We start from the raw sequence: 144,179 nt of genomic DNA, 5'->3' as shown, positions 1-144,179 counted from the left end.
TACGTTCATAGAAAAAAATAGATTTTAAGACAGAAGTAGGACGCTAGTACTGCCTGTGGGCCCTGCAGCTGCTCCCACAAGATGCCTTGAACAGCGCTGGTCACCGCCTCGGGAATGAGTCCCCCTTTCCCCCTTTGTGTCACTCATTTTAGCTGCAAACTCTGCTTTCCCCCAGCTGTCCTAATGGTTAAAGCAGCATCTAGTCTCTTTTGGATTCCTGAGTAGGAAAAATACCAGTAACGTTTCCTCTCTTTTTTCTTTTAGTTTGTTTATTTGGGGGGAAGTGGAAGCCTTTAATTATCTGGATTAATCTGATTTCTAATTTATTAGAGAATCGCACAATCTCGCAAAAACCATCACCCCAGGGAATGAGTTGTTCTAAAGAACTGAGACAGAGTCCAGTTCCCCAAGTCACTGTAATTGACTATCGATTACATTCCAGCTGGAAATTTTCCAAATATAAAATGTATTCCTACAAAATATTGCCATGGCAAATAGAATAAAAATCTTCCATTCCAACTACAGCACCAGACATTGAGATTCATAGGAATTACTACTTAGAAGGATTTCAACTTTCCTTTTCATGCCTAACTCTGAATAGGATTTCTGATTTATTGGTACATCTGCGAAAAAAGTTCCTAAAATAACCTTAAATAATTAGAAGTATAAAATTCAATCTCCCCAAGACAAATAGGCTGTCTCACATTTTCCCCCCAGGTCACCCAGTATTCAGCCATTTGTGATCCGAAGTTCTGCCCCAGAGTGATCCCTTAGCCCAAACTAATCACTAGGAGGCAGCTGGCAATTTGACAGGGAGAGACGGGCTGACAGCTTTTCCTCAAACATCAAGCATGCACTGTGTTTCCAGTGCCAAGCTGAATTTGACATTTAATTAAAAAAAGTATCCTAACATAGGTCTACACAGAAAACTAGGCTGCTGCAACAAAATCAATTTTATCTTACTTAAAGCTGAAAAAACATTGATGCCCAAAAGGCAGAATTTCTATAAGAAAAGTATCACTGCTCTACCACCGGGAATACTGAAAATATTAAAAATAATGCATTTTGACAAGTTTAGGGGATTGGACTTGGCTCATGAGTACAGATAATAACAGTGTTTATTAAAGAAGCTGAGCTGCTATAAATAAAAAAATTCCATTGCTATAATTAGCTAGCAATTTGGACAAAAGTGTCATAGGCTTGATATGTAAGAATACTATTTATACACACACTCACACACAATATTTATATACACATGTGTGTATATACAGACACATATATGCACATACATGTATATACACACATATATATGCTCAGGAAAAAGTTTTTAGAAGTAGAAATGGCACTTTGATTTGATTTTAAAAGTGAACAAATACACACATTCTTACCATAATATATTTAGTGATAAACAGAATCAATATAGTTTCATCAATATCATCAACTTAACCAAAGAAGAAGTTGATATATTTAAATGTGTCAAGGTAATTTTTTAAAACTTTTGTTTATATAAGTAATATTTTTCAGTATAAAGCTATTCAGTTGTACTAGGCTTAATTGTGTTTGATTTTTTACAGGGTGAAGAAACAAGATTCTTTATTAGCCATTTTATTTCAGGATATTCAGAATATGGTGAGAAACTATGCAAAATTTAAAGTTTATTTAAAATTTTTACTTTTTTACCATAAAATAAATTTCAATGTTTTTATCATTGAATAGCAAATATCCAGTATTAAATATCAGGTCCTGCTTACAATACATGACTCACACTTGTTGGATCACTAGTTGTCCATTTTGTGCTACTAGCATCTACTCCTAAGGACTCCTCTACACTGCAGAGAAGCCAGGAACTACATTTCCCAGAATACCATTTTGTGTATGTTTCCAGGTTAGAGTTTAACCATAAGAGGAACTCACACAGATTTGGAAGGAGAGTTGTAATTCTCTCAGGACGTCATGAGGACCACTCACTGGGGCTTCTCAGACTTCTCTCTAATTTCCTGCTTCTCTGTTGAAGACTGATAAAGCTCATAGGATCTTTTCCAGAAATTGTAGCAGTTTCCCAACCAACTTTGGAGTCCTCTTATTTAGTGCTTCAGGCTGATGTCATTGGTGGCTGGTTTTTGACTCTCCTGAACTCTGTCCACTAACTCCCCCATCCTACCCTCTCTTCCCACATTCACATAAGCCCCCAAATCTATACTGAATCACTTTATTCCTCCAATCCTTAGAGCAGTTATGGTTTCCTAACCAAAACCAGAATAATACACCTTTATTCAAAAGACTGCTCCCCACCCCACCCCCTGCCACAGATGCCAGTCTCAAGCTCAGGTTTGTTACCTGTACTTCTGATCCACTGGCTACAAATCAGAGGTTCCCAAGCACCATCTCCTGGGGTTTGATTAATTTGCTAGAGCATCTCACAGAACTCAGAAACATTTTACTTACTAGATCACCAGTTTATTATAAAATGATGTAACTCGGGGACAGCCAGATGGAAGAGATGCATAGGGCAAGGTATGGGAAAGGGCACGGAGCTTCCAAGCCCTCTTGGAGTGCTCCACTCTCCTCAAATCTCCACGTGTTCACCAACCCACAAGCTCTGAATCATGTCCTTTCGGATTTTTATAGAGGCTTCATTACACAGGCATGATTGATTAAAGCAACAGCCATTGGCAACTGATTCAACCTCCAGCCCCTCTCCAGTCCCTACAGGTGGGGGTAAGAGGGGGCAGAAAGTTCCAACCCTCTAATCACATGGTTGGCTCCACTGGCAACCAACCCCTATCCTTAGGTATTTCCAAAAATCACCCCATTAACAAAACAAAAGACACCTTTATGGCTCTTATCACTCATCACTTAGGAAATTCCAAGGTTTTTAGGAGCTCTGTGTCAGAAAGGGGATGAAGACCAAATACATATTTCTTATTACAAATCACAACATCACAATGCTATGGATCAGACCCTTACAGTGGTGTGATTTCAGGCAGGACTGGCACAATAACCAAAAAGCAACAAGCAAAAATCTAAAATTTTCCTCCTTTTAGAGGTTACTGACTTCCATAAGAGGCCTTGATCACCTTTGAAAGATAGACTTTTCTTTTCTGTTGCGTATAAATGTGTGAAGTGATATTTCCCTAAGCTGCTATCAATCACATACATGTTAGTGTGAATAAAGAATCTCAGTCAAGACCCTGTACCACGACCACACAACTGTAATGGGTTTCAAGGCCTCTCACTTAGACCTCAGAAGACCACATATTCTCCCAAAGCAGAGAAAGAGGACAACCTTCCTTTCACTACTCTGTAAGACAGGATTTAAAAAGGGGTTTTTACAATAACAACAGTGCTACAATTTTAGAAAGTTTGGACTGCTCTATTTCATACTCGGCTATTATTTTGTCCTTTCCCTTCTACTTTGAACCAGTTTGAATGTTAAGATCAAACGTGTTCATTTAGATGATCTCCTTCATTCTTCTCAGTCGTAGCTTCATCATAGTAGTTTTTCATATGGATGTACTCTACGAAAGCTTAAATAAATAATAATAAAATGAAAAAAGTGAGAACATAGAAAGCTTGAAAGAGTTCCTTAATGTATAGACTAGAAAAATTTAGGTCAAATTATATAAAATTTATGTAACTGATAGGATCCTTCCACAGCATAGTTAGAATGAGAGCAGAAAAACAAAAACTATTCCTTCCTTTTAACAGGAGGCCAAGAATAATTCCCCCTCCCCGCTTCCCCCACACACATACACACACACAACATACACAAACGTATTCACACAAACCTCTTCACACATACACACCCTTATAAAATCATACATTTAAGATTTTTCAATGCTACAAACTACAAAGGTTATATGTTTTATAACCTTTAATTCTCAAAACTATCTTATGATATTTGTGGGATAAATACCCAATATTTATGCAATCAAATGCAGATTTCTGAAACTTTAGCTCCTTTATGAAGCCTTTGATTTCCATCCCTAACAGAATTTTCCTCTCCCTTCACTGTGAGCCCCCTGTATTCTACATGGATTTTCACCACGGCAATGTTAACATTTAATTTTACTTATTTCTTTGCTAATGTTTCCCCTATTCACTGTAAGCTTCTTGGAGAAAAAGGTATGCCTTATATTTATAGCCACCGCAATTAGCAGAGTTCCTGGTATATTTCAGGCCCTCCAAGAATGGCTGTAGAAGGAATAAATAAGTGAATAGACGAAATAGTCTTTTCTCTGTGTAGCTGTAAACAATAGTATCAACTTTGTTGGCAAGGAAAATGATGAATGAACATCAAAGAAGAATAAGTAGACTTAGAATAGAACGTTCCATATTCAGAAAATAAGCAAGGGAAGTCCACAAGGAAGATGAATTCCGACAATGGTAACAAAGAATATTTTTGCTCCCTACTTCTGTTTTAGAGTAAACACTACGCTTCCTCCTTCCATCTCCCGCTATATGTCTCAGTATCTACTGGATTCCATTAAAATGAAGGTCGTCTTCTATTTCATACCTGTTAAGTAGATAAAGAGATTTTGGCTAAGGAAAGATTAGAAAGGGTAATAAAGAGTTCTCTAGGGAAACTGATGGAGGTCTGCTTCATTTGCGGCAGCATGATGGAATGAGATCACCTATAACTAAGGGGTGAGGCTCAGAAACTTGCACAATTCTGGTGGAGAAACCTTGGATAGTATGGTGTGGAGCTCAGGTGATGAAGTGTAGCATTCTCCCTGCCTCTGTGCAAAGTCAGAATCCTTCCAATATCCCAAATGTGAGAAGTCCTCAGAATATCTAGAAACAACTTCCTTGGCAGTAATGTTGGCATTTTAGGTTGGAACAATGGTACAGCTTCTTATAAGCAGCTGTACAGAAGCAGATGTGAGCAAACAGCACTATCAGGTACAATTTGGCATGGAGACAGATGCTTATAAATTCCTATATGGGTACTTGCAAAGCATCACTGTTAGACTCCCAAAAATCACTACTAGACACTGTGAGCGAGAGAGCTGTGCTCATGCTAGTACATCGGTCAGGGCTATAAAACCAAGATGCATTGAGTGACAAGTAAAAGGGTGACCAAATAGTTCTGAGGGCCTAGTTGAAATTGGAAACCATAAATCTGCTCCTCATGACAGAGCAGGGATGAAATCCATCAGAAAGTTATTCCAGTAATCCAGGTAAAAACAGATGAATTTTGAATTAGTGCAATGGCAGTTGGAAATTAGAGAAGAAAATAAAAGCAAGAGATATTGAAAGTGCGGAATCTATAATAATTTACAGCTAATTGAGCTTGGAATTCATTGAGGGCAAGGAGGCTAAGGGTTGTCAGGCTTGAACAATCGGTGGTGGTTTACCTCACTGAGACAGGGAGAAAAGGAGGAAAAGAAAATGTTATAAGAAAGATGATCCCGGGATCAACAGCATTTACATGGTACTTGAAACTCCACTGGTGCTTAAGAAACTGCCAAGAAAGAGTACTACAGTGAGAACAGCAGTGGACCACAGGCACGCCCTGGAGAAAACAAAACATAAAGGGTATGTGTAAGAAGAAGAGACAGAGAATATGAGAGCAGAATGAAAATCACGAGACTGTGATCCCACCAAAGCTAAGGGAAGAGAGATTTTCAAGAAGGGAGTATTCCACTGATTCAATTTTGCTGAAACTTCCATGAAGCACAAAGGCAGGCATGTGCTCAATTAACTTTACCAGACAGGACAGCAAACCCATTATGATTATCATACAAAAAGCAGAGGGAAGATAGAGGACTGAGTGATTAATTTTGACTAGGAACACTTTTCTTTGTCTGTATACTCCTTGCAAAATAGCATCAATATAGCAATAGCTTAATCAGTGGCCTCCAAACATCTTTGATCACAAATCCGTGTCAGTAAAAATAAAGTTGAATATGATTCTCATTAAACGTAAAACATTTTACGGACATATTATGAATATGAATACGAATATCATGAATACAATAGTTGATGGAAATACACTTCTAGTCCTGTTTATTTGAAATAAATAGATCCAGTAGAAAGTGAGGTGGAAGAGAATATATCAAGAATATATACAGCTGAAATGAAATCTTGGAAACAAAGAGTGGAATTGAGGAAGAATATTTTGGTTCTAAGTCAGGGCAATCTGATTATATCATCTGTCACCACATTATTTCCCATAGTTAATTCAATGTTTAAGAAGGATTCAAGAGAAAAACAGGGGTATTATTGCAGAAATATACATTAAAAAATTCAGCTATCAAGAGTGTACCAGTAATACTTTCCTAATATAGATTACAAAACTAATTCAGAGGCAAGCTATTATATAGTTATTATGGGACTCTATCCCTCCAGACATCTACTGAAAATTCTCATTTTGTTGAAAGTATTATTTTCCCAAAGGCTAGAAATATGTCCAACCAGACATTAAAACCAGGGACTTCTAAAAATAGTTATGGAGATCCTTGGCTTACTTTTAGTATTTTAAAATGCTTAAAAGCAATTGAATATTTAAAAATAAGAACACGTAGCCTACTATCTTAGTTTGGAAATAAAGTATTGAAAACAATGCATTTCAATGGGGAAATAATGAGAAAGGATATTTGTGGGAAAAAGGAAGAAGTTACTGAATTGCTCACCAATTCATTTCTCATGACTTCATACCAATGAAAAAGAAGAAATTAGTTGGTGAGGAAGAAATGACGGCAACCTAGGAAGAAAGTAATTTTGTCATCATAGAATTTTGATAGCCACGAAATTGAAGACTGAGCATAATGATTAATGTATCCTAGACTTTAGGAAGACAGACTTAAAAGTTCAGGTACAAGGAATGTACTAATTCATGTCCCAGAAGTGGACAATGATTCAAGCAGTCTGGGATGCTCACAGAGAAAGTATTTCTGGCTATGCAATTATATGCGAGGAAGAAAAATAGGGTATGTCTTAGAAATTATTTTAGTTGCACCCGAGCTTTGTGGAAATTAAATGCTGGGAGAATATGTTAAGATGAAAATAGAACATTTAATAAGATGGAAATAAGACACAAAACCAATATGAAGAAGATTAGAGAGTATCACAGAATTGTAAGAATAACATCAGCTGAGGCTTAAAGTAATTTTTAAAAGCTCAAAGATTGCTTTTGTCAAATGCATGCAGAACAAAGTCAACAATGAATGGCTAGGCTAAATGCCTTTACACTGATGATGTAAAGTTGATAGATAACATTGCAAAAATAGACGCCATCGTATTGTTTCTGTGTTCTCCATAAAGGAAGAGAATTTTCAAACTGAAACATATGCAGGAAACATTTGTAAGGGGAAACTGAAAACTAAGACAGGAAAAGTGATTATAAGAGTGTACCTTGCTGCTCTCTATGAGGTCTCCTGCATCAGAAAAATGTCATCTCAGGAGACAAAAAGTGACTGTAAGCAGGATTGATCATCACAAGAAATTTGAGTAATCATGAGGAAATGAAGAAATACCAAAACACTGGCAATGGGCAAATTTGGTTACATTTTTTTCTGGAAGGTAAAAAAAGACTCCTGATAGTACATACAAAATTAATTAATATATTGAAAAAGAACAGCTGACTACTAGAAGCCAAATGGATTCACTGGGAACACACTCATATTTTCAACCTTGTCAGGTTAAGAACCCCTAGTAATGATCTGGAGAGAGAGATTGAAAGCAAGATTCCAGGTTTGTTAAGCGTATGTAGCTGAGGTATTGTGGAAGCAATTAAAGGATGAAATCAATATCTAAAAATACACCAATGGAAAGGGGAAAAAAAGGAAAAATTTTACTAAGAAAATATCATGTGTCACAATTCTCACAACAACTCCATGTGGTAGAACTTGCATATAGTTAAAGTTGAGAAAACTGAGTGTTAGAAGGAATTATTAAACTGTACTGGGTCATTCAGCTGGTAATGGAAAAACTGAGATTCAAATCAACACCTTGCTGACTTCAAAGCCTGGACTAGCTTAAACCAGTCCTACTTAAACTTTCAAAGATGTGGCTGAATGGGTGAAATGAAAAGGCATGCACTTTAGGACACATATTTACAGCATCCAACTAAATAAAAGGGAGAAAGATGTTGTTTAACAGCAGCACATTTTATATGAAAATGCATATAGGTTCATTCATTCATTTCCTCATTCATTAAACAAATCTCTATCGAACATTTATTATCCATCAAGTTCTATTCTAAGCATTTAGGATAAAATGGTGAACAAAATAGACAAAAATTCCTGGCATTTGATGTCTACTCCTAGAAGGGAACGGCAGTTAACAAACATTATAGTCACTAAAATATATACTGTGTTAAAAATTGAATTCTATATTAAGGAGAAAAAAATGAAGCAGGGAAAAGGGATGGAAAGTCTGAGGAAGAGGCTTACAACTTCAGATAGAGCATGAAAAACAGCTCCCTGGAGAACATACTCTTGGGTAAAGGCATGAGGAGTTGAGAAAGGGACTCAAACAGTTGTCTGTGGAATAAAATTTCAAAAAGAGAATAGCTAGTGCAAAATCCCTAATGCAGAAGTATCTGTAGAATGTTGGGAAGCGAATGTGGTAGAAACTGGATTGGGTGGGGAGCGGCAGGAAACGAGACAGAGAGCATTGGGCCAGATGGCATAGGTGGTTAGGTATAAAGTGTCAGTCATGTGCCAGGCAGAGTAATGCCAACAGAATTCCATGAGGGAGGCATTGCCAGCTGGGATAGCCTTCCTTCTAATAGAATCATGAGTGGTGCATTCTCACTTAAGTCTATGGAAATCTTTAAACACAAGAGAATCATAAGCCAAGAAAAAAACCACGAAGAAAGCTGGACTTCTTGGCACATAGCAAGTGTGCACTAGTTATTTGTTGAATGAATCAATCAATGATTAAATAGACTCCTACAACTTTTTCATATATGCTGTTATTAAACCACATCAGGAGAAGCCCAAAGCATTGTGCAGTAGGGGATTAACCCTATCCACAGAGAGTTCTGGCCTTTGCCCTCAGCTTCTAGGAGGTGATTTCTGGGCCTTTGGAATGTCTTTCCTGATAAGAATGTCTTGGTTTACCTGGCAGCCTTGGGCCACTCCAGATAGTCTATATTAACAATGTGATTTATTGTTAACATAATCATGGGGGCTTTGGGCCATTCAGTATCAGCTTAATCTCCAGAGCTACTGGAGACTAAGGCCAGCCACCTGGGCAGTCAATCATACTATGTGACCAAGACCCAATAAAACTCTGTACACCAAGGCTTAGGTGAGCTTCCCCGATTGTCAATACTCCATGCATATTATCACACATTATTGCTGGGAGAAGTTAGCACTGTATACAACTCCCCTGGGAGAGGACAACTGCACAATCACGTTTGGACCCTGTCTATGCATCTCTTCCCTCTGCTGGTTTTAATCTGTGTCCTTTCACTGTAATAAATCACAGCCATGAGTGTAATAGCTTTCAGTGAGTTCTGTGAGCCTTCTAATGATTTACCAAAACTGAGGAGAATCTTGGGGACCCCAAAACTTGCAATTGGCTTCAGAAGTGACTGTGATCTTGTGGACTCCTGAACCTCACAAATATCAAGGTAATAATGGCCAGTAATCCAGGGCCAGAAAGTCAGGGAAATACAGGAGAATGATATTAGGAGCAATGTCAGGGCACAAGGAAGAAATTTTAGCACAGTTTCTCAGAAAACCTAACAGTGTTTGGGACTTGTTTTGATGGACCAATAAAGGTATGTTTAATTACTTGGTCATTCAACTAAAAGTCTAGGCAATCAAATAATAAGCATCCCCTTCCTCAGAGACCTCTAGCCTAACAAGGTAATTTGGAGTAGGGTCCTCCTGCTTAACAATGGTGGAGTTTCTGAGATGTTCTAGGTTGAGAAATAATGGATAATGGCCTTTTGTTTGTTTGTTTGAATGGTGAAACCCAGAGAGTGGCTCATCAGTTTGGGTCACGGTCAGTTGGGTGGAGGGGAGCCAGATGGTGTGTACCACTCAGATGTTTAAACACCAGAAGGTGGTTGGCACGTGATCCTTACCACTTCATTATATTCCAGAGAGTATGCTGGAGTGGACTGTAACTTCATAGATATACAGAACCACAATTGCCATATCTGTAACTTGGCAATTGTGTACTATAAAAACAGGTCTTCCTGGGTTATTTGGTCTAGAAGCTGGAGCTGTTTTAATTTTGTGGGGACGGGTGAGACACCAACACATCGTTTAGGAAGCAGACAATAGACTTATTCACTGTGAAAAGATTTAAAGAGTGGTTCTTTGAAGGAATGACAGGATTTTATAAGCCTCTTCAGGAAAACATTTCAGCTAAACAAAGATGAATTTTCTTACAATCAGAGCTCTGCTCTGGCTAAGCACATTACTTAATTGAGTTTTTCCCCCATTTTTAAAGCTCTTTAAGCATGAGCTAAAAATCTTTTTGTATGTTAATTATAGAATGAATTCAAGCTGTATTAGTTTGGTTGGCTTAACTGCTATATAAAATAAACCCAAAAATACATAAAGGAGCACACACAGAATAAGTTTATTTCTCCCTCACGTAACCTTTTAAAGACAGGGTTCCTGAAAAGCTGGCTGCTTTTAGCCCTGATTCACAAAACAGTATCCATTCATCTGAAAGCTCTGCCATTCCCTAAAACATTATAATTCTCAGCATCCAGAATAGACAGAAAGAATGAAAGGGCGTGGAGGGGATACATCTGCTTCTTGAAAGTCTTGGCCCTTGAAGAGCAGATGCCACTTCCGCTCAAATTCCATTGTTTAGAACTCAGTCACTCAGCTCCATGTATCTGCAAGCGGGACTGAAAAATGAAGCAAGTTGTGGCTCAGATAAAAGGGAAAGCAAGTATTTTCCTGAGTAGCTAGCAGCTTCTTCTGATTAGCCAGTCAAGTTTCCTTCCCTGGATTGCCATCGATATTGCCTTTCACTCTGAGCCCATTCCACATTGGACCAAACGATTATGAGCACATAAAAGGTCGAGGATATCACTGGGTAGTACATACAGCTTTACTAAGAATTAGTCATGTAAAACTAACAGTTTCCCTCTTTTGGGTTCTCTAAATTAGAAATCTTCTTTGGCAGGGACTTGGGGAAAGTGTTTCAAGATACTCTACTGTTCAAGAGAGATAAATGAGAAGTGAATTGAAGAGGAGTTACATAAATTATGACCTCTTCTAACAACCTTACCCAAAAGATCTAAACACATCAGTATCGATCTGGAGGGGGTAGCTGTAATGGTGTTCTTGAGGACTTAAACTTGATCCTGTACTCATGGAAATGTTTTTAAATGCCTTAGATTAAGATGTAGAAGTTTTATTTATCAAACTGTGACTGCCACCAAGTGGAGTAAAGTTTAATAAGTTAATAGAATCAGAATTGGTAAAGACATGGACACTCAGCAACCTGTAATAAATGGTTTATTTAATAATATGGTGGAACTTTGTATGGATAAAGAAAAACACCTGTTTTGGGTTTGAACACATCAAGCGCACAGCAAAGACTGAAAAATAAGAGTGAGGAACTTGACATAATAATGGATCATGTGGAAAGACCTATGAGTTTTAGTTGATTATAAATTTCATGGAGCCAGCAGTTTTCTGTAAAAAAAAAAAACAAAGCCAAAGCAAGCTTATGATGCATAAATAGAAATAAAGTGTTTTCTCAACGAAATAAACAGTTCTTTTGAGTTCTGCACTCTGATCAGGGTATATCTTGAATTACTTTAATTTCCAGACAGCTCATTTTAAGAAGGACATTGGCAAATGTATATCCTGAAGAATGACTGGAATTACAGAAGTTTGGAAACTATCTTATGAATAATAGTTGAATGAATTTAAAATGTTTAGAGTAGAAAGGGAAATGATTATCAGAAGGTTTTTCTTGTGAAAGAGAGATTAGCTCTAACCCTGCTCTAACCCCACTACTGGGTGAATGTCATTTTGCATCAATGTAATATTGTTCTGCTACTATTTTTGGAGTATTGCTATATTATTAATATTAAGGTTACAATGTTATATTGTTATAATAATATGTGGTATAGATTGTTATATAGGCAAGATACTAGCACTTTACCTGGATTACCTCAGGTATTTCTAACATTTCCAGAAAGTAGGCATTGTTACTATTCCCATGTTACACATGACATTACAGAAAGGTTATAACACACACATGGTCACACTGCTAATAAGTGTTAGAACTTGGATTAGAGCCAAGAAGTACTGACTACAGAGTTCTGTTAGAACCACTATAACATTGCCATTCTGAGAAGTAGAGAATGTTCTAGAAATTATATACAAATCTCACATTATCGGCTCCATAAGAGAATTAGATATCCAAACTGATAGACGAAAATAAGTCTCCAAACGACAGGTGGGTAATTTAGAAATTCTACACTAAGTGAAATTTTGGAATAGATGATTACCAATGTGCTTTCAACTTTTAAGGTTTTATGATTCCATTATGTATATAATTTTACCTTTTCTTTCTCTAGTCAACTGGACAATTGGCCTTGAAAAGGGGTGAAATTAAATTGCAAGCATTAGCACAAAGGAATTTCACTGTGTGACTGGAAATTTTAGTGGTCGCCAGGTTTTTGTCCTTGCCATTTCTTTTGGATGAAATGCCTGCCCATGTTCTTCTACTCCCATATTTCAATCATCCTTTTAAGAGCCCTGTAAATTGCCATCTTCTGTTAAATTTTCCTTGACATCCAAGTGTAATGGTTAATTTTGTGTGTCAACTTGACTAGACTATGGTGACCAGGTGTTTGATCAAACACTAGTCTAGACGTTGCTGTAAAGTAATTTTTAGATGTGATCAACATTCATAATCAATTGACTTTAAATAAAGCAGATTAGCCTCCATGTGAGTGGTCCTTATCCAATCAGAACAAAACCTGAGGGTTCTCAAAGAAGGAATTCTGCCTCCAAACTGCAACACAGAAATTCTGTCTGAATTTCCAGCTTTCAGACTCAAGACTACAACTCTTACCTGAATCTCCAGCCTGCCAGCTTGCCCGACAGGTTTTGGGCTTGCCAGCCTCCACAATACATAATAGGATATATCTATATCTCCTATGGGTTCTGTTCCCTGTTGAAGAACCCTGACTAACACACCAGGAGATAATTTCTCTCTCCCTTTTCTGTACTCTACGGCCCTACTCTTGCTTTTATTAACCATTCGTCTATCAAGATGCATTTGTTTTGTTTGTTTCTTTCTTAAAAAAATCCTTATTTGATTATTTCACTCGTATATTAAATCTGCTCCAGATCAAACCCAAGCCTAGACTTTTTTCAGATTCCTCTCAAAAACAGCCCTCACACACCACACATTTTTCCAAAAAAGTGGAAGGGGCAGAGGCTTTAATTAAAACCATGGTTCAGATCTAACTCGACTTTAGAAGGAATCTTCAAGTTGACTTGCCCACCCAAACTGCCACATAGAGGAAAGAGCTTGCACTTTCTGAAAAATGAATGAAACAAAGCAATATTATGCTTTAATATATATTGTTCTTTTATATACAATGTTGTGAATATAAGTAAAATTGATAAGAAACCTCCACACACACACATAAAATGACATGCAATCAAGAGAAAAGACAGTATTTTAAAGCATAAGCACAGATAACTCAGTTATTATAATTATCTGAAAGGACTTTGCAAGAATTATTACAAATATACTTTTTAAACTATAGGAAAAAGTAGACCTAATAGTTAGCAGATGATATATTTCAGAAGAGAAATGGAAACTCTAAGAATGAAGGGAATGGAAATTCTAGAATTAAAATAATTATTCTCTAGGGGGCCGGCGCGGTGGTGCAAGTGGTTAAGTGCGCGCACTCTGCTGCGGCGGCCCAGGGTTCGCCGGTTCAGATCCCAGGCGCACCTACGCACTGCTTGGCAAGCCATGCTGTGGCGGTGTCTCATATAAAGTGGAGGAAGATCCGCACGGATGTTAGCCAAGGGCCAGTCTTCCTCAGCAAAAAAAGAGGAGGATTAGCAGATGTTAGCACAGGGCTGATCTCCTCACACACACAAAAAAATAATAATAATTATTCTCTAAAAAAAATTTGTATACACACATACATACATGTGGGCTTTAAAGTAGATTAGATGTTGGAAAATAAAGATTAGTAAACTTGATGATAATTCATTAGATCTTTCCAAATTAAAGCAGAGAGAGAAGAAACATTCAAACAAAACAACAGTTAAACAAAGCATCAGTAACCTGTGGGATAGTCTCAAGGCGCTGAACTTACATGTAATTGAAGTTTCAAAAGAAGACAAGTAGCAGAATATATTTGAAGAAATAAGGGCTTAATTTTTCTGATTTTTACAAAAATAAACACCAACCCACAGTTCCATGAAGCTCAACCATCCTGAAGCAGCATAAATACAAAGAAAACCAAACTAAAGCACATCATAGTCAAACTGCTGAACTACAAAGTAAAACCATCTTAAAACAAAAAAGAAAAAAGTTACCTTTAAATACAACACAATAAACAAAACAAAGAAGCAATCAATGATGGCTGACTTACATAGAGACCAGAAAACAGAAAAAAATCCTTAGTGTATTGATGTTAATATACAAGAGCTGACAATATAAAAGATGACTTTTTTCACTAAAAAAATATTGTTAAAATAAATTTAAAGAGTAATATTAGGGGTTTCCTTCCAAAAAAAGATTATATTTGAGAGTAAAGTTTTAGAATCTCCTCTGGAATTTCACATACGTAGGCTGTTGGCAGAGTGATATTACTTGACAGGATGAGGATGGCAAAATAAGTCTTAAGTTCCTCATCAACATCACCAGATCTTTCTCTACTCCTGGCAAGGTGCTACTGAAGTCTCGCTGCGGAAGTCCGCCTAGAACTACACACTGGAAAGCCCTTCTTCCTCCAGCGCCTCTCCAGTGCCCTCTCCTGACAAAGTTTAGCATTTTGCCAGCTGGCAGAGGAGCAGTATCTACAGGGTCGAATTCCATTATCACAAAGCATGCAATTAAGGTTCTGTTTGGCGCTGCCAGGCAATGAATTGACAATTGGCATAATGGCAGTGGGCCGAAAATATTTTAGAGGATCTGACGTTAAAGTTATTAAAACATTTGCATCACCCGCTTTTATTAATTTGGAAGGATGAGGACTTAAAATAAACTGTAATAAATTAATTTAGGATTTCTCAAGTTAAACATTGCTTCAGGAATTGTTTCTCTGAATCTGAATTTCAGCACAATGGAAGGAAGAAAATGGGGAAAAGAAATGAAGAGGAAGGAAAGGAGTTCCTTACAGAAACCTTTAATATTTATTAATACTGACTTTGTACAAAATCTATTGTAAGTTAGTGGGGATAAAAAAATAAATCTCTCTCTCATCTCTTTTAAATACAACTGAGAGATAGGTCATACAATTAGAAAACTACTTCTAGCATTCATTACATGATTATTGCCAAAGTAGTGTGCAAACAAGAATTACCATAAAATCAAAGGAGAGATGGTCTATCGAGGTCTTGGGCAACCAATTTTCCTGAATGGCATAAGGCTCAGGGTTAGGAATGCACAGAAAATGATCAGCAACAGTGAGGGTTTAATTTGCATATAGGAATACTACAGAAAAGTGTAACGATGGGATGAAATTTAGGTTGATCAAGAGTGAGAAGATGTAAATAAAAATTTCAAACTCATGTCTCAGAAAATAGGAGACATTTAAAATTTTTAAGCAGGGGAATAATACAATGAAAGTGATATATTAAACAAAATAAGAGAGGGATGGTATTCATCATGGATTGAAATTGAGGGAGAAATCCAGTGGAAATCATTTCTATAAATAGCGAAGACATTGATACTTAAGATTTGGATCAGAGTATTGATGGTAAAATCAATAGAGTCAGTTCATTATGAAACTATCATAGAAAGGTAAATAATACATAAATACCATCGTAGGGCTGTAACTAGTGGAGTTAAACTCACACACCCGTAAGTCACAACAGAGAACCTTCCTTGATTAGAAACAAACTTTCCATATGAACATACTGACTAAGAAAACAAAAAACATGGTGCATACCTGACCTAACTAAGGTGGAGGCACTTAGAGAAGGACACTCATCTAGCTGCCATCACACAGAGACGGATAGCATCATCTTCACAGCTGAAACCGTAGCGATTTTTTTTGGAAAACCATGAGAGGCAATAATGTTTTCTCTGGTAACTGTTAGCCTGCTGTAGGACAAACCACCTTTTCTTCAAGGCTGATTACCTTTCTGCCAATCAGCTTGACCATGGACGAAATAATGAGATTCTCTAGGACTTGCTCTTTCTGCAGAGAGACATAATGTACGTGCTTGAACTCCCTGAAATACCAGTACACGTCAGCTGTGTGCCAACCTAATGTTTCTGTTATTCTTTATGACTGCTCATGAAAGTGTTGCCAGCATTCACACTGGAATGATTTTCTCAGCGTTAGATTCTACCAGAATACTACCTAGCATTATTTTTTCTCCTAAACCATAGTGATTTTTTTATTATACCATTTTAAATCACATCTCTATATAGACTTCACATACTGGTTGGTAGATGAAGGTAGAAGTGTGTCAAAATAGTATTTGCTCTATGAGAACAAATGTCATATGCTGAAACCTTATGCTTCATAATGAATATCCTCAGAGATCGTCCAAACAAAAAACATCATTTACAAATAATTTATTTTATCTTACTTTTTCAATGTTACTCCTGCTATGCAATTACATAATGAAAATACTATAGCTCACATCATGATTTTCTTTTCCTTACCAATGAGGATTTTTTTTTTTTTTTTATGAGGAAGATTAGCACTGAGCTAATATCTGTTGCCAATTCTCCTCTTTCTGCTGAGGAAGACTGGCTCTGGGCTAACATGCATGCCCATCTTCCTCTACTTTGTATGGGACGCCGCCACAGCATGGCTTGACAAGTGGCGCGTCATCCGCGCCAGGGATCCAAACCTGAGAACCCCGGGCCACAGAAGCGGCACCAACATGGAGCCGGCGCCAACACAAAGCCAGAGCAGAGCACAAGAACTTAATCGCTAGGCCACCGGGCAGGCCCCCAATGAGGATTTTTAAAAATAAACTTAGTAAGTGATCACAGTGTGGCAGCCTCTTTGCTAAATGCTGTGGACACAAAGATGACAAATTCTCCACCCTCACATTTTAAAGTCCAGGTAAGAGGTCAAGCAAAAGAATTGGGGGAATATCAAAGAACAAAAAAATAAATAAAACAAGATAAACAAAACAAAAACACTTGGATCTGTCTAGAGCAGCCAAAGAAAGTTTCCTAGAAAAGCTGACTTTTGAGTTGAGTCATAAAAGATGAGGCACCACAATGGGGAAAAGATTCTGGGTAGAAAAAAGAGCGTGTGTGTATAAAGGGGAAGAAAGCTTCCTTTATTACATATTTTTATACATAAAATATAGGGAATTAGTCTAAAATAATTGGAAAATGTTGCATGTGAGTGTAGCTGAAGAAACTAATTTAAAGCAATATAGTTATTTCTGTTACCTAAAAATATTTTGATGCTACCTGGTGGTTGGAAATTAACAGGCACATTAGCGGGATGGTTTTTGTATAGGGGAGGGAAGACAGATATCAGGAATGTAGTTGAAGAGAGGAAGAAACAGTTTACTAAGATAAGTTCGCAGAGACAAATAGGATGCAGATGTATTTCAAAGAATCACTTCTTAGCACATACTCTATGATCTAAAATTAAAGGGAATAGAATAAATGTTTTGTTTGTCTTCATATAGATCAATTGTTCTTGATAACATGAGTGTAGGTGGATTATGTTTAATGAGCTGCTTGATCAACTGATAGCTATCCCAATAAGGACATTCACATTTTCCTTTATTTCAGCTCTTCTTAAACAACTTATATGTGACAGCTTACTTCACACTACTGTCCCTTTTTTCTATTCTGTTAAAACTTGGAAATTAAAGGAATGTAGAGAAAAATGTAAATTTTCTTCACTCAAGAGAACATTAAGATTTTTGAGGTGCTGTGGACTCCTCTTATATCGCTTTGTTTTAAATTTAAGAATTAAGAATTATTTAAAATTAAGAATTTGCCAGAAGGTGGCAGGTGGCAGTAATATTTTCTCTGAACTCAATTGTAAATAGAATAAAATACTTGAATTTATTAAAATATTTATCTGCCTAATTTTGCTTTTTCACAATTAAAGTACAAACTGATAAATCGGAAATGCAGTTAATTAACCACTTACATTGTCTACACGATTTAAACACCTACTCAACTGAAGGGTTCTTTTTAAGACTGAGTCAATTGATTTGACCAATTGTTCTGTCATTGCAGTCAGGTTTTATTTACTTTTATTTATTTTATTTTACTTTTTTGGCAAGGAAGATCGGCCCTCAGCTAACATCTGTTGCCAATCTCCCTCTTTTTTTTTTTTGTGAGGAAGATCAGCCCTGAGCTAACATCTGATGCCAATCCTCCTCTTTTTTTTTTTTTCTGAGGAAGCTTCGCCCTGAGCTAACATTCGTGCCCATCTTCCTCCACTTTATATGGGACGCCGCCACAGAATGGCTTGACAAGCAGTGTGTCAGTGCACGCCCAGGATCCGAACCGGCGAACCCTGGGCTGCCGCAGCAGAGCGTGTGCACTTAGCCACTTGCGCCACCGGGCTGGCCCCAATCTCCCTCTTTTTGCTGAGGAAGATTAGCCCTGAGCTAACATCTGTGCCCATCTTCCTCTATTTTGTATATGGGATGCCACCATAGCATGGCGTGATGACTTGTGCATAGGTCCACACCCAGGATCCGAACCTGTGAACCCACGGCCGCCGAAGCAGAGTGTGCAAACTTAACCACTACACTACCAGGTCGGTTCCATAGTCAGGTTTTAGAAAGGACAAATATTCTATTAATGGAATATCTTAATTAAAAAAGGCTTAATCTCTTGAGAAGTGCCTCTGCAAAAGTCCTATTAACATATATTATGTAATATCCCAACTTTCTGCTATGTTAAAAAACAACCAAAAAAATACTTCCTCAAAGTATTCATCAGCTCACAATATTTGTCAAGACATCTCTACTTTTACTTTCCAAAAGACTATTTACCAAAAATTATGTGTTCCTCATAGCTAATTCCTAATTATTACAACAAATCAAACAAACAGAAACCTCATGGTACATTTTAATTTTATTTATTTTATTTTTTTTTTTAAAGATTTTATTTATTTATTTTTTCCCTCAAAGTCCCAGTAGATAGTTGTCTGTCATAGCTGCACATCCTTCAATATACCTATATATAATTATAAGTAATTTATATATAACATATATATAATATTTTATGCCTATTAAGGCATTCCTACAAATGACCAGAAAGCCAATGTAAATCCCTTTGCTTTTTATATTGCTGAAATATTTCACGAGAATTACTGCATTTTAGCATAAAAATCATAATTTTATCTCCCTAACTAGTGTGTATCTATTTTATACGTATGTATATATATGCATCTGCATATGTACATATGTATGTATAGTAACACACACACCATCATTTTTGTAAATAAAAGATTGCCATGGAGTCTAGTATGTCTACATTTTGCTTCATCTTCAGAGACTACAAGGGGTGAGGAGATGCCCAGGTGCCTATTTGAGAAAATAAACTGGATAATGTAGCAAAGAAAATATATTCTATTCCTACTGAGACAAAGACAAGTGAAGGTTGTGGGATTATTGAAATTTGTTATCAACAAGAAATCACTTGACTGGTTACTGCATGAAAGGAGCTATTCTAAGGGCTCAATAAATAATTGCACTCATCAACAGTTTACTTTATTTGTGTGGTCGTAAACATGGAGAAATGGACCACAATTTGCAGAGACAGCTCTCAGAAACTTTCAGTTCACACTTCCTGAACACCTATTTTGTGACAGGTCCTATGGAGTCATTAGGAAAATATAACCGAATCTGGACGATTAATTTGTATTTTCCACGCAGTGTGTCATGTTCCATTCTAATATAGCAACAATGAATTCTTAATAGTGAAAAACATAATTATCGCATAAGCCAAATTTCTGTGTAATGTATTTTAAATATATCTGTGGATCAAATTTCTGCACTGTCCACCTACTTGCCCAGATAAACTTCATTTACAGGGACAGTGACTGCTGAGTATCTACAAAAAGAGTTCTGGAGGGAGTAATAAAGTTAACAGTGAGAATAAAAACGTATCGAAATTTCCAAACCAGAATAGGTCAATGGTCCATCTAGCTGGATATGTGATTTCTCAATATTACTGGAAAAATCTAAGATCAGATGGTTTCAGAACAGTTAGAAATATAATATTAAAAATCACCTGATTTTCAATACCCCACTGCAAAGCAAAATCATTTTACTCGGCACGATGATGTACCTGAGTCAAGTTAGAAATAATTATCTAAATATTGAATATGAACACCAAATATTTATTTAAAATATCAACTTTTCCTATAATGCAACTTCAGAAAAATAAATCATGAACTTTTAATTACTATGTTTACTAGATATACACAAGTTTTTGAAGCATTTTAAAATTGCGAGAAACTTAGGAGGTTGCTGAATAAAGACCTGAAAAATTTTGTTAAAGCAGTAAAACATCCTTGCTTCTCACTCTTCAGTTTTATGACCTAGGTGTTGGAGAGAAATTTCTTGAGTTTCATTACTTTTTTCTTTTGTAAAATACACATGATATTACATATGCTTCAAATTTCACAGGTCTGTAATCCACAAAAAAATCAAAGCTGGTGTGTATAAAAGCACCTTGATATTACACAATGATATTTAAAGGTAATTATCATATTATATCAAGTAGAGTGACAAGCTACCTTTTTTCTTTTACTTTCTCCATAATACAGTTATGTAAAGAAACCAGCTAAAGGTGGATTTTTGAAACCGTGTTTTTAAAAGCTCATGTGTTTTTGATCATGGAAGTAACGATTTTCAAAAGCAACAGACATTTGACATAATTACAGTATAGTACTCAGAAGTTTTGGTCAAGGCATACTATTGATAACTCTGTTAGATGCACTGATATGTGGTAAGATGCTACATAAGAACATAAACATAAGGTGAATGAAGTTTCAGTAGAAATGAGAAGAACAGCAGGAACACGAGGAATCTATTTTTAATGCCACCCACTGAAAGCAAAGCATTGGAGCAGTGGGGGCAAAAGACGCAGCCTTTTGAGCTCCTGTCATTAACTTGATTAACTGTTTTGCATCTGTAAGCAATTCTGGACTTTAACAACTAGGAAGGTGGAGAAGCAACAGCTGTTGGCTCCAGGAACACACCACCTCCCCGAGAATTCAGAGATCAGGGAAGCAATGCCAGAACTGTTGGCCCCCAGGTCACCCTGGCCAGGCTGTATGTGCCAGCAAAAAGGAAGCCCCCGTGTGGCCCCTTCTCTCCTCTCAGAACTAGTGTCCACACTCGAGTCTTGTGCAAGTACACATGAGAGATGGAATACAAATCACACATGAGGCGTCCCAGTTACAAAAATATCTGACGTTTGCCTTTCCAGGCTTTGTGGCGCAAGACGGCACACCGGAATGGGGCTGGGACAGGTGAGAACCAGGCCAACCTGTGTGCCACAGTTCACATCTCTGGCTCTTCAGCAGGACCCACAGACTTCTTCCCGTACTCAATCTTTACAAGGACAATAGTAATAAGAACACGTTCCAGCTGAAAATATCACAACCACACCTCATAAAATAACAACATTCTCACGATCTTTCTAAAAGGAAAGGAAAGACCCAATTTTCCTCAGTCACTGCATTCATCTCTGCATGTTAATTTCCCCTTACTTCAGTCACAGTCCTGTCTTGAAATCCTCTAACCTGTGAGCCCAATTATAAAAGTTACACAGCACAAAGCATATACATATATACACACACTCTCAATAGATTCTATATTACAGCACACTTCTCTTCTCTCTCTCTCCTCTCTCTCTCAATCTCTCTCTCTCTCTCTCTCACACACACACACACACACACACAATTGTACCCCAGAGAGAGAGAGAGAGAAATATAGGTGGCTATCACACTCCTACACGTCGTGTTTCTTCATCCTGTCACAATGTGATAGCTGGTGTTTCTAACTTCCTTTCTCCATTACAATTACATGTTCCTCCTGTCTGCAGATCTAAGCTGGATAGAGTCTTTACTTGGTGAGAAAAACAAAACATTCATTCCTGATGTGAGTCTTAGTGGCCCTGCTGCATTATTTTGTTGAAGTCTTTTATTAACCTTTATCACTAGATGTGACAATTCTAGGAAACACTGCAGACGACGGTCCCTGGGTTCCAGACACCCTTTCCCTGCCCCCTTAGGTAGCGGCAGTTTTCTTTCCCTTTGATAATCAGGACTGACCACCAGCCAACACGATGAGCCCCCCACAATTTTTCATGATTTAAGGATCATTAGATATACATTAGATAAAATAGCAAAAGCTGTCTCTTTCGCTTCTGTTTGTTATAGTACTCATGATTATGGGGGAAACAAGGCTGACATTGCCATTGTGTCCCCAAGAGGCCATACCACTTTCCTAAAACATCATCTACTTCTAGGTGATGAAGTAAGGTTGGGTCAAACCTTCCTGGAATAAGTCCATTGCCTCAGCTCTGAATAAAAAGTCCTGCATAGTCAAGGGCAATTAATAAAGCATACAGTGAATGCAGGGGTGGCAGTAAACGCTTTGCAGAACCACAGCAAGCAGGGAAAGCAAATCTACTCAAAGAATAAGTGCCTATCACAGTGGGAGAAAATAACTGCTTTCTCCATGGTGGAAAATGCCCAGTATAACTGATGTGCCACCAGGTACCTGGCTGTTCTATCCAGCCTATAATATTACATTAGGGACTCCATTTTTCTCTGGCAGATTGGTTGCTAAGCAAAGATATCAGTCAGATTAGCTTTGCTTAGGTAAAGTCTGTGTTTTTAAATTCATATATAACCTCTCTCTCTACCATCATGACCATTTTGATCATGAGCCCATTGAAAAAACAATGGGGAAAGAGGCTAACTGATCCTCAACATGGATCACTTCTTTAGCTTATTAATGAGAGCCATACCTATATGTGAACCCTTTGATGAGCATTCACATGAAACATAAATACACCACACTCTGGCAAAGGTTCATCTTTGTAACTCTTCTAATTCTCCAATCATGTTCTTTCTAATTCCCTGACCATGTTGTCAGCCCATCAGGCTAATAATGTAGAATTTTATCTGTCATATCTCCTTCCAGGCAGAGTGGAAAATAACATATACCACTCAAATCCGTAATATTGAAGTGCTCCTCCCCCAAGTGTCTTTCGGAGATAACCCTGAGAGGCTCTATATTGCTTTAGCAAATGTAAGCAGTTGCCAACCTATGAAGAAACATCTACAAACGGGTCAACTTGACAAAGCGAACATCCTTGAGCTCACAGGTGTGGGGTAAGAGAGCGTTTGCATTAGAGCAGAATACTTGCTGATACAAGTGATTTTTGTTTCCAGGACTGACTTGAGGTCAGTACTGTATGTACATGTCTTCTGATGATCAAGTGTTTATGAGTGCTCTTTATTCACTCGGTGGATGAGCTTCTACACTGTGCCTGATGGACATCTCAGACCACACGGTCACTAGAGTGCCAATGCCAGGTTTGCAGTCTCTAAGAAACTATTATTTTCCAAAGGAGAATATGATACTATGACTTGACTCAAAAATTCTAAGGTCCAATTCTCCTTTTCAGGATTGTCTTAAATTTCACATTACAATCCAATACGTCACAAACACTTTGAGCACCATTACCCAATATATCAGGTTCTATGTGCCAAGTAGTTGGTGAACTGGCTTTCCTGCTTAAATCAGCTAGAGAACCTTCTCCTGTTCTCCAGTCTAAACTAGCTCTACAACTTTCTCTGCTGTCCATCTTGGAGCAGCCAGAGATATTTTTCTGGGTCTAGACTCCATTTAAAAATGTCGGTAAATGCATGAGAGCACTATAGCCAAATATGATATATGTACATTGACTCTGAACCAAAAAAGGAAAGAAAGAGGAGAAGGAGGAAGGTGGGGAGAGGAGCGGGGGAAGGAGGAGTAGGAGTGACGGTGATATGTTCCAAGATTGTGTCGTGTTCAAAATGAGGAGTGAGAGGGATGACAATGATTTTTACATATTTTAAAGATATTCCAAACATAGTGGGACCACTGCCACTCAGAAAATTCACTCAGGTGACAGATTCTTATATTTTCATGGGTTTTATATCCTATTCTCTGACATGTGTCTTTATAAGACTGCTGCTTCCTGCCACCAGGCTCTGTCCTCATGCTGCCATTAGTGCAGTGGACCAGTGGTGAAATCCTGTGAGATGGAGAGATAACCCAGATCTGTGAAGACCAAAACAGGGGACTCAAGCCTCAGAGTTGAGGCAAGATAATGAACATGTACTTCTACCCCTGCCAGGTGACGTAAACTGTTTCTAATATATTTTGGGTTTTGGTATACAAAAGAAACACCTTTTAAAGCCCTATTGCCACATGCCAGATAACAGAGGTTACGTTGATTTGCTCCAATAAAAACACCATATATGAAACTGTACTAAGCAATGAAATCTCCACCTGCTTAAACCATATTTAATCCACCATGCTCTATTTAGTCAAACAGGCAAGTAAAATGTGGATGCAATAGGAATCATCAACCTTTCATCTTCCAAGTTTTTGAGGGTGACATTAATATCTGTTTTTCTCCAAGGAATATATTACTGAATTTGGTTTAAATTTTTTTCTAAGTATTAATTCAGGGGCTTTACCTTCCTACTTTAATAGCGCTATCCCCAGGCATCTGGAAGCCAAATAATGAGGCTACCAATTTTGGAGAAAATATACCACACTCAGGAGCTAGAGAAATAACCAAAAATAGTTTCAGGGAAAAACCAAACTAATTTTAAAATCATTTGTAGCCAAAACTATCATTTAAACCCCAAGAACAACGCATACTCTACTGATTCTTGTTAGTTCTCTAAATCACCAAAAACTAGTGTTAACTAAAGCCAGTATCTATTATCCTTCCCAAAAGTTCTACATATTTCCCTTTCCCTTTCCCAAGTCATTTTCTTAACAAGACACTGGTGCCATCAGTGACGATCAAGAGGAAGATTTATGGTGTATACTCGGGGTCCTCCTTCAAAAGCATCTGGCGTCCCCAATGGACTTGGGATTCACAACCTGATTGAAGTCCAGGATTAGATGAGAGGGAAACACTTTCCATCATTGTGACTCCAATCAAGTCTAGATTCACAAGCTTTAGAGTTCATGTTGTTATATAGATCAAAAAGAACCTTGAAGGGGCCAGCCAGGTGGCATGGTGGTTAAGTTCATGTGCTCTTCTTCAGCAGCCTGGGGTTCGCTGGCTCCCAGGTCCGGACATACACATTGATCAAGCCATGCTGTGGGGTCCCACATACAAAATAGAGGAAGACTGGCACAAATGTTAGCTCAGGAACAATCTTCCTCAAGCAAAAAGAGGAAGATTGGCAACAGAAGTTAGTTCAGGGTTGATCTTCCTCACCAAAAAAAAAAAAATGGCCTTAGATGATAGACTAACTACTTAAGTCCCAGGGACCCCATGATCGGTTGGCCATTCCAGTTACCACTACAGTTACTACTTCAGCCCTGCTGCATTGAATGGCAACTATTTTCACCTTTCCTCTGGCAATTAAACACCATTGCCTGGCTTCTTCCTTATATCTTCACATCCACATTAAAATTAGGGGCCCCATTTCAATAGTGATATATGCAATCTTTGTTGCTACCACTATAGCATTTTTGGGGGTGCAACCGCTTTCCTTCACCATGTATTCTCAAAGCCTTAGTGAAAGAAGTCTTCTCTGAGAACTGTCTTGGAAGACAAATTTAGCAAGTGGTTGTGGGAGTAGCTCTTGGTGAATCCAATGTACCACTCCTAATTTATTGAGTCCTTAATATCCATTTCATCTAAGAATGGCTTGTCTTCTCAACTCATTCTTTGTAAGTTATCACTGAGTCCAGTATTCTGTTTAACAACCACATAAATGATATTGCTCCCAGATGCTCAAATTTGCAAATTGAACCCAGAATCATTGGTAAGTGCATTTTATTAAAAATCAGTCCCACCTAAATTATGTTCTCCTCTTCCTTATCTAGCACCACAAGACTTAATTCCCACACACATTTCCCAGGATTATTAATATAAATTAGTAAGTCTTGAAATTCTGTTGGCATTGTAACCCTTCATCCTGGATTTGACTTTGCGTTGATCCCATGGGGCATGCAGGGATCCTTGTCTAATCACAGGTCGAGAGATAATGACTGCTGGGAAAGTTAGAGTATGACAACATTTCCTTGCAAGGTGATGACTTCTTGTGTGATTGTAACAGGATCCCTATAGAAAACAGGACCATCTTCATATGATGAGGAGAAAGTCTGTTTCTGCTAGAATTAGAGATACACAGGGCGTTCTGGAGCTCAGAGCCCTTAGAATTATTCAAACCTTTCCAATTGAAGCATCCTACTGTTTCCTAATCAATATCTTAATCTTTATATAACAGACTTGACATTGCTATGAATTCAATCTACCTGGTACTTTAGGAATCAACAAAATCATGGATATGTTTTTAGATATATAGGCCATAAGACTTCAAAAAAGATACTTTAAAAGAAGTCATAGGAATTACCTCATTCTCTGACATGCCCTAAGCCAAGTTAACTCTAAGTCTGTTTGCTTTTTTTCTCAAATACTCCAGTGCATTTAGCAGCAGACACCTTACCCAGAAATATCTATTGTTCTATGACAGCTGCCACACAGTCTACCAAAGCCATGTATTACTTACTTTGTTTCAAATGACCACAAGTGATTATTTCAGTAACTTTTGCTACAGTCTACAACAGACTAGCGTGTTTCACCTTCCGATGGTAACTACATCATTGCTTCATTGCGACACAACTAGGTCAGATAATAAGTCTTGACTTTCCAGATCCCAAACCTTGAAGATCCACAGCCTATAACCAATTCTGGTACCAAAAACTGTCAAGCAGATTTCAGTTACAGATGACAAAATGTCTCAAACTATTTTAAGGAGAATGAGCTACTTACAAAGTTGTTGAAAGAACTGAAAGAGCTTGTCCTAACCTCTGCCTCTAGGACTGACTCCTAGAACAACAGTACTGAACTGTGCTTACAAGGAAACTGATTTTTTATTAAAATCAGGGATCTTGGTGTCATCAAGATACTATCAAAGGAATGAGCTCCAGGAATAGGGCAGCTGTGTGACAAGACGAGAAAGTTACTGCCAGAACTGTCAGTTCTAGTTTACTGCAAGATCTGAACTAGCAAAATGGATCTCATGAACGACTGGCTGTTTCCCCACTTACCACTAAAATCAAGTATATGATTAAATCTCGTTGGCAGAACCTAAATTTTAACTGGAACCTTTGCTGCAAACTTGGAACACAAAATTTTTATTTTGCTTGTCTCTACATTAAAGGAAACTACACCAGGAAGACGCTGTACCATATCTTGAGCAAGCCGAGCAAGTCTACTGGATCTACCACAGTCACCAACAATCTAGAGTTGAGCTGAAGACGTGACCCTGGCAGTGAAAAAGAAGAGAAGTGCTAAGAACTGGATGATGGTGAGCACCTACGATCAGTCACAAGTCCTGGGTTCAAGTCACGGCACTTCTGCACACTGATAATTTGATCCTGAGCAGATCCCTTCCCCTCTCTGAGCCATTGTTTTCCTTTCATAGGTAATATTAATGATTTAGATAAGGCAATTTTTAAAGTTTCTAACATGTGTTTTAACATATTCTAGCATTTTTGGAACATCTGCTACAAAGAAGAGTACTGGGATTCAGAAGTTTTCTCTTCCTTTACAACAGCTTTGTTTTAGCCCGTGGAGAAAGATTAGAGAGTGTGTGCGTGTATTAGTAAGAAAATGTTACATTTATTAAAATTCAGTAAGAGTAGAATAAACATTACACTATGAATTTATAAAAAGCTACAAGGAAGAAAAACGGGAAAGAGGAAGTATTATTATGCCTCAGAAAATGAAGCAGTTGCCTGGAGCAAAGGGGGAAAAAATGTATCTAGACACAAGGGACAAGCTTTATGAAATAACTAACTACAAATACAAAGATTTTGCGCCAAAATATATATTTAGGAACACAGTAACGGAAATATTGTAGGAAGTGCTGTGAAAGGCTTTGGGTGTTGGGACCACCTATATCCCTATTTCTTTTTATTTTCCAATCTCCACCTCTTAGTGCTTTGCCTGTGAAATATTTCATAGCAATAATCATGCAACATTTTATTTCTAAGGGAGGAAAAAAAAGAAAAAGGAGGGAAAAAAAAGGAAGAAAGCAAGCTTTCAGAATCATATGCTCTTGGTTCACAAGTAATATCAGAGCCAACATGTCATTAATCAAATGGTCCTAATCTTAGAGTATTTTTATTTTTCTTAGAAATAAAGAAAGAAGAGACTGCGGGAGGTTGGGAAAAGGAGGAATGATGGGAAGGGGGAGGATAGCAGTGGAGGGAAGAGGATGGGAAGGAGGACCAGGAGCAGAGGGAGAAAGGGAAACAGGAGGATGAGAAGGAAATGAAGAAGTAAAGCAGCATCAAGTGGAGGAAGAGGGCCAGCCTGGTGGCGTAGTGATTAAGTTCGCATGCTCAGCTTTGGAGGCCTGGGATTAGCAGGTTCGGATCCTGGGTGCGGACCTATGCACCACTTATCAGCCCATGCTGTGGCAGCATCCCACATATAAAGTAGAGGAAGATGGGCATGGATGTTAGCCCAGGGCTAATCTTCTTCACCAAAAAAAAAAAAAAAAAAGCAAAAAAATAAGAAAAGAGCAAGATGGAGAAGAAGGAGAAAGTGGGGGAGAAGGTAAGGTAAGGAAGAAGGGAGGGAGGGGGTGATGGAGGGAGAGGGGAAGGGGAAGAGGAGCAGAAAGAGATTGGAGAATGACAAGAAACAATGGCAACAATAGCATCATCATCCACTGGCACTCCACATTGAAGTGAATTTTCACAATCAGCTATATTCTTCCTCTTTCCAGTGGTTAAATTTCCCCCACGTACAATGAAAAGGCTGTTTCTGCTTCCTAAACCCAATTGCCTCTGATGGAGTTTTAGTGTACAATTAAAGTATGTATACTCGGGGAGACTCTGAAAATACGGGGTGTGGGGGTGTGTGAGAGAGAGAGAGAGGGAGTGACTGAAATTAATAATATCAAAATACAACAATTAAATCTTGAATTTTGAAATTATCTTTTGCTATTTATAACTGGTGGCTACCATTTTAAAGCTGAAAAGAATGAACTTCTCTATAACTCATAGAATAATTTATCAATATTCATCAAGACACTAGTCATACATTTAAAAGGGTCAAGATTTACAATTTGATTCTGAGAACAGAGATAATAAGTTGGTTAAAATCAGACTGAACTAACCTCCATTCACTACAACTAGTATGACCAGGCATACCAGGCATTCTGGAAATTTCCATGTCTGTGGCTATAAGAGATGGAAAAAAACAAACAAACAAACTGAAAACGTTGATTTAGCTACACCAAACTTCAAAGAAGTGTCAAGGAAATCAGGATAAAAAATGAACTAACTATAGTCACTCTATACGGAATCTTTCTATTTCTTTTTAATTCTCCCTTTACTTTAACAAGATGTCACATCATCTTGTCAGATTGCCCTGCCTCACACAAACCCCATTATTTCATTCTACTTCTGCAAATAAAAATATACCAACTTGTGAAAGAAATGAGAATGCTAAGTTTTAATATATTTCTATATATAACCATCCAGACAGGTTGTTATTCTAAGGCATTTGCTAGCTGGTTTTGTTTTGTTTTTCTGTTTTCCAGCCCTGATGAATTGAATGAGATTAATAAAAAGTAAGGCTGTTGATTTACAACTCTGAGCCCTAGAACTGGCTGTCAATCATGCAGTGAATTTGGGCTTTATCTGATCTTTGTCATTCAAGTTTCAAATGTATAATCTACATAAAGAAAGCCAATGATTACCACGACTATTTTAAATGACAATTAAAGTATTTCGTTTGAATTCTGTGTCAGGATGAAAATATCTTAAATTGAGTGCTCATCTCCGCAGCTAAAACTAAAAAGACCTGTAACCTCATACATAATCTGTTCCTTTTATCCATAAGAGGGAAACAGTTGAAGATTGAGACCACTTGATATATGATTATTTTTTTCCATAAAACAGTAATCTATATTTCTGAAAACAGGTTGTTTCTTTGCTCTCTTAGACATGTTCTAAAATAGAAGATAGTGGTTTATTTTGGTCTCACATAAGTGTGGGTTCAAAGGAAAGTCATCTAGGGCTTGTGTGTACAAGAACCAGCTCACTGGTCCTATATTTCCACTCGCTGCTCCACCATTCCTGGCATGTATCTCATCTTCATGGTTTAGGGAAGCACCTATACGGAAGGTAGCAAGATTAAGAAATAAAGAAAAAAGAATAAAGGGAGGAGATGCTTTTTTTTTTAAGAAAGGCTTCTGGAAGCTGCCGTGAGACACTTTCAGTTACATGTCATTGGCCAAAATTCTGCCATATATCCACATCCAGCTGGAAAGAAGTATGGGAGATGTGGTCACAACTCTGGGAAGCCAAATGCCTGCCCCAAATCAGCAGCTATGTCACACTGGGAAGGAATAATAGATATTGAAGACATCTATATTTTTCTGGTGTATTTTCTCTCTCATTTTCTTTTCCTTCTAGATTAACATAGTTTTTACTTCCCCTTTTCCAAAATCTGATCTCTAATTATCTAAAGCAGGGTTCTCTGTTGAGAGGAGAAAATAGGAAAGCCTTTGGCATTTCACACTCTTCAATATTAGTATTTTCATGTGGCAGACTTTTTAAATGATGACATTGTCTATAATGTTCCTAAGTATATACTTATATTTTTACACATATATTTTATTAATTATAGGAATGAGACCGAATCCAACTCTGGTAAAGTGGCTAAAAATATGTTGCCTTTCAATAGGTAATCTTAACATGTAATATACAATACAATTACTGAAGCACTTCAGTGACATGAGGCATTACGTGGCAGACCGTATTGCTCAAAAACACTTTCTTTCCTTCCTTTTTCTGTTGCACAAACTTCAAACTTGGTGATGTGACTTGCTTTCATGAAAAAAATGTGAGTGGACGTGACACATGTCACGTCTGCAGAAATCTTAGGAATCAACACATAACTCACCACATCCTCTTTTTTTTTTTTTTTTTTGTGAGGAAGATCAGCCCTGAGCTAACATCCATGCTAATCCTCCACTTTTTGCTGAGGAAGATCGGCTCTGAGCTAACATCTATTGCCAATCGCCCTCCTTTTTTTTCCCCAAAGCCCCAGTAGATAGTTGTATGTCATAGTTGCACATCCTTCTAGTTGCTGTATGTGGGACGCGGCCTCAGCATGGCCGGAGAAGCGGTGCGTTGGTGCGCGCCTGGGATCCGAACCCTGGCCGCCAGTAGCAGAGCGTGTGCACTTAACCGCTAAGCCACGGGGCCGGCCCACCACATCCTCTTTTTATTCTGCATGACCACCAGCATTGTCCAGATAGAGGTGATCCCATCTGCCTGAGTCCTCAGCAAAGACCAGGAGGAGAAGAATTTCATTTGACCTGGGAGATTAGGGACAGTTTTGTTTACTGTATCTTAATCTTGCCTATCCTAACTTAAAAAATCATTATGCCTAAATTTCAGGATTTCTTGAACTCACTAGTCTTGTCAATCAAAGCCTTGCTTTTTATTGAAAACTTTCCAATGCTTTCTACAACACAAAAAATCCAAATACCTAAACTCAGCCAACAAACCCAAAATGATTTTCTTCCTGGCCTGTCTCTGCCATGCCATTTGGTAAAAATATCTCTTACAACTTCTGCACTCTGGCCTCACTAGCCTTCTTTCTGTACCTGAAAAAAAGATCCAGCTTGTTTGAAGCTCAGACCCTTTGCGACAGTTATCTCTGCTGCCTACATGAACTGAATATGTCAGGTCCTTCCTGTTGCTCAGGCATCATCACAGACCTCCTTGGCACATATATCTAAAGAAGCTGCCTTCTCTCAGGAACTCAATCACATAACTCTATTTTCTTCACGCCACCAACAATATTTTGTTTAATTTGTGGTTTGCTAAATTATTTTGTCTCTTCTCACTAGCCTCTAAGCAATGTGAGGGAAAATGACATTTATTGCCTGGAATGAAGTGGGTAAGCCATAAATGCTCGTTGAGTAAACGGTTGAGAAGAGATATGACACCATTTGCATGAGATGAGCCTGACGAGGAACTCCTCCTGTTAATTTAGAAGAAACATAAAGGTATCAAGGCAATTTCTATCATTGGCTGAATTTCCAAAGCTTCTGAAAGCTTTCCAAAGATTTTCAGAGTAAGACTTTAAAAAGATCATCATTTAGATGAATCTAATATCATTTTCTCCAACTACATCATCATCCCTAAATGTTCAGGCACAGATTAAAGTAGACAATAATTCTGCCATTCTGTAGCAATTGAAAATTCATGTTTATGGTGCACTTGGAATTTTCAAATGCTGACAAACATTATCAGTGAGATAGAATTGTAATCAAATTCAGCAGAAAAAATTCATATGAGTAAACTATTTATTGTTTTGGTTAATGGAGGCAGTTCACACAGAGGTGTCCATAATGAAGCATAATTCCTTCTCAACATCCTGAGATACTACATCCAGTCTCTCAATAAGCAATTAAAAATGTCCTCTTTTCAATGTATAATGACACATGAGAGGATTTAAATTCAGCTGACAACAGGCAGGCTGGGGTTCAAAGACCAAACTCAGTTCATCCAGTGACAATTTAGACTGTGGTTGACCAATGATGGGGTCTTTGTGATTCATGAAAGTGATGTTAAGAGAAAATACCTTCTCAGTTATCTCATAGTTTTATTTATTTATTTTCCCCCCAAAGCCCCAGCAGATAGGTGTATGTCATAGCTGCACATCCTTCTAGTTGCTGTATGTGGGACGCAGCCTCAGCATGGCTGGACAAGCGGTGCGTCGGTGCATGCCTGGGATCCGAACCCAGGCTGCCAGCAGTGGAGCGCGCGCACTTAACCGCTAAGCCACAGGGCCAGCCCATCCTCTCAGTTATCTCAGAGTCATATAAAGGCATTGTTTTATCATACAAAATTTCATCTAATGGAAAATCTTTTTCATAAAATTAGATACATCAAGCTAGTTATAACTTCTGGAGACAACGCATGTTTGTAACCTTGTTTCTTCGTTGAGATTCACAGGATTTTCACACAATTAACCAAGATAAATGTTAATTAGATTATTTATTAATGATGACTTTTTTTAGTTCTTTCCCTAACTTCCTACTAGCACTTTTCTTCCAACACTAAGTGCATATTTATCAGCTGAAAAAAATAACTAACTTCAACAAAATACATGCAAGACTTTTACAGTTAAAACTACAAAACACATCCCAAAATCTAACCAAATTGACCTATACAGTCAATGCAATTTCAGTCAAAATCTCAACAGGCTTTTTGTTGGTAAAAATTGGCTATCTGATTCTAACGTGTAGAAAGGGTAAAGGTCCCTAAATAGGCAAAATAATCTTAAAAGAAGAAGAATAAGCTTATAGAATTGGCACTATCAGATTTCAATACTTATTAAAAAGTTATACTCATCATGACACTGTGATATTGGCATAAAATTAGACAAAAATATCAATGGAACAGAACAGAAAGTCCATAAATAACACTCATGCTTACACACTTCATTGTTTTTCAACCAAAGTGCCAAATGAATTCAATGAAGGGAAATAAAGTGTATTTTCAACAGATGATATGAAACAATAGAATAAATCTGTGGAAAAAAATAAACTTCAACCCATACCTCCCAAGACACACAATAATTATCTCACAAAAGATTATAAACATAAAAAGTAAAACTAAAACTGCAAATCTTCCAGGAAAAACGGAATATCTTTGAGGACTTGGGGTGGGAGATAGCTTAACAAGGACACGAAATGTGACACACATAACTATGACATACATCTATCTACTGGGGCTTTGGGGAGAAAAAACGAAAAAAGGAGGAAGATTAGCAACAGATGTTAGCTCAGGGCCAATCTTTCTCAAAAAAAACAAAACCAGAGTGCCTTCTCTGCTACTTCTAACCAGTTAGTAAACTGTTAGAAGTAGCAGTTAAACCGGACTTCATCAAAATTAGACATTTTAGCTCATCAAAAAACAATATTTAAGAAATGAAAAGGAACGCCCAGACAGGAAGAAAGTATTTTGGTACATATATCTAAGAAATATATTCAGAATATATAATATATTTTAACAAATGAATAATAAAAAGACAATTGCCCCATAAAAATTGGAGGAAGGTGAGAAGATGAACAGTTTATAAAAGAAGATATATGAAAGGCTTATAAACATGTTTTTAAAACCTCCTTGATATTATTTAGAGATATCCAAATTAAAACTACCAATTCAGAAACACTAGAAGGAGTAAAATTAAAAGGACTGAACACATCAAGAATTGATTAAGGGAGGGAGATACTGGAATTTTCATACTTTGCTAGGAACACAAGATGGTTCAATCATTTAGGAAGACAGTTTGTAGTTTCTCATAAAGTTAAACAAGAAGCTATGCTATGACCTAGAAATTCCATTTCCAGGTATTTATTCTAGAGAAATTAAGACATATGTCCACAAGAAACATGTTAACAATATGGATGGCAGCATGAACTAAACACTGGAAATTAACTAAAAATAACTAAACTGTATAGTAATGGAAACAACCAATTCCTTAACATGAGAAAGAAAAGATACATTGTGGTCTACTCTTGCAACGCATTCTGGTTCCGCATATACGGAGCTTGGAAGGCGCCAGGCTGCTCTAACAACAAGTAAAAAGCTGAACAGGCTGAAAAAACAACTTTTCTTAAATCCATAAGAGAAATGAGGCCACGGGACAACCCACTTCCCCCAATATTAGAGAGACACACAGGCAGATACAGAGAATCACATTTACCGGAGCAGAAACGCATGCGCCGAGACCTCCGCGGGAACCAGTTCTGGGGTAGCACAACCTGAACCATAGTTGACAGATGGCTGGAGGCTCAGTGCAGACAACTCTGAGAGTTAAAAACTCCCGGGGAACCAGACGTAGGGGACCCTCACACTTCTGTGAGTTTTTCCTCCAGGAGCCTGACCAGGTTCTCACAGTAAATATCAGAGAAAAATCTCCTCCTGCTTCTGGCAGTGGAAGGGGAAAAGGAACCATTTTGAAATGTACCAGAGCACTCTTTGTAACAAAGCCTGCCCGCAGGAGAAACTAACCAGAGCCTAAATCACATGGGAGACGGGAAACACTCAACCCTAGCCCACTCTAGCCATCCTGTCCTACCTAAAGGGGAAGGAAACCTGAGAAACACTTGTAAAGTTCACAGTCTAGAAGCACAAGCTCACTAAAAGGCTGAAACTTAATCATAGGACCATAGAACATTCCCCTCCCCCCCACCTCCCGACCACATCATTAAAGGCCTATTTATAGCAGTTCTGTTTACCTAGTATATCATGTCTGGCTATCACCAAAAATATCACAAGGCATGCTAAAGGCAAAAACCACAGTGAGGTTCTTTTAGGCTTGAGTGTCAGGTGAAGGGGAATTCACTAATTTCTCTCTCTAGATACTACTCCTTCATTCCAATACTTAGAGAAAAAAATTCAATTAGAGCCCCTGAGAGGAATGATAGAGACCCTAACTCTTTTGACCTGGTGTTAAACAGCAAGTTGCTTGAGGCGTAGCATCCTTATACATGATTTCAGCCAGCTAATTATTATTACATTTGCTTTTATTTGGAAGGTTTAATGTATTTCTTTTGGGAAATTATTGCTTTAAAAATAGAAAATGACAAGTTCTTAAAAATAACTTGCAAATTCATGTCAGCGAATATCTCAAAGGTGGGTAGATGCATTTATTAATTAAGGAAATAGATCTGGAACATTTTTATGCAAACATCTAATTATAATGGATGCAAATGTCTCTCATTGCTTCTCAATCTGCTTCTTCAGTTCTAATTTTTTTTAATTTCCATATTGTATCTTTTTTGTGGCTGCTATAACAAATTAACACAGTGGCTTAAAACAACAGAAATTTCTTCTCTCACAGTTCTGGAGGTCAGAGATCCCAAATCAAGGTGTCAGCTGATTGCACTGTCTCTGGAGGCTCTAGGGAAGATCCAGTTCTTGCCTCTTCCAGCTTCTGGCGGCTGTCAGCATTCCTTGACTTGTGTCCGCGTCACTCCAATCTCTGCCTCCATGTTCACATTGCCTCTCTTTATCTTCTCCTTTGTGTGTCTCTTATAAGGATACTTATCATTGGGTTTAGGACCATCCCAGATAATCCAGGATGATCTCCTCATCTCAAGATCCTTGTCTGTGAAGACCATTCTTTCAAATGAGGTAACATTCACAGGTTTGGAAGATTAAGGCATCTTTTGCCTTAAGATACATCTTAAGATACATCTTTGCCAAAAGATACATCTTTTGGAGGACCACCATTCAATCCATTACATATATCAGTTAATATCAAATGAGCATTACCCTCTGCCATTACCACTGTGTCAAAGCTACATGAGAGGATATATAGCATAATGGTTATCTTCACAAATTCTTGACTTATATTCCAGCCCATTCTCTTAAACTAAGTGAGAATGGGTAAATTACTAAAACTTATTATGTTTCAATTATCTGTAAAATGGGGATGAATAATAATACCAATATCAAACATGACTTTGGGAATTAAATAAGTTAAGAACAATGAAGCAATTAGAATATTTCCTGGCACATATTAAGCATTGAATATATTTTAGCTATTATTTGTTCAATAAAAAAAGACACATTCACTGATTTTAAGGAATTTTTACATCATCAGATCTACACTAGAGAAAAAAACTGCAATTCCAAGTTATCTGGGACGTATTTGGAGTTTGTGGTCTCATCACAGAAGCAATTGACCTTCCTAGCTATTTTTGTTTCTGTTATACTGATACAATGATGCTTGTGTTCCTTGCTTAAATATAAATATAACCTAGCAACTGAGAGAAGTAGATCAGAAGGAAGTTCAATGGCTTGAGAAAGGTAGCCTGGAATTAGTCTGCTATCCATAACTGGAATAGGAGATCACCCATAGGCATATTTTTCCTTCCTCTCCCCTACTTCCTGCCTACCTCCCACCTTTCTTTCTACTTCACCTTGTTCCACAGGCAGCTTACCAAAAAGCATATGTTGAAAAAAAGAAAGAACAATAAAGTAAAATAATAAAGTTCAAGAAAACCAAAAGAGTTGTGTTTTTTCCAATAAACAAACTTTCCAGATTCAGTTATTCTCCATTCTGGCATCAAGCCCACCCACTGATGCTCACAGCAGGGAGGATGCTTACAACACGTCAGCTCTCACCAGTTGTGTGTCTACAAACACTCATTTGTACTTGGCTTCAAACACTATTTGTTTAAGTAAATATTATGTAGATATCTATGTGAAACAAAGATGATTGTTCTTATAAAAATTAAGTTGAACTATTTAGCAACATTAGATAAATGTACTATTTAGCAACATTAGATAAATGTATGTCATTTAAAATTGTTTTCAAAATAATCACAGGCCAGGCCACAACAAAGGATTGGGGAAGGGGGACAGGGAGGGTGAATCATAAAAATCTCAATAAATTCTGTGGTCCAATTGCTTCACAAATGCTTTTATTCCACTTTAAAAAATTGAAACTGGAAACTGAAATTTAAGCAAAAACATGCTCTTTGGAATTCTAAACCAAATCAAAGAAAAAGCCTTCTTCCCCTATCAAGTGATTAGCTGACGTGTTAGTTTCTGATGGCTGCCATAACAAAGTATCACAAACTGAGTGGCTTAAAACAACAAAAATGTCTTCTTCCACAGTTCGAGAAGTTATAAGCCTGAAATCAAGGTGTCGTTCCTTTCTGGAGGCTCTTGGGGAGAATCTGTTTGATGCCTCTCTCCTAGCTTCCAGTGGTTGCTAGCCATCGTTGGTGTCCCTTGCCTGTAGATGCATCCTTCCAGTCTCCTCTTCCATCTTCACATGACTTTTTTCTTTCCCTCTTTGTCTCCGTATGTCTGAATTTGGCTCCTCTTCAGAGGACGTCAGTCATTGGATTAGGGCCCAGTCATAGTCTTAATGAGATTACATCTTCAAAGACATTATTTCCAAATCAGGTCACATTCACATGTTATGGGTGGACATGAATTTTTGAGGGACACTATTCAACCAGTACGGCTAATAAATTCCATTTGTATTTATATGTTTTAAGATAAAATTAATACTTAAAATATGCTTGTGTAATTTTTATCACCATCTTAAATTATTTTTTGATTAATGAAATAACCACATATCTCAATTGTATTACATAAAAAAGTAAATAATTCAGATCAGAAACACATAAGATATATGGGGCTATAATTGGACCTCACATGGGGGAGAGTAAGTTATATAACTTTTATTATATGTTTAAGCTTCCATCTCAAGAAGCAAGAAAAAGAACAGCAAATAAAACCTAAGAAATGCAGAAGAGGGAAGAAACAAAGATAAAAGCAAAGAAATAAAAAAATATAAAAAAGCAAATAAAAAATCAAAAGACAAAATTGCTTCTTTGAAAAGATTAATAAAATCTATAAATGTTTAGCAAGACTGACCAAGAAAAAAAGAAATAACTTTAGCATCAAGAACAGAAAGTGGGCATCACTACAGATCTGACAACGTCAAAAAGATAATATAAAAAAATGAATAACCTCAAGACAATAAGTTTGACAATTTATATAAAATGGACAAATTTCTCAAAAATAAAACCCATGACTTATTGGAGTTGACAAAAGAAGAAATTAAAACATCCGAATAGTTTGATATCTATTTAAAAAATTGAATCTGTTGCTGAAATCTGTTAACACAAAGAAGCCCCCTGGCAGACATGGATTCACCAGTACATTCTTCCAAATACTATCACAGGAAGAAAAATGAAGCAATTTTATACAAAATAGAATAGAAAAAAAGTGTTTTATGAGAAACTTAATACCCAAACTGCACAAAAATATCCTTAGAATGCGTTATCACAGAACAATCTCTCTCATGACTGTGAATGCAAATGTCCTAAGTTAAACGTTCGCAAAGTGAAACAAATGATATAGAGAAAGGCTAATATATCATGTCTAAGTGACTTTTTCCAATTATTAAAGTATTGATTTCAGATTCAAAAACTAATGTAATTCACCATTAACAGATAAAAAGGTAAAAAATTCCAATGATTGGTTAGGTAAATAAAAGTGAATTCTCTAAAAAGTAAAATAGAACAAAATAGAACAAAAAACTCACAGCAACCTAGGATACAAGAAAGCTTCCTGAACCTAACAACTACCTACAACATAAAAGAAAGGAGGAAAAAAAAAAAAAACTACATCAAACATATTCCTAATGATGAAATATTGAAAGTTTTCCTCCAGTTTGGGAAAAAGTGAAGATATCCACTGTTACCCCTTTATTCACCATTATATTGGGGTTTGTAGCCAGTATAATAAGGTTAGCAAAATTTATTTAGTATATAAGGATTCAGATAAAGAAAATAAAAAGCCATTAATTTCCTATAACGTAATTGCGTACATAGAAAAAACAAAAAAATAGAGACATGCTTTTATAATTAATACGTAAATTGTCCAAGGTCTATGGATAGAAATGTGTGTGTATGAATATATATATAATAAAAACAGAAAAACAAAATTTTAATAATACCATTCACAATACTATCAAAAATCATAAAGTAGAAATAGCTTAGACTGAATATAAGGAAAGATATGTAGGGCCATTGCACTGAAAAACTGAAATATATTTTCAAGAGAAATTAAAGACGACATGAATAAACGTAGTTATATACATCCTTAATTTCTCACAGAATAATGTTAAATAATATTATATCACTTCACAAAGAAGTAATTCCATTTCTCCCACCATCAACCTTTGTGCTCTTGTTGTCATATATTTTAATTCTACATAGGTTATAAATGTACAATACATTTTTATTATATTTGCTTTAAACATCCAATGGTCTTTAAGGAAAATACCTTTTTTTTCCATTAAACCTGAAGAACCTCCTTTAAAATTTAAGTGTCTGTGCTGGTGCTAAAATTTTTTAGCCATTGATTTTGGAAATATTTTTATTTCACCTTCATTTTTATAGGATATTTTACTTAGTATGGAATTCTGGGTTGATTGTTTTCTTTCTGCACCTTAAAGATGTCACCTCACTCTCTCTCAGCATTCATAATCCGCCGTATTTTGTTGTTGTTCCCCTGAATGTAAATTACCTTTTTCCCTCACCACTTTTAAGATTTTTTTCCTTGTCTTTGATTTTCAGACATTTGATTACGATGAGCTTAGGGTGGGTGTGTGTTTTAGATCACGCTGGTTTCTTCTCATGCTGCTCCATGACACGTGCCGTCTTTTTCCACCATGTGTGTGGAGATGACAGCAGCTGTGGGTCCCTCTTCTCTCTCGGGATGGGCTCCTCTCTCCTTGGAATATAATTCATTCACATTCTATTCATCCTAAGTTCTCTGATGGGTTTAAAAATAAAACTATTATTTTGTAGCGTATTCAGTTTGTTCTTGTTAGGCCAGAAACTTTTTCTTTATAGGATTAAAAAAAGGCCTAACTATAAAGAAAATATTGATAAGTGCAACTGCATTAAAATTAACACTTCTATTTATCAAAAGACTCCAATAAGAAAGTAAAAATACAGTCCATAGGCAGGAGAAGATATCTTCCACATGCAACTAAAAGACAGTTTATATCCAGAGCCAGCCCTGATGGCCTAGTTGTTCAAGTTCAGCGTGCTCTGCTTCAGCAGACCCCGGGTTCAGTTCCTGGGCGCGGAACCACACTACTTGTCTGTCACTAACCATGCTGTGGCAGCAGCTCACGTAGAAGCACTAGAAGGACTCACAACTAAGTACTGGGGCTTTAGGGAAGGAAAAAAAGAGAGGAGGATTGGCAACAGATGTTAGCTTAGGGCAAATTTTTCCAAGGGAAAAAAAAAAGACAATTTATATCCAAAATATGTAAAGACCTTCTACAAATCAATAAGTAAAAATGCAAACATTTAACTAAAAAACAAAACAACACAAAACAAAATGAAATTTTTTTTTTTTTATAATTTTATTTATTTATTTATTTTTCCCCCAAAGCCCCAGTAGATAGTTGTATGTCATAGCTGCAGGTCCTTCTAGTTGCTGTATGTGGGACACGGCCTCAGCATGGCCGGAGAAGCAGTGCGTCAGTGCGCGCCCAGGATCCGAACCTGGGCCGCCAGCAGCGGAGCGTGCACACTTAACCACTAAGCCATGGGGCCGGCCCACAAAATGAAATTTTAAAAAAACTAGTCAAAAGATCTGAAAATGGCATATTCTTATCCATATAAAAGAAGATATTCTTCTGGTCAATAAAATGGTCAATAAAAATTTGAAAATTTCTTCCACCGCTTCATACCATTCAAGGAAAAGCAAGTCGAAACAACAATGCAATGTCACTTCATACCCACTAGGGTGGCAAAATTAAAGAGCCTAACATTATGAAATGTTGGCCAGGATGTGGGACAACTGGAACTCTAGACACTGCTGGTAAGAAGGATTTTGGAACACTGTTCACCAGTATCTGCTAAAGTTCAATATATGTGCACCCTATGACTTGGCCATTCCAGTCTTAAGTTTATAACCAACAGAAATAAGAATGCATATGTTCACAGAACTACATGTACAAAAGTATTTCTAGTAGCCCTGTTAGTAACAGTCAGAAAATGGAAGCACCCCAAATATCCTTGAAGAGTAGACACTATAAATAAATTGTGCTATAATCATATAGTGGGGTATTGTATAGCAATGAGAATGAAGTATTCCCACACATAACCATGGGCACATCTCACAGTCATGAAGACAGACACAAAATATTAATTTTTACAAAGTGCATTAACAGGCAAAATAAATATAGGATGATAGAATTCATAACCTTTTTTTTTTCCTTTACTGAGAAATATTTGCCCTGAGCTAACACCTGGGCCAATCTTCCTCTATTATGTATGTGGGTCATAGCCACAGCGTGGCCACGAGTGGTGTAGGTCTGGGCCTGGGAACCAAACCAGGGCTGCCAAAGCAGAGCACGCGAACTTAACCGCTATACCACTGGGCCGGCCCCAGAGGTCATAACATCTTTTCTGGTTGGTTATTGAATGTGGAGTTTATACATGAGAGGTTTCTTGGTCTTTTCTAACACTCTGTTTCATAATGTGGGTGTCAAGTATACATTTGTAAACATTCATTAAGCCATACACTTAAAATTGGGGCACTTTATGTACATTTTTATTTTTAAAAAGTGACAGAGCTGAACCTCAAATCTTACTCAACATGACTAAAATCTTACCACTGCTGCTGCTTCACCAAGTTGATGTTTACAAAGGGGTTTGTCTTTTCTTTTCTCATGTAATAAATATTCACCATGGCATCCAAAAGTCAGCCTTCTTGCATTTGAATAAGGTAATTTAGTTATTTTAAAAACAGAAAACTCACATCACCGCAGATGGGCAAACGCCTCAGGGCAAATGACAGTTTTTGTCTTTTCCTAACTCTTCAGGTTCACATTTATGGTAATTTCTGGCCTCTGATGGCTTTTTTCTTACCTCCTACCAGTTCAGTTATGCATTTTATGAATAAATGAAAAGCAATAAGATATATTGAGGTGTATGAGGAAGCATTTGGGTTAAATTTAATTCAGCTTGACCGTATTTTTCCAGAAAGGCCTGACATGGCCTGTCCAGCGTGCATTGTGCATCTGCTTTAAATATTTACAATGTCCCAAAGTCAAGAATGATGCCCTTAAAGGCAGGGATGTATGCCTCCCCCCATATCAGCATTTCTTTAAAGATAAGCATTTCTTCCCAGAAACTAAGGATTAATTACTGACCTACTGTGCTCATCTCATGACCACTGACCTGCCGCCTGCTGACCTGCTGTGCTAGCAAAACATCTTGTGACTAGCAAAAGAGATATTCCTGTCATATTTGATATGTGTTCCTTGTTCCAAGATGATATATAACCACGCTGTACATCCCACTTGTTGAGAGTGCTTCCTTCCTTGGTGAAGGTTGTCTCCTGGGCTGCAGTCCTCAAAACTGGCTCACATATTAAACTCACCCCAATTTTGATTTACAGATTAATTATGGATTATTTGTGTTGACACATTTAAAAAGATATTTTAAATATATTTTCCAGAATTGTAAGGTGTTAGGTATTCTGTTCAGGAATGGTCTAGTCAGACAAAAAGTATGCCAGATTGCCAGAATTATCTTAAATCTTGACTATTTTAAACAAATTATTTCATATTTTTTCTTATCTCCAGTTCATGGTCTATAAATTCTCTAGTTTTTATCCTACATGGTTATAACTTCTGATTCATTTTCAGTGGGAATTGTTTTCTATAGGCACCCCCCAAACCCTGGGTTGTCCAGGCTAGATTGCAAGTTGATTTCACCAGGGCCCTGTGAGTTTCAACTGTTCTGAACCAATTTCATGCCAATTTCCTGGCCCAGTGTTCCAGAACCAGAGAGGTAGCATGGTATCAGGCCCCATAGCAATGAGTCACCTCTAGTTTCAAATACCTCCTAGATGAGTCTTCATCCTTTCATATCCTTGCTTAGACTGCTATTTATATGCAGCTTCCCAATACCGGTAGGCACAGTTGCTCAGGTTCCTATCCCTGGATGGGACAGTCAGTGCATCCCTGACTCACTCAGGGATATACCTGTTCCCCATATTGTACAAGCTTGAGACACTGTTCCTGATTTGTTTGAGCATTAAAACCCCAACGTCAGGCAGGCTCCGTGGCATAGCGCTTAGGTGCACGTGCTCCGCTGCTGGCGGCCCGAGTTCGGATCCCAGGCACGCCCCGATGCACCGCTTGTCAGGCCACTCTGTGGCAGTGTCCCATATAAAGTGGAGGAAGATGGGCATGGATGTTAGCCCAGGGCCAGTCTTCCTCAGGAAAAAGAGGAACATTGGCATGGATGTTAGCTCAGGGCTGATCTTCCTCACAAAAAAATAAATAAATAAAAAAATAAAATAAAACCCCAACCTCAAAGCCTTTATTTGATTTTTATGGTCTTCTGAGTTTCTACTTCAGCGCATGTTGACCAAATTATCTTCTAGTTACCTTTTTGTTCTAAAATTGTTCATTCCTTTTCTTATGGGAAAAACTAACTGTACTGTTTAGAAGTATTATATTTTACCTAACATGTATGTATGTGGTATTGTGTGTAAGTATTTGCAGTGAGTGGGGTTATCTTTCTACATTAGCTTGGTTTACCATATTGACCAGAATTTTATTATACTTATAATTTGAAATATATATATATATTTATTTTTTAGAAACAATTGGATTTCCAGAGTCTTCTTTATTCATGCAAATGTAATCTGTTTCTACCTAAGCTAGTTTACTAGTTTTTCAAGTTTCAAATTTAAGCAAATTTTAGGAAGAGTCCCAAGATTGTTGGGTTATTCATCTTTATCATTCACTTCACGTTAATTGTAGACTACATTTTTAAAGTTCTCTATACTTCCAAATATATGCATTGATTAGCAATTGTTCATAATTAGCATGAATGTCTATTTAAAAAATTCATAAGGGCACACATTTAAGTGCAATGAACAGGTTTGTTTAAAAATCTTTTATTTCCCAAATCAGTTCCTATGAAACAGAAGCCACTTGCTCTGCAGCCAGCAGACAAACTCAGCTAATGATCTGGTGATTTCTATTTTAAAAGTCCCTCCACTGTTGCCTCCAGCTTTCTTCTTTGATGTGTGCAGACTCCCCCACCCTGTGCTCACCCAACTTGTCTCTTTAAAATACAGTACATCACAGCACATCCAGCTCACCTTTTATGCACTTGCAATATATATACATGTGTATCTGCCTATCCTAAGCCATTCTTCTCTCTCTTATATTAAAATATCACAGTAACTTCTCGTGTGATGTTCTGTCTGTCTCTGCTCACGTAACCCTGTAAAGATCAAAAATTTTTTTTAATTCTTTATTATTTATTTATTTGCTGAGGAAGATTCGCCCTGCGCTAACATCTGTGCCAATCTTCCTCTATTTTGTGTGTGGGTCACCGCCACAGCATGGCTACTGATGAGTGGTGTAGGTTAGCGACCCAAACTGAACCCAGGCTGCTGAAGGGGAGTGCACCAAACTTAGCCGCTAGCCCATGCGGCAAGCCCAAAAGATGAAAATTTTAACAGCATGGAGTTAGAGGTTTTACCTGTTATGTGTTTTTTTTTAAATATTAATTCAATACTCTGTACTATTGACTATATCATCTAATATTTTAAGGCATTTCTGAATGATTTGAAAAGTTTGAAAAGTTAAATTTGAAAAGTTAAAAAAAATGACTTTTGGTAGTATATAAACATCTGGCTGAAATTCTAGCAAGTTAATGGTTTAAATAGGCGCATTCATTCTTTCATGAGTAATGGACTAATAGCTTTCCACAAGGATTACCAGACTGAATTGAAAAGTCCCACTCCAATGAGAGTTGAGATAGTTTGGGACTAGTTCAGGCTGGTGAAATTTCCCAGGATTTTCAAATAGACTCAATATACCAAACAAATCTGTGAAGAAAATAAGATTCTGTTCTTATTTAGCTTTTTAGTGGAATAATTCAAGTTAATATATCAATTACAGAATCCTGAGAATTTGCTAACATAAGCAAATGCTATTATCCCAACTCTTTTTGTTTTGTGATTTTCTCTAAACGATAGGGATTTCAGTCACAATGGAGTTAGTATATAAAGTATTATAGCTATTTATCTATCTATCTATATGTGCACACATACACACATGAACACATTCATTCTAAATGAAGAATTATTAAACTTGAATCTAATTGATTTTCCCTCCTTTTTTAATTGAAAAAATTCATTTTTCTCAAGCTTGTATTATTTCCCGGGGAAAACTTTCCAACCAGTGACCTTCCATAGAGGTCTGAGATTTACCCAGGGATATTGTCATTTTTCACATTCTTCTAGTTTGTCCATGTTCTTCTTATTTAGAGAGAGACTCTTCTGCATTAGATCTTTCCCACTTGATTCCTCAAGAAAGTCAAAGTGGTGAATTATCTTTCTTAAAATATTTTCTGCAATAGAGTGAGGATTTATAAGTACTTGAGAATTGAGTATAATAACAGCAAGATGAAAATGGGAACAAGCCATATTCTTAGGCAGTATAGAAACGTGCTTTATTAATATGAAGGGGACACTATTTCAATATCCACTGGCAAATTGCATTCCATTTTCTTTTAAAGTTATCTTACGTTAATGTTTGCTTATTACAGAATGAAATGTTTTCTTTGCCATCTCAGCTTATTACACTAAAGCAACAGGATCACATACAGACAGCTCTGCCCTCCTACATTTTATTTACATTGAGTGGACAAATTTGAATATGTTGGATACTTTAAAGTAAATAATTCTTACAAGAATAAGTGCAGTTTTTATGTTATATCTGGTTTGTTTGAAGTAAAACTTTTTTTAGAAAGGAAATACTTCTCACCGATGACCTCTTAGAAATTGAATCTCATTTAAATTGTCAAAGATTTCTCAAAGTAATTTTAGTTTTCAAGGAAGGACTGTTTTCCTTAATGCTGTCTTTAATTTTAAGAAATCACATTTTCCTTAAAGTTACACAAGTTTCTTTTTTTCTTGTTTCTGAAAGGAACATTCTTTGGAAATTGTCTTGTGTCTTTTAATGACAATGTTGCCCGAAATAGTTCCATTGTTAGTCTTGTGCCTGCTCTGTAATATGCTGCCAGTTCCAGATGCTGGAAGGATGCAAGAGCTCAAAGGCAGATAATGGAAGCTTCTTCTGTTACTGACAAAAAACGAATAATAAATGTGAGTTAAATCTGTCCATTTCAGTATCTGAAAACATTGTATTTCCAAGGAACTTAATTTTAATTCATTCCATTGGATATGTAAGTTTGTCTTTGAAGATAAAATTCAACTCATAAGCCACGAATAAAATATATTTTATATCAAATGTCAGCAAAGTTTCTCCTATGGAGATTTGAATTTACACTCTCCCTTTTTTTTCATGGATATTATTACTTCCACAGAAACTGAAAATATATTTAAGATTATTTAAGGACAGTTAGGCATCATGTATGCTAACAGCTAAGTGATTGGTACAAAAATTAAATTTGAAGTAGTTGATGAGGTCATAAGTTATGAATTAGTCATGATGAGGTCATGAATTAGTTGAAACGACAAATGTATTTCCAGACATTGATTATTTATTTTCAAGTATTATTAACTTTGTGCACATAGAGGTGTTTGCAACTTATGTATTTTTACATTTCTGTTCCTTCCATTTTGATAAATTCTCTTTTAACCATAATGTTCATTTAGTTTGTGTTCATGAATTTTTAATTTTATTTCCAGCTCCAGGTGACTTGTCCAAAGGCAAATTTCAAAACTTGAAACATGATTTGGATAACATTTTCTATTTTCTAAAGTTTTTATATTTTAAAATTAATTTGTCTTCTGTTGATGATATCTACTTCATTTATTTTAATCATGTTTTCCTCTTTTCCCATTGCATATGTATTTTACCCTAATGCAGGGTTTTCCAGCAATATTTTAAGCATAACTTTTACCCTTCCATGTCATTATATTGCTACAATTTCAAATAATTTCTGCTCTCAAGATTGAAGCTACAGAAGGAAGGGTGTGCAATCTCGATGCACATTTAGTGACATGTTTAGAGAAGAAAATTGAACCAAAATGCTAAGAAACATGTACAAATTTTCCAAACCCTCCCAGAGTTCACACAAAAAAATTACTCCTCCCCTCAACTTTTGATAAAAGGATGAAAATACTTAAAGGTACATAAAAATTGCAAAAGCATCTCCATGGTGCACAAATTACAAATAATTTGAAGCCAATGACTAGAAATATTCATTTTTGACCAATTTGTCATGTTGGGCAATTTGTCATTATGATCAATTTGTCAAATAAACCAGTTTATTTTCAACCGATTCACCTGTAGTTTAATAAAGTCATTCTGTATTTTCTGGTGTTACCACTGAAATTTAAAAGCCCCAGGAGAGAAAGATCTATACAAAGTGAATGTTCATAAAATCTTCCAAGGGAATTACATTTTTTCTTTGACACTTGGTTCCATTTCTTTCAGAGGATTCAATAACTATGTGTGCAACATTCTAATTTGATAATTGCTTTTAATTTTGATCAGCAGTTAATATGGGGGTGTGGCATGCATGGACCTCAAAAGTACCAATTTTACAAGACTTTAGAAATTAAATACATCTAATATATATCAGTGGGTAAAAATAACAAGATACAGAAAAATATGATTAGCATGATTCTACATTTGCACAAAATAAAATGAATCAATACAAAGGTCTGCATTTTTATGACAAATCCCTGAACAAATGGGATTAGGGGTAAAGGAGTCATAAGGTAGGAACTCTCGTTTTTATTTGGTAGTTTTTTATGTTATTTATAATATTTATAAACATTTAGTACTTTGATAATTTAAAGATCACAAGGTTTGTGTGACTAGGCAGCAATTTGGCTAATCACACAGATAGGCTGGACATGTGTCCAGAGAAAAGCACCCGAGTCTGGGATGAGAACTGGAAAGTGGCAGATCTAGACACGAGCTTCACATTCAGAGGACTGTGCACGATGGGGTATAGATCCCATATGAGGATAATGAGTGTCCTCCACTCCCTGGAGCCCAAAGGGAGATTGATGGGTGAGCCAGAGTCTCTCCTGCCATTGAGATGTAAAATGCAGAGCAGTAGGCTTCCTAGGTTCTGTCAAAGCAAAAACTACACCAGACGCAGTTAAACAAGCAAGGGAAACTTTATTCAAGGCTGTTGCGATAGGAGAGAGAGACTAAACTCAACTCTGCTGAACCAAAAGTCAGGAGGGTGTTTCAGTGCTGAAGTGAGCTAGTGGAAAAGTAACAGAGAATGTGAGGGGGTCAGTTTATCAATGGGCTGTGTCAAGCACATTGAGGGTTTTTTCTCTGTGATTAAGCCATCTGTGTGCTAATTGGTGCCCACTGAGTTTAGGTTCCTACACTCCCACAGAGTAGGAGACAGGGATGCTATCTTCCTTGATGACTACATTTCAAAGGAATAGCTCCTAGTTCTCCAAGCAAGACATTCTTTGGGTGGTAAAAATGGCAAGAAGCTTTTATAAAAGGGCACAGAAATAATTTACAATTACAGGTTTTCTAAGGTAAATGCTCTAAGAAAAGGGAGATCAGGGTCTGTGGTTGGGAAGAAGCCTGTCTAAAGTTTAGTCAAGCTGAGGGGAACATTAAGTCCATTTTGGTCATTTCTTTAAATTCCTATTCCATCAGGCCAAGGTTTCTTTGCCTTTCACCACCTAAGGGATCCTGATAAGAACACTACAATAAGCAGATATGAGCCAAATTTAGAGATAAAACATAACATTACGTAAGGGAGTCTAGCAGTCAGAGAGAAAAGGTGAAGCATATTTCAGAACACAAAAACCAAAGATACAGAATTGCTGGAAGAGTCAGTTATACAAATATCTAAATAGCTAAATAACAAAGCACTTAAGGAGGTTCAATGCACCACACAAAAAGAAGATACTCTGCAGCCAAATTTATCTTAGCAAACTAAAGAAATCAATAAATGTTTTAAGGAAAGCATGTTACTCTTAAGATATTTCATACGTCTGAAAGTTGAAATTCAAAAAATATCTTCACTACAAAAACATATGGAGATAGAAATCTTATGGGAGAAGTTAGGAAACAGGAGATCTAATATCATAGGTCCATATGGGGGAAAAAATGAAGATATGGAAAAGTGGCAATAATTAAACAAATAATAACAGTAAAAATTCCTAAGCAAGAGAAAAATGTTCTTTTGCAGACTTTTGCAGAGTTTGCAGACTAGAAGGGCTCAACTATTTTTCAGCTGTATGGATGAAAAATTACATACACCTAAGTCTTAGCATGGTAAAATTCTGAACCTAAAGGATAAAAAAAAAAAATCTTTTAAACTCTCTATAGAAAGAAAAAGTTAGCCACAAGGAAAGAAAAGAAAAGAAAGCAGATGTCGTACATCAAATCTATTGCCACATTGGAATTTAGAATATTATATCCACCTGTCAGGGAACAAGAAGGATAGCCAAAGCAGCTGAAAGAAAATACTACCCATCAAATACCTAATATGTGAAATGATGTTCAATTTCACAAACAATCAGAAAATCGAGTGGAATTTAGATCATGGAGGAAAAGAAGTCATGGAACAAAAAGGCCATTGTATTAAAAGGATAATCAATACGCTGATTTCTTCAGAAAACTTCAGAACATGAAACAGAGTAAGGTTTGTAGATGATTGCAACAAGAAAGGGTTATCAGATGGTATCATCTTCATAGAGAGGTGTTTAGGGAGGAGAGAGAGAAAATTGCATGGAAGGGGGATTGCAAGATAGTTTCCAAAAGTGTCTTACATTTCTGCATGTCTCGTGAGCAGACTGCCTTTGCTCTGGACTATCTCTTTAAGGCTGTTTGTATAGTGAACAGCTTTGGAAGCTAGAGAAACCAAAGGGCAGATTTGTTTACTGGCACTTATGATAAAAACAATGTCTCCCTATATGGCAAAGGTCACGCACGCTTATCACCCATTGTACGAGATGTGTGTTCCCTAAGCTCAGGGTTCCTCTCCTGTAATGCATCCCTACGTGTGCATGTGTCACCTGACCCTCTTTGTGTCACCCTGCAGGAGTTGGGTTTCAGGGAACTGGTAAAAGAAAAATGGTGATACTCTGGCCACAGCTATTGGTGTGAATGATAAACTGTTTTTTGTCTCAGAAAAAAAATAAAAGAAAATACTATTCAAATAACAAAAGAAACTATACTGAGACTTGATGGAGACAATGAAGAATGGAAAGAACCATAGTGACGAATGAACATACATACAAACACAGCAGAATCTGTGTGTCTCTCTATATTAAGTCATATTCTAATGGGTTTATAGTCTGTCTGGGAACACAAAATATAAAACCTGGAATGAAAGAGGACATACTGTAAGGGAAACCCTCATAAGTACTCTGTGGCTCCTAAAACCTAAGAGTTGGGGCAAGAGACAATGGAGATAAAAGTTTCCAAATTCTCCTGTAAATAGTGGAGAAGGAAGAAGGAGAGAAAGGGAGTAAATGTATTTCCAAGATCTCAACTACAGGGTGGACTACGGCACTGTGGAGGGGAAATAGTGCTTCTCTGTGGGAAAAAATGTTGGCATCTGGTTTCTGAACAATAATCAAGTATGTCTGAAAATAACTACAAAAAGGAAAGTAACTGTGAATATAATGGAGTGACACAGAAAACCTCTACATGCTGGCAGCGGGGGCAGGAGTGGGGAGCGGGAATGACAGCATCTTGATTAAATAAGAAAAAAGAGAAGAAGAAAAGGAGAAAACATCCTTATTTTGTGCAGGACGGCCTCCCGGAGGTCACTGAACACCAAGAGGCAGCCGTAGCAGGGCCTGCAGAGAACCAGGGGCTCACAGCTGAGCCAAACCAGGCCAGCTGACGTGGCAATATCCATATCTGCAGAATTGCAGGTGAGAGATGCACAGATATGGAGGTAAGGGGAGCACTGAAGAATCACAAAAGCATGACAGGAAGGGGTCAAGTAATTACTTCTGAATATGTGGGAAAGACTTCTTGTTCAAAGTTAAAGCTTTCCACTTTTCTAGCTTGGAACTAAGAAGGCTGGAAGCCAGCTATGCCACTCTTCTGTCTTGGTTTCATCCGGTTGTACCTTGTGACCTCTGAAGCCTCCAGGGTTGGGGGAAGTGAGTGAGAAGTGGTAACAGGGCAAGAAAAAGTCTTTTTTGATTAGTCTGTATCTGGCATTGGTTTCTACTAGATTTGAAGTTGTTTGATGCCAAAATCTTTTCAAGTTGAAACATTTCTGACCATTATCTTTTATCTTCCTAGTTCACTCCATCTAGTATCCTAAGTGAAAATTCTCCAAAATGACTGGGACCTACATCCATTGATCTCACTGTCTTTTCAATGCATGACTAGTATCTCCAGCTGTCATCCTGTCCTATTTACTGGCATACCCTGAAAAATATCTTCAAGTTAAATGTTTTCTCAATAGAAAACATCTTGTTTTCAATATACAAACTTAATAGGAATATCTCTCAATAAACCATTTTTCAGCTCATATTTTTAATGGAAAAAATATATACTTAAGTTCCCCAAACTCAATATAATATTTTAAATAATAACAACAAAAAATTAATTCTAAATATAATTGATAGAATGTCAGAATTATATGTAAGCATATTGAAGATCAGTTTGTACATGAACGGTATGCAAACCAAATACATTTTTACATGCAAAGCTATTATTGTTATCGGCAAGTAATAATTTTAAACTTTTTCATCTAAACAAGATAATTTTTTATTTATACACAGGCATTTTACTAAGTTTGTTACATTTTGGGAAGTTGGTTGGAGTTTTAAGTTAACATATAATTCTTTATAATTTTTCCCTTAAAACAAAATAGGATATATGTCCTTCGCTAGCGTTTTTGCACAAAACATCTGATTTTCAGAAATGGATTACTAACTAAATGGGAGTTCTCACATTTCCTCACCATCTGGCACCCGATGCCTAAGTTAACACCACACGTATTAGTTTTCTATTATGGCAGACTCTTTAAGGCTCAAATTTCTGTGTTAGAGGATTCCTAGTTGCTATAACAAACATGCATCAAAATTTCAGTGACAGAAAAATAAATGTTGCTGATCTTACTATTACAGCAACGCCAACCCCTGGCTTCTGGTCGTTAAGTATCACCCCTGGCGTCTGCTGCTTCAGGTCCTCATCATCCCCTTTGCCAAGCTCTGTGACCACCTCTCTCATACAGGTCCTGGCCTGCAGATGAGAGCTACCACTGAACTTCTTAGTGATGCTGACGCCCCTCTCAGGCAGCATATTCCTGATGAACATCATGAATGATACATCCTCTGGACCATCTTGTAAATATACGCCTTTAGTGGTTCTTGTGGCTTCACAGAATACACACATTCCAACATGCCTATGTCCCTGTGCCCTTTAATCCCTTCCCCACCATCTTCCGTGGTAACTCAGGCATTTCAACTTCACTCAGTGTGGGCCACTGCTTTCTCTACACTTCTAAGAGCCACCATATTGGTGAGTTTGCCTAATTCCTTTTGGGTCCTTGCCAGAGAGTTAATGTTCTGATAGATCTCATGCAAGTAAATTAACTCTTGCTCATCCAATCCCATACCAATCCATGAGTGCTCCACTGGAAAGCTCCAAGTCACCTCAGAAGTCCCTAAGTGCTCCTCAATGGCAACCAAAAGATTCCAGATACCAGGGAAGTCCCAACAGTAAGGAGCTATGAGATGCTATATTTGAAGATATGGAGGAAATCATCAATGCCAGGAGACCAAATAGGAGTTACAGCCAGATGTCAGGGAATCTGCAAGGCACCAAGAGCCTGAGTGGTGCCTGGTCAACAAAGAGCAATGGCCCAGCTTTCTGAGAGCAATTGTCTTGCTCAGAGAACAGACTAAGTGCTGCACCAGCTGCAAAGTCTCCAGCCCTAAGGCAGTGAGGACAGTTTCACATAGAACCTGGCACTAATGAGCCATGAGCAAGTTGTAGAGATGGCTTCATGTGAACAGGGGCGCCCTGCCAACAACTTGAGGAAATGTCAGCTCCCCCCTTACACAGACACTATTCAGGAGAGGAAGAGGAGGAGCCAGGACCCCAGGAGGCTGGAGAGGCAAATATGATAAGGAATTAAACTTTGAAATCATTGAATAAACTACCCAAAGACACTCATTTAGGCTGAGAAAAAAATTCTGAACTGGAAGTTAATGGCATATTTAATCTTCATTATTCTTTATCTCTCATTAAGGAAATGCGGCTTTATGTGCAAGATGATATCCTTGTTGAAAATTTAGGAAGTTTAGATCCCCGTTGCTTTGATATTTATTCATATTCTTATTTCCCTAAATAGCTTTTTCTTAAATTCTTTTGTTTATGTTCATCTACAAGAGAAGGCTGCTAAATAGGAGAAATGAACCTATTGTACTTGGGTCTCCAGCAACCCTTCCAGCCTTCTTTCATTGATAAAAACATAGAGTTTGGGGAATTAACTCCAGATCCAGGGTTTTCCCCAGCAATAGGCAGGTGACTTGTGCTAAATTAGATTATAGGGGGAAACTTATTCTATGGATGCAAAAAGGAGATACGTACACAAGAAAACACGCAGTCTTTTGACTTATGGCAGCTGTATTACAACCACAGGGAGAAGGACCTTAGAAAGAAATTAATGTTGTACAATGTAGACTGGAGAGGTGGAGGAATCTGAGTCCTTGATATAATTGAGCTGCTGAATCTAACTTGAAGCCCATACAATTTCTGAACTTTTGATATTTCCTTATTGTTTAAACCAGTTTGTGCCAGGCATTTTGTAATCTGGAGCCAGAAGCACCCCCAGTTGATAACCACCAACATGAAAAGTCAATTTATTATGTTCATGTGGCTGGTGGTCCCTTTAGAGTTTAGTGTTACCTCAAACAGAAGACGTGTATTTTCATTCAGTACCACAGCTGTAACAGGAGTTATCAGAGGCTGTTACTAAAATAGCTACAGCAATGACCACAGCAGTAGTCACCTTGCCCCTTAAGTCATAGATGTCACATTTTGTAGTCCTATTATAAAGATCAGTGAATTGATCTCATTATTGAATTCATTTTTATAAAAGAAAAATTTATTTCTTAAATGGCAGGATGGGGTGTTTTCTAGGAAAGGAGAATATTCTCTACTGAGAAACTGACACTAATCTCCAAACCCTCCATGCTGATGGAACAAACTTTTAAAAAGAAAATGATTATCATATAATGACATAACTCTTGTAATTTTAATTCACACTGCTTGCTAAAAGCCACAACAAGCCTCTGCAAATACTCCTGTGTGGAGCTCATTTGTAATACATAAAACTGGATAGAAATTACTCTACACAGCATCATACAAATGAAGAATTTTAGAAAAAAGATATATCAATCCAATACACCTAATTATTTTGGAAAGAGAGAGGAGAGGAGACAGGACCTAGAAGGTTTTTTTTTTCTATCTTAGTAGAAGAAATCATTATACACATGTTTACTGAAATGCTCCTTTATCTTAAAGCAGCTTCTCTTTTGATCATTAGAATTGGGTATTTAAATATATATTTGGAAGAAATCTAGGATATTCCTACTAATATGTTGTTCACTACATCTTGTAGCTAATTTATTGTGACACGTGTAAAGTGAAATGTCAGGGAGGAAATTCAAAAGACAGAGATTCTAAAAGACCACACTACCGAGTCCTCCTGTTGAAACTCCAGATGCAGAACAAGTACGGAAGTCAGGGGAGCTTTGCATTTAGGCCCTCCAGCTGACACTTTACTTAAAAAAAAAACGCTCTCATTTATAATATTTGCCTTTAGAATATATTTGCATTCAGATATAGTCAATATATCAGGCACAGCAAGTCCTCATTCTAAATTCTAAAATTTTGACCTGAACTTTTAAGAGCTCCCTTTTTCACTTCAATCATTCATTCAAGGTTTACTCCACAAGAACCTTTAGAGTTACTCAATATTTTCTTAAAATTATTTAAGCATTGAAAATAGTATTAAAATGATTAGTGTTGGGGTCGGCCCTGTGGTGTAGTGGTTAAGTTCGTGCACTCTGCTTCGGGGGCCCAGGGTTCGCAGGTTCGGATCCCAGGCAGGGACCTAACGCATCATTCATCAAGCCATGCTGTGGTGGCATCCCGTATACAAATAGAGGAAGATGGGCACAGATGTTAGCTCAGGGATAATCTTCCTGATATATACTATATAAAACGAAATGATATGCTCCATGTTCAGTTGGAAAAAGCACAACATGTACACATGAGAAAAACAAGATGTTTCATATTCCTTAATATGATATCACTCAGTGTGGATTTTAACTCATTTATATGAGTTTTTCATTTATTTTACTTTATAAAATAAATGAGCTGTTCTGAATGGATTGCTGAATAGTTCCTTAGAGCTATAAGATTATATTATTCTGAGATCATAGGAATGGAAAAAAACAAGCATATTAACAGGAAGTAAAGAAATAATCAAAACTCAGTGGGATCTGTGAGAGAATTTGGAGCCCAGTAGGGTGAAGCATTGGTTCTTCTGTTATGGTCCATCAGTAGGGTAGAATCTACACCCTAAGTCTTAATCTATATTTTAATAAATATTGTTAGATATCTCCCATTACTTTCTTTTTAAAAATGAAACAATACCACACTTCATTTTCCTATATAGTATCTTAAATTGTGTTTTTTGTAGCCATCAAATACTCTGAAATTTTTCCCTTGACTTACAATTTCTAACAATTCAAAAATAAATTCTATTTTAAATTAACTTTAATTAGTTAAGCATCTCATAACTTTCTTCAATTTGGGCAAGCCACGTCCTGAATCTGAACCTCAATTTTTCATGAGTTAAATGAGGGAGTTAGGACATTGGATAAGGTTGCTTCTGGAATCTCTGCCAAGACTGAAACTTGATGATTTCATGGACCAGTTAAGAAATACCTACTACAATGTTACACTTTCTTGTGGAGAGTGGGGCTAGACACAAAGAATGGAAAAGTTCTCTGCAAATTGTTACATGTAGCTGTCAGAGAAAACCTCAGAAATGGATTTTTTATAAGTGAAAATCTTAAAATTTTTTAAAAAATAACTATTTTCCAAAGTAACAGTTTTGCTTGTATTGCTTGAATAATTTGAAATTATGTAACTTACTAAAATAACTATTTTAAGGATATCATCATTCATTTGAAAATAAAATTCCCCAAAGTTAGTCAGTAAAAGTGATATTTCTCAAATATTTAAATATTTAGGATCTGAATGGAATATATATATTCCCTTCTTGAGAATCTATATTTTAGTAAAAACTAATTATAAATTCTTGTTCATGAGAAACATGGCTTTTTGCCACATAACAACATAAAAATGTGAAATTCACTTATACTAGACATGCTTCACAGAGCCACTTGATGTATATTATCTTACTGAAATACTATATAAAAGTAGAGAGATCCACAAAGCATGTAAGGATTTTCTAAGTGTTTTCTTAAAGTTCTGTTTATAATTGTCCCATTTGGGTGGAAATGGAAGTAGAGCAGATGGCAGATAGTACCTGGGGAATATCTTCCAGAATATGATTTATGATGTCCTCAACTTGAAAAATAAGTCAAGGCCGTACTTTGTACATTGTTAGCTATAGAAGGTGGTGTTTTAAAGCAAAGGAATCAGGGATAATTTGTAATCATAAATGAGACTTGGCCATAGAGCATTTTAATCCCTTTTTATTGCTAAGTTTCTTCTCCATAGATAAGAAAAAGCAGCTGAATCTATGGTAATTTAACCCATACTTCTCTGAATGGATCTTAAGAGTAAGTTGGATCTTAGAGGTAAAACACTAGTAAAAGTTAAGCACCCTTTGAATAAACTTTGGGAGAAAGGAACCAATAAGCAACAGATCCCACTCTAACAGTTGGGGAGAGACTGCTGCAGTGCATATCATGATTGTTCAGATGATACATACCTTCAGAACCATCACGATAGTTCTGACTGCCCCATAAAACAAGCAAATAATGAGTAAGTCACATTCCAAGAAGAGTCATTAGTATCATATCCATCTAGAAAAATATTTGTGCCAGGAGAAAACAGAAAAATTCTAGCCTATCCTGAGAAAAATGATAGAACAGCAGAACAGGGTTTTGGTATAACAATATCCTGTTTTCTATTTATCTTGCTTGGTGTTCTCTCGGCTTCTTGGATCTGTGGTTTGGTATCTTTCATTAATTTTGGAACGTTCTCAGCCATTATTACTTGAAATGTTTCTTCTGCCTCGTTCTCTTTCTTCTCCTTCTGATATTCCAGTTATGTGTATATTGCGCCTCTTGACATTGCCCCACAGTTTTTGGATGTGCTGTTCAGCTTGGTTTTATTATTATTTTTTCTCTTAGTATTTCAGTTTGGAAAGTTTCTACTGAGCTTTCTTCAAGTTCACTGATTGTTTCCTCAGCTGTGTGGAGTGTACTAATAAATCTGTCAAATGCATTCATTTATGTTATTGTGCTTTTTATTTCTAGCATTTCTTTTTAGTTCTTTTGTATAGTTTCCATCTCTCCACTGACATTACCCATCTGGTCTTGCATGTTACCTAATTTTTCCATTGGAGCCCTTTACATCTTAATCATAGCTATTTTAAATTCCTTTTCTGATAACACCAACACCTGTGTCATATCTGAGTATAGTTTTGAAGCTTGCTTTGTGTCTTCAAAATGTATTTTTTCTTGCCTTTTAGCATACCTTGGAATTTTTTGTTGAAAGCTGAACATGTTGTACCAGGTAATAGGTACTCAGGTAAGTAGGCCACTGGTATAAGGATTTCTGTTAATGTGGTTAGGAGCTGGGCTATGTTTAAAGTTTGTCATACCTATAGGTACCAGAGACTTCAAATTATTCTAGAGTTCCTGTTTTTGTCTCCTAACTTGGATTTGAGGCTTCTCTTTGCACTGCTCCTCAGAGACAGTCTGTGTCTTGCAACTCTTTCAGCTGTAATCCACTCTTAGTATACTAGAGGCTTTTGGATGTAATGATGGGGCATGGGGAAGGGGGAGTTTTCTATAATAGTCTCATTAAGACTCAGTCTGTTAGTGAGCCAGTGTCTTGATGGTGTGGTCTTCACAGGTATTTCTGTCCCTCTTGCAGTGGTATAACCTGTTTTCCTCTTGCCCTTTATGCTTCCCCGGCTGTGGTATGCCCAATCCATTTCTTGAAAATTCCTCTTCCCTGTTGACTTGATTCTTTGTTTTGTTTAGACTGTTTTATATTGTTTTGTTTCTTTGCTTGTTTGTTTTTCCTTAGGTGAGACAGGAAAGTTGAAGCTGAAATTTTCTTCCCCCAGCTGCGATAAGGTTTCAGAATTTCCCTCTGGTGAATTCATTCCCCCTGGAAACTAGGTTTTGCAGGGAGAAAAGTCTGAGTGAGTTTCCAGATGGTTATTATTCCCCACCCCACAGCCATTCTCAACCCCCAACTCCCAGCCAGAGCCAGGAGGAGAGTTTTCTCAGATCATCACTGGGAGAACCTGGAGGGATTCCTGGAGTGAAAGCCCAAGCCAATGTGGGGACCCACCTATGACTAGAGCTCCCAGGAGTTTCTTACTCTTCTGCCAGCCCACACTCAGCCTCAGCAATTCATCAAAATAACCATTTAACTTTTCCTACCGTCTTTTAGATTCTGGAGGCTTCTGCTCCAGGGAAACAAATCTCAGGAGCTGTATCTCACATTGTGTGCCTGTCTCTCCACAGTTTGGGGTGGCCATTTGCCCGAAGACTAGCTCTCTGATGGGTCCAAGACAGGCTGTTGCTTTTCAGATTGCCCTGCTTTTTCTTGTTGTAGGGATGAAAGTCACAATTTCCAAACGTCACATGTCAGAGCTGAACTAGAAGTCTCACATCCTTCACTTTTCTTTGTGTCCCTACATTTGTCTTCTGCTTTTTGAAGAGTCTTTTCTAAGTGTTCAATTTGATCAAGCCATGGGGATGAGTTAGGGAATGTTTGAAAAGTTTTTTCTTCAGTTCCCTGAGTTAGCTCAATGAGGCATTGGGGAGAGATGGCTAAGTGCAAAGTACTGATTCACAAAGTCCTGGAGTCCTACAGAGGAAGATACAAAGTTTTAGTGTGATGGTCCCAGTTGGAACTAATGAGCACTCTGTTGATCAGGTCCTTAGTGCCATCAGGACTTTGAAAGCAGTTCTACAGTCTTGAGATCTAAGTTTCTCAGTCAGGGACAGTGACATCAGGCTAGGAAAGAACAGACAAGTGCTCTGATCTGTAGCAGTGAGAGGGATGAGCTTCTGGGTCAGGTTATTTGTGATAGCCGACCTCACCAGAATTAGACTCAGAGGAGAGCTAATGTTCAGACGCAGACACTGTTGCCAATTCTAGCTCACTGAAAAAGAAAGGTTCTCTTTCTGGATAATTTGATTTTTTTCTCTTGCCCTAAAGATCATAGTCATAGATTTTTGATATTTTATTTTCTTGTTACAAAATATGTCACATGGGTTGTGCTGTTCTAGCATTTTAAAACAAGAATTATTTCTTTCTAATACTACAGATTAGATGAGCCTTTCTACATATTTACTACATATAGTACATGTCTAAAATGCATTTATATTATTCATTACTCTGGAAAATGGAAATCCTTTAACTACTTAACTGGAATTTGCTGGATCCATAAAACTTATTTTTATAACTCAAAATTGCTACAAGATCTAAAAGCAACTGCTAAATATTTTTCCTTAAAAATGTGATGATTAAGTTTGTATTGTGATTTTTGTTATAGAAATATTTCATTCAAAATTTTGAAATTGGATCATCAATTCATACTGTACAAGCTAAATCCATTAAGCAAGTATTTATGAATAAATAGAAAAACACACTCTTCACCCAAATCACAAAACAGAGGATTGCCTATAAATAATTCTTGGCTTAGTAATGTGGATGCAAATAATCCATAATCAATCTATCAATCAAAATTGGGGTGAGTTTATTATAAGCCAACTCTGAGGACTATAGCCTGGGGCCTTCTTTCCCCAAGGCAGGAAGGGCTCCAAAGAAGTAGGGTGTTCAGAGTGGTTATATAGCATCTTGGAACAAAGAGCATACATCACATATGATAGGAATGTCCCTTTTACAATAGTCACAAGATTGCTTTGCTGGCATGGCAGGTGAGTGGTCACAAGGCGAGCACAGCAGGTCAGTAATTAATCCTTAGTTTCCAGGATGAGATGCTTATCCTTAAAAAAATGCCCGTATGTGGGGGAGCTACATCCCTATCTTTAAGGGCATCATTATTGTTTTGGGGACATGGTAAATGTTTAAAGTAGATGTACAATGCGTGCCCAACAGGCCACATCAGGCCCTTTTGGAAAAACAAGATCAGGCTGAATTAGTTTTAAACCAAATGACTTCCTCATATACTCCAATATATCCTATTGCTTTTCATTTATTTATCAGTAACTATTAATGATATCTGCAGCATCTAATGCTTGAATCCACAGACAACACTTTATATCTTTTAAATCGTTTACAAAATTTGAGTCTAATGAATAACCTGCTGGGGTAAAAATCTTTACATTTATAAGAAGACTGAAAAGAATTCAGATCCTATTCACCAATATGTTTTAACCTTGCTCTGAAAAAAATTAACATGGATTCTATTCTTGTTCAACTCTTGGCTTATTCCATGTGTGGCAGCTACCATCAATTGAGGTCTTTTCAAACAGTCTCTTAATTCCCCACCACCTATCCATTAGGAAGTGAATTTATATCATCAACAGATTAATCATCACCTACTAAACAGATGGGAGCAATTTTTAGTTACTATTAATTTAATCAGGTTTGGAATACCAGCTTAACTGTGAAAAACCTCTGCCATATTATTTGATCTCCATGTGCATTAATTAATTTTTTTTTTAGTAAAGTATATATAGTTCTAGCAATTTTCATTTTGTTTTACCAAGCTTCTCATGTCCCCTTGAATTTTTCATTGACTTAAATGTATATGCACTCCTATAAAACTAAAATCTTTAGTAGTATTCTAAAGGTATGATTGAATTAAAAGAATTTTTTGCTAGAAAGTAGTTTTTCTCTAACTGCTTAGTAGACAATTTGCTTAGAGTTTGATTATTTAGAATCACTAAATACAATATGGTAAAGTAAGGATTTTTGTTATCTCTGCTTTTCATTTCCATGACAAAATGCTGCATTGGAAACTCTTGTTTATAAGATTCAGATTACAACTGTAAAGATAGCATTCTGTGCAGAACCTGAATATATAGTAAGCAAAAAACCTATGAGAATTTATCCAGTTACAGTCAATCCTCATTATTTGTGAGTTCACCTACTCACTAAAGTTTGTTTGTAACTCCAACGTTTAAGGTGCTTTCAGATCATTTGTGGACGTGCGCAGAGAAGCAAAGATTTGAGTCACCTGATGCATACATTCCTAGCTGAGGCCGAACAAGGCGATGCTCCACCCACTTGTCTTAGCTCTCATACTGTAAACAAGTGTCCTTTTGTGGTCTTTAGAGCCACATTTTTCCCATTTTTGAGGGTTTTGGTGGTGATTTCGCTATTTAACATGGCCCCAAGCGCAGAGCAGGAGTGCTGTCTGGTGTTCCAAGTCCAACGTGACTAAGATGTGTCTTGTGGGGAAAACGTGCTGGATGAGCTTCATTCAAGACATGAGTTCTGTGTAGTGCTGTTGCTTGTGAGTTCAGTGTTAACGACTCAATAATACGCATTGAATAAGGTGTCTTTAAACAGAAATACGTACACAACAAGGTGATAGATTGATCAGTTGAAAATTTTGTGAGCAGAGGCTCTCAGAAACCTAACCCTGCATTTCTCCTAAGAACAATCATTCAGCATTCACTAATTCAGTGTTTGCAGTGATTTTATAAAGCTTAACTACTGCAAATAATGAGAACCTACCATACCTATTTTCAGACTACTGGTGTCATCCCCAAGTTTATTATAACCGTTTTAATGTCAGGGGTTATAATTAACGCACACAAACGTGGAATAAATGACAATTCAAAAAGGCAAGCTACTCATGACATAGGTATCTGTATCATGATACATACATTCTGCATTTTTCTTGGATTATCATTTATTTGACAAGACTTATTCATATCGATTACTACATAACTGCATTTTTTTCTTCAAACAAAGCTTTCTATAATAAATACTTTATAAAGTTCATTGTGGATCTATTTGCAAATAATTTGGCTCTTTAACCAACATTATTTCCTCAACTATGTACCTTTGCATAATGACTTTTCTAGAAACCCTGGTATAAACACTGAAAACCACACCAGGACAGAAAATATCTTGAAGCACAGATAAACAGAAAAGGTGCTGAGAGAATTATTGTCTCCAGCATTCACAAAAGTCATGTTCCTAACATCCACTTAGGTCAGGGAGGAAAGCAAAATCTGTTAGGACCTTACCATATGAAGGAGTGAGCACTACTTTCTCCCACTTTCAAAGAAACTTCAATTTTTCTTTGATTTAGGCCAATACAGTCCTTTCAGAATTATGTGAAAATATTTTGTTCTGTTTTTTTAACTGGTGAAGCACAAGATACATTTCAGATTCTCAGGCTTTTGCATTAGCAAACATGACATTATTTTAGCACAATAAAATTTTTGAAATTTTTTTTGTATGTTAGTAAATTAGCAGTTTTTGTCTTTAGTCCAAAAAAAAAAAAATATCAGGAATTTTAGATACATTTGAAATGATATCAAAATATGTAAGATTTTAGACAATTTTTTATAGCAATACAAATGCCCCCTGCTACCCAAAGCTGAGGTCAGACACATTTTTCTAACAGCTTTGAAATATCCTACCATAAATATTTATTTATACTTTAAGAGTAGTCATATTGTACTAGCGGTAGATTTTAAACCAGTCTGCAAATGTGCTTTTACTTGAACTCAGCTAGGATTCTCAAGAGATATAATCAATAGAACTGTACCATAATTAAAATGCAAAGAATGAAAGAAATAAACTGAATAACAAAATTTGATCTGAAAAAGCTCTTTTTAAGGGAAAATTTTTTAGATTATGTTGGAAAATGAAGCTTTTGGAGGGCCTTGATTATTTTTTAACCACATTAGCAATCTGAAAGCCCAATGTCTAAATGCAGAGAACGCCTTGGGCCTCCCCAGCAAAAGATTATATCGATGTCCACATCAGGCTCTGAACAGATGGATGCAGGTCCTAGCATATTATGTCAGAAATCAATGATATTTGACTCCGTCACTTTCCGAGCAATAAATATTCTGTTGTAACTAATGCTGTTATTTCAGTGTCTTTTATTTTTAAATTCTAAACACAACGCCAACCTATTAAATACTCTATACATTACTACCAAAATAGAGTAATTGAAAGAGGTAATTTTTTTTTAAAAAGCAGAACTGCCAGCATCAATATACAAATTATAAAAACCCTTCCTCTATTCCCATCAGGAATTCCATCTCTAGATTGCTGTAGTAAAAACTCCTAAGATCTCTGAACAACGACATCAGGAAATGTTCCAGAAAAATCTTATCTAATATGCAATCCATCTGGTGCCTTTTTGAGAGCAAACTTCAGAAAGAACCAGAATATAGTCCAGCTGCTTTCTCAAGTGGTACCCAAAGGATCTTCTGCATCCTCAACTGTTACATCCAGGATGGAGTGAATCTTTTATTCAGGCAGGATTTCTGTTAATGGAAAACAGAGACCTTTTATTTACAGTATTTTACCTTATGACCCCATATGAGGCTGGTAGCTGTTAGCTTCTGGTTAGGACTAAAATCCTAGTAAGTCTAGTTAGGACTTAATAAATGTCTTCCTTGTTAATAACCATGCTTAGGAAAGAAGTATTCACTTCGCTGTCTTAGAAAGAGAGTTCCTCCAGGTATTTTTGTTTTCTTTTTTGAAAACTTTAATTTTGTTTTGTGCCTCTTTTGAGATGATGAAATTCATGATTGAAAGCTAGTTGTGACTTTCTATTTCCATTCCCTTGCTCCCTCGTCTTTGAAATAATGGAAGAAAGGGATGCCTGAGTCCTAGCAGACATTTTGTCTCCCCTCAACACCTCTCAAATTCCTGAAAATGCAGCACGTGCTGAAAATCAAACTGGGACAGAAAATATTTTGAGTGACATATAGCTAGGAAAGGGACAAGAGGAATTATTGCTAGGCCACATTTCATATATTTTACTTCATATAATTATGAGTCTCTAACATCTATGTACCTAGGAAGTTTAGGTCTAAAAATTTGTTCAAATAGCCATAAAGCTCAAAATGAAAACAAATAAATACACCATGTGAGCTTCTGCCCATCACTGGTATGCAAATATGGAATCTATATAAATTATTTAAACCATGCTTACTATGCAAAATATGCTTTCCTTTGTAATAAAACTGGCATCTCCTAAGCCCTTTACATAAATAATGTCAAAGTAATTATGGAGGCTAGTACCATAATTACTCCCAGTCTACACATGTTACAATTAGGATCCAAAGGGGTCAAATAATTTGTCCAATTCGCCAGTATGTGGTAGAAATAGGATCCATTTTTGGACATGGGTGCTTTGAAAAGTGAATAATTAACTAGACTTAAATCCCACCCTCTGGGTTTAAATTTTCAATCTCAAAAATGATCCAAAGTTATGTAAATTAATTCATCAAATTACAGGTAATCTTTTGTCATTCCCATCAGATACTGAATCCCTTGAATAATTTCTTTAAATCCTTTGAAATTTTATAAATTCTTATGCTGCTTATTTCTACAAAGTTCATCCTTGTGAACTTGCATTCAGCATATCTTGGCTTATTTTTCCAAACTTTTACAGAAGAATCTAATTTCTGTTTGACACTACTTGATCTTCAGTTTTCTCACCTGAGATGTGTTCCATAGACAGAGCACTTCAGCCTCTACTCTGCAGCTCTTGAAATCACTTGATAACTGGGATGAGAGGTGGCACTTATATACCCAAGAAGAAATGTCAAGCTATTCCTTCGTTGTCAAAACTGTTGGAAATTGCTGAAGTTGAATCTGGGAGCTTGGCTTACAGTGAATGAGCTTGTTAAAACATCCCTTTCACACCCCTGGTCTCAAGACCGTACTCTGGGCTTGCTGCGCTGTCCTCTCCCCACTGGTGTCCTCAGCAATAACTTGGGGAGTCACAGCCCCACAGAGGCTGGATATGGGATGTAAGAGTACACAGGAGCTCAGGAGGAAGTTACGCCATTTCTCTGCAGAGGAAGGAGAAAGCTGAAATAGCAATAAATAATCCTATTAGAAGGAAGAGTGCCTGTAGGAACTTCATTTGATAGACGATATAGATCAAAGAGTAAAAATTAATACTTGCATTAATAAGTTTCCCTTCGTAAGCACAGTTCCATTGTGCGTTAGAGTTACTTTTTCCACCCCAGTTTTTGTATTGGAGGGGAAATTCTCCTTCTGTTACTCTTTGTTATTAACAGTGATAAAATAGACTCTATTTGTGATTAAACAGTGATGAAGACATATCCGATAGACATACAGTGACTCAGAAAGTCTCTAATTTATTGTCTAATAGAGACAAATTATTAGGTGGCAATAGTAACAGTAGTGTTAGTATGGGTAGTTGTTGGTGTTTTAACACTTTGTCGATGAACCAGACTTGGTCTATGAACCAAAACATTTCCCAAAACAGATTTCCATTTAGTTTTTGTCAGGTTTTTTTTTTTTTAATTAGGGAAAATGTGTAGTCAGCTAAGTCAGGGAGCTATTGTCCTGCCCCATCCTGATAGAGATGCTGGCCTCAGCATGCTGGTGTGCACTAAAGTGAGTCTTCACAGTATTCCTAAATGAAATGAGTTCAACTCTTGATATCAAATGGTTAAGCTGTGACATTTCAATTAGTTTATAACAGGACATTATAAAGTCTGTTTCTCCAGAATTTCTTCAGGCCAATCTTTGGTTGATTTTTTCCCAATTTGTTCATTATTTCTCAACATATTTTCCATTAAGCATGTCTTCTTTCTAAGACCAAATATTTTAAAAAGTGTGTAATTATAAATAATCTTTTAACTTCAAATCTGCTCTGTTAGTTGTGAATTTAATTTTATAGGATATAATTATTAACCAGCATTTCATTCCTTTCTATAGAAGTCCTGGGTGATTAAGAGGAAAACATAAATGGATTATAGATTGGTTTTTAGTGTTTATAATTTTAGTAGGGTATAAGAAGTTACATAATCGGTCTTTGTCTATTTAGGATTTACAATTATAATAAAACATCAATATTTAAGAAGGAACTAATCTCTATGAGAATATCATTGTGTCATGTATATTTCAGTACTAGGGTCAGCCCCAAGTCTACCTCACTGTTAGCCTCAAATGCTTCCCCCAAAACCAAGCTTAAGACTCCCCTTCTGGCTTCCTAAAGGACTCATCACCCGACATCCAGATGACTGTTTTACTCTCAGATCTTCACTTTGTAATAAATTGCTGCAAGTTCTGGATCTGTTTCTTAATGACATTTTGCACATTATTTCAAGAATGCCTGTTAATATGGTTATAAAGAACAAAAGACATATTTTAAAATTATGTTGATTCTGCCCCCTCGTAACATGCTGTGCCTCAGGAAGTTGGAGCTCAATAAACATTCTTTAAACAACCAAAATATATTTTCTGCCAGTGGCATGCTGGTTAGGACTTTTCTGAATCAATTCACTTCCCCCAAGAAATCAAACTCATCAATGCAGGAGACTTATCCAAATGATAAATATGATAGTTCTGCAGAGAAAAACAACACGGTGATTAACAATCTGAAAATCTGCCCTGAAGCCCAATAGTCCTTTCTTATTATTAACCAGATCTATATGATCACGGCAAAAATCAGTTTGCCCAAAGGTTTTGATCTCCCTGCAGCCCAGAAGTCCATTTAGCTGTGCACGTGCGTGCCTTTCGGGTGCCTTGGTGCAGCAAACTCGCTGAATCGATTGCTTCAGTTCTGTCTGATTCTGTCACAGTCATGGACTGTGGACTAAGGTTAATTCTTCTGCTCTCTTACTGAACAAAAATCATTTCGTTGACAGAAAAGAAGCAGATATTACATTTATTTTTCTACATTCTTTTTAACTATTAGTAGTGATTTGAAATAAAACGGCAGATCTGGAAGGAATGTTGTTAAATTGAATCCAAATTGAGTTAAAATTCAACTTACTCTCAATGTAATTTGATACTTTTGAATTTTTTCTCTTCTCTTCAATGATTTCCTCAAAATCAAAAACATGTTAGTTATATTTTTGTCCTAACTCAGTTTTATTCCTTATACTAATTGTGGTGATAAGAAATAGGACTGTTTATTTTTCCAAATTAGGAGGAGATAGAATTTACACACCAAATGTGAGAAAGAAGCTGAAAAAAATTAAATAATTTGGGCAATAATTTAAAATACATACTTGGAGTTCATATGGGTGATTTGGATATATAAAGCATGGCAGGTCCTTGCTCCCATTGTAAAAAACTAGAAAAAGATATGTTAAAATGAACAAAAATTTTTAACGCACCGAAGAGCTTTGTGTGCAAAATAGTCTAAACTAATTGGTGCTCAGAAAATTAGCAGAAATTGGCAGCTGCTTACCTCCATGGGTTATTTTCTAAGCGTAGGTGGGAAACTGTGCCCGTCATAGGTAGAGGAACTCTTGAGGGGTAGGAAGAACCAAGCAGGGACTTTAACAGCCACCTAGTCTGATGTGGTAGATAGGGATCCAGAGGATATCCAAACTCAAAGCCTATTCACCCTGAGCGAAAGAAGCCAGACAAAAAGGAATACATACTATACAATATCATTTATGTGAAATACAAAACACAGAGAACTAATTTATGGTGCTAAAATTTGAAAAGTGATTAATTCTGGGAACAGGAGGGAGGTTTGTGGGTTATTAAAGGGAAAGAGGACATGGGAACATTCTGAGGTGAAGGAAATTTTGTGTATCCTCTCTGAGTGGTGGCTATATGTGTACATGCATTTGTTATCATTGATAGAGCAGTTTACTAAAGATCTATGCATTTAACTCACCATAAAATATACTTCAATTTAAAAAAATAGTTAATACTTGAGAATGAGGAACTTGGGAAAATAGAACAACTAGAAATTAATATTTGAGTATTGATATCTAAGAGAATTAAAAGCTAAGATATGAATGTTTACTGTGGTTTAAATTTGTTGATAAGACAATGGAATATGCTCAAGAAAATCTACAATTTATTGTCTATTGTGATTAATTCAGAGCCTCTTTCTTTTGTGCATTCAATTAGAAGGAGAAATTGGTCTAAGTTAAAGAAAATTACTCTATTTTTAAATTTTAATGCTTTTATCATCTGAGCAAACCTAAAACTTTTAGCAATGTAAAAATAATAAATTCCTGAAAGTAGAATAATACGGCTAATAGGAGATTCTGCAAGAGAAGATGTTATATAAATGTCATAACTTTAGTTGTTATTACTTCACAATCTAGTACAATCAGCCATTTAAGACAAAGATGTAAATTAGCAGAAGTCCATTTACATCATGATAACAAGTGGCCTACTCCACTGGCAATGACTTCAAGGTTTCTAGAAAGTCATGCATTAGAAGAATTTACATTAATCATAAATATGTAGATATTAATTAATCAATCAAAAATGTAAAAAAGCATTAGAGATTTCCTAAGTGATTATGGCTAGACTAAACTTTGACTATAGACTTACAGAAATAATTAATTTCCAAACTTGAACAATCAGAAATAGAATGCCAGAGAGGTATGTTTCTTAGATTTAGAAATAAGACAAAAACCTCAGTATTCTTTCTGTCTTTGCAAACTACAGAACCGGCTAGAGCCTTCTCCATAATTCCTTATTTCTGCCATTTTTTTCTTAGTTCCAATATCATAATTTTCTCTAAGATGTGAGTTCTTTAAACAATAGTCTTAATATGATAACTTTAAAGTATTAATATAAATTGCTAGCTAGAACTACTTAAAGTTATAAAAAATATTTCATCTTAAAGTCTAAAATTTATAATTTTCCATTATTATGTAAATTTTTTTCCTCTTTTTGCCTTGATCTCTTAAGAATTGAATATATGGTACTCATTTAAAATCCCCATCTGTCAACCTTGAAAAAGGCATGCAATTAATTTTAAAACTAATTTATGAACCAGAAATGGAACAAAGGAGTAGGACAGAGAGTAGAAGAATAAGAAAGTAATTCTTTCAAAGGCCTAAATCCACAACACAGGATCATACACTAACGACACTCTGCTTTTGGCATATTCAAACCTATGCACATCGAATTCATGACAGTAAATGTCCCTAAACAAATTTAGGCAATTATGAAAAAATATTACAAAATAATCTAGAATAAAATGTTTTCCATACTTGAATGAGACACATTTATATTAGTATTGAGATTTTCAAGTAAAAGGGTGATATATAGGAAAAGTCTTAAAATTGAGATCTCTGTATACCCACAAATACTTCCTAGAACAGATGATAAAAAGGAACCCAGATTGACACATTCCAAATAGCTGTGACATTTCTAATAATTTTAGAGAGACGACTGATCTGTCAGTGACCACGAGGAGATAGAAATATTTCTAATTTATTATTTTCTCATTAGGCACTTTTTAAATTGTCACCTTCTCAAAGCTTTTTCCTCTTGGCTAGAAGACACATAGTATATATATTCATTTGTACTCACCCACTATGGATCTTTACTTTTTTAATCAGTTAAATTCCAAAATGAAATGATGTTCCAACCTTTGATAATCTATCACAGTCCAATATCTAAGGGAATTTCCCTGATCTGACATTTTATTGTGTTGTTGTTTGTTTTAGTTTGGGTTTTGAGTTTTAGGGTTTTTTGTTTGTTTTTGCTGTAGGTTGTGTGGGAGATCAAGATTTGGCCACCCTGAAATCTATCTCTTTACCTTGGTTGTTTTCTCTAGGGACATTTGACCTCCCCCACTAACTGCCTAAAGAATTTGACATGGTGGCTCCTTCCTGGAACAGATCTATCATGATGGCTGTAAAGATAATGTAAGATAGAGGTTACAATAGAAAAGGCGCCAACAAGCCCATCTTATCAAAAGTTCTGTCTCTCTGGCCACATTCTCTGGATGGCCCTGCGAGGAGTTGCCAGACAATCATTTACATTTATAAGGGAAATCTCCATTTGTAAAGGTATCTCCCTCTCTGTTTTGGGAAGAGGGGGGGATGGCCTCATTTCTAGAGGCTTATCAATGTGGAAGGTGAGGCCTTAAATCTGCATAATAACCTTACTCTTGTTTATTGTGCTTTAGTGGTAATCTCCTGTAACTGACTCCCCCCACCCCCAAAATCCTCCTTTGTCATTGGCTGAACATGGTATTTAAGACGGGAATTTCTGCTATTGTGTTGAGAAACGCAGTGTTCCTGCTTTCTCCCATGTATACATGTTATTAAACTTGGTATTATTTTCTCCTGCTAACCTGTCTTGTTAATTATTTGGCCAGCCATAAGAACCTTAAGGAAAAGGGCAGAGGGAGATTCTCCCTCTTCCCCTGACAGTTTTATTGCAAGAGCTATAATCACTAACAAAGAGAGGAAAACCACTTTCTGTCTTCCAGCTCAGTTTTAGGATATTGGTAAAGATCCACAGTTTCCATGGATGACTAAGACAGGATGTCTGCCAGAAGACATCGAGCTGAACTAGCAAAGAACAGTGTAACTCCTGCCCTGGGAGAAACCTCATCAACAGAGATTAAGTGAGCAAACCAACGTAGCACCGGGCAATGCAACGGCCCATGGGAGCACGGCTCATGCAGGACTCCAGCTTGCAAGCCTCCTTCATTCAGGGACAGCAGCACCTGGGCGTACATAGGTAACTGAAAGCTGTTGTTAGAACTACACAGCAGACTTACTGCTTGGCATAAGATAGTATATAAATAAATACATATCTACCAACTTCTAAGTATACTATCTTTTGATATGACTATAATGTTTGCAAGTGACGGACTAGTGCAAATTTACAAAGCAAGTTACAGTTTTTCCCTAGTTTTTGAGAAAACTAAAAACAAAAGTTAATTTGAAGGGTAAACACAGTTTAATGGAGAAGTTTCTTTTCCTCTAGAAAAATTTTCCTCTGAGAAGCAAAAATAAATGTTCTTTTGAGTTTTATTAAATTCATATCTAGTTGTAGAATTATGTTTACAAATAAGTAGATAATGATGATTGTTGTGTCTCTGCTTCTCACTTATGAACTCACAAAAAACCTAAAATATCGGCTTGAGCAAAGCCAGGCACTGTTAGGAGCGTGGTATCAGTCAGCACTTATTTTCAGCAGCACCCATCACATTCAAACATAATACTGTACTTATTCCTGTTTGTTTGTTTGTCTGTCTTCTTAGGAGATAATCCCCTAATGGGCAGGTTTTCTCACCTGTATTGTTCTCTGTGGCATTCCTAACCCCTCAAACAGCACTTGCTTCATAAATATTTGTTGAAGGAATATTTAAAAGAATGTCTGAGAAAATTTTGAGGACTATTTATAAATATGTCTAGTATCATGACTGGGAGAAGTTCTTATGTGGTCTAAAGAGTCTCTCTAGTTACCTTCTACCCTCAAGTTTTATGAGTTTTTTTTTTTTTGGTGAGGAAGATTAGCCCGGAGCTAACCTCCATTGCCAATCCTCCTCTTTTTGTTGAGGAAGATTGGCCCTAAGCTAACATCTGTGCCCATCTTCCTCTATTTTGTTTGTGGGACGCCTGCTACAGCATGGCTTGATGAGCGGTGCGTAGGTCTGCGCCCAGGATCCAAACCTGCACACCCCAGGCCACCAAAGCGGAGCACGCAAACTTAACCACTACGCCACTGGGCTGGCCCCCCATTATGTTTTTGATGTCACATCTTTTTATCTTGTGTGTCCCTTAACTAATTATTATAATCATAGTTATTTTTACCACTTTTGTCTTTTTTTTTTTTTGAGGAAGTTCGGCCCTGAGCTAACATCTGCCAATCCTCCTCTTTTTGCTGAGGAAGACTGGCCATGGGCTAACATCCGTGCCCATCTTCCTCCACTTTATATGGGATGCCGCCACAGCATGGCTTGCCAAGCGGTGCGTCGGTGCACACCCGGGATCCAAACCGGCGAACCCCGGGCTGCCGCAGCGGGGCGCACACACTTAACTTCTTGTGCCACCAGGCTGACCCCACTTTTGTCTTTTAACCTTCATACTAGCTTTATAAGTGATTAATCCACTACTTTTACTATATTTTTACCTTTCCAGTGAGATTTATTCTTTCATATGTATTCTTGTTACTAATCAGTGTCCTGTCTCAGCTTAAAGAATTCCCTTTAACATTTCCCGTAAGGCCGGTTTAGTGGTGATGAACTCCTTCAGCTTTTAATTGTCTGGAAAATTCTCTCTCTCCTTCACTTCTAAGTGACAACTTTGCCAGGTAGAGTACTCTTGGCTGTAAGTTTTTTCTTTCAGCACTTTGAATATATCGTGCCACTTCCTTCTGTCCTGCAGAGTTTCTGCTGAAAAATCTGCTGCTGGTCTTACAGGGGTTCCCTTGTATACAACAAGTTGTTTTCCTTCTGACTTTTGTGTTTCTAACACCAGTCAAATTGTTAATAATTCCACATTGCTCCTTCTAGCATTTATGCTTACTTTGTCATAGAGTAGCATTTCTGTTGTGCTCCCTAGAAATTTTAAAGAGAAAATAAATAAAAATCATGGAAACAGTATTTATTAAGATATCTGTCACATAACAACCAATACTCCTCCTCATTGTGGATTTTCCATATGAGCTGGGAAGCCAAATCTCAGTACAGTCGGCCCCCATATCCAAGCATCCTCATCCACGGACTCAACCAACCCCAGGTCAAAAGGCCTACAATGGTTGTGTCTGTGCTGAACACGCATAGACTTTTTTCCTTGTCATTATTCCCTAAACAACACAGTATAACAACTGCTTACATAGCATTTACACTGTATTAGGTATTATAAGTAATCTAGAGATGATTTTAAGTATATGGGAGGATGGGCGTAGGTTATATGCAAATACTGTGCCATTTTATGTAAGGGACTTGAGAATCTACAGATTTTGATATCTGCAGGGGGTGCTGGAACCAACCCCTCGCAGATATGGAAGGACCACTGTATCCAACAAATTGTTGGATGCAACATGCATCTTTCCTAAAATTTTTAAGTCAGCCCCCATACCCACAATGAAGCTGAAATTGGAAAGGTATTAGTATTCACAGAAATAGCAAGAAAAGGCCACTTTCTTATCATTGTACATACTTATGAAATTACATGTTGCTTTAAATATTTTACTTCAATTCACCAGATCAAAATCTCAAAATTTTCATGGGCCAGTTTTGTAAATTTTAAAAAATCAGCTAATATAAGTTAGGTGCTATCCATTTAGTTATTTATTTAAATCTAAGCGCAACAGATAAGTAAAGTAAACAAACTTGTTTTAAAGACAATTGGGCCAGAAAGTAATTTTATTTCTAAAAATTCTATATATATAATTATATTTAGTTCTAAAAAACCTATATGTAATTATACTTAAGGCAATTATTTTGTTTAAAAATATAACCATGGCCAACCAAGAATTGCGGAGTTTTGTATAATATCTTCCCTTCTTGTAAAAATTAAAAAATAAATCAATGAACAAGATGTCAAGTTAATACCAACATCTTACATGTCAAAATTTATTGACAAGAAAATGTTTCAGATGCCTACCTAATAAGCCAGGAGGCTTTATAGTCCAGGATTTTTTTTCACTGTATACACAAACTAATATCATTTCCAGTCCCACAATATGCTAACCTTCACTTTCCTGTAAAATAAATCATGCAAAACACATTTTTAAATATGATCCCTCATAGCAAAGTTTGACAAGGTGCTTGTTTTTAATCTTTCATGGGAGGTTAAACTCCAACCTGAAATGCTATTTATATTCAGCAGTGCAATCAATTCTATCACTTTCTATTTTACTGGAAATAGTTGCATTGAAATGTGCTAGTGTAAATTGATTTCAAGTTGTTTATTAAATATCTCATAAGCCTCTTAGCAGAACTAGAGTATAATGATAGTTTAAAAATGTTTAAAAGCCACAAGTCTGCATAACATAAAGTAAAATATCTGCAATTATGGTGAAATCTCACAGAGTTAGACACTTCATATGTTGGAGAGGATGTGGAGAGAAGGGAACTCTCATACACTGCTGGTGGGAGTGCAAACTGGTGCAGCCACTATGGAAAACAGTATGGAGATTCCTCAAAAAATCAAGGATAGAACTACCATATGATCCAGCTATTCCACTGTTGGGTATTTATCCAAAGAACTTGAAAACACCAATTTGCAAAGGTACATGCACCCCTGTGTTCATTGCAGCCTTATTCACAATAGCCAAGACTTGGAAGCAACCTAAGTGCCCATCAAGGGACGAATGGATAAAGAAGCTGTGGTATATATACACAATGGAATACTACTCAGCCATAAGAAACGACGAAATCCAGCCATTTGTGACAACATGGATGGACATTGAGGGTATAATGCAAAGTGAAATAAGTCAGAGGGAGAAGGCCAAATACCGTATGATTTCCTTCATTAAGTAGTAGATAATAACAACAATAAACAAACACATAGGGACAGAGATTGGATTGGTGGTTACCAGAGGGGAAGGGGAGGGTGGAGGGTGAAAGGGATAATTCGGTACATGTGTGTGGTGATGGGTTGTAATTAGTATTTTGGTGGTGAACATGATGTAGTCCATGCAGAAATAGAAGTACAATGATGTACACCTGAAATTTTTACAATGTTATAAACCAATGTTACTGCAATAAAAAAAAAAATAAAAAAAAATAAAATAAAATAAAATTAAATTTTAAAAAATTAAAAAAAAAAAAAATAAAAAAATAAAAATGTTTAAAAGCCACAAGTCTGCATAACATAAAGTAAAATATCTGCAATTATGGTGAAATCTCACAGAGTTAGACACTTCATTTAAAATTTTTAATAATTTAAACTCGTTGCTACGATATCTGGTTTCTTCTGGCTCCTGACCATAGTTTAATGAAAAAAATAATTTTTTAAAGCAGAAGCAATTTACACTTATAGAATTCCTGATATCGTATTATGACTACAAATTCTTGACTACAGAATTCTTAATACAATTGTTTAGCTTATCTGAAAGGCTAATTTACGTCACTATTATTGAAGAAGTTGAGTTAGACGCTGTCATATACAAAGCTAACGTCTAATTTAGTAATTAAGAATTTTAATTGAACAGTTCTTAACGTTCCAAGAGATCTGAAACTCATAGCTCATACCCAAACATAAAAGCATTTGCTTTCAATAAATATTTGAAGTTATTATATTCATGACTTATGGAAGAATTAATACTGCGATTGTTTTAGTATTCAGTGAATTTGTATTCTAGAGTTAAAATAAAACTCACATGTTGCATGATATTAGCTTTCTATTGTTGCTGTAACAAATTATTACAAATTTAGTGACTTAGAACACAAATGCATTCTTCTATAGTTCTTGAGGTCAGGAGGTCAAACTGAGTCTTCCAGGGCGGCCATCAAAGTGTTAGCAGGGCTGGTCCCTTCTGGAGGCTCTAGGGTAGGATCTGTTCCTTACTTTTCCGACTGCCTTAGTTCCTAGCCCTCTTTCATCTTCAAAGCCAACAATTTCATCATTCCACCCTCTGCTTCCACACCTTCTTTCCCTATGCTGCCTTTCTCTTTCCCTTAGAAGGAACCTTGTGATTACATCGAGCCTACTCATAATCCAGAATAACCTCCCCATCTCAAATTGCTTAACTTAATCACATCTGCAAAGTGTTTTTTGCCATGTAAGGTAACATATTCCCAAATTCCAGGGACTGGGGCATGGAGCTACTATTCTGCTTACCACATACACAAAAGTAAATTTTATTTTAATTTTTACCAGCACATCATAGTTTTTAAAATAGGCTTAGCCCTTTTAATTATACTATAAAACACACTGTCATATTTAAAGTAAATTTCCACGCTATGTTGATTAACTATATATATATTTTTCACACATAATTCTATTTCCTTCTGATCATTTCAGCTAATGGTGAAAATTACCATCCAATTGATAGCAGAGCTCATAGCTATTTTGAACTGATACATATATATACATGACTTTTAAAATGTTCTGAGCTGTTTGTGTGCACCATTTTCATTGTGTTTTTATAATAGTGTATCATTTTTTTGTGAACCATTATCTTTCTCAAGAGAATAAGCCTTAATAGTTCAGCTAAGACTTTCACTCATCATTTGCAGCCAAATCACACACTTACGCTCCATTTTAGATACGCCCTTCTTGTCATGTGAGCCACGTTTTTAATGGCATAAAAGAAGTCAAGTGTTATTGTTAATTATTAAAACCTCACAGAAAATTCAAGTTGCTTTAGCAAGTAATTTTATACATTAGGCAGTGATTCTTAGAAACTTTACCAAAAAAATCAACTGTGGGATCTGAAGATGTTTTTCCCAACTCAAATATATGACAGTCTAATGAACATTTTCCCACTAAGACTGCAAACACTAAAATATAAAAGAAAACCGTTTATTATCACAGAGGGAGGGAAAAGAAAGTGAAATGTTTATTGCTAAGCCCAGTCTTTGCGGGCAAGCCATTGAAAAGGTAGTGTGAGTTTTATTGCTGTCCTTGTAAGAAATGGAATGCACTCCTCTCTTACTCCCTTGACTCTAGTTCAAGCATTGTACATGGAAGAATACACAAAGGACAGGCTATAAAATTAGGATGCTTTACTGCTCTTCAAGGTTCACTTGTTGGAAGACAGTAGAAGCCGCTGTATATAACTATCACTGCATCTATTAGGGAGGAGAGAGACTAATAAGAAGCAGTCATTTTACTTATTGTTTATGCAAAGAATATTTGGGATTATTTAGATTTCTACGATTCACATTGCTGAGATCAATCTTGAGCTTGTGGCCAAAAGAAAAGGCAAAAAATTTCAGAATAAAATTGAGAATTTACACAGATCCTTCCCAAAATTACACTACCACCCAAAGCATTATCTTTGAGTGGGATAAAACCACGCCTAACTTAACATCAGCAGTTCATATGGGAAAAAACCCTAATTTTTTGCTTGGCAACAAGTTCAAAATCCATTATCCCTGAGATGAGATTACCAAAATTTTAAAAACTCAGGCTTTATTTATTATTAGAAATATGTTACCAAGCACAACTGATATGATATGTTTAAGATATGATACAGAATGATAATTGAACAAATTGACAATACTCTGTACTGGTCAGGCCCGTCTGGAGTATTGTACTTAGTGCTGGACATCTTGCTCTAACCAGAGGGTATAAAGAGGATGAAGGCTTTAGTGTAAGCTTTGAAGGGTCCAGAGTGATTAATCCTTAAAAAGAAGTGATGGAGTTTCAACGTGGCCCCGGGGGGGAATATTTCTCTTCAGAAAATCATTTGAACAATTGAGTTATTCGCATGAGCTACCTTGTAAGAAAAAATAATAGCTATATTAAATTATTATTGCTCTTAAGTTTCCAAGGTATTTTAACACCAAGTGTTTTCTTTAACATCTATGACTTCCCTAAAAGAGAGATAAAGCAGTAATTGTTCCCATATTATAGGTACAGAAACCAAGCTAAGAGGGATTAAGTAATTGGTACAAAATCGCACAGCAAGTGGGAGACCCGTGTCTCGAATATTGATATTCTAAGTCCTGTGTTCATGCATTAGATCACACAACATTCTCTAGTGAGTGTGATATTATTGTGTGAATTAAATGATATAATATATGTAAAAGCACATAGCAAAATATGAGACAGTATAGTGGAGAAAAACAGAGACACTGGACACAGATTACCTCAGTTTAAATCCCTGCCCTACTAGTTACCAGTTATTTCATTATCCATGAAAAGATATTCATAATACCACCTATCTCACAGGGTGTTTGGAGGAGAAAAGAGTTAGTATGCTGTAAAGTACTTTGCTGTAAAAGCTCTATCAGTGTTAATGAATATAAAAATCTATTATTATCTGGCACACAGAAGCCACTCAATAAATGTTAGCTGCATTAGCTCTCCAACATGGGACGTGTTAATTCAGATGATGAATTAATATATTTGTTATGTTGTAAAAGATATTCTAGAAACACAGGGAGTGGGAGAAGGGTAGAAAATTTGAATAAGCAACCTCCTGAGTTCCTTTGAAAAATCCTATGAATCACTGATTTGTAGAGAGTCATGTGGAAATTCTCTCCCAAACCAAATACGTTCTTTTTCCATAAACTCACGTTCCATATGTATCTAATCTGTGTCTAATGTGCAATTAATTGAGTGGCTAAATTTGCAAGCTACCATAGGCCTCAGTAGATAAGAAGATAGTCATAGCTGTAATTATATATTCATGATTTCCTGTTGTAGCAATTTCAATACCCACCAATCTACAAGACTTTTTTTTTCTAAAATCCTATTTACCAGTGTGTCAATAATGTGACTTCACTGCAAAGATTTTCCTAATATATTGTTTTGTATTTAATATCATTTCCAAGTTTGCAGATTATGTGTTTTATACTGGTGAAAACCAATTCCCCGTATTTTCTTTGGTGTTCACAGGGAATGAAATTCACAGGAAAAGAACTCAGCTTACCTATTTCAAGAATACAATCTAAACCAAGATGAATTAGATGCCTTTTTTCCTTCAGGCACTAGAGCAAAAGCAGACTGTAATTTAGTCATAGCACATCTCTGGAGGAAATTACAATTTGTAAATATGTCATGATCTGAGAAAAGGTGGATCCACTATACATATTTTACAACAATAATACTGTCTTATGTGTGCACAAATTTATGAACTGGATACGCTGTGTTCTCTGCTGGATTCATGGTCTTGTCTATGTTACAAATTCATTCCTTTCAATATGAACTAGAGAATGATTACACTCAGCCAAGGGAGTATAACCATCTATTATGAACTAGCTCCAATAACCCATTACCACGTTGGTGGCTTGAATGGTAAGTCAGAAAGAAATTTTTCAAATTGTTTTATTGTTTTGCCAAAAAAAAATTAATATCTAAGCTAATGGAGAAGAAAAAGATGCCTATAAATTATTGACAGTGGAAGATCCCTGTATAAATCTACAAATCTATATTATGTATTAAGCAGAATGTTTTCCATCTCCAAAATGTTGTTTTTGGTGGTGTTTTTTTGTTTTGTTTTTTTTTCGGATGATGGACCAGAACAAGGTAGTTTTCTTGTTCTCCTTTTGTAATGTTTTTTCTTTTTTTCTCACCATTATTCTTCTCAATTTTCTACTGCTTATAACTTTGTTGATTTCTTACACACATGTATCTCTTTTTTAACAACTGTACTGAGGTGCAATTTATGTACAATAAACTGCACACATTTAAATATTAAACTTTGATGAATGTGACAGGTATACATTCTTTTAAAATCACCACCAAATTCAAGATACAGAAATTTCCCCCCAAAGTTTCATTGTTCCCTTTGCCATGTATTTCTCATGCCACCCATCTCCAGACAACTACTGATCTACTTTGTAACTCTACATCAATTTGCATTTTCTAGAACTTTATGTCAAGTTTACGCAATATAAACTCTTTTTACCTGGTGTCTTACACTCAGCATGATTTTAAGATCCAGACGTGTTGTTGTATATATCGGTAGTTGGTTCCATTTTATTGCTAAACAGTATTTCGTGGTATGGATTTAGCACAGTATCTTTCTACGTTCACCAGCTGACGAGCGTTTGGTTGTTCCCAGTTTGGGCTACTGTAAATAAAGCTGCTATGAACATTTGGATACCAATCTTTGTGTAGATAGATATTTTCATTTCTTTTGAGTAAATGCCTTGGAGTAGAATGGGTGAGACATATGAGAAGTTTATGTTTAATTTTATTAGAAACTGCCAAAATGTTTCTCAAACTACTTGTACTATATACAACCCCATCAACAATGTGTGAGAGTTTCAGATCTCTGCATCCTCGCCACCTCTGGGTATTATCAATATTTTTAATTTTCACTATTCTAAATAGTATGGATCTAATTGTGGTTGATTTTGAATTTCCATGATAATTCATGACTTGAACACCTTAGTCATTCATAAATCTTCTTTTATGAAGTGTTTTCTCTAATCCTTTGCCTATTTTTTATTGAGTTTATTATATTCTCATTATTGAGTTGTAAATGTTCTCTATATATTATGGTTTAGAGTTCTTTGCCTAATATATGTGTTGTGAATATTTTTTTTCCAGTCTGACTTGCCTTTTTATTTTTTAATGGTATCTTTCCAAGAGGAAAATGTTTTAATTTTGATAAAGTCCAGTCTATTAATTTTTTGTCTTTTACAAATTGTGTTTTTTTGTTCTAGCTAAGAAATCTTTGCCTATCCCAAGGTCACACAGGTATCCTCTCATGTTTGCTTTTAGAAGTTTTGCAGCCTTATCTTTTACATTTAGGCACGTGATCCATTTTGAGTTAATTATTGTATGGCAGTATGAAGTAAGGTTGATGTTCTTTATTTCCGTAAGGATTGCCATTTTTCCAGCACAGTTTGTCAAATCCTATTCTTTCTCATTGAATAGCCTTACTGCCGTTGTTGCAAATCAATTGACTATATATGTAGTATGGGCTTAAGTAATTTTGGACTTTCTTTTGTGATATATAAATATATATATTTCTAAACATTTATAATAGAATATTTATAAAATAAATGTTTTGAAATATATATATTTAGAAATATATACTTCATATATATATTCTTTTGCCAATACCAACACAAAATCCAGCAAGCAAGAACATAAAATTCACAATATCCAACAACAATAAAAAATTACCAGACATGCAAAGAAACAAGAAAATATGATCCATAACCAGGAGAAAATCTAATCAATAGAAACAGAGCCGGAAATACATAGATAACCAAATTTGAAGATAGGGATGTTAAATATTTAATATAAATATGCTCTTTATGATCAAGAAAGTAGAGGAAAACATAAGCATGATGAAGTGATAAATAAGAGATTTTTTTTAAAAGACCCAAAATAGTACTTCTAGAGATGAAAATACAATCTACGTGAAAAATACATGGGATGGGAGTAGCAGCAAATTAGACAGTGTAGAAGAACATATCTTTGAACTTGAAAATATAATAATCAAAAATATCCAAATTGAAGAACAGAAATAAAAACAAATTTTTTTAAATGAACATAGCATGTGGGAAAATAACTACTGGTCTAATAACTACTAGACTCATTTTACTAGAGTTTCAGAAGGGAGGAGTAGGAGGAACACAAAAATATTTTAAGACTTAGCTGAAAATTTTCCAAATTTGATGAAAAATATAAACCCACAGATTCAATAAGCTCAATAAACATCAATCAGAATAACTATAAAAAATGCCAATGTACATTGTAATCAAATTGCCAAATACCAATAAAAATGGACACATCAGGTGCAAAAGAACAAGATAAATACAACAGCCTGACTGCCAGAAACCATGCAAGCCTGAAGACAATGGGGAGACATATTTGAAGCAATGAAAAAAAAGACCTGTCAGCCTAGAACTTTTTACCAAGTGAAAATATCTATCAATAATGAAGGCAAACAAAAGAATTTTTCAGATAAACAAAAATTTCTAGGTTTCTTTTCTATCAGAACTGAAATACAAGAAGTGTTAAAGCAAGTTCCTTGAGCAGAAGGGAAACGATACCAGATGAAAATTTAACAGCTACACGTAAAAATGAAAAGCACATTTTGTGATAAACATGTTGGTGAATATAAAACAAAGTTTTTCTTGTTTTAATCTCTTTAAAGATAATTGACCCTCAGGTTGTATTAGTCGTCGGCAGGAGGCCTCAGTACCTTGCCGCCTGGATCTCTCTGTGAGGTTGCTTGAGTGTCCTCACAACATGGCAGCTGGTTTCCCTCAGAGTGAGTGATCCGAGAGAGAGCAGGAGGAGGAAGTTGTAATGCCCGTTATGACTGCATCCAAAAGTCAGATATAACTTCACTTTTAGCACATTCTAGTCATTGGATGTGAGCCACCAAGTCCACACTCCAAGCGAAGAGAATCTTTTGAACGGAGCAGTGTCAAAACATTTGTGGACATATTTAAAAATTTACATGTTGGCTTATGCTGTCCCTGCTTGCCATAGTATATGTAATTTCAATGAGGAGAAAACTGAATATGGTAATAACCTTTGAATGATGAGTAAGCGGTCATTTTAGTGTCCAGGTAAGTGACCTAGAAGGAGTGAATTGGCATTGAATTCTCATTTATTGGATCATTGCCTAAGAAGATTGTATCTCTGTCCTGAAACAGGAAGGGTAGGTCCAGATGAAGTGAGGCCTGGGTCAGTTGCCCAGAGAAAATAAATTGTCAATAGAAAATAATACCTTTTAAAACATATACCAAAAGGGGTAGGGACAGTGGATGTTGGTGTTGGAAAATTACAAAAATCTTTACTTTCTGTAAAATTTTGCCTAGAAGTAGTATGGAATTTTTGTCTCACCATTTCAAAACTCTCTAATAAATTATATTGAACCAACTCCCTATCCACCAACTCCCTGTCAATCATACCTCAGTTTTATACTAAAATATTCCTAAAGTTATTTTTGCTGCACAAAAGAAATTTGATTGAATACCTAATATCTTATGTCTAAAGTACCTTTTTGTTTTATTATTATTTATGATCATATAAATTACAACTTGTGATGAAAGATATAATTATTTTCCCTTTGAAATTGTGTATGAATATGTATATTGTACAGTATTTGTGAGTGTATAAACAGATACATGTACTCACATAGATATTCTCTTAGCAAATAATTTTCTGACATATTCTGTATTTCTTGCCAAGGCATGTTTTAAAATTGATATGACAATCAATGTTTTGATAATTCATAATAAGAAGAAAAGGCTAGGAAACCAATTTAATAATCAACTTCAATAGAATAATAATAAAGGTATTATTCACTTCCTGGTGCTCAACAGAAAATGCAGAAGTTAGTTTTAATTCAAACAATGGGAATTAAATAATAAGAAAAATAATATATATGCTATATTTTCTAGAAAGACAACATTTCAAAAAATCAATTGTCAATGTTAGTATCAAATGGTCTTACTTAATTTTCTAATCAGAAACTGAGAAGTGGTCACAAATGCTATTAATGAAGGACATAAGATTTAATTAGATTGGCTTCCCAGTGACGATAAGAAAAGCTTATGAGTCCATTGCATCTTATTCAATTATGTCACATGCAAAATGTGACCAAAATCAACCACTGATGATGAAATATAAAGTGATCAACACATCTAAAAAATATTAAAAATATTGATGTGGCAAAATATTTTGACATTTGGCAAATAATTGATTCAATTTTTCATTATTTGCTCAGATGTGAGTCTCACATTGGCAAAGCTCATGCCACAAATTCATCAACATTATCTGTCAAAAGCACACAATCGCATAATATATTCGTAGCAGGTTGACTGTGAAAGTGTAAAATTAGAGTTTGTGGATATAGCTGGAATGTTCCATTCCTCTGAACTTCATGGCAAATTCAAAACAAATATTTAAAATTAGCAATGTTGTGAATTGGAGTTACTTGCCAATTTTCATCACTCTGTTTTACATATACTGATTATTCTTTAAACGTCCATGCTGTGGGATATATTCTGGAATTCTAAGCCACATAAGTTAGCAGGTTTCTCTTGGCCATAATTGTAAATTTGGCATTGAGAAAATATAATGAGAGGAAGGGATTTAAAGGAAAGAAAAAGAAAATGACCCCTTTCTTCTGAGCTTGAAGAAGGCAAATCATGCAGAAAAGAACCGGATGCAACCACAGTGAGAGCTGACTTATCTTCATACCACATGCTAATGTTTTAGATTTCACTGCTGCCTTTTCTCAGTGCAAATAGTCCACGCTCTTGGCCTCATGTCGAGCAACACACCTGGTAGTAGAAAGAAGATCTTGAAGCAGGTGATCTGCTACGTTGCTCATAGCACTTGCTCTGTGGGGAAGCTGTGCTCATTTTGAACTCTGATGTGGATGAGAAGACAAACCAATAACCTGTGGTAAGTCGAAACACACACGAAATTAACCTTGATAGACCCATAATGGAGAAACCAATCAAAAGATAACATATTAGCCAGCACACTAACTCTGATTGATTCACCATGTTTTTCTCTAAAAAGGCGTTTATGGGTCTTGTTAAAGTAATTTACTTGTTTTCTTTCCTCTAAATTCACATCCTTATAAAGCCAGTCTCTTTTTAAAAATATTTTATATCTTCTTTTCCAAATGTCACTTTGATAGTTATCTATGAGCTTTTATAGAATAGTTATCTTTCTTTCTAGTTCTTCATAATTATTTAACATTTGCTTATTATTATAATCATTATTATTAATAATAATCATATTATTTCTTAATGGATAATAGGTCTTTGATATTGATGTTATTATTATTATTATTTTCTTAATAAATGGTCAATATCAAAGAATCATCCTATTATATCCTAAAATGACTATCCTGTTCTTTAACAGGCCAATGAAAGGAGAATCAATCAGGATATGAATTACAATTTTTAATAAGGTAATAAAGGGATGGCAGTGACGGTATTTTTCTGTGTTTTGAGTGACATATTAATTGAATTTTTAAATGACTAATACATATTAAAACTAAAATTTATTTAACAAATACATACATTACAATCATCATGTACTAGGCATAATTATAAATGCTTTAAAAATATTAATTTATTTAATTCCATAATGATCCTTTAAGATAAACTGTATTATTATCACACTTTTAGAATTCAGGAGATAGTGTGCCAAGGTAACACTGCTTATAAGTGGTAGAGTTGGGATTTGAACCCAGGTAGACTGGTTCCAGAGTCAGTACTCTTAACCACGATGCTGTGTTGTCAAAAATAAGCGGAAGGAGAAGGGGAGATTGTGAGAGGATGGCTATGGCAGTATAATTTTTTATTTTCATAAACATAGAGCAACTAGCTAGTAAAACACAAAACAGCTATAAAGTACATCCAAAAACTCATAAGCAATATTTACAGCAAATCAAGATGGCAAGGTATCCCTATAAACATCAAAATATAATTGGTTGAGGATCAACCACCAATGACCACAAGATCCACACTATATCAGCATCTGTGCATGAGAAGCAGAGGAAAGCAACAAGGTATCTGACAGAACTAAGAAAAGAAGACCCTCAAAATACGCAACACACTGAAACAACAGCCATGCAGTTTGAAAACAGCATTTGAAACTGATAGTGTTTTACCAAATCCAATATGAGATGAGTTGAGGGGTCCACAATAAGATAATCTGAAAAGGCTGGAGCAGTTTGGCTCCTGGGAAATCTTGAAACTGACCAGTCAGGTCTCCTAGGCTGAGAAGTTGCCTGAAGTGGAATCAAAATTGAGCAGGACAATTACAATACAGAGGAAGAAAAGAGAAGTTTCAGAGAAAAATAAGGAAGGAAACAACACCAGGAAATCTTAGAAAACAAGCTTCTATAATTTTGGTGTTACATGAAAACCAGAGAAGAGTAAATTGAGAGAAGTTTAGGGAATCTTCCAGAACCAGACCTCCTACTAAAAGTTCAGGAAAAAATAATTTCACATCAAAATAGGAAACAAAAATGTATTGAGGTAAAATTCCATACAAAGTTTTTATATAAAAGCATGTCAAAAAAAATGTGGTCTAGATGAACTACGCCATGCTAGCTCAAAATGAGCTAAAGTACATTAAAAATTACTTATGACATGAAAAAACTATTAAAAACAACATGAAAGAAAAACCTAAGCATATTGACAGAACTCGGGAAAAAAACAGAAATAAAAGAAACCATCTTCTCAGGAACAAAGAATGAATTAGAGTCACACACGCAAAAGTAATCACAACAGGTAACAGCTTAGCAAAAATAGAAGGTAAAAAAATGAAAAATTTTCAAAACCATAAGTAAATGAAAGAAGAGGTTAAAAAACATAGAAAGTGACAAATATTGAGGATAGGCAAAGGAAGTGCAAGAAAGAAGGTCCAACAAACATTAATAGCAGCCCAAAGCCTGGAGGAGGAGAAAGAGAAAAAGAAAAGAGATACTAAAAAATTTCAATTCAGGAAAACTTCCTTATATAAAGAAGAGTTAAAATTATATATTGAAAAATCATACCACATATGTGAGAGTAGAGTCCCAAAATGATCAATGACAAGAAATACTGGGCTTCAAAGAAAAAAAAAAAGTTTTTGATGTTAGTCACAAAAAAGAAACTGACCTATATAGGGAAAAAGTTAGTTCATCATCAGTTTTTTTGACAGTAATATTTTAACCCAGAAGAAAATAGAGTAACATATTTAAGATATGCAAGGGGGAAAAAAATGAGGGTTTTATACCCACAAAAACTGACTTCAACTGTAAAAGTCTAAATGATTATCATATGTAAGAACTCAGGAAATGTTGCCATAAGCACTTCCTGAGGAATTTACTAGAGAATGAACTTCAGATTACTAAAATGACTATAAAATATCACTGTAAGAATTGGTGGCCAGCATTAATTAACCCTATAGATATTTGTAGATCTAAGTAAGACTAAATAAAGGTTAAAATGCAGAGAGTATTATTTGAATAGCTATGGGCTCAGATATTTTTAAATGATGAAATAAATAATAAGGGCTTTTATAAAAAAATTACTTTTAACTATTCTCATTAATTATATTGGAGGTGGTAGTATTTATTGGTATTGTTAATCTGAGATTATTGTATATCTAATGTGTAAAGCAAATGAGTAACTATGAGTTATTCTATCTCTATCATTGCTTGTGACATGGAGAATGAAGATTTTTAGAGTGGAAGAAAGAAAATATAGGTGTAATATAGAAGAGTTAAGTTAAAAAAACCTGTAGACCTGCATTTGAATTGGAAATATTTATATGAACTCATGCTATTGGGATCCTCATTTCTACTGTATTTTGCTGACTACCTAGTTACAGAATGCAATCCAGTTGCAATGACTGTCCTAATTCCTAGATTGCAGTCTTAAATTATCATTTATCACTAAAAGAAACTGGGACTTCACGGAGAAATGGCTGATTCCAGGCCTAGAGCAGGAAGTGTACAAAATGAGAGTAAAATGTCTCCAAAGCAGACAGCAAGGAAGCCATGAAAGACCATTACAGTCATGTCAAAATGATTTAAGAGCCAATTTGAAGAGGCTCTTACTGGCCAATGACGGAAAAGACATTTATTCATAATATATTTAGAAACTGTTCAATTAAAGTTGAAGGATGATAGGGAACCAATTAATTATCTTGAAAATGGGTACATAAAAGGACAGACTCAAGCATTTATCACACCTTTCAATTTGAATTTTCTACTAGGTAACCAAATAGTGTCTCTTCATAAAATTATTAAATTAATAAATTAAATAGAAATGATAAAATTGGAGTATGACTTTTTTGGCAGCCCCAATGAATTAGCGGATCTATGCATTAAAGATCACCACCGATAACATCACAGAAAAGAGACAAGCAGACGCTGGTATACTGCTTTCAAAATCCAGACCGCGATATACTCTACAGGTCAAACACCCAGTGTTCTTCAATAGACTATAAAAGACTTCAAAGACAGCAACATTTTTTAGTTACTAAATTCTGTTATTGAGTGATTCTCGCTTGAATGTAACATTATAAAGTAGTGCCAGAAAGTGGTTACCAAGTAGTCAGGATAGTGATCACTTTTCGGGGAAGGGAGGGGATGAGAACTGGTATAGGGATCATGGAGAGGACCTTGGGGGCCTGGAAAAGTTCTATTTATTGACCTGAGTGGCAGTAATAAGGGTATCCACCTTAAAATATCTCATTGAGCTATACATTTGTTTCGTGTGTTTTTCTGTATCTGCATTTGATTTCCTAGTAATAAAAGTACTAATAACCACTGATTTATCTTTTATGAAACACTCATTTAGACAGTAGCATATATCATATCTTCTAAGTGTATACTTTTAAGTCAAAATATATACTTCTTATCTTTAATCTCTGTTTGGGAGAGCAGAATCCATCCAATCTTCCAAGGCCAGTACCAGAAAGTCATTGCAGCTGTCATGCTTCTCTCATGGTAGATCAGTTTGGCCATTCCTCTGTAACTTTTCCACATATCCCTTCCTTGTCAATCCCATCATCACTGCCTTCTTTCAAAGTTCTAATACTTCTCTCCCATATAATAGAAATTACCTGCTATATGATCACTCTGACTACAGTCAGGTTGTCTTCTATTTTATGCTCCGTAATATTACTAAAGTGATATTTCAAAAGTTGACATTTGAGATATGATCATTCATTATTAAGATGTCAAATGTAATTTAAGGAAATTAGATGTAGGAGTGGGTTTTGCTTTCTCATAGAATTTAAATGAAGAATACATTTTTATAAACTTTCAATTAGCACTATTTTAAAGCAAGTTTGAGTCAATCATTAGAGGAAGTAATAGGACTAAATTAGATTAATAGAGCAATTAGAGACGGTTCTAATCTTTCAAGGAAAGTGGAATAGTATTCTTTGAATCACAGATACTTGTCACCATTGGAGTTTATCATAGAATTTGTCACCTTAGAAGCTGACCACCTAATTAGGCTAAGTGCATTGTAATCATTGGGATCATCCAAAAGATTAAACTTTAGGTCTAGCCAGTCAGAACTCCATAGCAGCTTGCAGAGATTCTTTTGTTATTTTTCAAGATGGCTAGGAGAGTTATAGATAAGACGCCTACAGAGCCATAGACATTGCATTTTCAATCTGGAAAAACGCCTTTAGAGCCTAACACTCCTATCTCACAAATACAGACATTTAGGCAGAGAGAGGTTAGGAAGTTTGACCAAATTCCTAGCAGTAGAGGTGACAGATAAGAGAAGAAACCAGGTCGCTCGACTCCCAAATCCACTGCTCTTTCCTCTTGGGTATCAATAAAATAGAAGAGCTCAGAGACATCACTAGAGCAAAACAGAGCTTCCAAGAGAAAAGGCAAACCTAGCTTTGCCCACAGAGGCCTTCCTGACCACACATTAAACGGGATGTGTGAGGAAAGAGCAGAGGGGATCTCCTGGCTTGGTCCAAACCCAGCCCTGGTTATGATGTACTTTAGGGAGCAAGAGGTTTCAATTTCAGCCACTGAATTTTTCTACAGGGAAATATACTACAGAGTCAAACAGTAAATCAACATTTATTTTATTAGATTACAATATGAGTTACATATTATTTATAGAATGGATCAAGAACAAATTTAAACCATGGTTCGCATAAAAATGTAAATTAACAAAATCTGTCTTAAAAAACAGTTTTTGAAATTTATAATACAGAATAATTGCTAACCAATCAATGAGGAAAACTATGAATAAAGATTATTACCATCAAGATGGAAATTAAGGAAAGGAAACCTTAGTCAGTTCCTTAACTTTCCATGATGTGGACAAAGGAGGTAAAGGCAGTATTGCTTTCAACTTTTGATCTTGAATATGAAGATTACGTAGAGGAAAATTTTATATTTAAAGCTTTTTTAACTGAGTTTTTAAGTATTTGAAGCACTAAAAGTTGCAGCAAAATTTAAGTTTTAAATGTGAAATTGCTAGTTTGTACTTCCTTTCATTCCATAAAACAGCATTTCCTTCACATTTTTTTTCCCTGAAAATAAGATTTTGCTATTTAAAATATTATTAAGAGTGTCTATGTTCCAAGCTTAGAAATAACTCACAGTTAGGATGAATGAATCTCAGAATCTGGTCCTAAACAATTACACTGTAAGTACCAAATGTATGTACCAAATCAAGATGTAGAAATGAAGAACATAACTTCAAATGTGAAATCTGAATTTGTACCAGAAAAAATGAAAAAAGAGTACCCTTATCTTAGTTTTTTCTCCAGAGAAAGTTCTTCTTAAACTATATGGTAATATATCCTATAGGCTTACATTTCAAAAAAATGTATATCAAGCATAAAAGACTGATAGATGTATTGAAATACAAGGAATAATTTGTAATCTTCAAACTGTTTTCCCATTTCCTTTTTAGTATTTGAAATAAAAATGAAAAGAATGAAAAGAGGGAAGACTTTATAAAATAATAGCTCTTTTGTTCAATGTCATTCTTAGTATATATTAATCACTCTTTTTACAAATCTTACATATATTCTGATTAAAATTCCATTATTGCCATGTATGTCAGAACAGGCCATAATGATAAACCTCATCCTTTCCTAGTATTCGCACATGAAATTAGCTAACCAGACTTAACTATGCCTTTTTTCATACAAACAAGAAATGTTGAAAATGAGAGGAAAAGCCCTCTAAACAATTGAAATGTTTTATCTATGAGTACTAAAGGTTCATTTGTGCTTACACTACCTGATAGTCTCCAAAATCCAGTCTTTATTACTGAGTAATCACGTCAAAACAGCAATTCAATGATGTTGCATTTGGAGAGTTTTAAGGGACGTTGTTTAGAAAAATGTTCATTTTCTTTGTTAGCGTGTCTGGATTGCCAGAGGAGTTTAAAAAAAAATAAGTTGACAATCTTAACAATGTAATTACTTTCATTGTCATTTCAATAAAATTTCGTCTAGTCATCTGGATTTGAGCAATTCATGTGGCTCTGGCTGTAAGATGGGGAACTTATTTCTTTTAAGAAATAAATTGAGAGGCTCATCCATCAAGTCTCTATCCTTTAGAGCTCTTGGAGCACTGTGTTAGCTGTGAAGTTGGGGAAGCTGGAAGCCAAGCATCTCTTATTTCGTTATTTCCAGTGGGTTCTTAGAAAATCAATCGTCTTTTGTTTTTTAAGATAAAACTTAATTTTTTGTTACTTTGGCTCTGTGCTATTTTAAAATGGGCTATTTGATTAATACATAGAATTTAATATAATTATCATATACATGCCAGAAAAGAAAATGTTTCCTGTTCCTAAAGTAAATGATTTTGATAAATATATAGAAGAATATTAATTTTCTTTATGAGGCGTTGCTTATTTTGATTTGCTATGATTTTTATATGCATAGATAAGGTAACACTAAGGCCCTTGGGTTGGGCATTTAAATAAATATGATTATTTTTTTGAAACATCTTGGCAAGACATCCGAGCTACAACTGAGACCTTGACAATTACAATGTCAATGACTTTGTCCTGACACTGAACAAGAATAAAACAGATACTTCAATGTACATGTAGCAATGTTCTGCTTCTTAAAAGTTATAGTATCATAGCTATCTACTCATCCATTTTTCTGTTTATGAAATAATCCCTCCTCCTATATACTAAATGCTAATATACTCCTCTTATATACTATATGCTACTATTTCCCCCCTCTATATACTAAAAAAAAAAAAAAAAAAATGGAATTTAAAGAATCCAACATTAAAATGGATTAAAAAAAACATATTTTACACATATATCCTAATGTGAGCAATTGATTTTAAAAGAGAAATGTTATGGCAGACTGAAATTATATTTTCACATAAACTTTAACCAGTAATCCTTTGTTAAAATATACTTTAGGAGTTTGGAAAAAAAAATGTATGGGGAAAGGCAAAGTGAGTTTAATCAACCTGCAAATTAGAAATTAGAATATATAATTTAATAAAGTTCAAACATACAAACTGTCCAACACAGGGAATGGTAGACAACTAGACCCTTCTCTACCTAAAGACAATGTAGATGACATGGGCTCAAAATGTGGCAGGAGCAATTTCAGCTGGAAATACAAGTCCCGATGTGCTTGGCTGGGAAGAGCGAGGGGGCTCCTTTCATGGGCCTACGCAGAGGACTTCTCTCTCTGAGTTATGAGTGGGTGCTTTGTCTCAATTGTTTCTTTCTTTTGGCTGTGACTTGTAGACAACATTGAGAATTTAACATTTACTATGTAGTCATATGTGGAAAAAGTCACTTGAGGACCTTTTGCTCCTTCTTGGCAACTTATCCTTACCACCTGTGATAGAGCATGACACATTGTAAATGCGCAATTCCTCTTGGCTAACTAATAAATCAATGAAGGAATGAACCTATATGGAGTGTTCTATCAAATTTCAGGCTAAGGCAAGCAGGGGATCACAGTGGTTAAGAGCAGGGTCTGGGGCTGCAGCTAGGGTAAAAATCCGGCCTCCTCCACTTACCAGCTGTATGACCTCGGGCAAGAGACTTTCTCTCTCTATGACCCAATTTCCTCACCTGCAAAACGGGATATTAATAATTAAGTAAAAATTAAATATTTAGGAGACTGAAAGGAAAGAGTAAAGAAACAAATAGAAAGAAGGTAAGTTAGTCACAGTGAACTTTTGAGAAATGCATATTAAGGTAATAAAGTTAAAATATACGGCACAGTGGCATAAGATTCTAGCCAGCTTCAACACAATTATTTCACTTATAACCAGTTTCCCATTGCAGATCCTGAAATTTGTCATTTGACATTTTATAGCCTTAATTTTCTTTATGTGTGGGAAAGAATCTACTAATAGCTAACATTTTGAAGCTAGCACTTACATAACATCTCTTATGTATCAATCATTGTTCTAAGCACATTTTCATGTATTTTTCAGGTTTTCAAGAAAACTTGGCAACACTTAAACACAATGCGAGGATTAAAAACAACACTTGGTAAAAGCTATTCACAAGAACTAAATCCGCACAGATTGGTCAGCTGTCAGGACGGTGATTTTTCTTCAGGGACAGCAAGAGGTTGGGTTAAGCCATCGCACGTCCCTGGAAGGCAGCGTCAGGCAGGATTCTGACTGAGATGTGTCGTGAGGAGCAGACGTGCAGGAGATGCTTCACAAGGAGGAACTCCTCTGTGCTTTGCACACATACCCACACAGCACGGCTTCACTAGTTGGGGACAGAATCCATCAGACCAACATGGTGGTGGCAGCCCAGCCATACTTGAAGTGCAGCTTCAGAAAGGAGAGCTTCTATAGTCAGTTTATTACAGGGACCCATTAAATGCCTCTAATTCCCAGGAATGTGGAAAATTACAGTTACCCCTCTTTCTCTCAAAAAAAAAAGTGAACTATGTGACATGGTTATGAAAATTTCAAAATAATATTGAAATAATTTTTCTACATGATTTGATCTATTTTCCTATAGCCACAATATTGCAACATGCACAGACACAGCAGGGAGCTGATCATTAGTAATAATATCAACAACATTTTAAAATTATGAACCTTAAGAATGTTTAAATAATTTTAATAGCAGTTAATAAAAATGAAAGCAAGATATATACTAACTCACTGACTTTTCTTTGGTGGCTATCTGCCATTTAAAAGACTGTTTATTAGCAAATTTAAATTATGTAAAATTTTGCATGAATACCTTAAGATGGTAGATATATTGAGACAAAATTATTTGCCTTGCTTGCAGGCACCCATTTTATATTGGCTTCTCATCCTGATGACTTTCTACTAACTTATTTTCTATTCATTATATAAATAAGATGAAAAGCCCATAATAAGAATTGCTTCCCATTGTTAAAGTTTCGGACAACAAAATCTTTAATATTCATAATGAAAATATTAGCTAAAGAATTAGCTAAAAAATTAGCTTTATAAATCATAGGCACTATCTTCCTATCTCTTCTTTTAAAAAATCAAGCCTACCATAAATTGAGAATAAATCTACATCAGCTTATTGCTTCAGAACCTAGTCTATTTCTACCATCAAAAGGAGCTAGACTGATTTTTGGCAATTCAGTTCAGCATTCTCTGTTGAGCATAATTTAGCTATGAATAAGGAGAATTCAACTGTGGTCTTAGAAAAAATGACAAGAAAAGGCTTTTGATTTCTTAGGATAAAAATGTGCTTTTAAAAAATCTAATTTTCTTATTTCCTTCCTTTATAGTTAACTCAGGCTCCACTTAAATCTATTACAGTCTTCTGCCCAGTCATCATACTAAGAATTTTTTTCTCTTCAAATATTTCCTGCAAAGCTATTTCTGAATCCATTTCCATGCTGATGCACCACAGAGAAGGAATCACACTGAAGTTTCTCCTGAGTAAAAACAAGGGCAAAAAGGAGCATATCAGTGACCACTCACTGACTTTCCAATACGACCAGGCACTCAGCTAGCTGTTTCTGCCCAAGCCAGAAAAGTCCACTCTGTTTTAGAAAACTTGGAGGTAAATTACAGGAAATTGGGAGATCAAGATTTGGCGAGTGAAAATAATGGAAAATGATTAATTACTCTTTAAGTGAACAAAATAATCAAGAAACTCATATCTTTTTTTAAGGTTTTATCTGACCGATTATTGCCAGCTTTGGCACACTCCTGACATAAACTGGTTTCGCTTTCAGGGAAGCACATCATTGGAGAAGGTGTTTGTCTGAGAAAAAAATAATGGGTGATAACACTGAAAATTGTACTTCTGGAAAACATTAGACCTCAGAAGAGGGAACAATCTAATTGCCCTGTCAGGGGCAGTCTCCATCCATGTGTAGGTTGTTGCTCATCTTCCTGAGGGAGAAACTTTTCTTAAATGCTATGTCTGAATCAACGATGAAATCATTTTCAGGTTCTGGAAAAACAAATTGGTATGTTTGTATATATGATTTACCCATTTTTAATAAATGCATGTGTTTCAGTACAATAATCATTCTGATCTGCTGTCATTCAGTGTATTTTTCACACTTTGGAGACATCATCACAGGTTTTGTGAGACTGATATGCAATTTAAAAATAAATGTTTCTGGGCCGGCCCCATGGCTTAGTGGTTAAGTGCACAGGCTCCGCTACTGGTGGCCCGATTCGGATCCGGGCGCACGCCGACGCACCGCTTGTTGGGCCATGCTGAGGCCTCATCCCACATACAGCAACTAGAAGGATGTGCAACTATGACATACAACTATCTACTGGGGCTTTGGGGAGAAAAAGGGGGAAAAAAAAGGAGGAGGATTGGCGATAGATGTTAGCTCAGGGCCAGTCTTCCTCAGCAAAAAGAAGAGGATTGGCATGGATGTTAGCTCAGGGCTGATCTTCCTCACAAAAATTAATTAATTAATTAATTAATTAATTAAAAAAAAGAAAAATAAATGTTTCAAATAATTTTTGAAAGGCAACCTCCAGCAATATACACTGAGAACTCACAATTAGCTACACACTCTCAGACCACCCGGTAAATGACTCTTGTTCTCATACATAAAAAACTTGGTTTTAGTATCTCCTGACTTCTTTTGACTCTTTGGGTCAAAACTAAAACGTATTTGATTCAAGTTAGCTTTCATTTGAACAAATTACTTTAGCTGAGTGTTTTGAAAAAAATAGACGGGGATTTGAAAGAGAGAGCATAAATTAGGGGGAAAAAAAACCCCAGAGATCCTCACTACACACGTAATTAGGAATATGTCCTATACAACTATAGACAGATTCCAATTTCCCTAGATGTTATGACCCCTGAAAGTTTACATCTTTCTCTTTGCCAACAATTAAAATGGTAGAGAATATTTAAAGACTATACAAATCAGTAGCTTTAGATTTTAAGTAGGTAGAATCAATGAAAACAAGGTAAAAACTTTATAGCAAAAAAATCATTCACTAAAAATGTTTTTGGCTCCATATATTCAAGACACCAAGACTGATATTACTTTTTTTTGGGGGGGGGGGTAGCAATAATAAGTGAGGTGTGAACAAGAATCCCAAGGAACACATTCATGGGAGGAAAAAGAATTACATAAAAGTCACTCCATTTAATACTTATTGATTTTAGAATGTGATAGGAATAATGATATAAATATAAAAACAGTATCTGGAGATATCTAGTTAAGATGATTCTGTACGTTCACAATTGGAGACACCTTCTTTTTCCCAAACACTTAGCACTGACAGAAAATAATAATAATTAAAAAAAAAGACATAGTATCTTAAAAATATGATAAACATCTTCTTGGTGAGGAAACAAGACAGAAACCTAACCAATGATTTGGCTAAAGACAAATGCCTGCTGAACCAAGCAGCTTAGAGCAAACAGCATTGCTCTACAGTTTTGGCTACTGTGGGGCAAAGAAAACTGAAGCGGTCTGCATTTGAACTGGGAAGGAGATCTTGGTGCTCTACATAGAGCCACTGGCTTCAGTGGATTTCCTCTGCTTGTGAAAGAAAGGGAGCAAAGAAAAAACAAATGTTGTTAACACAGCCTGTGCTGTGGTTTATAGCAATCAGAGAGCATTAGGAGGTAAGAAAATACAGACATTTCCTCCTGACCAAGAACTGAAACAAGCTGCCTGCAGCTGAATCCATGGTATCCTTAGTGTCACCACCAGGCAGCGGTCTTGTATTGCCAGATCCTGGAAGACGACAATGGACCACTGTAAACTCATTGTAGTGGCCCCAATTGCAGTGCTGTGCCAGAGGAGTTCTCTTTGCTAGAGCACATAACAATGTTTCAGGTACTTGGTATGTGCCCATTGATCTGGAGAATGTATTCTTTTCCATAGGTATAGAAAAGAAGATCAGAAACAGTTGCAAGTCACCTGAAACAGAAGAGAATATATTGACAGTCTTGCCCCAAGACAATGTTAACTCTTCCACTCTCTGCCATAAGATAGTCCAAAGGGACCTGTAAGAGCCAGATATACTAAAAAATATCACATTGGCTCATGATATTGATAATATCACACTAATTGGACCAGTTCAGCAAGAAGCAACAAGCAGGGCCGGCCCCATGGCTTAGCGGTTAAGTGCGCGCACTCCGCTGCTGGCTGCCCGGGTTCTGATCCCGAGCGCACACTGACGCACCGCTTCTCCGGCCATGCTGAGGCCGCGTCCCACATATATCAACTAGAAGGATTTGCAGCTATGATATACAACTATCTACTGGGGCTTTGGGGGGAAAAATAAATAAATAAAATCTTTAAAAAAAAAAAAAAAAAGAAGCAACAAGCATATTGGAGGCTTTGGTAAGACACATGCGATCCAAAGACTGGAAGATAAACCCTATGAAGATTCAGGTTTCTGCCACTTCAGTAAAATTTTTAGAGTTCTAGTGGTCAGAGACGTGCCAGATATTGGCTATGAAATAAAAGACAAATTGTTGAATCTTGCAATCCAAAGAAGGAAGCCCAACACCAGATCAGCCTCTTGAGGATCTGAAGGCAGTGTATAATGCTTTGGGAATAATGCTTGGGAATAATGCCTTGGCCTTTATGCTGAATCACACGGAAGGCTGCCAACCTTGAGTGATGCCCAGAGTAAGAAAGGGTTCTGCAGGAAGTCAAGGCTATAGTACAAATAGACATGTCATTTGACTCATTGTCCTGGCATCTCATGGTGTTGGAGGTGTCGAAGGTGAAAAAAGATCAAAAGTGTGCAGTTTATGTGAGAATCGTAACTCCAGCCTTTGAGTTCTGGAGAAAAATTATGCCATTTTCTGAGACTGTAAATTGGTACAGCCACTATGGAAAACAATATGGAGGATCCTCAAAAAATTAAAAATAAAACTTCCATATGATCCAGCAATTCCACTTCTGGGAATATGTCCAAAGGAAATGAAAACACTAACTTGAAAAGGTCTCAGCACCCCCACGTTCATAGCAGCATTATTTACAATAGCCAAGACATGGAAACAACATAAGTGTCCATCAATGGCTGAATGGATAAAGAAGTTGGTATATATATACAATAGAATATTATTCAGCCATAAAAAAGAAGTAATTCTACCATTTGCAACATCATGGATGGCCTTTGAAGGTATTATGCTAAGTGAAATAAGTCAGAGAAAGACCAATACTGTGTGATCTCACTTACACATGTGGAATCTGAAAGCAAACAAACTTGTAGAAAAAGAGATCAGACTTGTGGTTACCAGAGGTGGAGGGTGGGGGAGGGGAAATTGGAGGAAGATGGTCAAAAGGTACAAACTTCCAGTTATCAGATAACTAAGTACTAGGGATGTAATGTACAACATGATGACTACAGCTAACTCTGCTGTATGATACATAGGAAAGTTAAGAGAGTAAATCCTATGAGTTCTCATCACAAGGAGAAAATTGTTTCCTGTTTTCTTTCTTTTTATTGCATCTATTTGAGAAGATGGATGTTAGCTGAACCTATTGTGGTAATTATTTCACAAATTATGTAAATAAAACCATCATATTGTACGCCTTAAACTTATACAGTGATATATGTCAATTATGTATCAATAAAACTGGAAAAAAATACATACCATCTCCAAGAGAGAATTATATACCTTTTAATAAACAGCTCCCGGTGTGCTACTGGGACCTGATAGGACACTTGACCATGGGGCACCATGTAATACTGCACATGAACTGTCCAGTATGAGCTGGGATCTGACAGACACATCAAGCCATACAGTTTGGCATGTCCAGGAGCAATTCATCATAAATTGGAAATAGTACACCCATGATTAAGCCTGAGTAAGACAACAGGGTAGGAATAAGCTATAGTATCTCATGGCCCATTTAATCTATCATAGTTGTACCAGCACTTCTCCCTCAGGTCACCCTTATGGCCTTGTGAGTTGGGATCCTTTATGACCAGCTGTCAGAAGTAGAAATATCTGAGTGTGTTTTGTGAAAAGGTCAGCTTGGGATATGTGTGCATTCTGAAAATGGGCTACAGCTGTACTACAGCCCCACTTCTAGAGCCCTGAAGAATATTGATTAGGAGAAATCTTCCCAGTGGTAAGAGCTTTGGGCACTACATTTGCTAATCTACTTTGTGTGGAAAGAGAAGTATCCCAATGTTAGAATGTTTAAAGGTATATGAGCAATACTGAATGGCTTGGCTGGTTGGTCAAACCCAGAAATAGAAATATTTGAATACTGAGGCTAAGAAGGTCTAGGCAAGAGGCATATGGATGGATTTATGAGAGTAGACACCAGTGAGAAGATCTTTGAATTAGATGTTAACATCTCCCAGGAAATTTCTAACCCAGAAGAAACTTGCTTCAACAATCAAGTAGAGAGAATAACTCAACTAGCTGTCTGTAGCTAGCCACTATCATCAGATATAGAGTACTGGTGAATGGACACATCAACAGAGTAGCCATGGTGGCCAGCATGGAGACTAGGCGTGGATCTGTCAGTAGGGTCTCTGATTCACCAAGGCTGATGTAGCTACTGCTGATGCCAAATGTCCAACATGCTAGTAAAAGAGATCAAAGCTGGGCTCCCAATATGACACCAAGGCTTGCAAATTTCAAAGAGCTGCTTGGTGGAAAATTGACTCCATTGAACCCCTTCAACCCTGGAAGGGGCAGAAATTCATATTACCTGGAACTGACATATATTTTTGCCTTTCCTATCCACAGTGCTTCAGCCAACAGAGGGTGTGTTGACCCACTAACACTATTTCACTAATTGACATATGAGTTTGGGAACCAAGAGGAGGTTAGGAGTGGTCCTATTTAATATCACTCTAAATGGCCCATTTAGGAAAGTTTGTACTTCCTGTTGGTGTGACTCTTGGTTCTACAGGTTTAGAAGTCTTGGACAGCAGAAAAGGAAGAACACTTTCATCAGATGACTCAGCAAATATATCATTACATTTTAAACTAAAGCTACCACCCAGTTGCCATCATGAAAGGGGTAATTGACCCTACCTACAAAGCTCTTTTCTCAGAACTTGCTTTTTAGGCAAACTGACCTGCTACACTCCCCTTCTCAGTGAGGCTTTCCTGTACTGTGTTTAAAATCATACTTCCAACCCTCCCCATTTCTCTTTCCTGCTCAATTTTTCTCTGTGACATGTACCAAAATCTAACCAAGCTATTTATTACATATAGTTACGCTGTGTAGTAAAACATGTGGGTAGGAAGTGTTATCCATTTTTTAATTCCTGTATCCCAATATTTCTGTTTCAGTTAACAATTGCCACAATAGTGCTACATAACAAACTAACTCAAAACTCAGTGACTTCAAATAACAATCATTTTATCACTCACAGCCATGCAGGTCAGTGTGATGAATCTATTTCATGCCACATGTCTGCATCCACATGGGCAGTTATTAGATATTACATCACTCAGAGCCTTTTCATTTGCTATTGTGTAGTAACATTCTTCAGATAGTTATCTCATCTGTAATTTTTTTCTTTTCTTTAATATGTATTCTATAGAAATTACACTGTTTTCATAAACTCACCAAATTGATGCATCTAATTTTAACATTTAACAAATAAGTGCTACCTCTGATCATAACTAAAATGTAGAGTATAAAATGTCATCTGTCCGGAGTTTCTTCTTTTTCTACTATTCACCAAATAAGCTCCAAGGATTTTGAGTACACAAAGATCACAAGACATCACTGTCAACTCTTTTATATCCATCGTCCCTATATTGTGATTTTAAGATACTGCTTCTGAAAGAAACTTTTAAGGCCGCTTTTTCACTTTATCTCAATGCATGAAGATTTTATTTATGAGGACTTTCATATATTTGTATGCAAATAGTGCCTTTCTTTGATGTTTCACTTTTAAAGGCACAGAAGACATGTTTTGCCTCAGGCATTTCATTCCCATTATGGACTTTATGGAAACAGACAATATATTGTAGTACTTTTAAAGAATTTTTTGTAAAGAACTACGTAGTAAGCCTGTTCCTGTTTACAGAATTCTAATGTAGAAAAGCACTTTCAAAAAAATCCATTATTAGAAAATTAATGTGAAAGATTTATGGACTAGTAGGTTTATTTAATGAGTTATGTTACATTTTGGGGATATATTGATCACTGAACAAAGAATATAGTGAGAAATATACAAATAGTATGCTAAAAAAAGCTGACTTGACTCTTTAAAGAAAAGAATAGAATTTAAGGCAATTAATACATTTATATCCACTTGCATACACCACATATATACACACATTGGTGTCTACCTACATGCATCAATAGACATGCGCGTATAGACCCTACATGGGTTACAACTTACAAACGTAGAAAAAATGCCTTGTCTTTCAAGCCTAATTTAATATCATCATGAAATTGATCTTCATTATCCACAAGTTTGTATATAATTATGGCATACCATTTTTAATTAAAAAATAAACAGTACTTAAATTTTAATTAAAAATAGCATAACTTTGATACTTTGTTGTTTATTAAAGTTTGTGACTTTTTACTTGAATTGGAATTATGTTATTATTATCATCATCATCCAATCTTTAGAAGGCTTAACAATATTATAAAAATATAAATACTTGTTATAACAAACACACATATTCTTTTCCAAAAGGTTATATTATACACTAAGAAAAAACACAAAATACCAACATACAATGGAAATAAAAATGATAGAAGCAGTAATGCAAACTAATGAGGAAAAACATCTGTGGGATCAGAAAATAACACTTCATGCACACTCAGAAAGAGTTTGATCGCATGGTATCAAAAATATTAGGGAGATATCAACAAAGACAATGTAACTGAGAAACAGAAAGGAAGGCAGTGAGAAAAACTCCCTGTAAAATAACATCTCTTTTTATAATACAAAAGCATTTAGCATTTCCACTGATTATGAGAAGAAACAAATATCTTAGAGATATACATGAGAGAGAGACAGAGACATGCTCTAACTTTAGAAATTACTCTTTGCCTCACTAATGGATGACATGGGCACATCTTCACAGACGTGCTGGTAAAATATCACACCATTTACTTTTCTAGGGTACAAAGGCAATTCATTGCCAAAAAAACCTTTAACATGGCAGAGTGACATTAGAATTATTGTTATAAAAAAGAGAGATTCTCCCTCCAATCCAAGACTCGAATTGCCTTAATACTGGAATAAAATTCATTATCCTTGGTATTACGTAAAAAATATATACTACATATACATACATACACACCAAATACACACATATACGCTCACAACAATATACATTTCTCACAAAAGCATGGAGAAAATTCAAATTCTCTTACAATTATTAGCTTAAATTTGTTTCAAATAAAAATGTTAAACTCAAACATCTAGTTAGTTAAAATTGATCATGTGATTTAATTTTTCTAACCATTTTTTAAATATCTACTTGTTTGATTGCCTTAGGTCAGATCTTAAAACTACATGTATATTCAAAACTATAATTTCCTTCATTTGTCATGATAAAACCATATTATATGAAATTGATTTTTTAAAATTTTGCAAGGACGTTTTACGCAAAATGAATATAACTCAAGCCAGTATCTTGATATTTATGTGTAATTTCTTTTCCTAATTTTTTTATTTCACATAAATTCAAATATCAATCCTTATACATATAAGTATGTAGTGTGTTTTATGTAATACGTAAAGCATCATTAAAATGAATAGATTTCTCTAAGCATACTAAATAATGCCATACATGATGAGAATAAAATTTCATTGTGTCTGTCTTTAAAACTCCAAAGCATTTGAAAAGGAGTATCATATTTTTAGCTGGCAATGGACAAATTTCCAGATGGTAAAAATGTGAATGATAGCCCCTTCTCCCCGGCGGTTAGTGCTGAGAGTGCGGAGTGTGTGCTCCGGGCTCGGAACACACATTTATTATTTAAAAAATCCAAAAAAAATCTAAAAAAATCTTTTAAAAAACCCAAAAAAAATTTACAAAAAATCCGCGTCTCCCCCGCCGGAGACTTTTATTTTTTTTTCTTCCTCTTTTATAAAATAACCCGGTGAAGCAGCCGAGACCGACCCGCCCGCCCGCGGCCCCGCAGCAGCTCCAAGGAGGAACCGAGAGACCGAGGCCTTCCCGCTGCCCGAACCCGACACCGCCACCCTCGCTCCCCAGCCGGCAGCCGGCAGCCAGCAGCCAGCGGCAGCGGATCGACGCCGTTCTGCGGCCGTTGAGTAGTTTTCGATTCCGGTTGATTTTTGTCCCTCTGCGCTTGCCCCCGCTCCCCTCCCCCCGGCTCCGGCCCCCGGCCCCAGCACTCGCTCTCCTCCCACCGAAAGGTCGCGGCCTGTGGCCCTGCGGGCAGCCGTGCCGAGATGAACCCCAGCGCCCCGAGCTACCCCATGGCCTCGCTTTACGCGGGGGACCTGCACCCCGACGTGACCGAGGCGATGCTCTACGAGAAGTTCAGCCCGGCCGGGCCCATCCTCTCCATCCGGGTCTGCAGGGACATGATCACCCGCCGCTCCCTGGGCTGCGCGTATGTGAGCTTCCAGCGGCCGGCGGACGCGGAGCGTGCTTGGGACGCCATGAATTTTGACGTTATAAAGGGCAAGCCAGTACGCATCATGTGGTCTCAGCGTGATCCATCACTTCGCAAAAGTGGAGTGGGCAACATATTCATTAAAAATTTGGACAAATCCATTGATAATAAAGCACTGTATGATACATTTTCTGCTTTTGGTAACGTCCTTTCATGTAAGGTGGTTTGTGATGAAAATGGTTCCAAAGGCTATGGATTTGTACATTTTGAGACACAGGAAGCAGCTGAGAGAGCTATCGAAAAAATGAACGGGATGCTTCTAAATGATCGCAAAGTATTTGTTGGACGATTTAAGTCTCGTAAAGAGCGAGAAGCAGAACTTGGAGCTAGGGCAAAAGAGTTCACCAATGTTTACATCAAGAATTTTGGAGAAGACATGGATGACGAGCGCCTTAAGGATCTCTTTGGCAAGTTTGGACCTGCCTTAAGTGTGAAAGTAATGACTGATGAAAGTGGGAAATCCAAAGGTTTTGGATTTGTAAGCTTCGAAAGGCATGAAGATGCACAGAAAGCTGTGGATGAGATGAATGGAAAGGAGCTCAATGGAAAACAAATTTATGTTGGTCGAGCTCAGAAAAAAGTGGAACGGCAGACGGAACTTAAGCGCAAATTTGAACAGATGAAGCAAGATAGGATCACCAGATACCAGGGTGTTAACCTTTATGTGAAAAATCTGGATGATGGTATTGATGATGAACGTCTCGGAAAGAGTTTTCTCCATTTGGTACAATCACTAGTGCAAAGGTTATGATGGAGGGTGGTCGCAGCAAAGGGTTTGGTTTTGTATGTTTCTCCTCCCCCGAAGAAGCCACTAAAGCAGTTACAGAAATGAACGGTAGAATTGTGGCCACCAAGCCATTGTATGTAGCTTTAGCTCAGCGCAAAGAAGAGCGCCAGGCTCACCTCACTAACCAGTATATGCAGAGAATGGCTAGCGTAAGAGCTGTGCCCAACCCCGTAATCAACCCCTACCAGCCAGCACCTCCTTCAGGTTACTTCATGGCAGCTATCCCACAGACTCAGAACCGTGCTGCATACTATCCTCCTAGCCAAATTGCTCAACTAAGACCAAGTCCTCGCTGGACTGCTCAGGGTGCCAGACCTCATCCATTCCAAAATATGCCCGGTGCTATCCGCCCAGCGGCTCCTAGGCCACCATTTAGTACTATGAGACCAGCTTCTTCACAGGTTCCACGAGTCATGTCGACACAGCGTGTTGCTAACACATCAACACAGACAATGGGTCCACGTCCTGCAGCTGCTGCTGCTGCAGCTACTCCTGCTGTCCACATCGTTCCCCAGTATAAGTATGCTGCGGGAGTTCGCAATCCTCAGCAACATCTTAATGCGCAGCTGCAAGTTACCATGCAGCAGCCTGCTGTTCATGTACAAGGTCAGGAGCCTTTGACTGCTTCCATGTTGGCATCTGCCCCTCCTCAAGAGCAAAAGCAAATGTTGGGTGAACGGCTCTTTCCTCTAATTCAAGCCGTGCACCCTACTCTTGCTGGTAAAATCACTGGCATGTTGTTGGAGATTGATAATTCAGAACTTCTTCATATGCTTGAGTCTCCAGAGTCTCTCCGTTCTAAAGTTGATGAAGCTGTAGCTGTGCTACAAGCCCACCGAGCTAAAGAGGCCGCCCAGAAAGCAGTTAACAGTGCCGCTGGTGTTCCAACTGTTTAAAATTGATCAGGGACCACGTAAAGAAACTCATGCTTCACCGAAGAAAAATATCTAAACATCGAAAAACTTAAATATTGTGGAAAAAAAACATTGCAAAATATAAAATAAATAAAAAAAGGAAAGGAAACTTTGAACCTTATCTACCGAGCAAATGCCAGGTCTAGCAAACATAATGCTAGTCCTAGATTACTTATTGATTTAAAAATAACAAAAAGACACAAAAAAATAGTAAAATATAAAAACAAATTAATGTTTTATAGACCCTGGGAAAAAGAATTTTCAGCAAAGTACAAAAATTTAAAGCATTCCTTTCTTTAATTTTGTAATTCTTTACTGTGGAATAGCTTGGAATGTCACTTCTGTTTCAAGTAACAGAATTGATAACTGAGCAAGGAAACGTAATTTGGATTATAAAATTCTTGCTTTAATAAAAATTCCTTAAACAGTGAAAAAAAAATGTGAATGATAAAAATAGGCAAATTGAAATTAGCACTGTGATGGATTAATTTCCTTTTGGTTAGCCTTATGTTGTTTATATTCATGCCAAGTACATGAGCCAATACAGCAGTTTCAAAAAACACAAACAGTAAAGAAAAGGAAAGGAAACGAACATTTCTAAAGTAGTTTTCAACAACATTTGCAATTTGAAAATCAAAATAACTATCCACACACAAAAAAATCTTGGTTCCCTTGTTATGTTTAGTTTGTCAAAAAATGTATGCCTCAAGCTTTAAAGACGCTTCCTTTGTAGTATATTTTGAAGTCAGGGAGTGTGATACCGCCAGCTTTGTTCTTTCTTCTCAGGATTCCTTTAGCTATTCGGGGTCTTTTGTTGTTCCATATAAATTTTAGGATTCTTTCCTCTATTTCTGTGAAAAATGTTGTTGGAACTTTGATAGGGATTGCATTGAATCTATAGATGGCTTTAGGAAATATGGACGTCTTAACTATGTTAATTCTGCCAATCCAAGAGCACGGAATATCTTTCCATTTCTTTGTATCTTGTTCAATTTCTTTCAGCAATGTGTTATAGTTTTCCACGTACAGCTCTTTCACCTCTTTGGTTAAGTTTATTCCTAGGTATTTTATTCTTTTTGTTGCAATTGTAAATGGGATGGTATTTTTAATTTCTCTTTTTACTACTTCGTTGTTAGTGTATAGAAATGCAACTGATTTTTTATGTTGATTTTGTATCCTGCAACTTTTCCATATTCGTTTATTACTTCTAAAAGTTTTTTGGTGGATTCTTTAGGGTTTTCTATATATAATATCATGTCATCTGCAAATAGTGACAGTTTCACTTCTTCTTTTCCAATTTGGATCCCTTTTATTTCTTTCTCTTGCTTGATTGCTCTGGCTAGGACTTCCAGTACTATGTTAAATAGGAGTGGTGACAGTGGGCATCCTTGTCTGGTTCCTGTTCTTAGAGGGATGGCTTTCAGTTTTTCACCATTGAGGATAATATTAGCTGTGGGTTTGTCATATATGGCCTTCATTATGTTGAGGTACTTTCCTTCTATACCCATTTTATTCAGAGTTTTTATCATAAATGGATGCTGTATCTTGTCAAATGTTTTCTCTGCATCTATTGAGATGATCGTGTGATTTTTATTCTTCATTTTATTAATGTGGTGTATCATGTTGATTGATTTGCAAATATTAAACCATCCCTGCATACCTGGAATAAATCCCACTTGATCATGGTAATATACTACAAAGCTATAGTAACCAAAACAGCATGGTACTATCACAAAAACAGACACACAGATCAATGGAATAGAATCGAAAGCCCGGAAATAAACCCACACATCTATGGACAGCTAATCTTTGACAAAGGAGCCAAGAACATACAATGGGGAAAAGAAAGTCTCTTCAACAAATGGTGTTGGGAAAACTGGATAGCCACATGCAAAAAAATGAAAGTAGACCCTTACCTTACACCATACACAAAATTTAACTCCAAATGGATTAAAGACTTGAATGTAAGACCTGAAACTATGAAACTTCTAGAAGAAAACATAGGCAGTATGCTCTTCGACATTGGTCTTAGCAACATATTTTCAAGCACCATGTCTGACCGGGCAAGAGAAACAATAGAAAAAATAAACAAATGGGACTCCATCAAACTAAAAAGCTTCTGCACAGCAAAGGAAACCATCAACAAAACGAAAAGACAACCTAACAATTGGGAGAAGATATTTGCAAACCATACATCTGATAAGGGCTTAATCTCCAAGATATATAAAGAACTCATGCATCTCAACAACAAAAAAACTAACAACCCAATGTAAAAATGGGCAAAAGACATGAACAGACATTTCTCCAAAGAAGATATACAGATGGCCAACAGACACATGAAAAGATGTTCAAAATCATTAACTATCAGGGAAATGCAAATCAAAACTACAATGAGATATCACCTCACGCCCTTCAGAATGGCTATAATTAACAAGACAGGAAACAACATATGTTGGAGAGGATGTGGAGAGAAGGGAACTCTCATACACTGCTGGTGGGAGTGCAAACTGGTGCAGCCACTATGGAAAACAGTACGGAGATTCCTCAAAAAATCAAGGATAGAACTACCATATGATCCAGCTATTCCACTGTTGGGTATTTATCCAAAGAACTTGAAAACACCACTGCGTAAAGGTACATGCACCCCTGTGTTCATTGCAGCGTTATTCACAATAGCCAAGACTTGGAAGCAACCTAAGTGCCCATCAAGGGATGAATGGATAAAGAAGATGTGGTATATATACACAATGGAATACTAGTCAGCCATAAGAAACGATGAAATCCAGGTATTTGTGACAACATGGATGGACATTGAGGGTATTATGCAAAGTGAAATAAGTCAGAGGGAGAAGGTCAAATACCATATGATTTCCTTCACTAAGTAGTAGATAATAACAACAATAAACAAACACATAGAGACAGAGATTGGATTGGTGGTTACCAGAGGGGAAGGGGGGAGGGAGGAGGGTGAAAGGGATAATTTGGCACATGTGTGTGGTGATGGGTTGTAATTAGTATTTGTGTGGTGACCATGATGTAATCTATGGAGAAATAGAAGTATAATGATGTACACCTGAAATTTATACAGTGTTATAAACCAATGTTACTGTAATAAACAAAAAATTAAAATAAATAAATTAAAAAAATAAAAAGCTATTCACATAATGGAATCTTATACAGCAGTGTTAATGAAGAGTCCAGACTAACATGACTTAATGCTGAAAATTCACAAAAATAAAGATCGAAACGAGCCAAATCAAAAAAAAAAAAAAAAAAAAGACGCTTCCTTCCATGTGCTTTCGGATGTAAGCGTATATTAGAAGATTATTAGAAATAATGGGGCCAAAGGTGGAGCCTTAGCTTTCCTATGAAAACGAAACTTTCCCTGTGTTGTCATATGAACAGGCAATCAAAATGTTCCCAATTAAAATAGCTCCACTATTTTCACTTGAAAAGTGAAATTGAATTTATCAAACACTCATGAATCAAAGTAGGCAGAAATCAAGAAAAGTATCATTCTCCTGAAGTGGAGGTTAATTTTTCAATTGCGTCCTCTACGTATTTAAAATAATTTTCTATCAACGAGTGATAAGTTTCCACAATAGCCCAAGAAAAGTACCAGCAATATTCACTAACGATGTTCTTGGGTTTGAAAAAGCAATAGTGTATAGTGAGGGGCCGGCCCCGTGGCTTAGCGGTTAAGTGTGCGTGCTCTGCTGCTGGCGGCCCGGGTTCAGATTCTGGGCACGCACTGACGCACCGCTTCTCTGGCCATGCTGAGGCGGTGTCCCTCATACAGCAACTAGAAGGATGTGCAACTATGACATACAACTATCTACTAGGGTTTTGGGGGAAAAAATAAATAAATAAAATTTTTAAAAAATATTAAAAAAAAAAAACCATAGTGAAAGCTGACTTTTAATCCCCCCGAACTCCCACAAAGAATATCTTTTTTGGCCGTTATTTAACTAAAGACAACCTGTAGAAAAGTCTTGGCATGTGCTGGATCTTTTTGTCCTAGAGGAAAATAGCACCAACTATCACACTGACCACACATGCAGTAAAACAAAGCTCAATGGACATGCTCTTGAATGGATATTTGGAAGTCTTATGCATTCTGGCTGCTAAAAATCTCTTCCTTATGTTCAGTGTTTGTTATTGATAACTATTCCATTCCAATATTTCTCAAACATGTTTCAAAATGCCCACATATATACCAAGACTAAGGGTTCTGTGTCTAAATACCTTTGAGAAACGCTGGAATAAACACACTAAACCGGTGTCTATGGCATAACCAGTGTCTTTGGCATAGGCATCCTCAGACATATTAATATGCTAATAAGCACCATTTGTCTCCCAGAAGCTCTATTGCATGTGGCTCTTCCAATCTATAAGCTTAACTCATCTGTTAGTATCCTTTTGTCCCTCAATTCCTAGGTGACGTTGCCCCCAAATTTGAACTCTTATTCTTTGGATTTTGAAAGTCTAATGATTACTACCAAATTTTCACAAATTCTCTAAGGATTTGAGACAGGTTAGAGAAAGAAGTTTCGGAGTTGTGAAGATTATTTAATTTTGTAAGCACTCTTTAAGAAAAAATAATACAAAAGTACTAATGCATAAAAATGCATAAAAGTTAATACTTGAGAGGAAATAAGAATTCACAACCAACAGTGCACATTTTAAAAGCTGATAAATTCCACAAATATCACAATGTCCAGAAAAACAATATTCTGACTAATTATCTGAAACACTTTTATTATACTTTTCTTACAATTTTTAGCTTTACATTCTTTGATAATTTCTTTACATGACAACAATTTTATAATAATTTTTCTGGAGAGAAAATAAGTTAGTCTCTTGGCATAGGTGATTAAAATTTGTTTTTTATTTTTGAAAATTTAGAAAAGTTACTTCCAATTTAACAAATTGTTCTTTATGATATTATAAATTTTTAGGATAGTTGTCAAATTTGGGGAATTTTCTATCAGATTTCTTTCATATATGAACTGTAATATTTTAGTGTTTCAATTTTTCTTGTGTTTTTACCAATATTAACTATTGCTTGAATTGATGATGCTCATTCATCACTTTGTCTCCAACGTCTGTTGAAGTGACATATTATGGTTATGTGTTATCTTTAATGATATCAATATTTTGTCTTAATTTAATATTTTAATGTGTTTATTATGATCCATGTTGTCTATCTTTAGTCACTACCATTTTGGTTAGTATTTAGTTTTATTTAGGCTCTCAACTTTGCCATCCAGTATTTAACAAATAGATTGCTTGGTAAGTGAATTTATAAATACAAGTACTCTCTATTAGCAACTTTTAGAGAAAGAACTTCAGAGAATTAAGAAGGGAGAAAATGCTTTCTGCAACAGCAAGAAAAGATGTCAGTGCGACTTAGGATTATAAATTGAAGTCAGAGAATCTGCACTGAGGAGATGTCAAATTAAGAATAGTGACAAGAGTATCAATGTTATTACTTCCTGGTCCTAAACAGAGAATAATATAAAAATTTAAACTTTAACCATCCTCGTCTGTTTTCTGTAGTCATAACAAATGTATTTGCAAAATAAATTATTTTTCCCAAGACCCTGAAGTCTTGATACTTATTATTAGAGCTTGTAGAACATAATATTTAATATCAAATGATCTTGCTTGTTAATTGGTTATCTTGTAAAATAATGTTCAAATTGGAATCTCTGCTTGATGAAGGCATAAATATTGGATGGATTTTTTTCTTAGCAAATGAATGTTAAGAATTTTATTTGCCTAGTTTCCTAGTATAAAGAGGAATAAATGATGGCTTTTCTAGATTCTTTGTATTAAAGAAATGTACGTAAGAGTGTTTTCCAGTCACAGTCATAGATTTTTCTCTGTTAATGTGGTCCTGTAACTTTTAGTTAATATTTTATTTAGAATGTTTTCATTGATATTTACACATGACAGAAATGAGATTGGTCTATATTTTTCTTTTTGATATTTTCATCATCAGGTTTTGGTATCAGTGTCAAAAATTTTCCATAAAAGTAAGGTGTAAAATTTATTTTTGAAACACTGTAAAAAGCTTAAATAGCATTAGGATTATCTAGACATTATAGCATGGATAGAACTTTGGGCTTTGTTCTTGGTTTTGTTTTGTTGGGGGGAGGAGGTGATGCTAAATCTTTAATGAGTCGGATTCTTTTAGATTGTTGTATTGAGATAATCTCTTCTGAAGTTAATTTGATTAAATTATATTTTCTTTGAAAACTATTCATTTCATCCAGGTTTCAAGTTTCAATAGAGATGAGCAAATTATTCCTGTTAATCACTTGTCAGGAAAACAGAAACCACTCTAGGTATTCAAACAGAGGACATTGGGGCCGGCCCCATGGCTTAGCAGTTAAGTGCGCGTGCTCCACTACTGGTGGCCCGGGTTCGAATCCCGGGTGTGCACCGACTCACCGCTTCTCTGGCCATGCTGAGGCGGCGTCCCACATACAGCAACTAGAAGGATGTGCAACTATGACATACAACTATCTACTGGGGCTTTGGGGGAAAAAAAGAGGAGGATTAGCATGGATGTTAGCTCAGGGCTGATCTTCCTCACAAAAAATAAATAAATAAATAAACAAACAGAGGACGTTCAGTACAGGGAGTTGGTTACACATGTGATGGAAAAGCTGAATGGCTAAACAGAAAACAGCGAGAAACCCCTGAGAAAGCAACAGCAAGAGCTGCTGCTACCCTAGAAGGAGAGAGGAAACAGGTCACGTTACCAGATCCCAGTAACCAGGGCTGTCAAGTGAGAACAAGAACCCAGCAGGCGGGGCCTAGGGGCAGCGGGACTGTGAAAGGGAACAAGGGAACGGCTGTCTAGTGAGAGCTAGAATCACAGTGAAGATGCAGATGGCTTCTAAGGCACTATCTGAAGGAGGGAGCAGAAAATAGCCTGGATTCTCCTTGGTGCTTTTCCCAGGCTGACTATTCTCAGGAAACAGAGAGCCAGGGAGCTGGGGAAATATAGTTCCCACTGATACAGATAAGAACAAGGAAATCCAGGAGACGGATTTAAGAGCAAGCATGAGAGGAAGCTTAATTATCTTTTACATTTCCCCACTATCTTTTCTTAATTTATATATAAATACACATAGATTACACTTTATATCATGTTTAGGACAACTAACTGATGATTTATTTTGTTGCCTTTTTCAAAGACCCAGCCATTGCCTGTTTCTAGTAATATGGTGTACTAGATGCTGGAAAAAGCTGCTGTTTCAGAAATTTTGGACACAATATGTATTATATTATTTGCATGGCTGCCAGCAGAGCCTCAGCCAGAACCATTCTCCAAAAGCGCACAGTATTTGATCCATAGACACAGGATTCTACATAATATTGCATGGGAACATGGCACTCTAGAGCAAAAGAGGAGTGGCAGTGGGCACATGCCCACTGGATTCTCCGCCCTTATTACATACCACATACTCAGAAGCTGCCAACTGAGAGAGCAATTCAAAGGCCTTTTGAAGGTACAACTGAGGTACCAACTTGGAAATGATATTCTGAGAGGTTGGGGCCCATCCTCAATGACACAGAAACACCTATATTAGCAAAGATTATACGTTGCTGTGTCCCCAGCAGGTATAATAAAATATGAAACTGGGGACCATGGGCAGGTATGGACATTCCCCTCTTATTATAAACTCACGTTGCCTTCCTTGGTCTTCCTATTCCCACAGCTTTAGTCTCTGCACGTGGTATGTACTATATAAGTGTTCACTGTTATTTTATGTTAATAGTAAATTATTAATTTGATATTATATGAAGACAAATTCCGATGAGTTGTTTTTCACATAGGCAAGAAAGTGCTCTTGACTAAAAGGCCGATATTAAAAGGCCATAATATAATAAAGTCATGAACATGTAATAATCAAAAACATGAAAATACATAAATACATGTTTTTTATAGCTACTGACGAAGTGTTCACAATTGCTCATTTTTTACCCTTTGCTTTATCTTGAGAACATTTTGTGTCTATCTCTCTAACTGTGAATTTCTAGCCTTAATCTCTTAAAAATCACCTAAAACTTTTCTTGAAGACTTTGTTTTCCTATCTTGATTTCTCTTACAATTCCAGTTGACAAATTTATACTCTTACTGTCTTAAACGCATTTTGTTTGTGGATTATAATTTATTATAGAATTAGTAAGGATCACTAGGCAAGCAATTATGATAGTGAAGATACGAGTCCTCTTGGTAGCCATAACAGCATTATCATGAGTTAAAGACAACAGACACACTGGAACTGATTGCATAGTTCAAATAGTTCACGTTATCCGCCTCACCTGGGAAATACAAGAAGCCCTAAATATAAAACTTGAATAAGAAGACACATTTTCAAGAACATGACATGTTAAAAAATAGAACTTAAGAAAAACACACCCAGGGTGGAAACGAACAAATAAACTGCCATAAGAATTATCTTTATCAATGCTGGTTATTGCAGTGAAGGTTTTGTTCAAATATAGAAAGTATGTGGGAGGTTACAAAGAAAAATGTTTCGCTAAATCTTAAGACTGTGTAAAGTTTATGAAAATTATTGCAATTGCCTGATATAAAAAAGAAGGAGAAGGAGAAGGGGGAGTGGGGAGGGGAGAGGAAGGGACAGGAGGGGAGGGGAAAAGAGGGGGAGGGGGAGGAGAAGGAGAAGAACAGCGGCAACAACTTTTTCTTTCAAAGCACCATTGGTAAATATCAATGCCAACTGAAAGACGTTACCCATTGCTTACACCTTGACCAAAGCAAAATTTCAGACATAAAACAGATCCATATTTTAAATAGAAAATACTTTCCTGAGTCTGGTTTGCTGTTGATTGACATGAAAAGGATTTATTGACTCTTAAGAAATAAGAATTTTTAAAAATATACTTGGTCTTCTAATAAGCTTACAATTACACTAGGACTTCTATCTAAACAACTTCTTTAACATGTTTAGCATTAAATATATTACCTCCCAGAAATCCATAACCCCAGATTAACCAGGAGAAAATATCAGACAAACACAAATTCTAAAAAATATCTGACCAGGACTCTTCAAAACTGTCAAGGTCATGAGAAACAAGGAGGAATGAGAAACTGTCATAGATTGGAGGAGACAGGGAGACCTTATGATTAAATGCAATGTGATATCCTGGACTGGATCTTGGAACAGAAAAAGAATTAATGGAAAAACTGGGAAAAATCCAAATAAAGTCTGTAGTTTAGTTAATAGCATTGTACCAATGTTAATTTCTTAGTCTTGACATATGGTTCTATAAAATATTATCATTTGGATAAGCCAGGTGACGGGTGTAAAGGAACTCTCTGTACCATCCCTGCAACTTTTCTATAGATCTGAAATTATTCCAAAACAAAAGTTTGTTAAATACATATAATATAATAACAAATTTAGTGATTTTCTTTGTAACATATTTCTAGGTACCTTTTATCTTTCAGGACTTGATTTAATGATTAAGACATTTTATTCACTATGTTTTCACTATTAACACTACTATGAGGGTTACAATTATTAAGACATAACACACACATCACATCTACTGACTGCCAGAGATAAATAACATTTGTGCACAGGAATAGTAGGTTTGATTATCTAAAGCCCATCTTGTATGTAATTGAAACTGGTATGTTCATGGTAATAATCTTATAAACAAAATAAATATTTCTTGAGTTTATTAAGTTTTTAAATTTTATAATAATAATAGTTATTATTATTAGCTGGCAATAATCAATAACACTGCATATCTGGCATTATTCTAAGCATTTTATTCACTGATTTATTTAACAAATATTTGATGAATTCCTACAATGTGCCTGACACTGTTTTAGGCACTGGAGATACACCAATAAGCAAAAAAGACAGCATCTACTATGAACTTACAGACCAGGAAGGGAGAGAGGCAGTAAATAAATAAGCGACACAGGCACTGGGAAGTACAATCAGGAAAAGTAAATTGGGGGAGGGGAGCATAGCTATTTCAGATGCACAGCTGTTCATGGAGGTGACACGTGAGCAGAGATCGGAGTGAAGTGAGGGAAACACAGATGTTTTAGGAAAAGATATTCAAAGCAGAGAAATGAACAAGTTCAAAATAAATAAATAAGGCAGGAGCATTCTGGAAAAATAATAAAAACAACAATACCTGCCAGGACCTATAGTTGATCAATAAACAAATCTCTGATTAAACATAATAAAGTTATAAAAGTTAATAGTAAAATAATTAATTATGGAAAATGCTTGCAAATACCTCCAGTGAGTAAGTCTATTTACTAAGGAAGAGAGGGTAGAGAGGTTTCTTGTTTCACAATAAGCCCTTCTGAAATATTTGATGCCTTGCTATGTGCATATATTAGTTTGCTAAAGATTAAAATATTTTATCTAACTCGAAGACTTCACTCAGTACTCCATACTTCTTCTCCATTACTATAATTATCTTATCAGATTTATACCTAGTGGGGATAGGGCTATGTCTGTATAAAATACTAAATTTTAAAATAAGAATTGAAAATCCCTGCTATTTATATTGCAAAGTTTGATATATATGTTTTCCTTTCTGTTCTCTCTTTTCCAGGGTCAACTTTGCAGTCGTGAATATGCTCAGCACCTGCAACCACTTCCTGTTCTTCAATCTTATTCATAGCCTCGCCTTCTCCAAAAGTCTGGAATAATTTGTAAATTTCAGACTAAAATTCTCAATCCTCATCAGAACTAACAAACACTAAAGGTAACTTCAATTCTCAAGCATACTGCCTGGCTATGAGTTTAAGACCAGTTTCTGAACATATTGTGAACATATCAAAATGCATATTTTCTTTCCTCTGTGTCAGTATTTTACAGAAGTCTCTTAGAAAGTTCTGGGGGAGAACAGTTTGTAATCACCCATGGAAAATAAGAACAGGAAATATGATAATCAGTTCCAAATATATTTAGCATAATAAAATTTGATGAGTCGCACGTGGACTATTTGCTATGAAATTTTTTCGAAAATAGTATGCTGGAGAAATTTGTCATAAGTATTTAAAATGAATGTGTCAGGTTGTCAGAAATAAATACTAAAATCTATAGAACCAGTGCCTATTGTTTTGATTCTGTGTCAAAATCATTATCAAATTGCAGCCTAATGTTCAGACATTATCTTTCTTAAAAAGTGGGGGCACATCTTTCTCAGATGCTCTCAGATGCTAATTGATAGCAATGTACTTAAATATTTGACTTTTTTAAATAAATGGTGTGTATGAATAAGTTGAATTATTTAAGAACAAGAGTAAATTAAGTGAAATAACTTTTCATTAAATCAAGGATCAAAGGGTTGAAAAGATCTTCTATATTTTTAATATTTCTTTACCCCTTAAAATATTTTTTATAATTATTCCCTTTCTCTCTTTCCTGAAGCACATAACTGACATTGTATATTATACTTCAGATGTTCATGATCAAACTGAATGTCTTTAATTTAGTTAAATGCACATTAGATTTTGCTCATTTTTGTTAAATGGACATTAGCTTTTGCTCATTTTTGGTAAAGTAAAACAATCAAATAGCTGAAGGAGAAATTGATAATAACTGGCAAGCTTTCGTCTTAGCAAATCTAGTGTCTTCATTTAGTCATATCAAAAAGAAAACTTTAGGGGGCCGGCCCGGTGGCGCAAGCGGTTAAGTGCTCGCACTCCGCTGCGGCGGCCCGGGGTTCGCTGGTTCGGATCCCGGGCGCGCACCGACGCACTGCTTGTCAAGCCATGCTGTGTTGGCGTCCCATATAAAGTGGAGGAAGATGGGCACAGATGTTAGCCCAGGGCCGTCTTCCTCAGCAAAAAAAGAGGAGGATTGGCGGATGTTAGCACAGGGCTGATCTCCTCACAAAAAAAAAAAAAAGAAAACTTTATTTTTAGCAATTTGGTGCAAAACAAAGGATTGCATTTTGTTTTCAACATTGGTGTTTTTAAAAGTATGTTAAATTTGTGTAAAAATTACTGGAAATTAGTATTTATACTATATATCATTCTTTAACAACGTAAAATTGAAACATAAATAGATATAGCAAATAATTGATGATGAAGTAAAGTCACTTTTAGGAAATTAACATTCAAAGTAATGTGAAATTTTTTAAAGAGTGCCTGAAATATGCAAAGGTTATTTAGTGAAGATATTCATCTACTCATCATATATATGTCAACTATGTGCCAAGCACTGTCTAATGCACTGGTGATTCAAAGTTCATGGAGCCAAGCCCAGCGCTCACAATCTGTGGAGGAAATAAAAGAAGAATGTCTTCCCAGACGTGAGGTTGTCACAGAGGAGCTTTTGAGAAGTGAGTGAGCAGGGAACAGCTTCCAGGCAAAGGAAGCAGCAAAGCGTGACTCCTGAGGTAGCATCACACAGCTATTTCAGGGACACCATGGAAGGAGGATCTGGGTGAGCTTTAGAAGGGAAGGATGGAGATCATGGGTGGAAAACTGATCAACAGCCTTACATGCCTTGCTAAAGAGTTTGAACATTACCCTATAGATAGAAACTGGAATTGCACTGAAGGTTTTTAGAAAGAATTTGATTTATGATATTCTAAAGCTTTCCAGGATCAAGGAAAGAATAAAGACTTATCTACGTTGCTAAACAAGCTATCACTTTAAGATACTTCTTTTTAGAAGCAAATCAATTATTCCTCTTATAAAAAGAAATGCATAGTTAATTCTCCTTCCTCCTGTAAGTATTTCTTAATTATTACTTCTTTAACATAAACTGACATGTAAATGTCCCTTTCTTTAAATTATGACAGGTAGCACTCCCAAAGTCACTCCCACTTCAACTCTCTTCCTAAACATCGTTATCAGAAATCGAAATTGTACCAAAAGAAAATGTAGAACTTTATAATTTTCTACCCACCTTCCCCTTCACTTTAAAGATCTAGAAACCGAGGCCGAAAGGGGAAGACAATTTCCCCAAGTCACACAGCTTTGTCTAGAATTTAAGATTCCCTAAAACGGAGAATTTTATTGCATGTAAATTATGCTTAAATAAGCTTGACTTCCAAAAAACAAAACAAAACAAAACACTATGTAGGCTAAGTACTTTAATTTGTTTAACATTTTGACATTTTCATTTTGTTAGTTCCTCTTTTTACACGTACCATTCTCACAAAAACCCAGGCAAACAGGGAAAGAAGATAATTTTCATGTAAGGATAACTGAAGCTCAGATGGATTAAAACTCTTGCCTTATGTAACACAGTCAACCCAAAACCCTGGTCTCTTAAATCTAGCTCAGGGCACTTTCAAGCGCATCTTCTGTCCCCTACCCCACTCGCCATCCTTCCTATACAAGCTGGCAAAATATAGCAAAAAGTTCCATTTCTAAACACTGACAAACCACACAAACTCAACTAAACAGACCAGATACATCTACTTAAGTATCCTCTAATTATTTTCTTTTCATTTATAAAAATGAGGATAACAATATCCCCCCATGGGGATTTGTATGATGAGGGACAAATGAGATGATGTACACGCTAGTCCCAGCCAATGACTGTCACACAGCAGACCCTCAAGAAACATTAGCCCCATTCTGCACGTGCTATATCTTGGTATTAGTCTACACCCATGCTCCTCACTTGGGCTATCCCTATGGGTAAGAGATGGTATACCGGATGATATAGAAGTACCTTTTTGGGACAATGACCCTTCTGGGAGCTTCAATTTCACTCACATTTTGGAGGGAAATTAAATAATTTAAATGATCAGTAATTTCACCTTTGTTAAAAAAAATCTCAGACAAGCGAGGAAATAAAAAATAAAGCTGATATACATTTTTAGGATTTCAAAGAAATTCTATTCTTATAGTCTGCTTTGGGCAGTGCCTATACTTGTTCTATCATGCTGTGATTGGCATTTTGGTAGAAAGTTGTGAGAATCAAGCAAGAGAAAAATTTTAAAATATACTATATGTAACCACTTTGGAAAACTCTTTAGCAGTACCTACCAAATCTGAGAATAGGCCTATCCTAGGACCCAGCAATTCCATTCCTAGGTATATGCCTAGTAGAAATGTATTCATATGGGCACCAAAAAACATGCAATCAAATGTTTACAGCAATACTCTGCCATATCTCCAAACTCGAAACCAGTCAGAATGCCTGCAAGAGTAGAACTGATAAGTTGTTGTTATTCACAAGGAATGCATAGAAATGAGAGTCAATGATCTAAAACTCTATGCAACACAGGGATGAATCTTACAAACATAACATTAAATAACAGTGGATAGAAACAAGAGTACCCACAGTATGACTCAACTTATATAAAGATCAAAAACAAGCAAAACTAATCTATACTGATGGAATTCAGGATAATGATTACTGCTGAGGAGGGGAAGTAATCGGAAGAGGGCACAGGGTGTTGTTGGGTATGATAATGTTCTGTTTCTTGATCTGTTGCTGATGATACGGGTTATTTAGTTTGGGAAAATTCCTTGAACTGCACACTTAAAATAAGTGCACTTTTCCACATGCACATTATAGTTTAATAAAAGATTTTTTTTAATTACAGGGAAATACAAAGGATCTATCATAAAATTTCACAGATTATTTTCCCATTATGTTTAGAGATTGTGGCTGAAGATATTCCTAGTTTTTATGGAGATGGATAAACAATCTTATTGTACTGGGAACTTCTAATATTAAAAATATAGATTTTTATTCCAGATTGGATTCTACAGTTCTACACTAAAAGTATAAATGTATTCAAAATGACTTTGAAATATTTGTAGAAACACTAAAACTTTTAATGCTAATTTAATAGTATTTTGGTGTTTATTTAAAAAAGAGGAACTACATTATATGCTTACTTCAGTGATAAATAATTTTACAAAAACAGATGTATTTAATAAATTTATAAAGGTGTATTTCAAGAACTCTACTTTGTGTCTATTTGCTTATATGCCATCTTTTCCCATCACACTAGAAAGTACTTAAAGGTAGGAGTTGCATATCATTTATTTTGCTATTTCTAACACCTAGCATAGTTTATGGTACACAGTAGGTGCCTGATGCATGTTGCTAAATCAAACAATAACATGGTAATAGAAGAGTTAAGATGCAGGGAAGATAAATATTTATTGTTCACTTTCCTTTTGTTATGTTAATCACACCCCCGTCCATCTTCCTTAATTGACATGCCATGAGGATACTCCAGCAGCCCTATAGAGAAGACCTCATGGTAAGAACTGAGGCCTTTTGCCAACAGCCAACACCAGCTGGACAGCTATGTGAGGGAGCTATAATGGAGGTGTATATCTACCACCCCAGTCAATATTTCAGGTGACTGCATCCTGGCCGACATCCTGGCTAAAACCACATGAGAGATCCTAAGTGGTTCTCGCTGAATTCTGAATTCCTGACCAACAAAAAAGTGAGATAGTAACCATTTTTATTCTAAGACACTGTTTAAGGTAATTTGTTACACATCAATAGAGCACCAATACATTAATTTTTGTTGATTATGAATAAAGCGCCTATACAAAATTAGTCTTTTTGTGGACATATGTTTTCATCTCTCTCAGGCAAATATCTAAGAGTGAGATCTCTGGGTGGTATGGTTTATGTACATGGCTGTACAATATTGCATTTCCACCAGCAGCGTGAAAGATCCAGTGGCCCTGCGGCTTTTCATCTCTTGGTATTCTCAGTTGCTGTTGTTTGGGTTTTTGTTTGTTAGTTTTAGCTGTTCTGATGAGTGTGTAGTGTGGGTGTATCTCATCATAGTTTAACATCCACTTCCCTAAGGACTAATGATGGTGAGCATCTTTTCCTGTGCTTATTTTCGGCCATTTTTCTTCTTTGGTTCAGCGTCTGTACAAGTTTTTTGGCAATTTTTTAATGGATTGTTTTCTAATTGTTGAGTTTTGAGAGTTCTTGTTATAGGCTGAACACAAATCTTATCAGAAATATACTGACAAATATTTTCTCCCAGCCTCTATGTGGTCTTTGTATTTCATTAAATGTCTTTTGAAGAGAAGTTTTTAATTTTGATGCAGCAAAATTTATCATTTTTTCTTTTATGATTCATTCTTTTTGTGTTCTAAGAAAACTTTGTTGAAGCCAAGGAATTTCTCCCATGTTTTCTTCCAGAAATTTTAGAGTTCTAGGTTTTAGTTTTAGGTCTATGATCATTTCCATATAAATTCTAAAATCAGATTGTAAATTCTAACAATAAGAAAATCTTCATTGATTTAGTTCTTCTTATCTTAGTAATGTTTTATAATATTGGTTATACAAGGCTAGTATATCTGTTAAAGTATTTCACATTTTTGATGGCATTATAAAAGTTTTTTCTTTCAACTTCCACTTATTTTAGTATTTAGAAATAGATTATTTTTATATATTGATGCTATATTCTGAGATATGCTAAACTCACTTATCATTTCAAGTTTCTTTTTTTCTTGCCTTATTACAATGCCTAGATCCACTAGTGCAATTGAAGTTGTGAGGGTAGTTGTCATTGACTAGTTACCAAAGTTAGCAAACTACTAAAAATAATGTTGCCTATAGGTTTTTCAAAAATGTCTATTATCAGGTTTGAAGAAGTTCTACACACATAAATTTGACAACTTAAATGTGTTGAACCAATTCCTTGAAAATCATAAACTGTATAATCACACCAAGGTGAAATACACAACCTGAACAGTACTAAAACTATTAAAGAAATTAAACTCATAATTAAAAACCTTCCAAAAAAAGAAATCTCCAGATTATGATCACTTCAACAGAGAATTTCACCAAACATTAAAGAGGAATTATGACAAACCATAAACCATCTCTTTCTAAAAATAAAAGACAAAGGAACACTTTCCAGCTCATTTTATGAGATGAGTATTTCCCTGGTACCAAAGATAGACACAGGCAGTATAAAAAGAAAAAACTACAGAACAATATCCCTCATGAACATAGACACAAAACCTCTCAAAAATATTATACAACCAAGTAAAATCTAGCAATAAATTGAGTTTTCTTCTGGGAATGCAAGGTTAGTGATATATTCAAAAATCAATTCATATAGTTAGTATATTAACAACATAAAGAAGATAAACCATATGATCATATCAAATGATGCAGAAAAAGCATTTTATAAAATTCATATCCATTCATGATAACAACCCTCAGCAAACTAAAAAAGGGAAATTTCTCAACCTGATAAAAGGCATCTGCAAAAAACTACATATAATATTTGTAAAATTTTTAAAAATGAATTCATAACTCATATCACAACCAAAATTGAATCAGAGATTAAATGAAAAACAAATATCTAAACAAGTATTAGAACAAAGCATAGGCAAATACTGTATGATGCTAAATCCAGAAGCAATGAGATAAGATTGATAAATGTGACATTCTTTTATAATTTTATAATTTTATTTATTTATTTTTTCCCCCAAAGCCCCAGTAGATAGTTGTATGTCATAGTTGCACATCCTTCTAGTTGCTGTATGTAGGACACGGCCGCAGCATGGCTGGAGAAGCAGTACGTCGGTGCACGCCCGGGATCCGAACCCAGGCCGCCAGCAGCGGAGCGTGCACACTTAACCGCTAAGCCACCGGGCCAGCCCATGACATTCTTTTAAAAGTCATTGCGAGACACATTATAAGCAAAGTCAAAAATAAATATTTAGGAGACAACATTTGCAATTTATATCTAAGAAAAATGTTCTTAAAATTCAGAAGAAATTGAGCAAATAAACATGACTAGCCACCTCTCAGAAAAAATATATTAATGACCCTTAAACATATGAAACATGCAGTGCTTCATTCATAATAAGAGAAATGAGAATGAAAATGACATTGCAATGTCATTCCTTGCCTATTATAGTGGTAAAAATTCAAATAATTGACAATCCACTATGTTGGCAAAGCATATAAAGTTCTCTCATACATTAGAGGAGAATTTGGCAATACCCAATAAATCACATTTGCATTTGAACCAGCAATCCAACTTCTAGAATCCTTCTAGGAATCCTTCTAGGAATTTACCTAAAAGATATATGCCCCTCTTAATATACAATGCTTCAAGTGCACAAATTTAATTATTGATAGCAAAATATTGGAAACAGCAAACTGCCCAACCATAGAAGACTGAATAGATTATGGTACATCTATATGAAACAGTACTATGCAGCCAGAAAAAGGATGAAAAACCAATCTCTATAAACTGATATGTAGTGGTTACTCAGATAGATTACTAAGTGAACAAAAGCAATGACCTTTAAAATACTTTAACCAAAAAGTAAGCGAACAACTGAATAAAGCAAGAATTGTAAAATCTTGATTATTTTAGAATCTTTACTTCCATGCTATTCTTGCTTCATTGAATATTTTTGACATTTTTCATGCTAAAAAATTTAAAACCTAGGAAGTTAAAAAATCATACACAACAGTTTTATCCACTCTGGAAGTTTCCTTCTATTTACTTAAGATGAGGTCTATAGTTTCAAGCAAAGGAATCATAACTGTTTAACTACACACTTTTCCTTCCTTAAGGTTTCAAATGGGAAATAAACTATTGGAAGATGCATACTTTGATACTGAATCAGTGTTTAGTTGTTTTCAGTCTAGGTGACAGAGACTCATTCAATTGAAAAAGCAGGTTTTACCATCTTTGCTCTCACGGGAATCTCTAGAGACCACTAGGCATTAGTCCAGCTAGAGTACAGGACTGAGCGCATCCACCTAAGGAATGGCAGCCTCTGCTGACCCTGACAATGGGCTCTCTATTGGGCTGCTGTTGATCAAGCATCAAAACACATTCTGCTCTGCAGTTTTCTTTAGAGAAAAATTCAATGACCTCGCTTCTTTGGTAAAAGGTCTGATTTTAAAAGCCTGAATAGATAATGGGACTTACTGAATTTTATTCTCTTGATGGAAAAGAAAATATAAAGGCTCAGCACCAAACATTAGGGAAAATAATCTGTCAAGAACAAAAACAACAGACCCCCACCCTCAAGTTAAGCAAAAGCTATGACTTTGGTTTATTTTTGTAAACGTAAAGTGCGATACTTAGAATTTAGACATCGAGAAAAGTGGAAAAATATCTTGAAACTTACTACTTAAAGGGGCAAAGTCCTCTGAATTTTTGAAAATTTAGTTTAGTTTTCTTTTAGTCCCATGCCCCAAGAAGGGGATGTTCACATGTCTTCCTTGCATTAAAATCATGGACACAGCTGCTCTCAACCTGCTGCTGCCAGATTTCCTTCATTTTCCCTCAGTCCCTAAATATACTCTTTAGCGTTAAAGAGTATCTTTCACTAGTCTTGCTTCATCCTACGAAAGCTGTGATTCTACTGGATTGAAGAGACTGTGGAGGGAGGTGATAGCACAACTTCTTTTTAGTTTACCAGAAACAACTATCACCATACCTTTTATGCCTTTGCTTGCATTTCTTAGGTGGAGAGTGTCACAAACTGAAGTCTGTCCAACATAAGCCTGTCCTCCCCCCTTGTCTTCATCAGGGCCTCCCTTATTTATGTGCCCCCATCACACCCTGCACTTCTATTTAGTTGGCTGTTTGTGAATCTCTTGAGGACAGGTAATCCACCTTATTTTTTCATTATCTACACTACCTACAAGATACTTAATACATGTTTTAAATGAATGACTAGAAATGGATACCTTAAATAAATGGCTGATAGAAAACATTCTCCCAGATCTATAGGGCTTGGTGTTTCTCTAACTGCTCCTGCCCTCGGATAGCTGCAGAGCACATCACAACTGGGACCCATTCCTGATTCTGCTCTGCTCCCCTTTTGCCATTTAGGGCAGGCCTGTGTCAGCAGGACTCATGCAAAAAGGTGGAAACAGAAGCGGACACATTTGCTCCTGAAATCTCCCCTTTAGCTTTGCCGGCAGCCCAGCCAGTTTTGTGTGATTGGCAGATTCCTTTAGTTGCATTCCTCAGCTCCTATTCTTTTCCACCTCACGCAGAAAAGAAAGTTGTTTACTTTGAAATGCAGTTGAATATTATTGCCTGTGGGTGAAACTGTGAAGCAAACCAAACTTGAGGCAACATTCAAACCGTAATAAACATCCTAAAGAGCTATAAACTCTGTAAAAGAGCAATTCCGGGGCTAAGTGTAATCGTGATAGTTAACATTTATTGAGCACTTAATGTGTGCCAGATATTTTGCAGTCTACACTTATCATCTAGTAATTTTTTAAGATAAGCATTATTACCTTTTACAGATGAGGAAGCAGTCACATAGATAGCATTCAAAATAGGTTTATCTGACATTAAAATACACTCCCTTCAACATTTACAGCTGGAAGCCCAAAAGGTAGTCGTGGAAAAGAGACACTGGTTTGCCCAAATACAGTAGAATTGTAGCATCCTTTTGATCCTAAGACACTCACAGCATGAACTGACTGGAGGATATGGATTTGCAGTTAAATGTTTCTACACCCATGGAATTGTTCAAAAGTTGAGGGGAGAGGAGCTATAGGCCCTGGAACCCAATATAGCGATGGTGTCTCTTGAAAAACCAACCCATGCAAGCAGCTGAAGGAAGCCCAATGCTGTTCTCTGTGGTATGTAGTTACTTCCTAGATTTATTACCAATTACACTGGCCATTTATTTCCACAAAATAATACCCTTTTGTGTTATCACAGTCATGATTATTTTATTAATTGTTAAGATTAACACTAAGTCAAAAAATTCTTTCACTTCTTTAATTTTACATACTTGAATAACTAAAATACAAAACTAGAAATGTTCTGGTATCTTCCAGTAATTTGATTTTTTAGGCCCAGTGCCATAATATGATAATTTTAACATATAATGGTCTATTCTTTAAAGTAAATCTTAAGTCCTAAAAAGAAAAACAAAACAACAACAAAACTGAAAGATATACACTATCTGTCTTTTTATATTTTTAACTGATTTAGATTAATATGAATGTCAGGCTTATGGACATCTATAATGCTTTTTCCACTATAATGCTCCAATTCTAGGTCAATTTTAAGAACTCTAAGCCTCTCATCCTCCTTCTAAGCTCTTCATTACTTTGTGAGTCAATATCTTTTCTTTAGATTTTTCCTCCCTCTCCTCCCCTTTGGCATCTTTCCTGACCATTCTTTAAGTTCTTTTAAAACCTCCTTTATATCAGCATAGAAAATCACATTTCCTCTCCTACATCTTTCAATATGTTGTCCTAAGTGTTATAAGAAAATGAAACACAAGCCCTGTCTTTACATTATGATGATTTACATTTGTTAATTAAGTGATATATCCCAAGGGCAGTGGGAATGGAGTATTTGGGGAGAGTAGGGGGAAACATTTTGATCTGAAAGTACCAAGTGGAAATAAACATAATGATGGCAGTAAAACTACATTGCTGACTTGGGAGGAATTACAAGAGCCGTTAAGTTCATGGAACGGTGTCTGGCACATAATGTCATCAATAAATATTTCACATTCATCACACACATAGCAATGACAGAGCATTCAGTGGAGTTATTATAAATATTCAACAAGAGATATTTTTCTTCATTTTTGACTAATAATTAGCAAAATCTTTTCTTATAGGCCCCAAATAGATCCAAGAGAAATACAAATATGTATTCATTAATTTGTTTTGCAATCAGATAAGAGGATGAAAGGACATTAGATTGAGGTAAGCATGCAACCTATCCACATATTTCCTAACTATGGATGTAAAAATTAATTACCATTGACCGCTAGTTTATCTGAGTATGTAAAATTAGAGTAAAATAAAATAAAAAGAGTTAAGTAAATTAGAAGTAATGAACATATAAAAAGGTATTAATTTATTTATTTTATTCATGTGATACACTGGGGGATGAGTTTAGTACACTTCCAGAACTTACATGCATTTCTCATTAGTTTCACTTAAAGGCAGAAAATTCGCTACTAGGTCAATAAATCTTTAACATATATGAAAGTTAAACTTCAAATTTCTTTAGCTATAAAAACCATAAAATGCACTTGAATGCATCAACTTCTTTAAAATAAAGAGCTCTATCATAAAATGTTAGTGACAAAAATGTGATTTAACAAAAATAAGTTCAGAAAACATGTGATTCATGAACTTCAAAAGAATTCCAACTTACAAATAACTCCAACAAGCAGTTTTTCTGTCCACTAGTTTCAATAATAGAATAAATCTATCTCTTTAAAATGCCACTTTAGAATTTTTTTCTTAAATTTACAAATGTGTTTATTTTCAGTTTTTTTAATAATAACCCTTCACTGGCCTTCTAGACATTCTTACCACTGCATTTTCATGTATTGTATTAATAACATCTTGATGTATGTTTTGGTTTAACTATGTATTGTTAAAGGTGACCTTTGATTTGATTGTTTAGCTGACTTTGGTGCTAATAAGATAAAGAATGAGGTGTCTAATGAACCTTGTGTATGCAAATCATGATAGATGGCTGATTTGGAATTCTACAGACGTGGCACTGCCAAGCCTGCTGAGAGTCTTTGGAACCTAACTAATTTTAGAGAGAAGTTTTATTGATTACACAGAGACAGGGCACATTTTAATCATTTTTACAGCACTGTATTGCCCGAGGTACCAAAATCCATTAAACAAGGATTATAAACTTTGTTTTAAACTGGATCCTAAATTGTTTCTTGATGTATAGTCAACAATAGCTCTGTAAGATCAATCACGGTTACTAAGGCATATTAAAATCAAGTTGTTTAATTTTAATTGCTCATATTCCTGACCCTCTGAGGTGCAGCTGTTCATGAAGCTAAATTACTTGTCTCCCAGATAGGAGTTTCATTTTAGTTTACATTGCAATCATTTCTTTCCTAAGGCCACTAACACATTCTACTTCTACTTTTAATTTACTCTTCCTATCCTTAAAAATGTATTGGAAGTGATGACTAGATATGACATTTTTAGTCATTCTCTACATCTTTTACCCTTTCTAGGGAATAAGATGTTTCAATAAAATTATGTGAGTTGAGTGTTAAAATATATTGTGTAACTATATACAGACACATATGCAAATGTTTCACATGGATGTATTCTTAAAGAATCTTAATAGTTTAACTAGACTACCTTACATGTGGGAGTAAAAATATTTAGTTCGTTTAATGGCATATAAAATATCTTGTTTTAAATGGGTACTTTATGTGTTTGATGTATTGCATAGATACAGTTAAATACATGTACATCTTAAAAATTAATTAAAATGTAAAATATTATAAATCAACACCCTTATTTTATGGCGTATGAGAGAATAGGGGAGAGGAAATAAACACGCGAGCATAACTTATCTGGGAATAGCGTGGCTTTAACAATCACAAGACTTGGATTTAAGATCTAGATTTCCACTGAGTAATTATGTGCCCAGCTAGTTAGTTAATTTCTTTAGGCCTCCATTTCTACATCTGTAAAATAAAAATAAAATAGAAATAAAATAAAGATAGGGAAATTTGAATCACATTATGGCAATACATCTGAAAATGTTTTATAAATTTAAATGTCCGTTATTATTGTACATGTGTACACATACACATATACTGACTTGTATATATGATCTACTCAATTTGCCAAAGGTTCAACAAATATAAAAATGACTGTAAGAAGGAAAGAAGTGAGAAAAAAGAGTACAGTCTTGGGGAGGTTAATCTAATTTTAAAATTATACCTTTTATGTTAAAATGAGCTTTATGTATTTTCAAATCTACAGGTTCAAAATAACTAGACCAACACTTAAAACTCCAGTCTTGCTGGGTTAACAGTGAGTTAAATACAAAAATTGCATTAGTACAAAATATATCCATTACATGTGTATATAGTCAAACTTTAATTAACTTAATTGTTCTTTAACTCTCTAGCTTCAACTCAATAAAAATGTTTAAAAATTAACTTCAATGTTTTGAATTTCAAATGAAGTTGAATACCACTGTTGGTGACATATCCTTAAACATAAATTGAGTAGGAAAATTACTAGCATTATCATATTTAGTAATATGTATATTACCTCATTTCTTGAATATCAAAGTGTGCTCACTTATGCATCAATTATAATTATAAGTCACTGATTATTCTGAACAAACTACTCAAGATACAGGTATGAAATGTCAATGTTAGATTCAAGTTTTCCCTTTTTTCAGTCTCTAAATGCACTGTAAGTTAATATCAGTAAAACACTTTGTCAATTTACTAAGGGAAAGAATTAAGTATAGCATAACATGGTGTATCAGTTAGTGTTGGCTAACTGATAACCATCCATCCCAAAATGTTTCATCTATTGGCCAAATACAACAAACAGTTATTATTTCTCGTAGTGCTTAGGGTTGGTTGAGTAATTCTTCTGATCAGAGCCAGTTAAGCTGAGCCAGGATGTCTAGGATCACCTTACTCACATGTCTGGGGCCTCAACTGGAATTGCTGGGAACTCTCTCTGCCTAGTCTTTCATCCTCCAGTAGGCTAGCCCAGGCTTCTTCACATGATGGCAGAAGTATGCCCAAGAATAAGAGTGGACAATTCCCAAAGTGTAAGAAGTTTTCAAACTTCTATTGTCTCATTTAGCAAGTCACATGGCCATGAGCAGTCAGTGTGGGGGGGGACTACCAAAGGATGTGGATACAGAGAGGCATGAACAAATTAAGGTCCAGTATGATGCAGTCTATCACACAAAGCATAATGTACTGTTCTTATAACTTTTTGTATATTCACATGTAATAAATACTTTGGTGTCTGCCCATAGCCCCTTTACCAGATCAGTACCTTTGTTCCCCAGCTGCTGTGAGTGGTTTTGATTAGTTGGTTTAAACTGTTTATTTTTTTTAATTATTAGCAATCAAAAGAATTCTAACTAGTACATTATTATTTCTGCTATCCTTCCTTTATTCAACAATAGATACACAACCGGAAGAATTCTGACTAGTACCCTATTATTTCTTCTTCCTTCATACAACAATAGATACATAATTGTAGCAAAGTCTATCTTAAGTATTTAGTTTATTATCAATTTTTAAAACTGTAAATAAGTATTTACTATCTCGTTTATTTCTCTTATTCTTTTTTTAATACAAGTTAAGCTTGTTCTTAAGCACTACAGTGGATCACATTTATCCACATTATGACAAATCAGGAAAGTAAAAACAAATTTCTTGCCAAGACCAAAAGGTGAAAACAAGTGGTACCAAGCAACTGAGGATATATTTTATTTGTAACATATTAAGTAAGAAAAAAATTAGAATATATTAAAAAGTAGAAATTTGTTAGCACTGTCACAGAATTCAAATAAGTTACAAATGAAACTCAGAAATTTTTAAGCATTATAAAGACTTTTTAAATATGCTTTTCCAAAACAATATTGTCATAAACATTTATGAAATTAAAGAAAATGTTATGGTACATGAATCTTTTTTAACTTCTCAGGTATAAATGCAAAGAATGTATATAGTAATAATAAGATACATTGCTTCCTTATATTTTGCTATACAAAAACTATTTTCTTTCCCTTTGAGACTCTTACATTGCAGTATTAACTTCACAATATACACAGTTCACATAAGATATCATTCTTTTTCCTTTTATTTATTCAATTTTAGATCTTCATAGATCTATCTGTTTATATATCTCTGAATTTTTACCTTAAATTTGAGGCTTAATTTGTCTAACATTATTTTGAAAACTCTTATCACTTGAGACTATTTTCTCATTTCATTTTAAATTATTCAAGAATAACATTGATATAAAAAGAATTATACACCACAACCAAGTGGGACTTATCCCAGGTATGCAAGGCTGGTTCAACATTCAAAATTCAATTAATGTAATCCATCACATCAACAGGCTAAAGAAGAAAAAACACACGACTATATCAGTAGATGCAGAAAAAACCATCTGGCAAAATACAACACTCATTCATAATAAAAACTCTCAGTAAACAAGGAATAGAAAGGAACTTCCTCAAGTTAATAAAAATTACCTATAAAAAACCTACAGCTGGGCTGGCCCCAGTGGCCTAGTGGTTAAGTTCAGCATGCTCCACTTCCACTGCCTGTTTGGTTCCCGCATGTGGACCAAGATCACTCACTAGTGGCAACGCTGTGGTGGCAGCTCATACACAAAATAGAGGAAGACTGGCCACAGATGTTAGCTCAGGGAAAATCTTCTTCAGAAAAAAAGAAGATTGGCAACAGATGTTAGCTCAGGGCAAATTTTTCTCAGCAAAAAAACACAAAAAAACAAAAAACCTACAGCTAACATCATAATGGTGAGAAACTAGAAGTTTTTCTACTAAGATTAGGAATAAGGAAATGATGTCTCCACTCACCACTCTCTTTCAACATCATAGTGGAAGTCCTAGCTAATACAAGAAGGCAAGAAAAGGAAATAAAAGATATGGGCCGGCCCGGTGGCTTAGCGGTTAGGTGCACGCGCTCCGCTGCTGGCGGCCCGGGTTCGGATCCCGGGCGTGCACCGACGCACCGCTTCTCCGGCCATGCTGAGGCCGCGTCCCACATACAGCAACTAGAAGGATGTGCAGCTATGACATGCAACTATCTGCTGGGGCTTTGGGGGAAAAAATAAATAAATAAATAAATCTTTAAAAAAAAAAAAGATATACAGATTAGGAAGGAAGAAATAAAATTGTCTTTGCTCACAGATGACACAATCATCTATATAGAAAATCTGAAATAATCGACAAAAAAATCCTAGAACTAATAAGCAATTATAGCAAGTTTCCAAGATTGAAGGTTAATATATAAAAATCAATCATGTTCCCATATACCAGTAAAGAATAAGTGGAATTTGAAACTAAAAACACAATACCATTTACATTAGCACCCAAAAAATGAAATACTTAGATATAAATCTAACAAAAATGTACAAGATATTTATGAGGAAAACTACAAAACTCTGATGAACAAAATCAAAGAACTAAATAAATGGAGAGCTATTCTATGTTCATGAACAGGAAGGCTCAATATTGTCAAAAGATCAGTCCTTCACAACTTGATCTATAGATTCAATGCAATCCCAATCAACATCCCAGCAAGTTATTTTGTGGATAGCAAAAAACTGATTCTAAAATATATATATGAAGAGTTAAATGACCCAGAAGAGCCAACACAATATTGAAGGAGAAGAATAAAGTTGGAAGACTGATGCTCCTTGACTTCAAGACTTACTATAAAGCTACAGTAATCAAGACAGTGTGGCATTAGTGAAAGAATAGAAAAAATGATCAATGGAACAGAATAGAGAACCTAGAAATAGACCCACTTAAATATATTTAACTTATCTTTGACAAAGGAGCAAAGATAATACAAGGGAGCAAAGACAGTCTTTTCAAACAGTGCTGGAACAACTGGACATCCACATACAAAAAATAAATCTAGACACGGATTGTTCTTACCCTCCACAAAATTAACTCAAAATTGATTACAGACCTAAACGTCAAACACAAAACTATAAAACTCCTATTAGGTAACACAGAAAATCTGGATGACCTTGGGTTTAGTGATGACTTTTACATAAAATACCAAAGGTACCATCCATGAAAGGAAGAATTGATAAGTGAGACTTCATTAAAAATAAAGATTTTTGGTCTGTGAAAGACACTGTCAAGAGAATGAGAAGACAAGTCATAGACTGGGAGAAAATATTTGCAAAAGATGTATCTGATAAAGGACTGTTATGCAAAATATACAAGAAACTCTTAAAACTCAAGAATAAGGACACAAACAACCCAATTTAAAAATGCGTCAAAGGCTTTAACAGACACTTCATCAAAGAAAATATACAGATGACAAATAAGCATATACAAAGACACTCCACATCATATGTCATCATAAAAATGCTAATTAAAACAACAATGAGATTCTGCTACACACCTATTATAACAGCCAAAATTCTGGACACTGACAGCACCAAATGCTGGAGAGGATGTGGAACAACAAGAACTCTCATTCACTGCTGGTAGGAATGTAAAATGGTGCAGCCACTTTGGAAGACAGTTTGGAGCTTTCTTATAAAACTAAACATACTCTTACCATAAGGTCCAGACACTGCCCTCCATAGTATTTACCCAAAGGAGTTGAAAACTTACTGTGCCACAACACCTGCACATGGATGTTTATAGCAGCTTTATTCATAATTGCTACAGCTTGGAAGCAACCAAGATGTCCCTCAGTGGTGAGGGGATAAATAAACTGTGGTACATCCAGGCAATGGAATATTATTCAGTACTATCAAGCCGTGAAAAGACATGGAGGAACCTTAAATCCATATTACTAAGTGAAAGAAGGCAGTCTGTAAAGGCTACATATTGCATGACTCCAATTACAAAACATTCTGGAAAAGCCAAAACTATGGAGACAGTAAAAAGATCAGTGGTTGCCAGGAGTTAGGGGGGAGGGAGGGATAAATAGGTAGAACACAGAGGATTTTTAGGGCAGTGAAGTACTCTGTATGACACTATAATGGTGGATACCTGTCATTACACATTTGTCCAAAACCCATAGATTGTACAACACCAAGAGTGAATCCTAATGTAAAATATGGACTTTGAGTGATAATGATGTGTCAATGTAGGTTCATCTTGTAATAAATGTACCACTCTGGTGCGGGATGTTGATAATGGGGGAGGCTGTGCATGTGTAGGGTATATGGGAAATCTCTGTACCTTCCACTCAATTTTGCTGTAAACCTAAACTTCTCTAAAAAATAAGGTCTACTTAAGAAAATAAAAATTTTAAAAAAAGAATAACATTATTTTTTCCTAGGACTTTTTGTTCTATTAAGCCATGTGGTGCCAGTGTGCTACAAATTAAAACTTTCAAAACTAATAACTTCACGATAGTTTTATCGGGAAAACAAGTTCATTAGGAAATAAACACCTTAAATTTCCAAAGTTTTTTCTCATAAATGTCATTTTACTACATATAGAGGTGATTTCAAAGGTAAAGCAAATATATCTGTACTACAGCCTCCAAAGGAGTTTAAAACAAATTTATTACCAGAAATTAATGAAAACAAGGAGTTTAAAATTCATCTAGAACTACTCTAAGATCACTCTTCTGAAACCATGTCTCTACAGAGGTTAAAAAAAATGTTTTCTCTCCTAAAATACAAATTCTGCAAGTGAATAGTTTGTATGTGTCAGAGCTCCCAGTTACTAGCTAAGTCCAGCCTAATGTGGCTGCGTGGAGAGTCTCCAACCAACTGTTCTTTTGTTCTTCTGTAACTACCCTTAAAGGCACAAGAGACAAGGCCTAGGAAAAATCAACACCACCGTACTGTTTTTTAAGAAGAATATTGTTCTGCATCATACATGAAGCATTAATCACATCTAATTCACAGCCTGGGTTTCCTAGTCTGGAAAACTAACGCACACATTTAGCTAAGGTCTCAAGGGCCAGTCTTGCCAACCACGGACATAATTTAACAGCTAGGAAGGTCCAGACCCAGACCCTGAACTCGAGCTCTCCACCTCTCTTCCAGCACACTTTTAAATACATGGTGCAGAAAAAAAACAGAGCGGGCCCAACTGCAGCGTGTAGTGCGAGTGGGGCAGGATGCGCTCAGATCGCCAGCCCGCCGGCCCGGCGACCTGCAAGGGGTTGGCATTGGTTGGAAGAGTTTGTGCAACCCTCTCTCTGCCCAGAGCTCCAGGACCAATGCATCTTGCCACCACCTTAAACCACTGTTGGAGAAATGAATCCTGTTCTGCTAAACGAGATTATGTGAGAATGCTTCAAAGGGAATAAAGTGCTGGACAAATATAAGAGCCAAAAAATTCTAGCTTTGGAATTTCTTTTTTTTTTTGCACATGAATATTCATAGGAGCTTTATTTGTAATAGCCAAAAACTGCAAACAATCCAGATGCCCATCAAGGGATGAATGGATAAATAGGTTTAGGTATATCCATACAATGGAACACCACTCAGCAACAAAAAGCAACGGACTATTGATGGTGCAACACCATGGCTGCATCTTGAAATAATTATGTTGAGTGAAAGAAGCTAGAAAAAAAGAGAGTGCATATTTTATGATTCCATTTATATAAAATTCTGGAAAATGTAAACTAATCTATGGTGACAAAAAGCAGATTAGTGGGGAGGAAGTCAAGATGGCAGCGTAGGCAGGCTCTGAACTCACCTCCTCCCGCAGACACACCCAATTTACAACTACTCGTGGAAAAATTACCCCGGAGACAGAACTGAAAACTGGATAAGAGGAACTCCTGCAACAACGGACAATCCTAACTGAGGTGGAAGAGGCAGAGACTCCCTTCTGGAGAGGAAAAACGCCGCCTTCACAAGCCGCCAGCTTCACGGCCGCCGGGAGCAGCTCACAGGTATGCAGCCTCCCTGGAGGCGCGGGGCCTGAGCCGGGAGCGCCCCCGCTGTGGGCATTTTGTGGACCCAGCACAATCGACACCAGCAGCATAATATCTGACTTTGCCTGCTACTAAAACATTGGGGAGTATCCCCAGAAAAGCTGGCTCACAAAGAAACTAAAACCAGCTCTTAAAGGGCCCACGTGCAAACTCACCCATTTCAGAAAGCAACCTAAAATCACAAGAAAGAAAGGTGCACAGTGCTTTGGTGAAAGGAGACTCACCTAATAGGACCTGAGTGCATCTCGGTGAGGGGTGAGACCTCTCCAGGGACTGGGACATTGGCGGCGGCCATTGTTGTGGCCTGGTATTGGCCTGCTGACACAGATGCCATTGGAGTTCTCCCTGGGGCCTGCTAGCCCAGGGTCTGCCCCACCCGCTAGAGCACCGATTTAATCCAGCTCTACCAGGGCAGGCAGCCCACCCTAGAGACTGGCCCCACCCAACAAGCCCTCAGGCAACTTGTGGGCCTGCATAGATTGGTGACTGGATTCTCTGCAGCCTGGCAACTGAGCCCACTTCAGTGGGGCAGGGTGTGCACAAGGAGCAGGTGAACTGTGTGGGGCTCCTGCCATGGAGAGACTGGGTCTGCTTTGGGAGGTCGGGGCACACACATGGGGTAGGACTGTGTTGACTGTGTGTGTGGTCCTGTGGGCAGCAGGGCTTGTCAGCTGCAGAAGACTTGTGCTTCTGAAAGACCCACATAGGGGGTTTGCCCCACCTTCCAAAGCCTGAAACAATTGAGTGCTCCCTTGCCTGAGGCCAGCCCCACCCAGCTGCAATCCTCAGAGAGCTGACAAGAGACCTAAAGGCTGGAGGTTTATAGCAATTGTAAGGCCCTGAGCCTAACAACCTGCCATGCTGGGGGCCTACTCACTTAAAAGAAATACTGCAACACAAATGTGGTATTAGAACTTGCAGGCAACTGTGCTGGGGCTCCCCACACCTGATAAAGAGACTGAAGGGCCCACAACAACTACAAGCAGCTGAGCATTACAACAGCTGGGCAGGAGCATAACTCAGCCTCCCTGGGCACCTACAGGGAGAGCAAACAGGCCACAACAGAAGGACACACCTAGCCCAAATAGGGGTCACCCCTGGAACATTGAGAACTGAGGGAAGCCCACTGCAGGCTTCCTAAGCCATCACTTACATAAGGTCACCTATCCAAGAGCAGGAGACGTAGCTGACCTACCTAATACATAGACACAAGCACAGGGAAAGAGGCAAAATGAGGAGGCAAAGGAATACATTCCAAGTAAGGGAACAGGACAAAACCCCAGAAAAGGAACTAAGTGAAACAGAAATGAGCAACCTACCTGACAGAGAGTTCAAACACAGAGTGTTAAGGATGCTCACTGATCTTGGGAGAAGAATAGATGAACTCAGTGAGAATGTCAACAAAGAAATGGAAGATATAAAAAAGAACCAATCAGAAATGAAGAATACAATACCAGAAATGAAAAATTCACTAGAGGGACTCAAAAGCAGAGTAGAGGATACAGAAGAACTGATCTGTGAGCTTGACGAAAGACTAGAAGAAATTACCCAAGCTGAACAGGTAAAAGAGAAAAGAATGAAAAAGAGTGAGGACAGTCTAAGAGACCTCTGGGACAACATCAAGCGCACTAACATCCGTGTTATAGGTGTCCCGGAAGGAAAAGAGCGAGACAAAGGGGCAGAGAATCTATTTCAAGAAATAATAGGTGAAAACTTCCTAACCTAAGGAAGGAAACAGACATCCAAGTACAGGAAGCACAGAGAGCCCCAAACGAGATAAACCCAAAGAGGCCCACACCAAGACACATCATAATCAAAATGTCCAGAATTAAAGATAAAGAGAGAATCCCAAAAGCCTCAAGAGAAAGTCAAGTTACATACAAAGGAAACCCCATAAGGCTATCAGCTGACTTCTTAGCAGAACCTTACAAGCTAGAAAGGAATGGCATGATATATTTAAAGTGCTAACAGGAAAAAACTTACAGCCAAGAATACTCTACCCAGCAAGGTTATCATTCAAAATGGAAGGCGAGATCAAAAATGTACCAGACAAGCAAAAATTAAAGGAGTTTGTCACCAAGAAACCAGTGCTACAAGAAATGTTAAAGGGACTGATTTAACGGGGAAAAGAGAAGACCACAAATAGGAAAAACTATCTATTTCCATGATAAGAGGGTAATGGATATAAATGCACAAAAAAGAGGTTAGATATGATATCAAAAACGTAAAAGGAGGGAGGAGGGAAGTTAAAGAGTAGAGCTTTCAGACAGAGGTCAAACTAAAGAGACCATCAATTCTGTATAGAAGAAGGAAGGAACAGAGAAGGACTACTAAAACACTGAGAAACAAAAAGTTAAAAAATGGCAGTAAGTACATACTTATCAATAGCTACTTTAAACATCAATGGACTAAATGCTCCAATTAAAAGGCATAGGATGGCTGATTGGATAAAAAAACAAGACCCATATATATGCTGCATACAAGAGACACACTTCAGACCTAAAGACACTCACAAACTGAAAGTGAAGGGATGGAAAAAGGTCCTCCACGCAAATGGCAATGAAAAGAAAGCTGGGGTTGCAGTACTCATAGCAGACAAAATAGACTTTAAAACAAAAACTGTAAAAAGAGACAAAGAAGGGCATTACATAATGATCAAGGGAACAATCCAACCAGAGGATATAACACTTGTAAATATCTACGCACCCAATGTAGGTGCACCTAAATATATAAAGCAATTATTAACAGACATAAAAACAGAAATAGACAGTAACACAATAATAGTAGGGGACTTTAACACTCCACTTACACCAACGGATAGATCATCCAAACAGAAGATCAATAAGGAAACATAGGCCTTAAATGACACACTAGAACAGATGGACCTAGTAGATATATACAGAGCATTCCATCCAAAAACTGAAGAATACACGTTCTTTTCAAATGCACATGGAACATTCTCCAGGATTGATCACATATTAGGCCACAAAATAAGTCTCCACAGATTTAAGAAGACTGAAATAATACCAAGGAGCTTTTCTGACCACAACGGTGTGAAACTAGAAATCAACTATAGGAAGAAAATCAGAAAAGCCACAAATATGTGGAGATTAAACAAAATGCTACTGAACAACGACTGGGTCAACGAAGAAATCAAAGAAGAAATCAAAAAATACCTGGAGACAAATGAAAATGAAAATACGACATGCCAGAATTTATGGGATACAGCAAAAGCGGTTCTCAGAGGGAAGTTTATAGCAATACAGGCCTATCTCAACACACAACAAAAGTCTCAAATAAACAATCTAACAATGCACCTAAAGGAATTGTAAAAAGTAGAATAAACAAAGCTCAAAATCAGTAGAAGAAGGGAAATAATAAAAATCAGAGCAGAAATAAATGAAATAGAGACCAAAAAAACAATAGAAAAAATTAATAAAACCAAGAGCTGGTTCTTTGAAAAGATCAACAAAATAGACAAACCTTTAGCTAGACTCACCAAGAAAAAAAGAGAGAAGGCACAAATAAGTAAAATCAGAAATGAAAGAGGAGAAATTACAACAGACACCTCAGAAATACAAAAGATTATAAGAGAATACTATGAAAAGCTATATGCCAACCAATTCGACAATCTGGAAGAAATGGATAAATTCTTAGAATTATACAACCTTCCAAAACTGGATCAAGAAGAAGTAGAGAATTTGAATAGACCAATCACCAGTAAGGCGATCGAAACAGTAATCACAAACCTCCCCAAAAATAAAAGTCCAGGACCAGATGGCTTCCCTGGTGAATTCTACCAAACATTCAAAGAAACTTAATACCTATCCTTCTCAAACTCTTCCAAAAAATCGAGGAGGAGGGGAAGCTCCCTAACTCATTCTACGAAGCTGACATTACCCTGATACCAAAACCAGACAAGGACAACACAAAAAAAGAAAATTACAGGCCAATATCACTGATGAACATCGATGCAAAACTCCTCAACAAAATACTAGCAAATCGCATACAACGATACGTTAAAAAGATTATACACCATGATCAAGTGGGATTTATTCCAGGTATGCAGGGATGGTTTCACATTCATAAATCAATCAATGTAATACACCACATTAATAAAAAGAAGAATAAAAATCACATGATCATCTCAATAGATGCAGAGAAAGCATTTGACAAGATACAGCATCCATTTATGATAAAAACTGAATAAAATCAGTATAGAAGGAAAGTACCTCAACATAATAAAGGCCCTATATGAGAAACCCATAGCTAATATCATCCTCAATGGTGAAAAACTGAAACCTATCCCTCTAAGAAGAGGAACCAGACAAGGATGCCTACTGTCACCACTCCTATTTAACATGGTACTGGAAGTCCTAGCCAGAGTAATCAGGCAAGAGAAAGAAATAAAAAGGATCCAAATTGGAAAGGAAGAAGTGAAACTGTCACTATTTGCAGATGACATGATTTTATATATAGAAAACCCTAAAGAATCCACCAGAAAAGTTTTAGAAGTAATAAACAAATATGGTAAAGTTGCAGGATACAAAATCAACAGACAAAATCAGTTGCATTTCTATACACTAACAACGAAGTAGCAGAAAGAGAAATTAAGAATACCATCTCATTTACAATTGCAACAAAAAGAATAAAATACCTAGGAATAAACTTAACCAAAGAGGTGAAAGAGCTGTACATGGAAAACTATAAAACATTGCTAAAAGTAATTGAAGAAGACACAGAGAAATGGAAAGATATTCTGTGCTCTTGGATTGGAAGAATTAACATAGTTAAGATGTCCATACTTCCTAAAGCCATCTATAGATTCAATGCAATCCCTATCAAAGTTCCAACAACATTTTTCACAGAAATAGAACAAAGAATCCTAAAATTTATATGGAACAACAAAAGACCCCAAATGGCTAATGGAATCCTGAGAAAAAAGAACAAAGCTGGAGGTATCACACTCCCTGATTTCAAAATGTACTACAAAGCTATGGTAACCAAAACAGCATGGCACTGGCACAAAAACAGACACACAGATCAATGGAATAGAATCGAAAGCCCAGAAATAAAGCCACACATCTATGGACAGCTAATCTTTGACAAAGGAGCCAAGAACATACAATGGAGGAAAGAAAGTCTCTTCAACAAAGGGTGTTGGGAAAAGTGGATCACCATACGCAAAAAAATGAAAGTAGACCCTTACCTTACACCATACACAAAAATTAATTCCAAATGGATTAAAGACTTGAATGTAAGACCTGAAACTATGAAACTTCTAGAAGGAAACATAGGCAGTACATTCTTCGACATTGGTCTTAGCAACATATTTTCAAGCACCATGTCTGACCAGGCAAGAGAAACAATAGAAAAAATAAACAAATGGGACTATATCAAACTAATAAGCTTCTGCACAGCAAAGGAAACTATCAATGAAACGACAAGACAACCTAACAATTGGGAGAAGATATTTGCAAACCATACATTTGATAAGGGGTTAATCTCCAAAATATATAAAGAACTCATGCATCTCAACAACAAAAAAAACTAACAACCCAATTAAAAAATGGGCAAAAGACCTGAAAAGACATTTCTCCAAAGAAGATATACAGATGGCCAACAGACACATGAAAAGATGTTCAAAATCATTAACTATCAGGGAAATGCAAATCAAAACTACAATGAGATATCACCTCATGCCCATCAGAATGGCTATAATTAACAAGACAGGAAACAACATATGTTGGAGAGGATGTGGAGAGAAGGGAACTCTCATACACCGCTGGTGGGAGTGCAAACTGGTACAGCCACTATGGAAAACAGTATGGAGATTCCTCAAAAATCAAGGATAGAACTACCATATGATGCAGCTATTCCACTGCTGGATATTTATCCAAAGAACTTGAAAACACCAATGCGTAAAGATACATGCAGCCCTGTGTTCATTGCAGCGTTATTCACAATAGCCAAGACTTGGAAGCAACCTAAGGGGACGAATGGGTAAAGAAGATGTGGTATATATACACAATGGAATACTACTCAGCCATAAGAAACGATGAAATCCAGCCATTTGTGACAACATGGATGGACATTGAGGGTATTATGCAAAGTGAAATAAGTCAGAGGGAGAAGGTCAAATAAACACTTAGAGACAGAGATTGGATTGGTGGTTACCAGAGGGGAAGGGGGGAGGGAGGAGGGTGAAAGGGATAATTCAGCACATGTGTGTGGTGATGGGTTGTAATTAGTATTTGTGTGGCGAACATGATGTAATCTATGCAGAAATAGAAGTCTAATGATGTACACCTGAAATTTATACACTGTTATAAACCAATGTTACTGCAATAAACAAAAAATTTAAAAAATAAATAAATAAATAAAGACATCGTGCAGCTTGGTGTGGTTGCAGAAAGCAAAATCCAACGGACTTCTGAGTAGCATTCCCTGCATTGACTTTCGTGTACTCCCAGACTTCCTGGGTACTTTCTCCTCCTTCCCCTGCTTTCTCTCTGTCCTACACAAATTCATCGCCCTCAAAAGACTTTGGCCTTTCTCCAGGTTTGGTGTTTTTTTCTCTATTTCTACCTCCTAAGCAATCACCTACAATTTCACTTATCACCAATTTGGAGATGATCCTTAAATTTTTATTGGTAACCTAGACTTCTCATCTAAACTCTAGAACCATACATCAAATTACTTCCTCAGTGGTGACTAAGACATCCAAGAGCGCAGAGACTACATTTTGACTTACTGTAGTATCTCCAACACCTAGCGTAGTTGCTGACACATAGTAGGTAGTCATTCAATAAATGGATATGAATGAATGAATGAAGGCATTTTATAAAGATGAATATTATTTGTATATTAGATGAAGAAGAGAGATAATATTGGAGAGTCTGATTTAGTTTGAAGCCTCCGACAATTATGCAAAATGAAGTGAGGAGGCTCTGCAATGGAGCACTGAGTGCAGGAAGAGAATGAAAGGTATCTAAAGAGCCTTTATTTAGAAGAGAGTCCTTACATGCCTATCTTCAGCTTACACCGTTACTTCAATCCGAAAAGCCCAATCTCTTTCCCTTCTCCTGTCTAAATCATTCCAATTCTAGAAAGAGGTTTAAAGCCCACATATTCCATGAAATTTAAGCTGCTTACCAGATCCCATATTATTTTATTCTCTGAACTCTTACTAATAGATATATATAACTACATATATATTGATATGTATATGTGTATATACATATACACACACATACATACCTACATACATACATACAGTGGAAATAGCATTAACGTTAGAGACCAGTAGGTCCATGTAAACTTAGCCCTATCAAACACTACTTCTGGGGCTGTAGGCAATTTTCTTAATGTTTCTGAGACTCACTGTCTTCATATCCTACAAGATTGTTGTCAGGAGTAAAATTAATAAGATAGTATATAAAATTCATTTTGCATAAAAGACAAAATCTTCATTTCCATTGTACTTAAAGTGATGTTCATACACGCTGGCACTTAATTTTTTTCTCTGAATACTTCAAGTTTGTCACTTAACCAGAGTGAGATATTTAAGGAAGGTCATATAGGTCTTTGTAGCCTCTAAGACACTATAAACTTGATATAGTCTTGATTATTATTTGAAATTTTTTCAGATAGCTCTATATTTATAAATATTTTTATTCTATAGTACTTGATTTGAAAAATGTTCAAAGTAATGATCCCGACATGTGGGTGTTTAAAGCTTTAGGGTGATGGAAATAATAATTAATTCAGATCTACCAAAAATCTTGATTTTTCTGGATGTATTTATTATGCTAGAAGAAAATATTCAAATTCCA

General features: G+C 36.2%; 1 long non-coding RNA gene and 1 pseudogene across 1 annotated transcript; one reads left to right on the top strand and one right to left on the bottom strand.

Annotated features, from left to right (window-relative positions):
• Nucleotides 1-63,841: 63,841 nt before the first annotated feature.
• LOC147915869 (uncharacterized) lies at nt 63,842-136,668 on the bottom strand. The gene is made up of 5 exons (XR_015553751.1): nt 136,569-136,668; nt 84,977-85,095; nt 68,570-68,729; nt 65,836-66,210; nt 63,842-64,652 (listed from the first exon to the last, which is right to left on the bottom strand). It is a non-coding gene; the product is annotated as an uncharacterized LOC147915869 (long non-coding RNA).
• On the top strand, nt 104,252-106,345 carry LOC147915870 (polyadenylate-binding protein 1 pseudogene; annotated as a pseudogene).
• Nucleotides 136,669-144,179: the final 7,511 nt, after the last annotated feature.

This window comes from Ceratotherium simum, chromosome 12, assembly GCF_057802395.1.
Source record: "Ceratotherium simum simum isolate JZ-2026a chromosome 12, ASM5780239v1, whole genome shotgun sequence".
NCBI classification, from domain to species: Eukaryota; Metazoa; Chordata; class Mammalia; order Perissodactyla; family Rhinocerotidae; genus Ceratotherium; species Ceratotherium simum.
The sequence above is the reverse complement of the archived record's forward strand: the minus strand, read 5'-3'. Positions and strand labels throughout refer to the sequence as shown.